We start from the raw sequence: 123,009 nt of genomic DNA on the forward strand, positions 1-123,009 counted from the left end.
ATTGTGATGACGTGGCAGTTGAAATTGCATTTTCAACATAAAACTTGTATTTTGAAAATGCGATTTTACGTTGCGCAATTACAAAACCCATTTTGAACATGACATTTGAAACTAAATTCAACAATTCCTTAGTAGATCGAAATTCCTTTCACTTTAATATTTTTTAACATATGTAACCAAACTATTCATATTATTTTAATGCATATAAATTTTTATTCATGTCAAATCATCACTTCTTGTGTGTTTGAATTTTTTCCCCTTCTTATATATTAAAGTGAATTTTTGAAGAAAGATAAGAACTGCCTTAATGTAATATAGTAAAAGCTACAATTTTAATATAATTAATTGAATTTCCTTATTTTAATTTGTATAATACTTAAGTTTCATCAATAATTTTTTTAGTCATATGGATGAAAAAATAATATCGTCATCCTCTTTAAACAAAATTGTATATTTTACGTTATTTATTTCATACTTACACAATATCTGCATTTGTTTGGGCCCATTTCACTTTACTAAAAGGGAGATTAACTTAATTATATAAAAAATGTGAGGCTTTATGTAATTTTTTTTTTAATATAATTTCAAAGAAGGTCAGTGTAATTTATCCTAAAAAATAATAAGTGCACAATATAAGATTTTTAGTGAAGAACCACATAGTGGCATAGTACAAATTCAAACTCTAATGCATCGTTGGTTAATTCGACAAGTTAATACATATGTTAATAGGTAGTCACTAATGCTAAATGCGATTTTAGTTAATACGCATGTTAACTAAAAAAATTATTAATAAAAATTAAGTATTATACAAATTAAAATAAGAGAACTCAGTATAATCATATTAAAATTATAGTTTACTATATTATTTTAAGGGAGTCTCTATCTTTTTTCAAACTTCACTTTAATATATGGGAAGGGAAAAAAAACAGCATACTAGAAGTGATGATTTAATATGAATAAAAGTTTATATGTACTAAAATAATATGAATAATTTGGCTATGTATGTTAAAAAATAATTGAAGCTAAAGGAATTTCAATTTGCCAAGGATTTGCTGAATTTCAATTTCAAATGTCGTTTTCAAAACGGGTCTTGTAATTGTGCAACTTAAAATTTCATTTCAAAATGCGAGTTTATGCAGAAATCATTTGTTGAAAATGTAATTTCAACTTGCGACGTTATCACAATAGAAGCCATGTCAACTTGAAATCTCATTTTCAACCTGTCACATTAGCGTGTTGATATCTATGTCGACCTGAAATCGCATTTCTGAAGTGAGTTGATTTCCTAAATAATTTGAAAAGCGAATCAATTTTTTAATTTAATTTAATTTTTTTTAAGAATATTCAAAAAAAAAGAAAAAGAAAAAGAAAAACACCTCCTAGTTTGAAGCCCAAGTATTTTTATAATATTTGATATGTTTTTTTTAATTAATAATTATATTCTTCAACATATAATGTGGTTGGATTAGTAATATTAACCATCTTTTTGTGTTTGGTCATATTAACCAGAAACCCAAGTAAACAAAAACCAGAAATCTCAATAAAATATATATACATATATATGTGACAGACAAGGCAACAATTGACAGCAACATATGGCATCTAAAAGTTCAATCTAGTCAAGCAGGATCATAAAATTATAATTGCTTGGATAAAAATGAACAGAAAATCCTTGAAAAAGTTGACAACAGTAATCCTAAAATGCTGGCATAAACATAAAAGCAAAGAAAATGTATCATCATCCAAAATACAACAGCCAGTGATGAATCAACCAACTGCCTCAGTACAAGGACTCACCACAAGACACCATGTCAAGACAGATATCACTTCTGGGATGATCCTGGCTGTTCAGAATGTTGATACTGCTGGGCCACTGGTGGCGGTTGCGGCTGTGGCGGCATAGGGCGCATTGTAGGGTGATAAGGTGGAGGAGGGTATTGCTGGTAAGGTGGAGGTGGTGGCGGCGGGGGCATATACCCGTATGGTGGATAAAATGGCTGGTGAAATTGACCTTGAGGTGGCGGCGGCGGCAGCGGCGGCAAAGCTTGGTAACCATAATGCTGCCCTCCTTGTTGCTGCTTCTCTGAATCGGTTTTGTTATCAACGGACCCTGTGGGCCGATTAGGAGCCCCCTCTTGAGATAGAACTAGGGCACCCATTCTCTGAGGATCCATTGATGGATAATATGTCCTATCCTGCTGAGGTGGCGGAGGAATATTGAAGTAATGCGTCGGTTGGGGTTGGTCCTGAGTAGTACCTGGTGGCTGTAGTTGGTTCTGTTGTTGGGATATGACTGCCCTAGGCAACATCCCGCTATGAGCCACTGTTGCCGGCTGTCTTGCTCCATCCGAGCTTTCACCCTCTGGTTTTGGTGCTTGTGGTCTACCCCACATCAGCTTCAGCCTCAGACCCTTTATGACAAGCTTGTTGGAGAGTTCTTCAGCTGCTTTCTCTGCACCTTCTCTTGTTGTGTAGGTTACAAAAGCACAAGCACGTTGCAGCACCATCCTTACAGACTCTATTTCACCATGGGCATAGAAGTTATCCCTCAAGTCTTGCTCAGTCACTCTTGCATCAAGCCCACCCACATAGAGGGTTTTGATGCTCTCGTCATCTGGGGGTTCCAGTGAGGGCATTTCGCCTGCCTTGTTTAGTAGTTTCAATGCCACAGGATCATTCACTCTGCAAACATTTTAGAAGACACCAAAGATGAAAATAATAAACTTCAAAAGAGTTGAGCATCGCAAGTGCATTAGCATTATAAGAAATGAGTGTGCATGTGGCTGCAAGCACGGCTGACGTGGGATGGGCCTGAAATGCAATAAAGAATTGGGGAAATTCCACTGACTGTTGACAACATAAAGTGGTTGAAATTATTTCTACAGGGAAAACCTAGCCATGAACCCAAACCATTCACGTGATGAAAATGATAAGATTTAGGGGTTGTTTGGGATGTTCTAAATAAGTGCACTTTCTGACTTTTTATGAAATGTGAGTTGGGTTTGAAGTGATGTGGTAGAGAGGTGATGTGACTTAAATAAGATGATGCGACTTAAATAGGATAGTGACTTTTTGACTTTTTGACTTTTTTTGAAGATGCCAAACTTAGCCTTAATCATTCAAGTTTTCATAAAATATGTTGTTAAACTAAATATTAATAGTCAATTGTAAGAAAAATCCTTATATTGCAACAGAACGTGTTATGTTTTAATATGGACATTGTAAATACTGCTCGTGTTTAATATCTTGACAAGGGACCTGTATAGTTGCAATTCTCGCAATTTGTTGGGGATAATAATTCTTACCAATGAAATTGATAAGCTTAAAAATATTGATCAAGCTCAAACATACACATTTATTTATGTCATGAAACCAATCTTACCAAAATGGCTATGTTATTCAACACTAAGTTTGCTAAGAAAAATGAGATTATATTAGAGTTGCGGAGTGAAAATATTTGGAATACTTGTTAGTAGAAAACATGATTTTCACTTCAATGAAACTCTTTTGGCATTAATATATATGCATAGTATGCATGCAAGCATTGAAACTTGTATATATGCATAAATTTCACAGGCATATATGTGTTTTTGTGTGCATAAAAAATAACTATATGGGTGTGTACACAGATGTGTGTAACATAGAAAAAAGTAGTGATCTTGTTGTCAACCATTGCACATACCCATTCAATTATGCCAATCATAATGAGAAAATTGTTATCAACCATCGCACATACCCGTAGTAGCGATCTTTAATATTTTGTTGTGACAACTCTCCAGTTTCGGGCATCTCATGCCTGTAAGGGCACTCAGCACCTCTTGTGCATTCTCCCCGTATGTAAAAGCTACAAACATGTGCTTTGTTTCTCTTGTAATATGGAGTTGTTCTCTGAAGCTTCAAAATGGTATCATTTGGCCGTACCTTTCCATATGAAGATTCATAATCTATACCAGCTCTAGCCTGTAAATTACCAGAACCATTTTAATTACCACATGGATCTGACAGAATGCAAAAGAAAAGGAATTTTTTTTCTTAACATGAACTAAAGTCCATTTATTTGCAAAAATCTTAATGGCAACAGTTCAGGATACACATTTAAAAGCTACAAAGACAAAAAGAAACTCTTCACAAATTCCTAAAAATAAATATTGGTTTACTTTTATTCAATGCACATGATACTACTCTATAGACTCCACATTTGTACTATTGAAATAGCTAAATTACCTACTCTTGCCACACCCCCACAAAAATAAAGCCATCTTCAACTATTCTAATAACATAACATAGAATTATGAGTAGCCACAGTTTTACGATTTTATTTGGTGATCGCGCATTTTTTTTTTTCTCCTTTTTTTAAAAAAAAAAAATAGCATTACATTACATGGTTCTATGGATAGCTAACAGAAATATATCTAGAAAATGAATAAACATACCCTGCGGTCATGCTCCTCTGCAAAGTATTCCCTATTCACATCACTCTTAGGAATGGCATCATTGGAATTGATACTGAGAGCAGTGTCTCGGACCTGAACTGGCAATCCATATTCAAGATCCAAAAGGCAAACTTGGCAAACATTTTTCAACTTACTGCAAGTCTGGCAAATTTCAGTTTTTTTATACCTAGCATCACGACCTGGCCTCCACCTAAAAACTGTAAAGGGCCTTGTACAAATCTTGCACTCCTTATCATAATCTGCTTTTGTCTGCATTCAACAAAGACAAGCAGCTATAAATATAATTATAATGAATACAACAATTCGTTCTCGTTGATGCATTTTAAAGTTGAAAGCAATTAAAAATCACTTTGCTGCACAAATACAGAAATATATATATATATATAACTAAATTGTGCATGTCATATCAAAGATTGCAAAAGTTCAAAACATGAATTATACATTCTACAAGATGACAATCAACATACAAGACAAAAGAAGAGTAACACTAGAACTATAAAAATCAACAAGGCAAACCTTGGAGGAAGTCCAGCAGTCACCAATTGTCTTCTGAACAAATGCATATACACATTACTAAAAAATACTGAGCTGAATGTAAAACGGTTTCCACTTCTATTTCTACTAGTGTCATCCCAACCTTTAGCCATTACATCAACCAGCAGCCTGGTAGAACCACTGTCCTACTACACTTTCCAAAATTTCTTAAAATACGACAAAATGCTAATTAGTGTTCTGGGTCATTGTCTATTATTGAAATTTGTGTAAAAAAACATTGGAAAATAGTGCAATTGTTCAAAATAAATAAATTAGTGAAAAGTATTTTGTGTTCTTCGTATGGGACACTTAGCTAGCAAGACTCGCAAGACAAATTAGAAGATACTAGTCAGTAGATGTTATCAACAGCTACTTTCTGTTGCTTATGCTTTTTTTTTTTTTTTTTTTTTGATAACTGGGTGTCCGGCCGGATTACGCGCATCTCGCCTAATCCCAGAACAAATTAACACTTCAAAATCCCAACCTTTAAGTAGCCACTTCTCTCTCTTCCAAAATTCTCAATTTTTCCCCCTGAATCAGACATTTGAGGTAATTCCTTCAAAACCCAATTAACGCTACACATCCGCACAACGCAAGCTGCCCATTATTAGTTTCGAGCTGCTTCGAATCATAGCTCAACCCTAGGGTTCGTAGACGATAAAAAATATTTCAACTTCCAGAAAACAAGCATGTAACTTCAATTTGTTGGTCAAAATTTGAAATTTAAGACGAAACGAAGCATCAGATGTTGTAGAGAAGATTACCATTCGAACGTAGGGATTGTCGCCCAGGCACGACTCGCATATGATTGGGAAGTCCGAGCGTTCCCAACCATCAGCTTCGACGTTTCTCAGCAACCTGTGCGCCATAGTTTGCTCCGATCAGAGTCGATTAACTCTTTGATCGTCCTCGCTTAGTCCAGATTTTGTCGGACTTTGGTTCACACGATCGATGAATCGCCAGAGTACCAAATTGAAACCCTAGCAGCGAACAAGAAACGACAGCGAGGAGAGACGCAGGGGTGATTGGGGTTGGGTGTGCTGCTAATGGGTCGGGTATAACATGGATATTCGACAACCTGACGAACACCGGTATGGATAGTCCACAATCCGATCAGTTCTGGGTGAGGTCCGTACCCGGGTTTATTGGCACCCTTATAACACGTTCTTTACCAAAACAAAGAGGAGTTTGGTTTAGCTTTATAATTGAGTGCTACTATTAACATCTATCTTTTTTCTTTAGACCCTCACTTCTTCTATTTTTTTTTTATTTTCAATTTTTTCCCAACATAAAATTTCATTTTTACTCTCATCCATCATCTTCTAACCCTAATTGTCCAAATCCTAACCCTAATCCCTCTCAACTCTGGCTACCACCTCCACCGGTCGCCGGCCAGCCCCTCATCGCTAGTCACCACCTCCGTCTCCCTCTTTTTATTCTTCTATAATCGCGATCTCCACTGCAATCGCGATCTCCGCCCCTACCAATCACGAAATCCATCGCCACTACAATCTCTCTCTATTTCTCTCTCTCTCTCTGCGCATGGTTAGGTCGATAGGGTTTGAAGGTGAGATGGCGACGGGACCGACGATCTGTGACCTCAAACCCTAGCCACCTCCGTCACTGTCGCGATCTGAGATCTCATTCCTAGCCGCCGGCGTGATCTGTGACCTCAAACCCTAGCTGCCGTCGCGATCGGTGGCCTCAAACCGTAGTCGCCTTTGTTGTCGTCGTGATTTGAGTTGGAATGAGCAACGACTGACGATGGTAGCTAGGTGATGGTGGTGAGCGAGCGAGAGAGAGAGGGCAAGCTCGCGGCGGCAGCGGCTCTGGTTCTGGATTGAGGTTTTCTGAAGCTGCGAGAGAGAGAGATGGAGAGAGGGGGGCTCGCGGCGGCTCTGGATTGGAGTTGACCAAAGAGTGGCGCCGGCGGTGGAGGTTGTGGTCAGAGCTAGCAATGATTGGGTTGAGAAGGTGGGTTAGGGTGAGGGTATAGTTGGAATTAAAGTGGGGTTCAAAGAGAAAATTGAGGGGTTTCATTTAGTTGGGTTGGGGTTCAAAGAAGTGGGGAATCCAAAGAAAAAAAGAATGTGCTAATAGCAGCACTCTTATAATTATGATTTGAGTGTATAGTTATATCTTAAATTTTGAGTTATTGAATTATAGTTTAAAAAAAAAAAAATTTGTTTAGTTATGAGTTTTGAAAATAATTTTTTTATGATTTGTACTTTTTTAAAAATTGATTGATATATAAAAATAGAATGTGAGTGGAGAAAGTATAGATAAGAGAGAAAAAATGATTTATTAATTAATTAATAATAATAATAATAATAGAGAGAAAAGAGGAATTTTGAAAGTAATTTTAAGTTATATTTTAAAAATATGTTTGATTAATATGTTACATCTAAATCATGATTTAAAAACATAATTGAATTTTAAAAAGTAAACTAAACGCTATCTTTAATGTTGACAATAATTGAGTTTAATGTCACAAAAATCAATTTTTAAAATGAATTATATATTTTTTAAAAATAAGATATAATTTATGTCACATGTTATTAATTTTGACGAAAAATATATGTTTGGTTTGGCTTTGTTGAGTGATTTTGGAAAAAAATTTCAAAACAAACTTGTTTGGTTTGAAATTTTTCTAAAACAATTTTCAAAATCACTTTCTCTCTCTTACACATCAATCAATCACTTTTTCTCGCTCCTCTTTCATTCGCAATTACTTTTTATCTCACACATATTTACTCAATTACAATAGAACATCAAATCATTCCAAACTCCCAAACTTCAAAACTATTTTCAAAATACACAACCAAACAAATCATATAAATTTCTAAAACAATTTTAAAAAACTATTCTCTCAAAACCAAACCAACATATCCATACAATTTTATAGGAAAAATTAGTCTAAGGTCCCTCTTCTATTTTTATTAATTGAAGGTACTCATAATATTATTTTATGACATCTAAGGTCTCTCACTCCCGCTCTCTCTCTCTTATTTCTTTTATGTTCTCATTCTCGACCTCTGCACATATTGTTCTTGACCGTTGTGTCTCCCATTCACCGTTGCATATATATCTTTCTCTCTTTCTCTCTTCACATCCGTCACTACAGTGCTGCCGACTAACCACCGCCACCGTCGTCCATTTCATGAGTTCGAGCTCTAGTATTCTTATTCCCTTACACTCACAGAAATCTAACCTAAAAGCATAAACGAGCTGCAGAAGTTGATTTTCGCTGACTCTGCGATGGTCTTGCTTGTAGTTCTGACACCACTGACAATATCAAGGCTAAGGTCCAGGATAATGAGGCTATCCCACCAGACCAACAGAGGTTGATCTTCGCTGGCAAGCAGCTCGAAAACGGGTAGTCGAAGCGAAACGACCAAATTGCAGAGGTTCCAGATCGACGTGAGAAGTGACCTATTGATCAAATTGTTGCCCAAATCGATGTCAGAGAGAGAAGAGCTATAATCGAGCTTGAGAAGGATGGTTCCAGAGAGTGTGTTGACGTTGAGATAGAGGCTTTAGAGGTTTGAGAGCTCGCCGAGCTCTCTTGAGAGTGTTCCAGAGAGTCTAGCCGAAGGGAGTTATAGAGAGAGAAGGTGGAGAGTCCAGGAAATGCTAAGGAGGCTAGAGAAATTTCTAAAATTTCTTTTGAGAGGTAATTTTGTGGGAAGGCTGGGAAAGCTAGAGAAATTTTTAAATTTATCTGGAGAGTGGGAAGTCTATGAAAGACAGAGAAAACAATTGGTCAGAGAAATTTTCAAATTTTATCTAAAAAGTCCAAGAATTTCTCTGTGAAGTCGAATTTTTCTCTGGATCAATTTGAAAGACCTTAAACCTTAGACATTATTAAATTTTTCTGGAAAAGAAGGCCAGAGAATTTTTCTGTAGAGTATAAAGTATAAGAAAGACAGAGAAAAAATTTGGAGAGAAGGAAATGGTAGAGAGATTTACAGTGGGAAGTCTATGGAAGGTTAGAGAAATTTGTGGGTTTACAGTGGGAAATTTGTAGTTTCAATCTAGAGAATTTCTCTGATCTGTTCGGTTTGGAGAGAATTTCTCTGATTTTGGATCAGAGAAATTTGTGGGTTTGTTAGTAAAGACTGTATTGTTGGCTTACATATTACACAAAATCAGAGAAATTCTTTGTGAATAGAGCCAGAGAAATTTGTGAAGTCAGAGAATTTTCCTGGATAGCCATACAAATTTTCTCTCCACAATTTTCTCTAAATTTGTTTGGTACTTAGAGAAATTTCAATTTTCTCTTGTTTGAATCCAGAGAATTTCTCTATGACTGAAATTTCTCTAGATCGATATTAAGAAACCTTAGACATTATGAACCTTAAAAAAAAAATCCTCTAATTTTATAGTAGTTTGGTAGCTATTGTTATAAATCAAATTTCAAGCCTAAACATAGGCGTGAACTGTAATTTACGGTATAAAATTTAAAATTAATTCGTGAGCTTCCAACAAGAGAATCAAATGCGTATTACAACTGGATAAATATAGTAGTAATATATGTATATGTAAATGTAAAATTCGTAGTAAAATATGTAAATGTAAAATTAATTAAGAATATGGGGTCGTTTGGCATCCTTATATTTGTATATAAAAATTCAGCCCTGGTACAGAGCCCGAAAACTGGGGCTCGAATTTGAGAAGGAAGAAGGAGGAAGAAGAAGAAGAAGAGAAGGAGGAAGAAGAAGAAGAAGGAGAAGCAGAGCTGGAGGGGGCCATAAAAATGGGGCCGGAAGCGGAGGCGGGCGGAGGCAGAGGTGGAGGCGGGGCTGCGACGCGATGAACGACGATCTGCGACGATCGGCCGACGAGCTGCGACGACGACGACGACTCTCTCTCTAGCCTCTGTTTCTCTCTCGTCTGTGTTCAAACGAAGAAGAAGAAGAAGAAAAGAAAGAAAAGAAAGAAAGAAAAGGAAGAAAAAAGAAAAAAGGAAAAAAAAAGCATTTCGAGCCAAATTCGAGCATTGATTTCGGGCTTCAAACGTTTTTCATAAAAATTATGTCATTTTTTAAAAATCTTTTTATAAAATATTAAAAAATATATGCACTTAAATTATTTCAAACCATCGATATATATACAAAGGGAAGAACAAAGAAAAATTAAGAACCGGACCAGTTGTGAGAGTGAGAGTTCACGCACAGAGCCCTGATTTCTCTTTCACCGCCTTTTTGAAAAACCTTGGCTGAAGCAACCAAACAGCAATATATACTTTTTTGCATGAGGCTTCTTTCACTGCTCTCGAACCCCGTCAAAACGAATATCTTCCAAAGCGCAAAGCGAAAAAAAGTAGATTCGACTTGCCGGAGAAGAAGGGAATTCGAATGGATCGAATCACCGCAGTGAACGAGCTCGCCTTTCGGGTTGGGTTCACCGGCCACAGCGGCCACCTCAGGCTCGAGCCCCTCCCGCCCGTCGAACGCCCCAACCCTCTCAATTCTCTACCCGACTTTATACTAGTCAGTGTTTCTCTCTCTGTTACTTCTCTTCAAAATTCATGGCTTTTATTTATTTTTAATGGGTCGACTAGGGTTGTAGATATGCCTCGTTTGATACACGGATTATTTTTGGTTTTTTGGTCTGCAAATTGCTAAGGATTGGCTCTTCCAAAACATTTTATTGCCCCATCACAAAATGCACTACCAAATTAGTGTTGTTTTATACATGTCTATCTTAATCGGCTCGGGCATGATTGGATAGTTCCAAGGAATTCTATTGATTGAGAATTTCATTTGCAGATTGTAGAAAAATTTAATGTATAAAGAGAAATAGAGAATTGTATAGATATTAATTGTATTATTGATTTTTGTATATTGATATATATTACAATGATTCATGATTCCTATATATAGAAGAGGGTGAGTGTGTAGTAGGTAAGGAGTAGGTGAAGTGGAGGTGGTAGTGGTGTAGTGGGTTAGGTTTAGTGGAGTAGGTTTAAGTGGGTGAAGTAGGTGGAGAGTGGGTGAAGTAGTGGGTTAGGTTTAGTGGAGTAGGTTTAAGTGGGTGAAGTAGGTGGAGAGTAGGTGGATTTTAACAGCCCCCGCAAACTCAAGGGGGATAGGAACTAACCAACTTGAGTTTGGAGAGAGTAACAAAACAAGAAAATACATAAAAATAAAAGAGGATAAGAGACACTGTATGGTCGTGTCAGACCATTGGTGAAGACACTGGATGGTGGTGTCATAACGTTGTAGAGGACACTGTATGGGGGTGTCATAACCATGTAGAGGACACTGTATGGTGGTGTCATAACGGTGTAGAAGACACTGGATGATTGTGTCAGACCAATGTAGAAGACAGTTTATGGGGTCATGTCGGACCGTTGTAGCAGACAATGTTGTGACAGTTGTTGTGACAGTTTACAGAGTCTTGCTGGACCCTTGTAGAAACTAACCGGAATCAATGTCGGGACAGTTTACAGAGTCTTGTCGGACCCATAAAGGAGCTAACCGGAATCAATGTCGGAACAGTTTACAGAGTCTTGTCGGACCCCTAAAAAGTCGCACCCTCAAAAGGTGTGCCCAATCTTTCAAAAGGCGTGCCATCAAAAGGCGTGCCCAATCCATAAAAAGACGTGCCATCAAAATGCGTGCCCAATCCATAAAAAGACGTGCCATCAAAAAGTTGCGCCCTCAAAAGGCGCGCCCACTTTATCAAAAGTCGTGCCTGACAGAAAGCGTCGAGCCATCAAAAGGTGAGCCGGAGACGCGGCGAGGCACGTGAGCGACAGAGTGGCGTGTCGGCCGCGTCGTCAGTGTCGATATAAACCAATGCGGAGGCTGTGCTTGAGGCAGAAGCGAAGAAAAAAAAAACCTGGGAAAAAACTTCTGAAAAACTCTTCATTTTCTGAGAGAGATATTCGTTTTTCTGAGAGATTGCCTCTAAGAGCTGCAAATCTTGAAACACTCCCCTTCCGAACATTATCAGTCTGAAATTGCTATTTCGCTGAAACACTCAGCAACTCAAAAAACATGGCCTCTTCTTCCCGTTCAGCTATCCAGAATATGGCCTCTTCATCCCGTGGTCTACTCACTCTCTTTCCCGACCTCAACGAGTCAACAAGAGAGATAACTGGTGCGGAGGCCCGTGAACCTCAACCAAACACCTCTGGTTTTGCTCCGTTGAACTTTCCGATGCGGTCGGTGGAGCAAAGAATGGCAGTGCAGTCGGATGTGGAGGCCAATCAGTATACATTGAAGTCATGTGTGGAAACCATGACTGCGGTTACAAATTTGTCGAACCGACTGCAGAGTAGGACAAATGAGGTGCAGCAGTTAAACGCCCAACTGGCTCTGCTCCAACGCATGTATAAGGATGCGCGAGCAGAGATAAGTGTGCTAAAGGCGGAAAATAAGGAACTGAAGCGAAAGGCCACCGTTATGTTCCGATTTGGAGGTCCGCCATATGCTGCAGTGGAGGAGCAGGGAGTAGTGATCGTGCCCAGTGGAGTGGGTGCGGGAAACACAGAGGCAGCACCGGCAAGGGCCGCCCAGGACGGAGGCAAGAAAAAGCGACCCGCAGCAGAGTAGAGAAGCAAAATCCCGCCTGTGGATGTGGTTGTTTTGTGTGTGTGTGTGTTTTTTTTTTTTTTTTTTTTTGTTTTGTTTTTTTTTGTTTTGTTTTGTTTTGTTTTTTGGTGTAAAATGCTGATCGGGGTTGATCCCCGGCATGAAGAAATGACAAGTTTGTAAAATGTTTTTTTTTTTTTTTTTTTTTTTTGGGAGTGTTGCGTTGAAAAAATAAAAATAAAATGAAAGAAAACAAGGGAGAAAGAAAATAGATAAAAAAAATATGTATAGATGGATTATATGAAAAATATCAGGGTGATTGTTTCAAAAATAAAGTGGGGGTATGTAAAAAGGAGGAAAAGTGATTTGGAAAAAATAAATAAAAAATAAGTGATTTTAAAATCAAATGGAGGAGAGTTTGAGTAATAGAATATAATAAAAAGAGATATATATATATATATATATATATATATAAAGTAAAGAAGGTGGGGAACAACATGATAAGGGTGTATTTTAAAATGATAAATAAAAGAAAGTTGAAGACAACATGATACCGGTGTGTATGGATGTGATAATGAGAGTGAAACAAACTTGGTGAGTGTGATTAAATAAATAAAAGAAGAATGGGTGTGCTTTCCTTAGTGCTCCTCTCTCTGCCTTCAAAGTCGAGATTGGTCTCTCCAAACGAAGGCTCAACATTCAAATCATTGTAGTCCTCTGAAAAGGTTCTAACCATGTGCCACAAAATTGGCCCCACCATTATTTGCCTGATAGATAGATGGCTGGAAGCCCTTGACAACACCAGCACCACATATGGACAAATGCATACACACACAATCACAACGCTGGCACCACCGATGAGTATGGTGGATAGCCTCCTGTGGGCCATCTCTAACACCTCATCATCTCTATAACCAGATACTGATATTAAACAGAATGTTAATATAAATATCAGCAGCCCATAATCGTATCTTGCTTTCATTCTTGGAAAAAATCTTATGAATGTCACTACTGCAGCTAGTATGAAGACGAAAAAGCCCAAGTAGTATGGGCTCACATATTTCTCCAGAAAAACTAGCAATTCGATGAGCTCCAACGCCAAGAGTACTAGCAAGCAGTGTTGCAAAACCCCTATTTACACCCCTTCCAAGTGTTGCACCCACAGAGAAGTCAAAGACAACAACAATAGTAAGAACAGCCCACATTGCAGAGACACCAAAACCATCATAGAGAGGGTCACAGTAGTAGAACTAAAAGGTTGAGAAGGTGGTTGATCTTTGTATGTAGAGAAGTCGCCTCTGGTGGCGGCGAACTGGAAGCTATATGTATTGATAGAGATGACAGCGGAATAGGTTGAGGTCCGGCGGGCGGCTAAGGTGAGGTTGCCGCCCGCCGGGGAAGCGAAAATACTAGGTTCTAAACCTGCTCTGATACCATGTAGAAAAATTTAATGTATAAAGAGAAATAGAGAATTGTATAGATATTGATTGTATTATTGATTGTTGTATATTGATATATATTACAATGATTCATGATTCCTATATATAGAAGAGGGTGAGTGTGTAGTAGGTAAGGAGTAGGTGAAGTGGAGGTGGTAGTGGTGTAGTGGGTTAGGTTTAGTGGAGTAGGTTTAAGTGGGTGAAGTAGGTGGAGAGTGGGTGAAGTAGTGGGTTAGGTTTAGTGGAGTAGGTTTAAGTGGGTGAAGTAGGTGGAGAGTAGGTGGATTTTAACACAGATTTAATTATGTTTTTAAATTTTTATGTTTATAAAAAGTGTATCTTTTAATATAACTTAGGTACTATACTTTCTTTACGGATGAAATAATTAGAACCTTTGTTGTTGATTTTTAAATGCATACAATCTGCCTCCTTATTTTAATTACTACAACCGCCACTGATTGTGAATAGTGTTATGTGGAAAAGTTATACCATGGATAAATGGACTCGGTAAAGGATTGGATATGACAATATTAAATATAATAGGATTATTTGTAATATGTTTGGTTAAGGTGTGATAAATGATGGGATAAGAAGATATAATTATTTATGACCATTGGACAAGGAGGGAGATATAGGCCTAATCTCCCTATTTAATCCCCCCATATTCAGGGAATATCTTTTAACTATAATATTTATTACAACATCTTGCAACACTTAATATGACAGAAAAATGGTAGGGAATTCGGTAAGAGGATGGATGCACATTCTGCACCCGATATGTCAAAACAACTAGAAGCTTTGCAACTCGTGCATACTGAAGGGGAAAAAGCAGTTTAATTCATGCATATTCCACAGAATACCAGAAAAACCCCTATGAGAGTAATCGGACCTATGAAAGTCACATCTTTGACTAATATTCATGGGTTTATAAGAAGATCAGAAGATCAAATTCTATTCGGTTTTTTAAAACCATAACGACGGCTTATTCTATTCATTGATTGGAATCACAAGTGTACCAATAGTTGAAGCTGTTAGGAAATAGGTCAAACAATTATATCGAGATGCCTTATACCCTCCTCACGTGACATGGAGAGGTAAACAAATGAACAGGATGCACCAATGCATATTAGACAAAGTTTACAATAATGGTAACAAACACTAGTCAGCTTATCTCTTTGTAGCAAGCTGGTGAAATGAAAGCACTGACCTAGGAGGGCTTGGCATGATTGAGATGTCATCACGAATACATGACCAAACACTAGTGTTTTGAAACCTTGGTTAGGAAAATTAATATCTGGAACTATTTTTAATTTGATTAGCTTGTGTGGTGATTGCATAGAGACTGGCTGATTTAAGTTGAAAGTTTTAAGAGAAAGCAATTTCATGAAAAAAGTTGTTAAGACAATTGATGCACAATATTCTAATGAAAAGCATCAGGGGTGGTGGTGTGAGAATATATTGTGTATAGAATTAGGGAAGATTGTATTGTGTATGGAATTAGGAAAGATTGTGGTGTAACTATTTGGCTGTATTTCCTTTTTCGTATTTTCTTTTTTCAATCATAGGTTTAGGGTTATATAAACTGGTGACTTTCTTGTAAAGATACATAATTGAATATACAGTTTCATTACAGAAAACTTACATGGTATTAGAGTCGTCTCTGAGCCGAAACCTTAGAAATTGTCTCTCCATCGTCTTTCTCATCAAAATCCCTCTGAGTCGCAAGTCGTCCTTCGTCTGGTCATCTGGTTCGTATTTCTGGTTCATAACCCAGAGAAACCCTCATCAAAGACGCTCGTCACAGCTCATCTAAGTCGAGAGAACTCTGGTTGTTTGTCTTTGCCTTTCTCGTGCCTCGCGCGAAGGTCTGCTCTCTTTCTCTCTCTCATCTCACCGACGATAATTGGTCTTCTCTTCTCTAACAAGGTTCGTCTCCTCTGTCTGGTGGTCTTGGGTAACCCATTTGATCGACCCATATGTTTGACGTGATCACTGTGCTTAGATTGCTGATCTTCTCTCTCTGGTTCTTCTTCAGTCTCTCTTAGTTCGTGCTGGAAATTTGTGTTAATGCATATAATAAGATAGTGGCATATGATAGTGGTGTTGGTGGTAGATAGTGGCATGTATAGAATATGATAGTGGTGTTGGTGGTAGATAGTGGCATGTATAGAATATGATAGTGGTGTTGGTGGTAGATAATGGCATGTATATAATATGATAGTGGTAGATAGTGGTAATATATAATATGTAAGTGGCATATAATGGGTTATAATGATGTTTGTAATATCTCCTATATAAGGAGTGTCATTTGGTCTTGTAAAATAAGAAGTTTTGAATATAACAGAAATATATTCCTTCTTCCTCATATTTTCGGAGTTCTTCTTCCTCATATTTTCTAAGTTGGTATCAGAGCTACAAAAAACACAGCAGCCCTAAAACCGTCATAGCTATGTCGGAAGTCACGTCCAAAACCACTTCAACCCCTGCCGCTGCCATTCCGGTGAAAACGTCAAACTCTCACTCTGTCCAAATCACCACCATCCGCCTAAATGGTGATAATTTTCTCCGCTGGTCACAATCTGTCCGGATGTATATCCGTGGGCAAGGAAAGATCGGTTACATCACTGGTGACAAGAAGGCTCCTGCTGTTAATGATCCGCTGTTCGACAGTTGGGACGCTGAAAATTCCATGGTTATGACATGGTTGGTCAATTCCATGGAGGAGGATATAAGCTCTAATTACATGTGCTATCCTACTGCACAAGAATTGTGGGATAATGTTAGTCAGATGTATTCTGACCTAGGAAATCAATCTCAAGTTTTCGAATTAACTTTGAAGTTGGGAGAGATTCGTCAAGGAGATGATTCCGTCACCAAATATTTCAATTCGTTGAAAAGGTTGTGGCAGGATCTTGACATCTTCAACACATACGAATGGAAATCGGTTGACGACTGCAACCACCACAAGAAAACTGTGGAAGAGAGCCATATTTACAAGTTTCTTGCCGGCCTCAACATTGAGTTCGATGAAGTGCGAGGAAGAATTATTGGCAGACCTCCTCTCCCATCCATTGGCGAAGTATTTGCCGAAGTCAGAAGGGAAGAGAGCCGAAGGAGCGTCATGCTTAAGAAAAAAGGTACTGGTGAATCAATTGAAATTTCTGCTTTAATTAGCGATGCTGCGGCCAACAAGGCTGCAAATTACCAGCGCAGGTTTGATGATAAGCCACGGGTCTGGTGTGATTTTTGCAACAAGCCTCGCCATACACGCGAAACGTGTTGGAAGATCCATGGCAAACCTGTCAACTGGAAAAGCAGCAAACAAGGAGAGAAGAATCGTGGCTTTCCTACCGCTAATGAAGCCGATTCAGGTCCCTTCAACAAAGAGCAGATTGATCAACTTTTAAAGCTGATAAAATCCAACTCCTCATCCGGTACTCCTAGTGTTTTGTTGGCACAAACAGGTAGAAATCCTAAAGCTTTCTCTTGCCTAAACTTCTCTCCATGAATCATAGATTCCGGTGCCTCCGATCACATGACTAGTTTTTCCCATTTATTTAGTACCTATTTCCCTTGTTCTGGTCATGACAAAATCAGAATAGCCGATGGTAGTTTTTCACCTATTGCAGGAAAAGGATTTATTAAACTAACTGAGAAAATTAATCTCAATGCTGTTCTTCACGTCCCCAACTTAGCCTGTAACCTTTTGTCTGTCAGTAAACTATCTAAGGATTCTAATTGTCGTGTTACATTTTTTGAATCCCATTGTGAATTTCAGGACCACAACTCGGGGATGATGATTGGGCGTGCTAGGATGCTTGAAGGTCTTTACTACTTTGATGAAGTACCTGTTAGTAATAAAAAAGCTCAGAGTTTTAATAGTACTAGTTCAATCTCTGTTCGAGAAAAAATAATGCTATGGCACTATAGGCTAGGACATCCTAGTTTTCTTTATCTGAAACATTTATTTGCAGAATTATTTAAAGGGATTGATTGTTCTTCTTTTCATTGTGAAAGTTGCATTTTTGCAAAATTTCATTGCTCTACTTATTTGCCAAAACCTTACCAGGCTTCCAAACCTTTTTATTTGATTCATAGTGATGTTTGGGGCCCTTCTAAAATCACTACTCTTTCTGGTAAAAGATGGTTTGTTACATTTATTGATGACCATACCCGTTTATGTTGGATTTATTTGATGAATAAAAAATCTGACGTGAAAAATTTATTCACGAATTTTTACAATATGATTGAAAACCAATTTCAAACCAAAATTGGTATTTTACATTCTGATAATGGAACAGAATATTTCAATGAGCAGTTGGGTGAGTTTTTGGAAAAAAAGGGGATTTTTCATCAATCTACATGTCGGGATACCCCTCAACAAAATGGCATTGCAGAACGAAAAAATAAACATCTACTTGAAGTAGCACGTGCTATAATGTTTTACATGCATGTTCCTAAATATTTATGGGGTGAAGCAATTTTAACAGCCTCTTATTTGATAAACAGGATGCCTACAAAGGTGTTAACATACAAAACACCTTTCGATTGTCTCAAAACTTTTTTTCCTGACACGAGGTTGTTTTCTGATTTACCCGCCAAAGTTTTTGGATGTACTGCCTATGTTAATGTTCCTAGTCAATTTCGTTCAAAACTTGACCCCCGTGCTATAAAATGTGTTTTTTTGGGTTATTCCTCAAACAAAAAGGGGTATAAGTGTTTCGATCCTCAAACCAAGAAATTTCATGTGAGTATGGATGTGTCATTTGTGGAAACAAAATCCTATTTCCCCAAAACTTCTCTTCAGGGGGAGACAAGTGGAGTAGAAGACCGTTTTTGGGATATTTCTATCCCGCTCCCCAATGTCATTTATCCTACACAAAAACCACATCTGTCTGATAATGATCACTTAGGAGAACCAAGTTCTATGGTGCCTAGTCAAGAAGATTCTTGTTTAGGGGGAGAAGTATTACAAAATGATCTAAATCCTGAGCTTCAGATTTATACTAGGAAGCGATTTCATCTGAGGAATAATGACCCGAATGTCCATCCTAATGACCCGAATGTCCACCCGAGTTCTGGCATCGAAATTTTAGGTAATCCTATTCCTTCTATTTCCGACCTTGATGTTCCTATAGCAATTAGGAAAGGTGTCCGAAATTGCATTAAACATCCTATTGCAAATTACCTCTCCTATCAAAGACTGTCTAAAAACCATAGAGCTTTCACATCTAGGATTTCACACTTGTTTGTTCCAAGGAATATACAGGAAGCATTGGATGATCCGAATTGGAAATTAGTAGTCATGGAGGAGATGAATGCTTTAAGGAGAAGTGGTACTTGGGAGATAGTTGATCTACCCAAAGACAAGAAAACAGTTGGGTGTAAATGGGTGTTTACGATAAAATGTAACGCAGATGGAAGCGTTGAGAGATACAAGGCGAGACTGGTGGCTAAAGGCTTCACTCAAACTTATGGGATCGACTATCAGGAGACGTTTGCTCCTGTTGCTAAAATAAATTCCATCAGAGTACTGTTATCTCTTACAGTAAATTCAGATTGGCCTCTACATCAACTTGACATTAAAAATGCATTTCTCAATGGTGATCTTGAAGAGGAGGTGTTCATGAGCCTACCGCCGGGATTTGAGCAGAGACTTGGAAGCGACAGAGTATGCAGATTGAACAAGTCATTATACGGACTCAAACAATCACCAAGAGCATGGTTTGAACGCTTTGGGAAGGCAGTTATCAGTTGTGGCTTCTCGCAGAGTCAAGCAGATCACACAATATTTTATAAACATTCAAAAAACAGTAAAATTGCAATTTTGATTGTTTATGTTGATGACATCATTTTAACTGGTAATGATGAAGCAGAGTTAGCAGCCCTCAAAGAGAAACTCGCAAAAGAATTTCACATTAAGGATCTGGGAGCCCTCAAGTATTTCCTCAGAATGGAATTTGCAAGATCCAAGGAAGGTATATTCGTTAATCAGAGAAAATATGTTCTTGATCTCCTTGGAGAAACAGGTATGCTTGGTTGTAAGATGGTGGAGACTCCGATCGAGCCTAACTTGAAGTTACAAGCTGCTAAGGCTGAAGAAGTCAAAGAGAGGGAACAATATCAGCGACTTGTCGGGAAATTGATTTACTTGTCTCATACGCGGCCTGATATTGCCTTTGCAGTCAGCATGGTAAGTCAGTTCATGCACTCACCAGGGGCAGAGCACTTTGAGGCTGTTTATAAGATCTTAAGATATTTGAAAGGAACTCCAAGGAGAGGCTTACTGTTCAAGAAACATGGACATCTTCAAGTTGAAGTATACACAGATGCAGACTGGGCAGGAAGTATTACAGACAGGAGATCAACATCCGGATACTGCTCCTTTGTAGGTGGGAACCTAGTTACATGGCGGAGTAAAAAACAGAATGTGGTAGCTAGAAGTAGTGCAGAAGCAGAGTTCAGAGCTGTTGTCCATGGAATCTGTGAAGTAATGTGGATTAAAAGAATTCTTGAAGAATTAAAGTTTTCTCACCCGACACCTATGAAGGTCTATTGTGACAACAAAGCAGCTATATCTATAGCTCATAATCCAGTTCTACATGATCGCACAAAACATATAGAAGTGGATAAACATTTCATCAAGGAGAAAATCAATGCTGGTATAATCTGTATGACCTACCTTCCAACAGGTGAACAATTAGCTGATGTGCTAACGAAGGGACTACACAAGAAGCAATTTGATAAGCTGACTAGCAAGCTGGCTATGGAAGATATCTTCAAACCAGCTTGAGGGGGAGTGCTGGTGTTAAAACCTATCACCTACTTCACCCACTTAAACCTACTCCACTAAACCTAACCCACTACACCACTACCACCTCACCTACTCCACTAAACCTAACCCACTACACCACTACCACCTCCACTTCACCTACTACTTACCTACTACACACTCACCCTCTTCTATATATAGGAATCATGAATCATTGTAACAAATAGAACATTATATCAATCAATAATACATAATTCATTCTCTCTATTTCTCTATACATCAAATTTCTACATGGTATCAGAGCTATAGGTTAAGCTCTTGGTGTTCTTCGCCTTCCGGCGGGCGGCAACCTTGCCTTGACCGCCCGCCGGATTTCATTTCCCTATACAAATCATAACCCTCTCAAGGCTTGTGCAGCCCGTGGAGTGTACTGTTCCACTGTGATCACAGCTGTCACTGCTCAGAACACCATTGGAGTTCAGGGTGTGAACATTGTGCCCGAGGATTTTGTTGCAGAGCAATTAAAGTCCGTGCTGTTTGACATGAATGTTGATATTGTGAAAACAGGCATGCTTCCTTCCATTGGCATAGTCAAGGTTCTTCATCACTGTCTCAAGCAGTTCCCAGTTAGAGCTTTAGTCGTTGACCCTGTAATGGTATCTACAAGTGGAGATGTACTGGCTGGACCTTCCACACTTATGGAATCTTTAGTGGGTTTTGATGAGGGCAGAACAGCATTGACATCTGAAGAAGGTGGAGTGCTTGCAGTGGTCGAAGTTCTGGAAAGTGGGTCTCTTCAAAGCCATGAGCACGCAGTGGATGTGTGAGGCTTCCTCACCAGAGTGTTTCTCTCCATTGTTACTTGGAATCCAAAACAAACCAATACTTTGCCTTTCTTTCTTTTTCTCTTCCCTTTTCCAACCTTCTCCACTCATTTATTTTATTATTATTTTGTACAAATCCAACCCATCCTTTTTCTTTTTCATTCTTTCCACACACTCATGTTCCCCACTCAACTTTTTTACTCCATCTTTTGAAAAACAACCAACACACCCGCCCACAACTTTAAATCTCCCATTTCTTTTTTAATTTTTTATTACTTTCACATTCACACACTTCTCTTCAATTTTCTTTTCTTTTAAAAAAAAAAAAAACAAAACAAAAAAAAAAAAAAAAAAACAAAAACAAAAACAAAAAAAGACGCAGGAAGATCTGCACACCAAACTCATTTTATTCATGTCAGGGCTCACCCCGATCACCATGTTTCCACATACAAAAAAAAAAAAAAAAAAAAAAAAAAAAAAAAAAAAACAAACAAACAAACAAACAAACACCCACATTCACAGGTGGGATTTTTCTTCTCTACTCTGCCGCCGGTCTTTTCTTCTTGCCTCCGTCCTGGGCGGCCCTTGACCGTGTTGCTTCCGTGTTTCCCACTCCACTGGGCACGATCACTCCACCATACTCCTCTACTGCAGCATATGGCGGACCTCCAAATCGGAACATCACGGTGGCCTTCCGCTTCAGCTCCTTATTTTCCGCCTTTAGCACACTTAACTCTGCTCGCGCATCCTTATACATGCGTTGGAGCAGAGCCAGTTGGGCGTTTAACTGCTGCACCTCATTTGCCCTACTCTGTAGCCGGTTCGACAAATTTGTAACCGCAGTCATGGTTTCCACACATGACTTCAGAGTATACTGATTGGCCTCAATATCAGTTTGCACCGCCATTTTTTGCTCCACCGACCGCATCGGAAAGTTCAAAGGAGCAAACCCAGAAGTGTTTAGTTGGGGTTCACTGGCCACCGCACCAGTTATTTCTCTTGTGGACTCGTTCAGTTCTGGAAAGAGCGTAAGCAGACCACGGGAAGAGGAGGCCATGTTTTGGGTAGCTGGACGGGAAGAAGAGGCCATGTTATGGTTGCTGAGTGTTTCAGAGATGGGTTGGTTACAGAGTGTTTACAGAGTGTTACCAGTGTATCTCTCTCAGCCCACGAAGAGTTTTTTCAGAGGTTTCAGACTGGTTTGATTTCCACATGTTCTCTCAGCCTCCGCCTTCATTTATATAGCACATGACGAAGAGGCCGACACGCGCACTGTCGATCACGTGCATCGCCGCGTGTCTGGCGCACCTTTTGATGGCACGTCTTTTTATGGATTGGGCACGCCTTTTGATGGCACGCCTTTTTATGGATTGGGCACGCCTTTTGATGGCACGCCTTTTTGAAAGATTGGGCACACCTTTTGAGGGTGCGACTTTTTAAGGGTCCGACAAGACTCTGTAAACTGTCCCGACATTGATTCCGGTTAGCTCCTTTATGGGTCCGACAAGACTTTGTAAACTGTCCCGACATTGATTCCGGTTAGCTCCTTTATGGGTCCGACAAGACTCTGTAAACTGTCCCGACATAGATTCCGGTTAGTTTCTACAAGGGTCCGACAAGACTCTGTAAACTGTCCCGACATTGATTCCGGTTAGTTTCTACAAGGGTCCAGCAAGACTCCGTAAACTGTCACAACAACTGTCACAACAGTGTCTGTTACAACGGTCCGACATGACCCCGTAAACTGTCTTCTACATCGGTCCGACATGACCCCATAAACTGTCTTCTACATCGGTCTGACACGACCACACAGTGTCTGCTACAACGGTCCGACATGACCCCATAAACTGTCTTCTACATCGGTCTGACACCGCCATCCAGTGTCCTCTACACCGTTATGACACCACCATACAGTGTCCTCTACATGGTTATGACACCCCCATACAGTGTCCTCTACAACGTTATGACACCACCATCCAGTGTCTTCACCAATGGTCTGACACGACCATACAGTGTCTCTTATCCTCTTTTATTTTTATGTATTTTCTTGTTTTGTTACTCTCTCCAAACTCAAGTTGGCTAGTTCCTATCCCCCTTGAGTTTGCGGGGGGCTGTTAAAACCTATCACCTACTTCACCCACTTAAACCTACTCCACTAAACCTAACCCACTACACCACTACCACCTCACCTACTCCACTAAACCTAACCCACTACACCACTACCACCTCCACTTCACCTACTACTTACCTACTTCACCCACTTAAACCTACTCCACTAAACCTAACCCACTACACCACTACCACCTCACCTACTCCACTAAACCTAACCCACTACACCACTACCACCTCCACTTCACCTACTACTTACCTACTACACACTCACCCTCTTCTATATATAGGAATCATGAATCATTGTAACAAATAGAACATTATATCAATCAATAATACATAATTCATTCTCTCTATTTCTCTATACATCAAATTTCTACAGCTGGAAATTTGTGTTAATGCATATAATAAGATAGTGGCATATGATAGTGGTGTTGGTGGTAGATAGTGGCATGTATAGAATATGATAGTGGTGTTGGTGGTAGATAGTGGCATGTATAGAATATGATAGTGGTGTTGGTGGTAGATAGTGACATGTATATAATATGATAGTGGTAGATAGTGGTAATATATAATATGTAAGTGGCATATAATGGGTTATAATGATGTTTGTAATATCTCCTATATAAGGAGTGTCATTTGGTCTTGTAAAATAAGAAGTTTTGAATATAACAGAAATATATTCCTTCTTTCTCATATTTTTCGGAGTTCTTCTTCCTCATATTTTCTAAGTGTTCGTGACTTGAATCTCTGGTTTACTAAAGTTCACTCTATGTTGGTTATATTTTGGGTTTATTACACTTAAACCCCTCAATTGTCTATTTATCACCCTTTGACCCTCTAGTTTGACTATTTTGCTCCATTTTGGATTTATTACACTTGAACCCCTAATTTCTTTGATTATTACGATGTCTCTGGCTTTTGATGAGTGTCCCTTCTGCCATCAAAGGGACCATTGGATGTACCACAGTTCCAAGAAGGGACGTCTGTTTGCCTCATCTTTTTAGCAATTTCAGAACCTATTACGGGCTCCTCTTACTGCGTATACTGCATCTGCTCTGGCTCTTGAATTGGCTTCCTTGACTGCTTAGATTAGTCAGCTTCAGCATATATTGTCTACCTCCCAGCCATCCTCGTCTGCCTTCACTATTTCTTCTCTTCATTCAGGTTTGCTTAGATCTTCTTTAGGCATTTCTTCGTCTGTCTGGATTTTTGACTCTGGTGCCTCTCATCATATGACTCTCCATCTCTCTTGACTTCAAAATTGTACTCCTCTCTCTTTTTTTATTACTGTCAATGCTGCTAATGGGTCTGACATGTCTGTTGTATCTGTTGGGTCTCTCCTATTGTCTGCTATGTCTGCTGTCTTTATTCCATCTGTCCTTTATGTTCCTCAGTTATCTGTTAGTTTATTATCTATCAGTCAGTTTGATGCCTTTGGTTTTGATGTTATCTTTTCTTATTTTATCTGTTCTATGCATGATCGGATGTCTAAGCAGCAGATTGGGACCGATCATAGAGTTGGAGACCTCTATGTGGTGTAGAGCTTGTATTTGCCTGTGGCAACTTCTCTGACTGCCCTTTCCTCTTTTCAGTTAGATTCTTTGTCTAGTCCTTTCTACTTGTGGCAGTCTAGATTAAGGCATTTGTCTGCTGATCGCTTACGGTCTTTAGCTTAATCTGGTATATTGGGTAAAGTTTCTTCTAGTGAACTTAGTGAATTTCGGGGGTGTAAACTTGCCAAAATGATAGCCTTACCTTTTCATAAAAGTACTTCTATATCTGATACACCATTTTCTTTAGTTCATACTGATGTTTGGGGCCCTTCTCCTATTCTCACCAAAGGGGGTTCTGCCTATTATGTGTCATTTATTGATGACTGCATTCGTTACATTTGGGTTTATCTTATGACTCATAAGTTTGACTTCTGCCAGATATACCATACTTTCTAGTCTATGGTCATTACACAGCTTGGGTCTACTATTAAATTGTTGCGGTCTTACTTGGGTAGGGAATACTTTAAAACTGAATTCTGTGAATATTTAGCTAAATTTGGTACCATTCACCAAATTTCTTGTACTGATACACCTGCCAAAAATGGTCGAGATGAGCGTAAACACTGTCATTTCTTTGAGACAACTAGGTCTCTCCTTCTCTCTATCTCCGTTTCGGTTCCGTTTTGGGGTGAGGTAGTTCTTATTGCTGCTTTTCTTCTCAACGTATGCCTACCCCTCTTCGTTTTGTCCTTTTGCGGCTCTATTTTCTCAACTTTTCAATTACTCATTCTTTCGTGCGTTTGGATCTGCTTGTTTTGTTCTTTTACCCCGTAAAGATAGGGCCAAACTTAGTGCCCGGTATGTCTTATGTATCTTTTTGGGTTATAGTCTCACTCAAAAGGTTATCGCTGTTATGACCATGTTTCCCGTCGCCTTTATGTCTCCCACCATGTTACCTTTCTTGAACGTCTACTTCACTTTCAGCTTCTTCCTCTCATGTCCCAGTTTCCAAAGAGGATTTGGTTCATATTGATCCGTTTCCTTCTGAAGTCCCGTCTCATGAATACATCTCCGCAGTTCCCCCTGAGCTTGTTCCATCTTTTCCTTCTGCTTCACCTCTGGTTGCTTCTTCTTCGTTTTCTCCTCCTCCTCCTCCTCCTCCTCCGTTGTTAGTTTATTCTCGTCGCAAGACTCCTCATCCACCGGTTGTCTCTACCCCTACTGCTGATCCTCCTGTTTTTGACGACTCTGATCCTGTTGCACACCGATATCCTACTCGAGCGTGTCATCCTCCAAACAGGTTAGGTTGGTCTAATACATTTTTTTCTGTTTCTTATCATACTTTTTTGTCTGCTATTCACTCTTTTTCAGAACCTTAGTCTTACAAGGAGGCTTGTCAGGATCCTTATTGGGTTCAAGTTATGAAGGATGAGTTGTCTACTTTATAGAAAACTAGTACTTAGAAGTTGGTTCCTTTGCTTACTGGTGAGAATTTGGTTGGTTGCAAATGGGTCTGCAAAGTCGAGACTCATTCTGATGGTTCTTTTGAGCATTACAAAGCTCGTCTCGTTGCCAAAGGTTTTTTACAAGAGTATGGTATTGATTATGAGGAGACCTTTGCTCTTGTTGCCAAGATGACTACTATCCGTACTTTAATCTTCGTCGCTGCTGTTCGTTCTTGGCCTCTCTATCAGATGGATGTTAAGAATGCTTTTCTTAATGGTCATCTCACTGAGGAGGTTTACACGCGTCCTCCCCCTGGCCTTTACCATTCCTCTGGACAAGTTTGTCGCCTTCGGCGTGCTTTGTATGGTCTGAAACAGTCTTCTCGTGCTTGGTATGATCGCTTTCAGACTGTTGTTACTGAGCTTAGGTTTCATCCTTGTGCCCAGGACTCTGCCAACTGGATTTGTTGCATTATTACTGTATGTGGATGATATGATCATCACTGGCTCTAACTTTTCTGCTATCTTTGAGGTCAAGCAGCATCTCTTCCGCACCTTCGAGATGAAGGATCTTGGTCATTTGCGGTATTTTCTTGGTATTGAAGTTGCTTCTTCTCCAAAAAGCTATTTTTTGTCTCAGGCTAAGTATGCTAATGAGGTCATTCACCGTTCTAGTCTTACTGATACTAAGGTTTCTGATACACTTATTGAGCTTAATGTGAAGCTCAACTCTATTGATGGTGTCCCTCTGGATGATTCCACTTTTTATCGCGAGCTTGTGGGTTGCTTAGTTTATCTGACGGTTACTCGTCCTGATCTTGCCTATGTTGTTCATGTGATGAGCCAGTTTGTTTCTGCTCCTCGCTCCCCACATTGGGCTGCATTGGTTCGGATTCTTCCCTATCTCTGAGGTACTATCTTTCAGGGTTTACTATTGTTTTCTACTTCTTCTTTGGATTTGGTGGCCTAAGCTGATTCTGATTGGGCTGGTGATGTTACTGACCGCAAGTCCACGTCTGGTTTTTGTATGTTTCTTGGCGATTCCTTAATCTCTTGAAAAAGCAAGAAACAAACTGTTATTGCTCGTTCTACTGCTGAAGCTGAGTACCATGCTATGGCTCATGCTACTGCTGAGATTGTTTGGCTTCGTTGTCTCTTATTTGATTTGGGTGTCCCCAAGTCTTCTCCAACCTCTCTCTATTGTGACAACCGCAATGCCACTCAGATTGCTCACAATACTGTCTTCCATGAACGGACGAAACACATTGAGGTTGATTGTCACTTTGTCCGACAGCATCTGCAGTCTGGCTCTATCTCACTTCCTCTTGTTTATTCGGCTTTGCAATTTGCGGACTTCTTCACTAAGATTTATATTACCGCTCGGTTTCAGTTTCTTCTTAACAAACTCTCAATGTTTTCTGCTAAAACACCTTGAGTTTGAGCAGGGGTGTGAGAATATATTGTGTATAGAATTAGGGAAGATTGTATTGTGTATAGAATTAGGAAAGATTGTGGTGTAACTATTTGGCTATATTTTCTTTTTCGTATTTTTCTTTTTCAGTCATAGGTTTAGGGTTATATAAACTGGTGACCTCATTATAAAAATATACAATTGAATATACAGTTTCATTACAGAAAACTTACAGGTGGTTGTATATACTTGCAAGTCCATCGTGGTTGGTAATGGAATGGGATTTGCAAGTACTAATTTGATTTTTTCATTTAAGGTTGAGACTATGAGAGTATGAGATTCAATCATCTGGAAACATATAAATCCGTAAAAATGAAGGAGCAAATAACAATTGAAGTTTCTTTTTTTTTTTTTTTTTGGGGGGGGGGGGGGGTTTACACAATTTAAGTTCTTGATAGTCTTGAAATATTAGATTTTCAACACATAGGAAAATGATGGTCAATCGAATATGACATTCAATTGTTGGTCACTTTCATTTTGAAGACATAGGAAAGCAACATAGCTCAATCACTCACTCAACACGTCTTAGTCCCAATCACTTGGTGGTAATGTTGTGACATGGCCTGGTGGTCAAGGCTTGGGGCCTGGGGTGTGCTCCCTCCAAGGTCTCAAGTTCAAAAACCTCTTAGGTGCAAACAATTTCTTGAGGCTAGTCCACATAGGGTAACCCTACATATATGTAAGAATAAGAATTTGAGTCTTAGATTTTATTACCAAAAGGTCACGACTAATACAACTTATATTTGACCATCATTTTTCTGTGTGTTGAAAAATCAAATATTTCAAGACTATCAAGAACTAAAATTGTGTGAAAAAAAAAAAAAAGAACTTAAGTTACCAATTTTTCATTTTCAAGACATAGGAAAGCAACATAGCTCAATCACTCACTCAACGAGTCTTAGTCCCAATCACTTGGTGGTTGACTACTTCAATCCATTTACTCATGTTGCCATATTCAAAGCCATGTTAGTTAATACCTAGGCAATCATGTTGTTTCCTCGTTGTGTCAACCCATGTTCTTCTTGGCCTATCTATTTTTTGTTTTTTGGCACCATGTTCTTTAATTGAATTCTCCTTATTGATGTATTAGTTGGTTTATGTTGCATATGGCGGCTATACCATCCCAAATGACTCTCTCATTTGTCTTCAATTAGTGGCATTTCTAATTTCACAAATACATTAAATTGAATAGCTGATGCGTTAACAAAAAAGAAATGAATTAATATTTAAAAAAAAAAAAAAACAAAATGAAGGGATTATTATAATCAAGGTAGTTAATGAGAAACAATTTCCAATTAAGTCGATTAAATGTAATTTTTTTTCCCCAAATCTACATATTAAAAAAACAATCCAAGTTGGTAAAAAATAGGGTAAAGTTGTGTTTTTGTCTATGGGCTTCTCTTCTCCACCACATTCGTTAGCCCTCCTCCGTCTTCTAAAACCACTGCCTCCGCTTCCTCAGTCGTGCAGATCTTCATAAAATTGACGAAATATTTCGGGGTTCGGATTCTTGTTGAAGAACATAAATGTTTATCATGTGTATGTATATGGAGAGAGCTGTCAAAAGTTCTTTGTTTTTTAACTAAAAATGAAAAAGAATATCCATGCATCCACAGGTTTTGAGAAAGAGTACCACTTGATACCAATCTATCTATTCACAATTCACTAGAAACAAACCACAACAATTACTTGTAAACCCAATCATAATAGATAAACAAATAAAGTGATTAATCCACTATTCAAATTTGAATTCGGTGCTCTAGATCTTCATCACGGAGGGTTGAAGACGGCAGTCCCCAAACATGGAGAAGGGCAGGCAGCAGTAGTGGGATTCTGCGGAAGGAAAAGGCACAATAAACAAAATGACATTTTTTGTCACGATTTTTTTACCATTTTGTGGTTAAATTGCCAATAGAGAAACTGGGGAATAAATATTTACATTTAATGACTTAATTGTGAATAATTTCTCATTAACTTCCTTAAGTGTAATTATCCCAAAAAATAAAAGGAAGATTGACTACTAGAAATGTCTGGGTTTTTCCTTGGTAATTGATCAAAAGTTTATATGTTATAAATCTTTGCATACATGTTTTTTATTCTTAAACTGCCTGTAGCTCCAATGGATTAATAAGCGGAGAAAGAATTAATGAGAGCCGCCTATTGGGAACAAGATTGTGTTCTAAGCAAATGGAGTACATATATTACAAGAATTGTCCATATGCAATGTTGTTGGTAGTGTATTGAAAATAATCAGCACAGCTTATCACTCTACATCCTTGAAATGATGAGTGGAACAAGAATCTTGATGATATTTATGTTTCTTTGAAATCAGGTTGGTTATTGAGTAAGTTAAGTTATGAAAATGATTGGGGTTTAGGAAAGTGACTGAATTTTAATGGTCCTAGATTTGAGCATGCAAAATGGGTTTCTAGTTTTCTATTTTCAACTGAAGTGGCTGAAATTGAAAGAATTGACTAACCACGTTTGATGTTCACAGAATACCTTTTGGCCCACCATTGCCACTCAAGTTAAACTCTCTTTCTCTGTGCATACACACATGTGCATGAATGTGTGTGCACACATACACAATTTTTCAGTATTATATTCCCCTAAATGTTGTGATTTTTTTATGAGAATATTTATTGCAGGTTGATGTTTTTTACTACCTCAGTTTTTTCCCTTCCCCTTTCTTTCTTTGTCTTTCCATTTCTTTCTTATTTTTTATGTTGAGAGTTCTGACTTGCGTATTGTGATGCTAAAATCCCCCCTTTTCATGTAAATGTTTTTTGCTTAAGTTCTTAGTACAAAAACTAGGTTCTTTCGAGGAATTAAGCGTGATTTTTCATGCCAAGTTTCTTATCTACTAGCAAAGATGCAAGACTGAGTGGTCAGAATCAGATCTTACTACATATGCTTCTTCATAAAAAACCGACCTATTTTTTTACCCTGACATAGTTTATATTTACATTACTATATAATTATTATTTCTATCTTTTCAGCCACCTGCATTTCCTAGGGAAACACCCGAATCAATAAGAGAGTATATAGAGGAGAAGTATCTCTTGCCAAGATTGGACCCTGATGAGTTTTCTCCACAAAAAGCTGGAAGGCAGTGGGAATTCGACTGGTTCAATAAAGCAAAAATTCACCTAGAGCCATCATTGCCCCGGTCTGTTGTAGTTCCTACATGGGAATTACCTTTCAGACGCCCAAAGAAGGGGTTGGAGCAAGAAAAATGGGAACCCGTGTCGGTGCAGGTATTTAGTGCTTGCTCACCCTATATGCATTTTCTTCAGTATAAATGTTCCATTTTGCTTAAGATGAGAAATGAAGTTCACATATATTATTTCATTCTGGTATTTTGTTCAATTGTATTGTTTAGGTGGAGGTATCAGAACTTACAGTAGAAGCTGAGGATTCTGGTGGCTTGCCACGCATGTCTGGATCTGCAAAGGATTTTGTAAAAGGAAGCATCAATAACCGGCCTTTTCGTCCAGGTGGTTTAGATGGTTCCCAAGCTTTAGAAAGGATTCTTCCTGTTGGTGCCTCTAATGGTGAATGGGTATGGGAGGTAATAAACGGTGGTCCTCCTCAAGCCATTCCTCCTAGCATTAAACAAGGACTGGATCTTGGTAATCTCAAGGTAAATTTATAGTTGATTACTTGACAATTTTTGTCTTCAGTTCTGTGAACTTACTACTTTACAATGTGTTTTCCTTCGTTAATTTTATGAAGGCACATTCATACTCATGGAATGTTTATAAGGATCAAAATGAGGTCAAGAGCACATCTGATGAAAATCTGGTCAGTATTTGCAGTCAAGTGATGTTTTTCTCATTTACATGAGTGTATTATATTTTTATTTCTGGATCTTATGCTAATGTGTAAGTCTAGACCTTAGGATTGCTACTTTTGTGAAGTATCTACACACGTCATTGCATGTGCTTAGGTAATCTTTTTCAAAAACAAATCTTAATGTGTATACCTTATGCATTATTAATTTTGCATATGCTTATATAATATTCGTCAAAAAAATGAGTGGTTATATCTTATGTGAGATTAATTTTTATATGTTTGTAATATTTGCAGAATCAGTTATCTGTGCAGTTTGATGACTTATTTAAGAAAGCATGGGAAGAGGATGTTGCAGAATTTGTGAGAGATGGTCTGTATGATCTACACTTGGATAATCTGGCTTCTGTGTTTAAAGTTTTGGTGTCATTTGCAAAGTGCTCTAATGAGTTGCGGCCAGCATGGCTTTAGCTCATGAAGGCTTTATTTGGTATGAGGGATAGAGTTTTGAGAAGACAGATAAGGTACGAGGGGTGCAAATAAATAGCACTCTGAGGGAAAAGAATACCGTCTCTCTCTCTCTCTCTCACAATGGTTCTATTGCGAGGTCAATATATATATATGCTGGAAATTTGTGTTAATGCATATAATATGATAGTGGTGTTGGTGGTAGATAGTGGCATGTATAGAATATGATAGTGGTGTTGGTGGTAGATAGTGGCATGTATAGAATATGATAGTGGTGTTGGTGGTAGATAGTGGCATGTATATAATATGATAGTGGTAGATAGTGGTAATATATAATATGTAAGTGGCATATAATGGGTTATAATGATGTTTGTAATATCTCCTATATAAGGAGTGTCATTTGGTCTTGTAAAATAAGAAGTTTTGAATATAACAGAAATATATTCCTTCTTCCTCATATTTTCGGAGTTCTTCTTCCTCATATTTTCTAAGTTGGTATCAGAGCAACAAAAAACGCAGCAGCCCTAAAACCGTCATAGCCATGTCGGAAGTCACGTCCGAAACCACTTCAACCCCTGCCGCTGCCATTCCGGTGAAAACGTCCAACTCTCACTCTGTCCAAATCACCACCATCCACCTAAATGGTGATAATTTTCTCCGCTGGTCACAATCTGTCCGGATGTATATCCGTGGGCAAGGAAAGATCGGTTACATCACTGGTGACAAGAAGGCTCCTGCTGTTAATGATCCGCTGTTCGACAGTTGGGACGCTGAAAACTCCATGGTTATGACATGGTTGGTCAATTCTATGGAGGAGGATATAAGCTCTAATTACATGTGCTATCCTACTGCACAAGAATTGTGGGATAATGTTAGTCAGATGTATTCTGACCTAGGAAATCAATCTCAAGTTTTCGAATTAACTTTGAAGTTGGGAGAGATTCGTCAAGGAGATGATTCCGTCACCAAATATTTCAATTCGTTGAAAAGGTTGTGGCAGGATCTTGACATCTTCAACACATACGAATGGAAATCGGTTGACGACTGCAACCACCACAAGAAAACTGTGGAAGACAGCCGTATTTACAAGTTTCTTGCCGGCCTCAACATTGAGTTCGATGAAGTGCGAGGAAGAATTATTGGCAGACCTCCTCTCCCATCCATTGGCGAAGTATTTGCCGAAGTCAGAAGGGAAGAGAGCCGAAGGAGCGTCATGTTTAAGAAAAAAGGTACTGGTGAATCAATTGAAATTTCAGCTTTAATTAGCGATGCTGCGGCCAACAAGGCTGCAAATTACCAGCGCAGGTTTGATGATAAGCCACGGGTCTGGTGTGATTTTTGCAACAAGCCTCGCCATACACGCGAAACGTGTTGGAAGATCCATGGCAAACCTGTCAACTGGAAAAGCAGCAAACAAGGAGAGAAGAATCGTGGCTTTCCTACCGCTAATGAAGCCGATTCAGGTCCCCTTAACAAAGAGCAGATTGATCAACTCTTAAAGCTGATAAAATCCAACTCCTCATCCGGTACTCCTAGTGTTTTGTTGGCACAAACAGGTAGAAATCCTAAAGCCTTCTCTTGCCTAAACTTCTCTCCGTGGATCATAGATTCCGGTGCCTCCGATCACATGACTAGTTTTTCCCATTTATTTAGTACCTATTTCCCTTGTTCTGGTCATGACAAAATCAGAATAGCCGATGGTAGTTTTTCACCTATTGCAGGAAAAGGATTTATTAAACTAACTGGGAAAATTAATCTCAATGCTGTTCTTCACGTCCCCAATTTAGCCTGTAACCTTTTGTCTGTCAGTAAACTATCTAAGGATTCTAATTGTCGTGTTACATTTTTTGAATCCCATTGTGAATTTCAGGACCAGAACTCGGGGATGATGATTGGGCGTGCTAGGATGCTTGAAGGTCTTTACTACTTTGATGAAGTATCTGTTAGTAATAAAAAAGCTCAGAGTTTTAATAGTACTAGTTCAATCTCTGTTCGAGAAAAAATAATGCTATGGCACTATAGGCTAGGACATCCTAGTTTTCTTTATCTGAAACATTTATTTGCAGAATTATTTAAAGGGATTGATTGTTCTTCTTTTCATTGTGAAAGTTGCATTTTTGCAAAATTTCATCGCTCTACTTATTTGCCAAAACCTTACCAGGCTTCCAAACCTTTTTATTTGATTCATAGTGATGTTTGGGGCCCTTCTAAAATCACTACTCTTTCTGGTAAAAGATGGTTTGTTACATTTATTGATGACCATACCCGCTTATGTTGGATTTATTTGATGAACAAAAAATCTGACGTGAAAAATTTATTCACAAATTTTTACAATATGATTGAAAACCAATTTCAAACCAAAATTGGTATTTTACATTCTGATAATGGAACAGAATATTTCAATGAGCAGTTGGGTGAGTTTTTGGAAAAAAAGGGGATTTTTCATCAATCTACATGTCGGGATACCCCTCAACAAAATGGCATTGCAGAACGAAAAAATAAACATCTACTTGAAGTTGCACGTGCTATAATGTTTTACATGCATGTTCCTAAATATTTATGGGGTGAAACAATTTTAACAGCCTCTTATTTGATAAACAGGATGCCTACAAAGGTGTTAACATACAAAACACCTTTTGATTGTCTCAAAACTTTTTTTCCTGACACGAGGTTGTTTTCTGATTTACCCGCCAAAGTTTTTGGATGTACTGCCTATGTTCATGTTCCCAGTCAATTTCGTTCAAAACTTGACCCCCGTGCTATAAAATGTGTTTTTTTGGGTTATTCCTCAAACAAAAAGGGGTATAAGTGTTTCGATCCTCAAACCAAGAAATTTCATGTGAGTATGGATGTGTCATTTGTGGAAACAAAATCCTATTTCCCCAAAACTTCTCTTCAGGGGGAGACAAGTGGAGTAGAAGACCGTTTTTGGGATATTTCTATCCCGCTCCCCAATGTCATTTATCCTACACAAAAACCACATCTGTCTGATAATGATCACTTAGGAGAACCAAGTTCTATGGTGCCTAGTCAAGAAGATTCTTGTTTAGGGGGAGAAGTACTACAAAATGATCTAAATCCTGAGCTTCAGGTTTATACTAGGAAGCGGTTTCATCCGAAGAATAATGACCTGAATGTCCATCCTAATGACCCGAATGTCTACCCGAGTTCTGGCATCGAAATTTTAGGTAATCCTATTCCTTCTATTTCCGACCTTGATGTTCCTATAGCAATTAGGAAAGGTGTCCGAAATTGCATTAAACATCCTATTGCAAATTACCTCTCCTATCAAAGACTGTCTAAAAACCATAGAGCTTTCACATCTAGGATTTCACACTTGTTTGTTCCAAGAAATATACAGGAAGCATTGGATGATCCGAATTGGAAATTAGCAGTCATGGAGGAGATGAATGCTTTAAGGAGAAGTGGTACTTGGGAGATAGTTGATCTACCCAAAGACAAGAAAACAGTTGGGTGTAAATGGGTGTTTACGATAAAATGTAACGCAGATGGAAGCGTTGAGAGATACAAGGCGAGACTGGTGGCTAAAGGCTTCACTCAAACTTATGGGATCGACTATCAGGAGACGTTTGCTCCTGTTGCTAAAATAAATTCCATCAGAGTACTGTTATCTCTTACAGTAAATTCAGATTGGCCTCTACATCAACTTGACATTAAGAATGCATTTCTCAATGGTGATCTTGAAGCGGAGGTGTTCATGAGCCTACCGCCGGGATTTGAGCAGAGACTTGGAAGCGACAGAGTATGCAGATTGAACAAGTCATTATACGGACTCAAACAATCACCAAGAGCATGGTTTGAACGCTTTGGGAAGGCAGTTATCAGTTGTGGCTTCTCGCAGAGTCAAGCAGATCACACAATATTTTATAAACATTCAAAAAACAGTAAAATTGCAATTTTGATTGTTTATATTGATGACATCATTTTAACTGGTAATGATGAAGCAGAGTTAGCAGCCCTCAAAGAGAAACTCGCAAAAGAATTTCACATTAAGGATCTGGGAGCTCTCAAGTATTTTCTTGGAATGGAATTTGCAAGATCCAAGGAAGGTATATTCGTTAATCAGAGAAAATATGTTCTTGATCTCCTTGGAGAAACAGGTATGCTTGGTTGTAAGATGGTGGAGACTCCGATCGAGCCTAACTTGAAGTTACAAGCTGCTAAGGCTGAAGAAGTCAAAGAGAGGGAACAATATCAGCGACTTGTCGGGAAATTGATTTACTTGTCTCATACGCGGCCTGATATTGCCTTTGCAGTCAGCATGGTAAGTCAGTTCATGCACTCACCAGGGGCAGAGCACTTTGAGGCCGTTTATAAGATCTTAAGATATTTGAAAGGAACTCCAAGGAGAGGCTTACTGTTCAAGAAACATGGACATCTTCAAGTTGAAGTATACACAGATGCAGACTGGGCAGGAAGTGTTACAGACAGGAGATCAACATCCGGATACTGCTCCTTTGTAGGTGGGAACCTAGTTACATGGCGGAGTAAAAAACAGAATGTGGTAGCTAGAAGTAGTGCAGAAGCAGAGTTCAGAGCTGTTGCCCATGGAATCTGTGAAGTAATGTGGATTAAAAGAATTCTTGAAGAATTAAAGCTTTCTCACCCGACACCTATGAAGGTCTATTGTGACAACAAAGCAGCTATATCTATAGCTCATAATCCAGTTCTACATGATCGCATAAAACATATAGAAGTGGATAAACATTTCATCAAGGAGAAAATCAATACTGGCATAATCTGTATGACCTACCTTCCAACAGGTGAACAATTAGCTGATGTGCTAACGAAGGGACTACACAAGAAGCAATTTGATAAGCTGACTAGCAAGCTGGCTATGGAAGATATCTTCAAACCAGCTTGAGGGGGAGTGCTGGAAATTTGTGTTAATGCATATAATATGATAGTGGTGTTGGTGGTAGATAGTGGCATGTATAGAATATGATAGTGGTGTTGGTGGTAGATAGTGGCATGTATAGAATATGATAGTGGTGTTGGTGGTAGATAGTGGCATGTATATAATATGATAGTGGTAGATAGTGGTAATATATAATATGTAAGTGGCATATAATGGGTTATAATGATGTTTGTAATATCTCCTATATAAGGAGTGTCATTTGGTCTTGTAAAATAAGAAGTTTTGAATATAACAGAAATATATTCCTTCTTCCTCATATTTTCGGAGTTCTTCTTCCTCATATTTTCTAAGTATATATATATATATTTTAACCATAGTTACATAGAAATCTATAGAACATAGAAAAGCAGGATGCCCATGACGCAAATTTTCATTGAATTTTATTTTCCATTAGAAGGACCTTTCACTTTCTGCAGTACCACCTGCAAATGCTCTGCTGGTATGAAAAACAGTCGAGTCAGTTGGTGACTGCTTATTTACTGAAAATGATTTTTTACATAGAAATTATATTAATATAGTTTTTCATCTATATGAAGAAAACTTGATAAATATAATTTGTAGTAAAAAGTTATTTGGAACCGAATGGTAGATAAGTTGTTCTGTGCATCATAGACCACCTAAACTACCCAGGTTTGATTTTCTTAAACTTCATTTCTATACTTTCAACAATAGTTAGCAAATAAATCTAATCTAACTAGTCCAATCAATTGGTTTGTGATAAACTGGCAAGATGAGGGCATGGCATGTTGGTTCATCCTAGGTCATTTGCTGGAAATTTGTGTTAATAATAAGATAGTGGCATATATATAATATGATAGTGGTGTTGGTGGTAGATAGTGGCATGTATAGAATATGTGATAGTGGTGTTGGTGGTAGATAGTGGCATGTATAGAATATGTTAGTGGTAGATAGTGGTAATATATAATATGTAAGTGGCATATAATGGGTTATAATGATGTTTGTAATATCTCCTATATAAGGAGTGTCATTTGGTCTTGTAAGATAAGAAGTTTTGAATATAACAGAAATATATTCCTTCTTCCTCATATTTTTCAGAGTTCTTCTTCCTCATATTTTCTAAGTTGGTATCAGAGCAACAAAAAACACAGCAGCCCTAAAACCGTCATAGCCATGTTGGAAGTCACGTCCGAAACCACTTCAACCCCTGCCGCTGCCATTCCGGTGAAAACGTTCAACTCTCACTCTGTCCAAATCACTACCATCCGCCTAAATGGTGATAATTTTCTCCGCTGGTCACAATCTGTCCGGATGTATATCCGTGGGCAAGGAAAGATCGGTTACATCACTGGTGACAAGAAGGCTCCTGCTATTAATGATCCACTATTCGACAGTTGGGACGCTGAAAACTCCATGGTTATGACATGGTTGGTCAATTCCATGGAGGAGGATATAAGCTCTAATTACATGTGCTATTCTACTGCACAAGAGTTGTGGGATAATGTTAGTCAGATGTATTCTGACCTAGGAAATCAATCTCAAGTTTTCGAATTAACTTTGAAGTTGGGAGAAATTCGTCAAGGAGATGATTCCGTCACCAAATATTTCAATTCGTTGAAAAGGTTGTGGCAGGATCTTGACATCTTCAACACATACGAATGGAAATCGGTTGACGACTGCAACCACCACAAGAAAACTGTGGAACACAGCCGTATTTACAAGTTTCTTGCCGGCCTCAACATTGAGTTCGATGAAGTGCGAGGAAGAATTATTGGCAGACCTCCTCTCCCATCCATTGGCGAAGTATTTGCCGAAGTCAGAAGGGAAGAGAGCCGAAGGAGCGTCATGCTTAAGAAAAAAGGTACTGGTGAATCAATTGAAATTTCAGCTTTAATTAGCGATGCTGCGGCCAACAAGGCTGCAAATTACCAGCGCAGGTTTGATGATAAGCCACGGGTCTGGTGTGATTTTTGCAACAAGCCTCGCCATACACGCGAAACGTGTTGGAAGATCCATGGCAAACCTGTCAACTGGAAAAGCAGCAAACAAGGAGAGAAGAATCGTGGCTTTCTTACCGCTAATGAAGCCGATTCAGGTCCCTTCAACAAAGAGCAGATTGATCAACTCTTAAAGCTGATAAAATCCAACTCCTCATCCGGTACTCCTAGTGTTTTGTTGGCACAAACAGGTAGAAATCCTAAAGCCTTCTCTTGCCTAAACTTCTCTCCGTAGATCATAGATTCCGGTGCCTCCGATCACATGACTAGTTTTTCCCATTTATTTAGTACCTATTTCCCTTGTTCTGGTCATGACAAAATCAGAATAGCCGATGGTAGTTTTTCACCTATTGCAGGAAAAGGATTTATTAAACTAACTGAGAAAATTAATCTCAATGCTGTTCTTCACGTCCCCAACTTAGCCTGTAACCTTTTGTCTGTCAGTAAACTATCTAAGGATTCTAATTGTCGTGTTACATTTTTTGAATCCCATTGTGAATTTCAGGACCAGAACTCGGGGATGATGATTGGGCGTGCTAGGATGCTTGAAGGTCTTTACTACTTTGATGAAGTACCTGTTAGTAATAAAAAAGCTCAGAGCTTTAATAGTACTAGTTCAATCTCTGTTCGAGAAAAAATAATGCTATGGCACTATAGGCTAGGACATCCTAGTTTTCTTTATCTGAAACATTTATTTGCAGAATTATTTAAAGGGATTGATTGTTCTTCTTTTCATTGTGAAAGTTGCATTTTTGCAAAATTTCATCGCTCTACTTATTTGCCAAAACCTTACCAGGCTTCCAAACCTTTTTATTTGATTCATAGTGATGTTTGGGGCCCTTCTAAAATCACTACTCTTTCTGGTAAAAGATGGTTTGTTACATTTATTGATGACCATACCCGCTTATGTTGGATTTATTTGATGAACAAAAAATCTGACGTGAAAAATTTATTCACAAATTTTTACAATATGATTGAAAACCAATTTCAAACCAAAATTGGTATTTTACATTCTGATAATGGAACAGAATATTTCAATGAGCAGTTGGGTGAGTTTTTGGAAAAAAAGGGGATTTTTCATCAATCTACATGTCGGGATACCCCTCAACAAAATGGCATTGCAGAACGAAAAAATAAACATCTACTTGAAGTTGCACGTGCTATAATGTTTTACATGCATGTTCCTAAATATTTATGGGGTGAAACAATTTTAACAGCCTCTTATTTGATAAACAGGATGCCTACAAAGGTGTTAACATACAAAACACCTTTTGATTGTCTCAAAACTTTTTTTCCTGACACGAGGTTGTTTTCTGATTTACCCGCCAAAGTTTTTGGATGTACTGCCTATGTTCATGTTCCCAGTCAATTTCGTTCAAAACTTGACCCCCGTGCTATAAAATGTGTTTTTTTGGGTTATTCCTCAAACAAAAAGGGGTATAAGTGTTTCGATCCTCAAACCAAGAAATTTCATGTGAGTATGGATGTGTCATTTGTGGAAACAAAATCCTATTTCCCCAAAACTTCTCTTCAGGGGGAGACAAGTGGAGTAGAAGACCGTTTTTGGGATATTTCTATCCCGCTCCCCAATGTCATTTATCCTACACAAAAACCACATCTGTCTGATAATGATCACTTAGGAGAACCAAGTTCTATGGTGCCTAGTCAAGAAGATTCTTGTTTAGGGGGAGAAGTACTACAAAATGATCTAAATCCTGAGCTTCAGGTTTATACTAGGAAGCGATTTCATCTGAGGAATAATGACCCGAATGTCCATCCTAATGACCTGAATGTCCACCCGAGTTCTGGCATCGAAATTTTAGGTAATCCTATTCCTTCTATTTCCGACCTTGATGTTCCTATAGCAATTAGGAAAGGTGTCCGAAATTGCATTAAACATCCTATTGCAAATTACCTCTCCTATCAAAGACTGTCTAAAAACCATAGAGCTTTCACATCTAGGATTTCACACTTGTTTGTTCCAAGGAATATACAGGAAGCATTGGATGATCCGAATTGGAAATTAGCAGTCATGGAGGAGATGAATGCTTTAAGGAGAAGTGGTACTTGGGAGATAGTTGATCTACCCAAAGACAAGAAAACAGTTGGGTGTAAATGGGTGTTTACGATAAAATGTAACGCAGATGGAAGCGTTGAGAGATACAAGGCGAGACTGGTGGCTAAAGGCTTCACTCAAACTTATGGGATCGACTATCAGGAGACGTTTGCTCCTGTTGCTAAAATAAATTCCATCAGAGTACTGTTATCTCTTGCAGTAAATTCAGATTGGCCTCTTCATCAACTTGACATTAAAAATGCATTTCTCAATGGTGATCTTGAAGAGGAGGTGTTCATGAGCCTACCGCCGGGATTTGAGCAGAGACTTGGAAGCGACAGAGTATGCAGATTGAACAAGTCATTATACGGACTCAAACAATCACCAAGAGCGTGGTTTGAACGCTTTGGGAAGGCAGTTATCAGTTGTGGCTTCTCGCAGAGCCAAGCAGATCACACAATATTTTATAAACATTCAAAAGACAGTAAAATTGCAATTTTGATTGTTTATGTTGATGACATCATTTTAACTGGTAATGATGAAGCAGAGTTAGCAGCCCTCAAAAAGAAACTCGCAAAAGAATTTCACATTAAGGATCTGGGAGCCCTCAAGTATTTCCTCGGAATGGAATTTGCAAGATCCAAGGAAGGTATATTCGTTAATCAGAGAAAATATGTTCTTGATCTCCTTGGAGAAACAGGTATGCTTGGTTGTAAGATGGGGGAGACTCCGATCGAGCCTAACTTGAAGTTACAAGCTGCTAAGGCTGAAGAAGTCAAAGAGAGGGAACAATATCAGCGACTTGTCGGGAAATTGATTTACTTGTCTCATACGCGGCCTGATATTGCCTTTGCAGTCAGCATGGTAAGTCAGTTCATGCACTCACCAGGGGCAGAGCACTTTGAGGCCGTTTATAAGATCTTAAGATATTTGAAAGGAACTCCAGGGAGAGGCTTACTGTTCAAGAAACATGGACATCTTCAAGTTGAAGTATACACAGATGCAGACTGGGCAGGAAGTGTTACAGACAGGAGATCAACATCCGGATACTGCTCCTTTGTAGGTGGGAACCTAGTTACATGGCGGAGTAAAAAACAGAATGTGGTAGCTAGAAGTAGTGCAGAAGCAGAGTTCAGAGCTGTTGTCCATGGAATCTGTGAAGTAATGTGGATTAAAAGAATTCTTGAAGAATTAAAGTTTTCTCACCCGACACCTATGAAGGTCTATTGTGACAACAAAGCAGCTATATCTATAGCTCATAATCCAGTTCTACATGATCGCACAAAACATATAGAAGTGGATAAACATTTCATCAAGGAGAAAATCAATGCTGGCATAATCTGTATGACCTACCTTCCAACAGGTGAACAATTAGCTGATGTGCTAACGAAGGGACTACACAAGAAGCAATTTGATAAGCTGACTAGCAAGCTGGCTATGGAAGATATCTTCAAACCAGCTTGAGGGGGAGTGCTGGAAATTTGTGTTAATAATAAGATAGTGGCATATATATAATATGATAGTGGTGTTGGTGGTAGATAGTGGCATGTATAGAATATGTGATAGTGGTGTTGGTGGTAGATAGTGGCATGTATAGAATATGTTAGTGGTAGATAGTGGTAATATATAATATGTAAGTGGCATATAATGGGTTATAATGATGTTTGTAATATCTCCTAAATAAGGAGTGTCATTTGGTCTTGTAAGATAAGAAGTTTTGAATATAACAGAAATATATTCCTTCTTCCTCATATTTTTCAGAGTTCTTCTTCCTCATATTTTCTAAGTTCATTAATACAGATGATCCCATAAATGAATTGGCCTGGTTCACCGGCTGATTTATAAGCCTGATCAGATGATTTAGTCTGGTTTGAAGAACAGTGATTTGTTTGGTCAGTATGAAGGAAAGGAAAAAGGAAGTGAAGCATTCTTGCTTTGTTTTATCACCGTATGTTATAAATTAACAGGCACATGTTGTTTGAAAGGCTAAATATTTATAGTTAATGGTTCTTTCTTTCCATACTCGCCAATCCACTTTTGGGCTTAAACAAAATGGTGGATCTGGCGAGGTTTTACCCCTTTTCTTTTATTTTCCCTTCCCCTTCTGAAACTCTCCATCCCCACCCTTTACTTAACTCCTGAATTTCTCCCCCACACTGTTGCATAAGGATATGGGATGTGTGTCTGACCCCGATGCCAAAATAAGGTGCTTGAATAATCCAATAATCTAATATCCATTGAATCCTATTGAATTTCAAGTTTCCTCATAAATAATAACATCCTGCATTAAATGTGATGCAATACAAAATGCAATGCGTTTAAATGCAAAGGACGTGTTCCCATAACCATACCCAACTTTCATAAACATATCCTTGTACTCTTAGTTTTGGGGTTTATAGAGTTCCAACACCTAGCCACTCACCTGCACCGCTTCTAATATCTGAGTTGATGTAATGTATCTATCTCCAAATGGAGCGTAAAATCAGGCAAGACATGGTTTTTCAGTAGGGATGGTAAAATGCCTCGATCCACCGGGTCCCCGACTTCCCCCGACCCTAATGGGATGGGGTTGGGGGTGGTTGAATAAGGTAGGGTCAGATTTGTAGAAACTTTAGAAAAACCTGATTGGGTTCGGGGCGGGGGCGGGGGCGGGGGCGGAGGCGGGGGAGGGGGAAGGGGAGAGTAATTTTTTACCTGAACCCTACCTGACCGTAAATATAATAATAATAGTACACATAAATATAATAATAGTAGTACACACATATGAAATATGTATATAATATAGTTGAATTTTTATAGAATATATATAATATCTATTGAGTTTTTATTATGTTATATATATATAATATAATTTTAATATATGTACAATATATAAAATATTTTTTTAATTATAAATAGCATTTTGTAAAATAAATTGATGTATATTATTGATTGATTTGTGTTATTGATATCTATTACAATGATTCATGATTCCTATATATAGAAGAGGGTGAGTGTGTAGTAGGTAAGGAGTAGGTGAAGTGGAGGTGGTAGTGGTGTAGTGGGTTAGGTTTAGTGGAGTAGGTGAGGTGGTAGTGGTGTAGTGGGTTAGGTTTAGTGGAGTAGGTTTAAGTGGGTGAAGTAGGTGGAGAGTAGGTGGATTTTAACAGCCCCCCGCAAACTCAAGGGGGATAGGAACTAACCAACTTGAGTTTGGAGAGAGTAACAAAACAAGAAAATACATAAAAATAAAAGAGGATAAGAGACACTGTATGGTCGTGTCAGACCATTGGTGAAGACACTGGATGGTGGTGTCATAACGTTGTAGAGGACACTGTATGGGGGTGTCATAACCATGTAGAGGACACTGTATGGTGGTGTCATAACGGTGTAGAGGACACTGGATGGCGGTGTCAGACCGATGTAGAAGACAGTTTATGGGGTCATGTCGGACCGTTGTAGCAGACAATGTTGTGACAGTTGTTGTGACAGTTTACGGAGTCTTGCTGGACCCTTGTAGAAACTAACCTGAATCAATGTCGGGACAGTTTACAGAGTCTTGTCGGACCCATAAAGGAGCTAACCGGAATCAATGTCGGGACAGTTTACAGAGTCTTGTCGGACCCTTGAAGGAGCTAACCGGAATCAATGTCGGGACAGTTTACAGAGTCTTGTCGGACCCTTAAAAAGTCGCACCCTCAAAAGGTGTGCCCAATCTTTCAAAAGGCGTGCCCAATTCATAAAAAGGTGTGCCAGACATGATGGCGAGGCACGTGAGTGCCTTGGCTGGCGCGCCCGTTTGTCGTTTGGCGTCAAGTGGCGCGCGATACGCGTGTCTGCCTTGGCTATTTAACCAAGACGAGACGGAGGCTGTGCATACCAGTCTGAAACCTCTGAAACCAACCCTTCTCTGAAAAACTCTGCCGCTTCGGAGAGAGAAACTTTGGAACACTTTGTAGCCCAGAAAATGGCTTCGTCTTCCCGCGGGCTGCTCACCCTCTTTCCCGACCTCAACGAGTCAACAAGAGAGAGAACTGATGCGGTGGCACTGGAACCTCAACCAAGCACCCCGGAGTTTGCTCCGTTGAACTTTCCGATGCGGTCTGTGGAGCAAAGAATGGCAGTGCAGTCGGATGTGGAGGCCAATCAGTATACTTTGAAGTCATGTGTGGAAACCATGACTGCGGTTACAAATTTGTCGAACCGGCTGCAGAGTAGGACAAACGAGGTGCAGCAGTTAAACGCCCAACTGGCTCTGCTCCAACGCATGTATAAGGATGCGCGAGCAGAGATAAGTGTGCTAAAGGCGGAAAATAAGGAGCTGAAGCGGAAGGCCACCGTGATGTTCCGATTTGGAGGTCCGCCATATGCTGCAGTGGAGGAGCAGGGAGTAGTGATCGGGCCCAGTGGAGTGGGAAACACGGAGGCAACACCGGCAAGGGCCGCCCAGGACGGAGGCAAGAAGAAAAGACCGGCGGCAGAGTAGAGAAGAAAAATCCCGCCTGTGGAGAAGGGTGTTGTGTGTGGGTGGTTTTTTTTTTTTTTTTTTTTTTTTTTTGGTGTTGTGGTGTAAAATGGTGATCGGGGGAGCCCCGACATGAATAAAATGAGTGTGGTGTGCAGTTCGTCGTCTTCTTCTTTTTTTTTTTTTTTTTGCAAAGATATAATAAGGGAAAAAAAAAAGTTTCGTGGCCCATGGTTTTGTAAAAACCTGCAATGGGTTTGGTAGTTGTTTTTGTATATGTTTTTTTTTTTTTTTAATAATAATAATAAAAATAGATTAATGGCGAAAGCATGTGCCTCGGGGGATTGGAAAGTGAAAAAAAAAGAGAGTGGAGATACATGTGCAAATCAATTTGTGTTTCGTTTGCTTTTGCAAAAGATGGAGTAAAATAATAAAAAAAAAGAAAAAGAAAGTTGAGTGGGCTCTCTCTTTGTAAACTGTGTGTGTGCTGCTACCTGTGTGTGTGTGCAATGATGAATAGGTTGCTGCCGTGTGTCTGTGATATACCCCTCGATTTCTCCGATCATCGCACTATTAAACCTCGATTAAGGAACAACCTGGTTCGATTTTTTGCGAGTCAAGATCGGCCAAAAACTCTCGTTTTGAAAACAGGACATTTGAATAAATGGAGTCTTCCGATGAGACAGGATGCCAAGCTCCAGAAGGACCCATCCTTTGCATCAACAACTGTGGCTTTTTTTTTTTTTTTTTTTTTTTTTTGGCAGTGCAGCCACCATGAACATGTGTTCCAAGTGCCACAAGGACATGATCTTAACAAGTTGTGAATGGTGGCTCAGGCAACAATGGGAAGGAACCTGTAGTTGGTGCTGCTGTAGATGTGCAAGCTGGACCAGTGGAAGCGAACACAAGCATTGTGTGATTCATCCTCAAGCCAGAGTTCAGAGGTGAAAGTAAAAGAGGGTCCAAATAGGTGCAACACTTGCCGCAAGCGTGTGGGTTTAACAGGTTTCAGTTGCAGGTGTGGAAATCTTTTCTGCGCAGTTCATCGCTACTTTGATAAACATGAGTGTCCATTTGATTATCGGACTGCTGCTCGGGATGCTATAGCAAAAGCCAATCCTGTTGTGAAGGCAGAAAAGCTGGATGTGTAAGAAGACTAGCAGAGACCCAACAAGCCAAACACAGAATAGCAGCCAAAGAACCACCTTTCCGATCCAAACACACATAGAACCCAGCATATATCAAAGTGAACAAAAGCCCAAAATTGGGAACCAATCCGAGTCTGCACTGAAATGGGCAATCAAAGAAGCGAGGTGTGAGGCGAGTTCGAACACCAAGAGAGGACTGAGAGACTAGCCCATGTGTGTGTGTCTGTCTTTCTTCCTGAATTTCAATACAGAGAGAGAGAGTTGAAGATGCAGCGGAGTGAAGGTATGTGTAGAAAACTCCAGCGGGCAGTGAAGGCAAGGTTGCCGGCCGACTGCCCGCCGGTGAGAAAGAAATATAGGCCTAAATCTTATAGCTCTGATACCATGTAAAATAAATTGATGTATATTATTGATTGATTTGTGTTATTGATATCTATTACAATGATTCATGATTCCTATATATAGAAGAGGGTGAGTGTGTAGTAGGTAAGGAGTAGGTGAAGTGGAGGTGGTAGTGTTGTAGTGGGTTAGGTTTAGTGGAGTAGGTGAGGTGGTAGTGGTGTAGTGGGTTAGGTTTAGTGGAGTAGGTTTAAGTGGGTGAAGTAGGTGGAGAGTAGGTGGATTTTAACACATTTTTTAGTTTTAATTATTAAATTTTATATTATTGTTAAATTTCTTATTGTATTGTAGATCGGGTAGGGTCTGGAGTGGGGGTTATATTTGCCGATTTAGGTGGGGGTGGGGGAGAGTTCCATGAGGGTCGGGTCGGGGGTGGGGGCAAGCGGTGGAAATGGGGGTGGGGTAGGGGACCCCCGACCTATACCCTATCCATTGCCATCTGTTGAATGTATAGATGATGAGAAGAAGAAGAAGAAGAAGAAGAAGAAGAAAAGAAGAACAATGAGAGAGAGAGAGAGCTGTTGTATTCCTTAATTCAAAAAGTATAGGGTTTCCCCCTTACACAACTATTTATACTAATAAGAATAATACATAAAGACCAAACTACCCCCAACACTTAACACTCCCCCTCAATTGGTGCAAAGATGTTTCTCATGCCCAACTTGCAACAGATAGGGTGAAAGACTTTACTACCAAGACCCTTAGTAAAAACATCCGTCAGTTGATCTTCAAACTTAACAAAAGGCATACATATCACACCCTTATTCAACTTCTCCTTAATGAAATATCTGTCAATCTCAATATGTTTAATCCGGTCATGTTGAACAGGATTGTGTGCAATACTAATAGCAGCCTTGTTGTCGCAATACAACGTCATGGGTTCACTCCAATCAAGCCCTATATCACTCAACAAAGATTGAAGCCACATTAGTTCACATGTTCCATGTGCCATAGCCTAGTATTCAGCTTCAGCACTAGATCTGGAAACTACTGCCTGCTTCTTGCTACGCCATGTGACTAGATTTCTCCCTACAAAAGCACAATAACCGAAGGTTGAGCGTCGGTCATCTATAGAGCCTGCCCAATCTGCATCTGTGAACGCTTCCAACCTCAACTGACCATGGTTAGAGAACACAATTTCTTTTCCAGGGGCAGATTTAAGGTACCTCAAAATGCGATAGATTGCATCCAAATGAGTTGCACGAGGATCATGCATAAACTGACTCACTATCCCAACTGCATAGGCAATATCTGGACGAGTATGAGACAGATATATCAGTCTTCCCACAAGTCTTTGGTACCTTTCCTTCTCCACAGGCTCACCAACCCCACTACAAAGACGATGATTAGTCTTAATCGATGAATCAGCTGGTCTGTAGCCCAACATGCCCATTTCCTCAAGAAGATCTAGAATGTACTTCCTTTGAGAAATGAAGATGCCTTTATTAGATCTGGCAACTTCAATCCCAAGAAAGTATCTCAATGGACCAAGATCTTTTATCTCAAACTCCTTGGCTAACTGCATCTTGAAATGGGTCACCTCCTCCGCATCATTACCTGTCACAACTATGTCATCCACATATACAATAAGCATTGTTACCTTATGTACATTGCGTTTGACAAACAAGGTGTGATCCACATTGCTTTGTTGATACCCAAATCCCAGCATTGCCTTTAGGAATCTACCAAACCAGGCTCTAGGAGATTGTTTCAAACCGTACAAAGCCTTCTTCAATTTACAAACCTTTCCAACTGTAGTCTGAGATGAGAATCCTAGAGGTACATCCATATATACCTCCTCCTCCAAATCCCCATGAAGAAAAGCATTCTTCACATCTTGTTGCTGTAAAGGCCATCCCAAATTAGCAGCACATGACAGAATAGTTCGAATGGAATTCATCTTTGCTACCGGGGCAAAAGTTTCTTGATAATCTATTCCATATGTCTGCGTAAATCCCTTGGCCACTAATCTTGTTTTGTACCGTTCAATCATCCTATCTGCATTGTGCTTAATAGTGAACACCCACTTACATTCGACTGGTTTTTTTCCATTAGGAAGAGATACCAACTCCCATGTGTTATTTTTACTCAAAGCTTGCATCTCTTCTACCATAGCTACCTTCCACTTAGGATCATTGATAGCTTCTTTCCAACCTTGAGGAATACACAGAAGAAAGAGACGAAACAAAAGCACGATATGGGGAAGACAACGAATCATATGACACGAATTTAGAAATAGGGTGTTGAGTACATGCTCTAACCCCCTTTCTGAGAGCAATAGGAAGACTCGAATTATCTGTAACAGGACCATCATCAGCAGGTGAAGAGATAAGTTGAGGATCATAACCTGTAGAGTCAGTGGAAACTGGATGTGGAACTAGCATAGGAGATGATGATGGACTTGGTGGCATGAGAGAAGCCTGCTCTTTCTGACGCCGTGAATAAGTCTTAAGATCAGCTCTATCCAAACGACCATCGATATCTGACTCCTCATCAATAGAACTGCTAGGCTCCCCCTCACCACAAATAACAGTCCGCTGATTAGGAAAGAAAAAAGACTACTTATGCTGATATAATGTCGTCTCATCCGTAATCTCATCAATACCACTCTCCCCCTGAGGAGATAGCGGAGGACCAGAAAAAAAGGATTCAGATTCACGAAAGGTGACATCCATACTAACATACAGCTTATGAGTGTGAGGGTCATAGCATTTGTAGCCCTTCTGAGTAGTAGAATAATCAAGAAAGACACACCGGACAGCCTTAGGATCAAGCTTTCCATGAGTACGAGGTTGAAGATGAACAAAACAGACACTACCAAAAACCCGAGGCGGAAGGGAAGAAGTGGGATAAGTCACAGGAAGAAGCTCAAGAGGAATTTGGAAGTGGAGGACACTAGAGGGCATACGGTTAATAAGGTAAGCCGTGGTAAGAACAACATCCCCCCAAAAAGACTTAGGAACGTTCATGGTAAACAAGAGAGAGCAAGCAACCTCAAGAAGGTGGCCATTCTTACGTTCAGCAACTCCATTATGTTTAGGAGTGCCAACACAACTAGTCGGATAAAGAATGCCATGCTCTTCGAGGTATGCCCTGAAAGCGCCATCAACATATTCAGTCCCATTATCACTCCTAAGAATTTTGATAGTAGCATTGAAGAGATTGGATACCATTTTATGAAAAAGTTTGTAGCACGAGAAAACCTCATTTTTAGTACGAAGTAAATAAATCCAAGTCACACCGGAATAGCAATCAATAAATGTAACAAATCATCGATAACCAGAGACAGAAACCACAGGGGAAGGACTTCACATATCAGTATGAATAAGCATAAAAGGAAAAGTACTTCTTTTATTAATTGAAGGATAACAAGTACGTTTATGCTTTAGTAAGCTCACAAGCATCACAAACAAAGGTATTCCTAGGACAACCACGAACTAATAAAGGAAAAAGTTTCTCTAAAATGCTAAAAGAAAGATGTCCCAAACGGCAATGCCACTGATGAAGGAGACGAAGGGAGGAGCCAGAAGTGCATTGAAGAGCCTGAGAGGACAAAGGTGAGGCAGAAATGGCATCCAGAAAGTACAGTCCACTTTCTGCTCTACCACTGCCTATCATTATCCCCGTAGCCAATTCCTGAAAGACATGAGTCGAAAAAAAGGTTACAGAGCAATTGAGAGCAGTAGTAAGGCTACTAACAGAAAGTAAGTTAGTTGAAAAATTAAGAACATGAAGAACAAATGAAAGCGAAACTAAAGAGGTGCAATGAACAGAACCCTTGCCGGAGATAGAAGATAAAGTGCCATCAGCCACTCTAACCTTATCTTACCCAAAACTAGGCGAATAAGAATAAAAAAAACTAAAAGTACCCGTCATGTGATCGGTAGCACCGGAATCAATGATCTAAGGAGATGACGAAGAGGCACTAGGTGCACTAACAAAAATACCTATGTGGGCAAAGTTGGAAGAGGCGGAAGAGGCAGAACAGGAAGGAGCTAAGGCAGAAGAAGAATCAAGTCGAGCCATCAAACGTCTGAGAGTGTGAAGCTCATCCTGGAAAATAGAACCAACATCATTCGAGACACTAGCAGTAGTCTCAGAAACATGTGCTTGAGGACAAACACCACGACCACGACCATAGCCTCGAGTAGGTCGGCCATGCAACTTCCAACAGTGTTCTTTATCATGTCTATCTTTTCCATAATACTCACATTTCAACGGGTCCCGATCAACCAAGGGACCCTTACCACCATTTTGAGGCTGACAAGGCGGAGTATCACGCGACTTGGGACCGACAACCATCACGGACTGATCCGAAACAGGAGCATGCATCATAGCACTACGACAACTCTCCTCCTGTTGAACCAGTGCATAAGCCTCACGCAATGTAGAAAACGGAGAGCGACCCAACATCTAAACCCGTATCTGATCATACTCCAAATTTAGGCCAGCAAGAAAGTCATACAACCGCTCCTTCTCCACAGCCTACTGAAACATAGTGGCATCCATGGAGCAAACTGGTTGGAAACTCTAGTAGAAATCTAGCTCCTGCCATAAGTCACTCAACTCAGCATAGTAGACTGCCGGAGAGCGATCTTTCTGATCCAAGCCCCCTAATCTTTTTACGTAATTCATCGGCCTGTGCATCATTCCCCTGTTGAGAATATATCTGAGAGGCAGCTATCCAGATCTTGTGAGCAGTATCCATCAAGAGAAAAGTCTGACTAATGGTAGGCTCCATAGAATTGATGAGCCAGGTCATAACTAAAGCATTCTCAGAAATCCATTGGGCAGATAAAACACTATCCTCAGTAGGTTGCTAGGTACTACCAGTAATATAGCTTGTCAACCGCCGGGCGGCAATGGCAAGACTACAGGAGCGGGATCAAATCAAGTAATTAGTACCATTAAGCTTGATCGGACTAATCTGGAGAGATGGACTATCACCAAGTCATACCACGACTCAGTCCACTCTCCTCCTTGCCCTTACCCTCGTTGACAACCATGAGATGAGAGAAACATGGTGCAGAAACACAAGTAGGATATCAAACAAAACCAGAAAACACTGAACCAGCACAACAACTCACATTTTAAGGCTAAAAAAGGGCAAAAGTATCCCAGAACACAGTAACCAGATCATCTACAAGCCAAAAAACTGAAGCAGACCATCCAAAATGCAGAAAAAAGCCAAGGTAGGGCCAAAATACCTCAAACTAGGGACAGTAAACCCTTTAAAGGGTCCAGTCGGCTCCCACAGATGTGAGAGGAAGAGACAAAACCAAGCAAAAAGGGTTCAAACAACAACTTTCGAAAAATCACCCAAAATTGACGAAAAATCAAAAAAATTGAAAAAAGCAATCTAGAAGGACCAAAACATCAAAAGGAAATTACAGGGTGAATACCCATTCAATTTCGAGCATGCTGAATTTTTTTTTTTTTTTTTTGCTGCTGTTGCTGCTATGGATGTACCTAAGGAATGAGAAGAATCATCTTCAAGGGGGAAGATATTGCTCTGATACCATGTTGAATGTATAGATGATGAGAAGAAGAAGAAGAAGAAGAAGAAAAGAAGAACAACGAGAGAGAGAGAGCTGCTGTATTCCTTAATTCACAAAGCATAGGATTTCTCCCTTACCCACAACTATTTATACTAATAAGAATAATACATAAAGACCAAACTACCCCTAACACTTAACACCATCCCTTGCACCCGTGTTCAAGTTGCATTGCTTTATATGCATATTTTTGCTTATAATAGTTGAGGCTGCCCACTTGTTGCAATTTTGATATAAAGGCAATAAAACAACCAGATATGATTCAAGCAAGCAAATGCTGTTTTGCTGAAACATAGAAGTCCAAGATCTCAGAGTAACAGAAGATTTTTGTTTTCAATAATTCAAGGCTTAAGAGCAATAGCCTCTGTTGTAAAACTATGGTATGCAGGTTTGGTTGCTGTTTCTAGGAATTTGTAGATTTAGTTGTAAAATCAACCCTTGGAAGCAAGGATTGTTGTTTTAAATTTAAACTAGAGAAAAGGAACATGAAACTTTATTTTTATTTACAATGTTCATGGCTTGTCCATATTTTGTTTTGTTTGTTTATTTTATTTTATTTTTTAAGATTGAATATATTTTTTTTGTTGAAACATTATAGGTTGTCTTCACAATTTTAATTTACATTTCCAACTTCGAATGGTGTTGAGGTCCTCATATATTGTGGCTACATTTGCTGCAAAATGTATTAGGAAACACTCTCCTTGAAAGGCTGGTTTCTTTGGTTCATTGTAGTAGATAATGGAGAGGAAAATGTGCCTTTCTAGTTTGTTCTTTTCTTTATTTTTCTATTCTACCTAGAATCTCCTTTTGTTATTTAAATTTATATTCTTTATTTTATATCTTTATCTGTGCAACAGTGTGCTGTCTGGAAATTTTCTTTGAAGTTATTTGCCAAACAGCTGCAAAAAGCTTGGTCAACTTGTTAAGTCAAATTGTCAACATATAATAGAATCAATAGTTGCCATCTTGTTTGCGTGGCTATGTTGGCATGCAATTTTCCAGGATTTTTCTTTTTAATTTACTTTTTCCGGGCTTAAAATGGTGTTTTCTGAAGGTCATGTGTCAGAATCGGAAGCTGAAGTCAATGAGGAATCAGTTAAATTGGAGTCTGTTGAGTTGGAAGCTGAAGTGAATAAGGAAAATGTACCTGGTACTGTTTTTGATACTGAATCATCGCTGTTAGATGATATTTTGTTAGTAGAATCAGGAGGATCAACTTCAAGATCGCATGAAACTAGTGATAGTGGTGGGCAGCAGCATAAAGAGGTTAATATAGCTTGTTCAGCTGTTTGCATTCTGTCTCTTGCCATGCTATTAGTTAATGAGTGTTTTTATCTGCAGGGCTGGGCCATTAGTGGAGACAGTGAAGGGATTGCAGAACATTTTCATGAACTTGTTCCTGACATGGCACTTGAATTTCCTTTTGAACTGGATAAATTCCAAAAGGAGGTATTGATTGTTGCAAAATTTACATTGCCATATGTTTGCACTAGTATGTTAGCTATCATTGGGCTGGAGTAGGTAATTGCAACATAGAACAATAAATTTGCGTCTAGTTTTGAAGCACTGTAAAATACACTTACTGCTTAATCTAAGACATGTTTTTTGGGACTTCCTCTGTTAATGTAGATTAATTAGCTCAACTCCATGGTTATGAAGACTGAAAACAAAAAATCAAAAAAAGATGGAATGCAGAAAATAATTGAGTTTTCAGAAGAAAAAAATTTGTGAATAAAATTAAAATTATTTTCCCCACTGTCCATTTCAGTAAAACTTACTGTTGTGTTTCAAATAGCTTTGCATGTGCAAAACATCATCCCACTTCATAGTTTTTCATTTATAAATAATTTTTTATTTTTTATTTTAATTTTATGGCTAGCTTTTTCTTCTTTAAAATGCTTTTATTCTTGCAGGTTTTAGCTGGCTCTTGTAGTCATTTTCGCTGAAGTGACTCTTGAATGAAAATCATAATCTGAATTCCTTGAATCCGTAGGTTTTGCAAATATTCTTGATTGTTATGTTGGTGTGCTGGATATTATTCCAGTCAACTTAAATTCATCAAAATCCATGTGGTGCCAATTTTTGGGCTTTTTCTATTTTCTCTGATGACATGCTGGCTATATATTCTCATATTATTTTTTTTGGGGAAAAATGCGATGTCCAACAAGTTTTTTGGGATATATTTATGAGTTCTTTGATTTTCAGCTCAAATCAAAGTTAGTTATTTTTTACTTTGATTATTACAGGCTATCTATTATCTTGAGAAGGGGGAGTCTGTTTTTGTGGCAGCTCACACATCAGCTGGGAAGACGGTTGTCGCAGAATATGCATTTGCTCTGGCATCAAAAGTATGACTTCTCTCTGAATCCTCATTGTTTGTTTATGTAATCAAAGAGCATCATCTTCTTTTCTGATTCTCAAAATTAAATATTCTCCCTTGAAGTATCATTGTCTTTGTGTCCAAGCTTGTTGTTTTATGTAGCTTTTATGCTGAGATTTTGATTTAATAATTATTTCATGCAGCACTACACAAGAGCCGTATATACTGCTCCAATTAAAACCATTAGCAACCAAAAGTACAGGGATTTTTGTGGAAAATTTGATGTTGGCCTTCTCACCGGGGATGTTAGCTTGAGGCCAGAGGCTTCTTGTCTCATCATGACCACTGAGATACTAAGGTCAATGCTTTATAGGGGTGCTGATATCATACGTGATATTGAATGGGTAAAGGGGTTCGTTTTCTTTTGCATTATAATTCCCTTTCTTTAATTTTTTTTTTCTTTGATTACCTTCTTCACCCAATTTTCCCCTTTTTCTTTTTGTTTCATTTTTCTTATTATGAATTTCTGAGACATTTTTGGTTACTTTATTTCCATGCATGTGGGGAGACAGGTTATATTTGATGAAGTGCATTATGTTAATGACGTTGAAAGGGGCGTTGTTTGGGAAGAAGTTATCATCATGCTTCCGAGGCATATCAATATTATTCTTCTTTCAGCCACGGTACGTACTTCTTGATATTCATTTTGATATAATGCATTATGGACTAGATGCTATGGGATGATATTGATCATTGGTTTCTCAATTTGGCATAGATATTGTTTTAAGTTCTCTTTTTTAATACTAAGTAATCAGCAGCTTGGTCCATATTTTGTGATGGAAAGTATTTGAGCAAGGCAAATGCCAACTGCTGTGTGGTACTTTTTTTTTTTTGATGACTTGGTATTCGGCCCAATGGATTGACTAATCTTGGGAACCAATCTCATGATCCACTAGTGGAGCCTATTTAATGCCAGGCAAAGCCCCGTATGGATTGGCCCCAAGAAATTGTATGCACCTAGGAGGTTTCAAACTTGAGACATTAGAGGGAGCAACTGCTGTTTGATACTTAAAAAACTGATTAAACTACTTTGGTTTTGAGCGTTGCTTTGCTTTCTCGCTCAAATTCTAAGGTGGTGCTGAGAGCATAGACTTTTTAACTTGCACTTGTGACTGTCATAATGTAGATGGTGGGGGGATTGTATTTACAAAAATTTAGACCCCCCAAAAACTAGCCAATATTTTACATCTACACAATACTGACATGGGTGTGGGTCCCACACCCATGTGAGTATTGGGTAGAATTTTTGGTAATTTTTTTGAGGTCCCTAGATTGCTCTTGTATTTATGGTTGAAGTGAAAAAAAATTATTTTGAGGGGCCAAGTAATGTAGTTTTGTGTGTATATATGTACATATGCATCTAATTTTTAATTTGTTTTGGAAATATCAAAATTAGAAGGTAAAAGATATGTCGAGTTAAACAAAAAATTTCATCAAATTTGTGCCATTTGTACTTTCTAACTAGCCAATTATTTGGCGAATTTTAATCAACTAACCTTCTCATAGTTTGTTTAATTATTATGTAAATTTGTTTAATTATTATATGATGTAGAACACAATAGGGGAAGAAAAAGAGAAGAAGAGAGGGAGGAAGAACACAAGGGCCAAAGTCCTAACAGAATGACCACAACCAGTGTTTTAAATGGTGCTAGGTGCACCGAGGCGATAAGATCTCCTATGGCCTAAAGCGCGAGACATGAGGCAAGGAGTGCGCCTTACCAAAGCGAGGTGCAAGTAGTAGAAGAAAACTAAAATTATAAAATAGGCAAACTTTTCAACATAACAATTATATATAGAATTTCAAAAATAATTAGGCAGCTTTACCATTTCAAATAATTGATAAACATAACATTCAATCTTCTAAAAATTAGAAGTATAATATCCAACAAAAGGTATAAAGTATGACATTTACATTCACATCCACCAAAAACCTCAAGTTTTAAGATCATCCACATAAAGTTCAAAACAACTAAGCTTCTAGTTTGTAGTTCAAAAAAGAAATAAAAAGCACTTAATCAACAATTGGAGTAGAAAAATAAATAAAACCCATGAAGCCCATGCCTCACGCCTCAAAAAAAAGCCCTCGCCTCAGCGCCTAAGCTGCGCCTAGGGTTGCAAATGAACCGAGTTGTTCATGGTCAGGCTCGGCTCGGCTCGTCTCGTTAAGGGCTTGGCTCGGTTCGGTTCGGTTCGGTTCGTTTAGTAAATAAGTCGAGTTCGAGCTCGCATAAGCCCGGCTCGTCAAGTTCGGCTCGTTTATCTTTATTTAAATTATATAATGAATATATTATTTATATATTAAATAATATATAAATATATATATAATAATATAAATACATTATTTATATGTTGAATAATATAAATAATATTTTTTATTTGAATAATATAAACAACATTTTAAAAAAAAATTATCGAGCCAAGCTCGAGTTTCATTAATATTAATGAGTCGAGCCAAGCTTGAGTGCAGTTCCTTATCGAGGCGAGCTCGAGCTCAAGCTTAATAAACGAACTCGATAAGTTTGACTCGGCTCGGTTCGTTTGCAGCCCTAGCTGCGCCTCGCCTTGACTTGTTCAAAGCGCAAGGCTGCACCTCGCGCTTAGATGTGCGCCTAAGCGTGCCTTTTAAAACACTAACCAGAACCTTAATCTCAATATCACAAAGCTGAATAATACAATGTCAAAACCTAATATTTATAGACTTCTAACCATAATTAAATTAGGAAACTAAATCCTAATCACCTTGCTTGGTTTCCAATTTTCCAAAACACTTTTCAGAAAATTCTACTCTCTTATTTTCCGTATTTTTTTGTTTTTACTGAATTTTTTTAATATTTTAAGTAATTTTTTTACTTTTTAGACACACCTAACATAAATACACCTAAAAAGTAAAAAAATTGTAAAAAAAATCTTTTAAAAATTCATTAAATACCAAAAATACAAAAAAAATACAAGAATTCAGTATATTTTTTGTATTTTTATGTATTTATTAATTTTTTAAAATATTTTTTCACAATTTTTTTACTTTTTAGATACATCTAAGTAAGGCGCATCTAAAAAAGTAAAAAAAATGTTTAAAATTTAAAAAATATTCACTAAAAACAAAAAAACACAAAAACCAAAAAAGTCAATTTTCAAAAAACTTAATCCAGAAAACTCAAACCAAACACAGTGAATATTATTTAAAAAATAAAGACTCCTAATAAGACTCGATTCCTAATATCATTGGGAAGTAAAGACTCCTAATCAAAATATAATAATAAATAAATTAAACATTAAAGACATAAAATTATAAAATTGTAATGCCAACATTGGTGCATTCCCATCACGCATCATTATGTAGCCTCCATTCCCACACATTTCAAAGTTGGAAATTGGTTGTACTTATTATTCCCGAGTAATACTTTCTTAGTACTTTGTAGTCGATGTTATGGGGAGCCAAGTGCCACACCCAAACCAAACTAAGCCTTTTGTCTAAATCATGTGAGGCTACATGAATCATTCTTTGCTATTTTGCCTTTGTCAAGGGCTATATGCTCAATTAAATTAAATAAATTCATATCATTTTTTAGTACCGCATTCCATTCTAATTTACGTCTTCCCCTCCCCCAAACATTTTCATTTATGATGATCATATCACTCTTCTTTATTGTTGCTCCTACAGGTTTTCATATATATATATATATCAGGAGCCAAGCTTTGTGCTCCACTGAATAGTTTTCAGTTCCTTTTGTCTGCTATTTTGAAGGCTGTGTCCGTGATTTATACAGCATAATTCATTTTTTCCCTTTTTAGGTTTGGTAAAGCTTTTTCCCCTTTGAATGTCACAATTAATGTAAAGATAATCATACATTATGTTAGGTGAGAGGTGATAAATTAGTTTTATTGGCGTCATTCTTTTATCTTTTTGCACATTGTTGTGTCTGATCTCTGATTGTAATGCTGTTATTATCATTTCTGCAGGTACCAAACACAATTATGTAATAGTAATGTTTTCAACATAATTTTTGCAGGTACCAAACACAATTGAATTTGCTGACTGGATTGGTCGGACAAAACAGAAGAAAATTCGTGTCACTGGGTAAGTAGCATCTTGTGGTAATAAAAGTTCAATTCTTGTTCAGTGTCTTGTACGCTAATCTAATGAAATGAGTTTATCTTCATTTTCCTGGTTATTTGTATGTAAGGTTGAAGCAGAGTAGAAATTGTGCTTTTATTTTGGTTGACTTCTTTAAATTAAATTTCCTGCCATTTTTTGTCTTTTTTCAATCAGGACAACAAAAAGACCAGTCCCTTTGGAGCATTGCATCTTTTATTCTGGAGAACTTTATAAAATTTGTGAAAATGAAATCTTTAAGGCTCAGGGTTTGAAAGCTGCTAAGGATGCATACAAGAGAAAAAATCCAAATACAGTTGGTGGTGGTACCGGAGCACATCCTGGGTTTTCAGCAGGCCATGAAGGGAGTCGAGGTCAAAAACGTGAAAATTCTTTCCGGGACAAACAGAACAAACATTCTGGGTCTTTTTCTGGGGTGGGTGGTGGGAACCAACAAACTAGTAGCAATCGGGTGTCCTGGAGAACAGAAATGTCTTTGTGGTTGTTGCTTATAAATAAGCTTTCAAGAAAGTCATTATTACCTGTAAGTAGAATTTCAATTTGAAATCCATGTTTCTTTTTCATATTTTCCACTTTAATACTGTGAAACAACTAGTTAGAATGTATAATGAAGCAATTTAGGGTTAGAATTTAGGAGGAAGAAGAAGAGATAATAGAAAAGAGAGAATTTTTATATATTTGTAATGTATCTATTAATTACATCAGCAAAATATATATACAAATCCTAACATAGTGATATGACCATCGTACCCTCAACTTAAGTAAATATTAACAGAAGAACAATAAAATAGAAAATAATAACTATTTTAACACTCTCCCTCAAGCTGGAGTATAGAGATTAAACATGCCTAGCTTGGCAGATAAATGATGAAACGAAGACCGAGCCAAAGGTTTAGTGAGAATATCACCCAATTGATCTTCAGAATGAATATAAGGAGTCACAAGTTGCTTGCGGAGTAAGAGATCACGAATGAAATGGCAATCAACTCCTATATGTTTGGTTAGTTCATGCAACAGTGGATTGTTGGCAATGAAGATAGTTGCCTGATTAGCATAAGACATGCGTATAGGAGTGGGAACAGAAGTGCCAAAATCTCGAAGAAGAGACTGAACCCAAAGCATTTTAGAAGCAGTATGAGCCACGGCATGGTACTCAGCTTCAGCAGTAGAACGAGCAACAATAGTTTGTTTCTCGCTACGCCAAGTAACAAGATTACCATCAATAAAGGTACAATAGCCGGAGGTGGAACGGTGGTCAGTCTTATTACCAGCCCAATCAGCATCACTGAAGTTGGTGATAGACAACGAGGAAAATGGGTGATAAAGCAAACCCTGACCGGGGGCATTCTTCAAGTACTGCAAGATACGACACACAACAGTAAAATGAGGTTGGCGAAGAGCATGCATAAATTGACTAACCACTCCCACGACACACGTAATATCGGGACGAGTGACAGTGAGATATATTAACTTCCGAACCAACCGACGATAACAACCAACATTAGGAAACAAGTCCTTAGTTTCGCCATCAAGTTTGACACTAGAATCCATGGGGGAGTATCACTAGGACGAGTGCCGAAGAGGCCAGTCTCAGTGAGAAGATTAAGAGCATACTTACGTTGGGAGAGAAATAATCCCTGAGAAGAGCAAGCAACTTCTATCCCAAGAAAATACCGAAGATGACCCAAGTCTTTGGTGTGAAATTGTTGTCCCAAATACCGCTTCAAATCAGCAATACTAATGGAATCACTCCCAGAAATGATTATGTCATCGACATAGACAATAAGAACAATACTCCCAGTAGACGAGTGGCGAACAATAACAGAGTGATCAAGGGTGGAATGGAAAAAACCATAGGCGATCATAACAACACTAAAATGATCAACCCAGGCACGAGGAGATTGCTTGAGACCATACAAAGCCTTTCGCAATCGACAAATAAGATGCTCATGACCGGGAACAACATAGCTAGGGGGCTGATCCATATAGACCTCCTCTTAGAGATCGCCATGAAGAAAGGCGTTCTTGATATCAAGTTGATACAAAGGCCAAGACTGACTAACGACAATAGAGAGTAGGATCCGAACTGAGTTAAGACGAGCCACATGAGAGAAACCTCCAAGTAATCAATACCATAGGTTTGTGTGTAGCCTTTGGCTACCAAGCGAGCCTTAAGCCGCTTAACAACCCCATTAGGAAGATACTTCACCGTATAAATCCAACGACAACCCACCATAGATTTGCCAGAAGGTACAGTGGTAAGTTCCCACATCTGATTCTTATGAAGGGCATGCATTTCCTCATCCATGGCATGTTTCCAACCAGAGATGGACATAGCCTACTGATATGAACGGGGAATGGTAATACTAGACGAGTTACAAGCAAAGGAGTGAAGACCGGGAGAGAGGCGAGCATAAGAAACAAAATTAGCAATAGGATGTTGAGTGTAAGTACGTTTACCTTGGCAAAGGGCAATAGGACGGTCATTAGAGGGCATATTGGCAGATGGAACAGGGGAGTCAGGAACCTTAGATGAAGGAGATGAGCTGGTCGGGCCATAAGACACAATGTGACGAGCTTGAGACCACTGATAAACCTGCTAAGGAGGCGTAGAGGTGATACTAGAGGGAGAAGATATAGAAGAGGAGGAAGGATCACATGACGAAAAAGTAGGGGTTAGGGAGGCGGGCTCCCCCTCACGACAAGAAAGAAGATTAGCGGATAACTGTTGCCCAAAGGAGGAGAAAAAATGAGTGGACTCAAAAAAGGTAACATTAGCACTAATAAAGTATCGACGTGACTGCAGGATGATTACACCGATACCTTTTTTGAGTACGAAAGTAGCCTAAGAACACACACTTGCGAGCACGAGGAGATAACTTATCCAAACCGGAGCCAAGAACATGGACAAAGGCAACACATTCAAAAACACGAGGTGACAAGGGAAAAAGAGACGATGTGGAATATAACTGATAATATGGAGACGTGTGTACAACACTAGAGGGCATGCAGTTAATAAGAAAACAAGTGGTGAGAACATCATTACCCCAAAACTATTTGGACATGCATATTAAACATCAATGTGTGAGCAACATCTAACAAATGACAGTGTTTTTGCTCTGCAACACCATTTTGAGGAGATGTATAAGAACAACTAGTCTGATGAATAATACCACGAGCATCACAAAAGTTAGTTACAATAGATTGCACATATTCTAAGGCTTTATCAGACTGAAATATCTTATTACGTTTTCTAAATTGAGTAAAGATTTCATTATAAAACTTAGAGATGATAAAAGGCAAATCAAATCTCTGTTTCATTGAAAATAATCAAGTCATCCGAGAGTAATCATTCATAAAAATAACAAAAAAAAAAAAAAAATCATTAATAGTAAGAGTTCTAGAAGGACCCCAGATATTTGTATGGACAAGAGCAAACGACTCAAACACACGACTAACACTACGACTAGGAAAAGAACTGCGGTGATACTTTCCAAGTTGATAGATTTCACACTCAATCTTAGAAACATGACTCAAATCCGGAACAGCTAACTTGAGCTTGGCCAAAGAGGGATGACCTAAGCAAAAATGCCACTAAAGAGGAGATATAGTAGTGCTCAACATAGTAGATGGAGGAGGAGGAGAAATCTCAGTGTCCAAGAAGTATAAGCCATCCTTCTCATGCCCCGAACCAATCACCCTCTTGGTTTGGAGGTCCTGTAAAACATATGAAGTAGGAGAAAAGGTTATGCACCAGTGGAGAACTTAAGTTAATAGGCTAACAGAAAGCAAATTAAATAGAAACTTAGGAACATAAAGACCAAAAGGTAAGGAAAGGGATGGAGTAGGATGAAGAGGACCTTGACCATTGACAGGTCAAGAAAATCCATCAGCAAGTATAATAGTATGATCAATAGGCCTAAGAGTGTCAAAATGAGAGGAATTACCAAAGATATGGGAACTAGCACCAGAATCTAGAAGCCAAGATTGAGTAGACTTGGCCACACATTCAACATTACCTGAACTAGCCATAGTAGTAGTAGTAGAGGATGAAGGCAGACTAGGCCAGAGAGACTGGACAAGAGCGGTATGCTCACTAATCTGAGTAGTGAGAGTCTTATGAGAATCAATCGGAGAAGCAACAGTACCTGTGGAAAACAAGAATGACAGTGAGGATGGAGCATCTATAACCTAATCCACATGATCAGGTTTGCCATACTTCTGCCAACACTAAGGTTCAGTATGACCTTGGGAACCATAATGAGTACACTTGCGATCATCGCGTGGGTAGGAACCAGGTTCACTACTACTGCCTTCACCAGGTCCGCTACTACTGCCTCCACGTGAACCACCACCAGGATCTCGTGAACCAGAACAAGAACAAGAACCACGAGAACCCCGTGAACCAGAACAAGAACCTCGTGAACCAAAAGAGCCATGAAAACCCCCGTGAGTAGACCCTTGATCACCACTACTAGAGACCAAGGCAGAAGAAGACAATGTAGGGGACCGAGATGGGGGTTGGGACTAGCCCAAGGAAGAATGTAGCAGCCGAGAATAGGCATTAGCAGCAAACGATAAAGTCACATCGGCAAGAATTTGATCCTTGAACCCCCTCAATTCAAGATCTAAGCCGAGAAGTAAGGAAGCCATCATAAATTCCTCCCAATGTTGCTTATGTTTGTTTACATCAGTAGTAAAGGGCCGATGTTGCAATAACTGATTCCACAAGGTCTTGAGACTACTATAATACTCGGGAAGTGATTGGCCAGATTGGCGCATAGCAAAAATTTGCTCATATAATTCATAGACTTGAGAGACATTACTTTGATTTGAAAAAGATTCAGCAAGGGAGTCTCAAATTTCCTTAGAAGTATCACAAAATTCCACGATAGTAGCAACATGTGGTTCTAGACTATGCCAAATCCAACCCATAACACAGGAATCCTCACACAACCAATCATAATAGCCTTTATCATCCTCGGTAGGTGGAAATTCAGTAAGAAACCATGACTTCTTTTTGCCACGTAAGAAAATCTTAACAGTATGAGCTTGCCAGATAATTTAAACCATTTAATTTCTAAATGGTAATTGACTTGGGTATTTCATCATCTTTAATTACAGAGGATTGAGAAGCAGGTTTTGGTTCAACCATAATACCGAAGGAAAATGGAAGAAACAACCAAAAACTTCAATAGAGCAGAAATCAAGCAAACAACATAGTAACACAACAACAATCAATCAAGAACTCTTAGCCATTAAACAGCAACACACAACCAAGCATCACACAACAACAAAAAGAGCCCAATAAGAGAGTTCCAAGTTACAGGACGAATTCAGAGAAGAAAAACTCCTATCTGCCGAACATGGAGAAGCCGAAATCCACAAAAACTCCAAGAAAACACACCAAATCACAAAACAATACTTAAAAAAGGTGTAGCTACTAATTCGTCTCCCAGAGAAGTCAACCCACTAGGTAGAAATCGCAGATAAGTCGCAGAATCACAGATCAAAAAAACGACACCAATTAACTTGAAAATCATTCAAAAATACAAAACTTACATCAGATGGTCCCAAAAAATTCTAGAAAAATCACCATTAACATTAAGGAAGAGAGGCAAGCACAGAGGAAGCATCTTGTCCGTACGGACTGTGACATCATCTTTCGAAAGATGATGTCAACACATCATTTTTGCCTCAGAAGAGCTTCGAGAGTCTGATAAACACTATACAAGGATGAATTGTTGCTCTAATACCAAGTTAAAATGTATAATGGAGCAATTTAGGGTTAGGGTTTAGAAGGAAGCAGAAGAGATAAGAGAAGTGAGAGAATTTTTATATATCTGTAATGTATCTACTAATTACATCAGCAAAATATATATATACAAATCCTAACATAGTGATATGATCATCGTACCCTCAACTTAAGTAAATATTAACAGAAGAACAATAAAATAGAAAATATTAATTGTTCTAACACAACTCATATAATTATTGCACCTTAAATGAACTGCAATTTAGGAGTAAAGGTTTGTTTTAGTGTTGAAAATATGCATTAAATCATAAATGTTAATATCCAATTTTGGCATATCAATTTGCTTAAGCATTGGACAATCCAAAGCTAGAGTATTTGCTAAGTGTCAGCATGAGCATCGAAAACTTTCAAAAATCTGTAGATTTGTATTTCTAGTTGTCTTATTATAATTTATTTTTTTGCCTTGACTTGTGACTTTAGGTGGTTATATTTTGCTTTTCAAAAAATCGTTGTGACAAGTCAGCTGATAATTTGAGTGCGATTGACCTCACAAGTAGTTCAGAGAAAAGTGAAATTCGAGTCTTCTGTGACAAAGCATTTTCAAGGCTGAAGGGATCTGACAGGAACCTCCCTCAGGTTTTGTTGCGGAGGGATTTTATTTTTCTTCCATTAATTTAAACAATTTTGGCATCAGACATATTGTGTTATGAAATTTACAGGTGGTCAGAGTTCAAAACCTTCTCCGTAGAGGGATTGGTGTACATCATGCGGGGTTGCTTCCAATTGTTAAAGAAGTTGTTGAGATGCTTTTTTGCCGTGGTGTGATTAAGGTGAAGTTGTCTTGCCACTTAAATGTTCTCAATTTAGCACGATCTTGTTAAGTTTTCCAGAATGATGTGAAAGTTTATGATGGGCCTATAATGTGAAGTGGTGCTCTTATGTTATGCGGACTCTTCAATATAAATCAAATAGCCATGTCGGACACCCGACATTCGGACAAGGGTATGAGATTTGTGTCGGATACTTTTCATTGGAAACTTCTTATATAATTGTATTTAGCACTATTATTATATGAACATATTATTGTATAATTGCTATAAATGTATTTTTGATACTGTAAATTACATATAGTACCATTTTATCTCACATACTTGATTAAAATATAAAAATATGACATTTTTTTGCTGAATTCGCATCCTTAAATTTGTTCGATCTCTAGATATATACCCATGCCCGACACTTGTACTAAAGTCCATGCAACATAGGTGGTGCTGTAAACAAAATGTTTCTTCAATGCCAATTTTTTTCAATATGGGTTTAGTTTCACTTTAGGAGCTTTCATTGGTTGACAATCATCCTTTTTATTTTATGTTTTTATTCAGGTTTTATTTTCAACAGAGACATTTGCAATGGGAGTAAATGCCCCAGCTAGGACGGTGAGTCTTGTTTGATTTCATTTTGTTCTTTTGGGATATGCTAGGGGGTCCCCAACTCATTTTTGAATTGAGACTAACCTGTGTGGATGCCCTTAGTTAGAAACCACATCCACACGGTGAACCCGAACACCTGAACCTGACACTTTGGTTCTTGATATAACAACTTGGCCAACTCACCCTAAAATGAGCGGGTGATTAGCATTTCTTTTGTTGAATAGATTCAGTGTCATATGCCAAAATGTGTTTAGCTGATTTGTATTTTGTAATAATGTATCTTCTGGCTTATTGAGTTCTAATCTTCTGGGTTTGTTTAGTTATTTTGTCTCTCACATTTTGACTTTTAATCAATTCTTGAAAGCATATCTTGTTGTAACCAATGTTTGGCACTAAATCAAGAACAATATTTGGTTATGTGATTGATGCTTGCTCAGTTATTGTTAAAATTGATGTATTATTGATTGATGTATATTGTATGTTTATTGATTTCAATTACAATGATTCATGATTCCTATATATAGAAGAGGGTGAGTGTGTAGTAGGTGAGGAGTAGGTGAGGAGTAGGTGGAGAGTAGGTGAAGTAGGTGAGTGTGTAGTAGGTGGTAGTGGTAGGTGTGTAGTAGGTGGATTTTTAACAGCCCCCCGCAAACTCAAGGGGGATAGGAACTAACCAACTTGAGTTTGAAGAGAGTAACAAAACAAGAAAATACATAAAAATAAAAGAGGATAGGAGACACTGTATGGTCGTGTCAGACCGTTGTAGAAGACTGTATGGTTATGGCAGACCGATGTAGAAGACAGTTGTTGTGTCAGTTTACGGAGTCTTGCTGGACCCTTGTAGAAACTAACCGGAATCAATGTCGGGACAGTTTACAGAGTCTTGTCGGACCCATGAAGGAGCTAACCGGAATCAATGTTGGGACAGTTTACAGAGTCTTGTCGGACCCATAAAGGAGCTAACCGGAATCAATGTCGGGACAGTTTACAGAGTCTTGTCGGACCCATGAAGGAGCTAACCGGAATCAATGTCGGGACAGTATACAGAGTCTTGTCGGACCCTTAAAAAGTCGCACCCTCAAAAGGTGTGCCCAATCTATCAAAAGGCGTGCCATCAAAAAGCCTGCCCAATCCATAAAAAGGCGTGCCATCAAAAGGCGTGCCTATCAAAAGGAGCGCCCATGTTGTCGGCGAGCGCCGAGAGGCGCATGATGCGCGTGTCTGCCTCGGCTATTTAACCAAGGTTGAGGCGGAGGCTGTGCAAACCAGTCTGAAACCGCCGAAAATCCTTTGAAAAAACTCTTCCATTTCTGAGAAAGAGATTCTGGAACACTCTGTTGCCATTCTGTAACCAACCGTTCTCTGAAACACTCAGCAACCCATAACATGGCCTCGTCTTCCCGTTCAGCTACCCAGAATATGGCCTCTGCGTCCCGTGGTCTGCTCACTCTCTTTCCCGACCTCAACGAGTCAACAAGAGAGATAACTGGTGCGGTGGCCAGTGAACCTCAACCAAGCGCCTCTAGTTTTGCTCCGTTGAACTTTCCGATGCGGTCGGTGGAGCAAAAAATGGCAGTGCAAACTGATATTGAGGCCAATCAGTATACTTTGAAGTCATGTGTGGAGACCATGACGGCGGTCACAAACCTGTCGCACCGGCTGCAGAGTAGGACAAATGAGGTGCAGCAGTTAAACGCCCAACTGGCTCTGCTCCAACGCATGTATAAGGATGCGCGAGCAGAGATAAGTGTGCTAAAGGCGGAAAATAAGGAGCTGAAGCGGAAGGCCACCGTGATGTTCCGATTTGGAGGTCCACCATATGCTGTAGTGGAGGAGCAGGGAGGAGGCAACTTGCTTGGTGGTCTAGGAAGCACGGAGGCAACACCGTCAAGGGCCGCGCAGGACGGAGGCAACACCGTCAAGGGCCGCGCAGGACGGAGGCAAGAAGAAGAGACCGGCGGCAGAGTAGAGAAGAAAAATCCCACTGTAGGTGTGGGTGTGTTGTGGTGGTTTGTTTGTTTGTTTGATTTTTTTTTTTTTTTTTTTTTGTGTAAAATTGTGATCGGGGTTGATCCCTGACATGAATAAAATGAGTTTGGTGTGCAGTTTTGCTTCTTCTTCTGTTTTTTTTTTTTTTTTTTTTTTTTTTTTTTTTTAGAGTGGATATTTGAAAGAGATGAAAAGTGAGTTAGAGAAAAAAAATAAAAAAAATAATGAAGTTGGAATCAAACGGAGGAGAGAGGGGACAAGCCCACATGGGTGTCTTGGGAATGAAAATTCAAAGGTGAGTGGAGTTGATTTTTTTTTTTTTTGGTCGAATATATATAAATATATATATAATATCAACTAGTGACATACCTCATCACAAAACACGTCCCACCAATAAGCTTTACAGTTGCTCAAGCACTAACCCATAATACATGGCAAAAAACCATGTGCTGGTGCACAAAAAGGCAGATAGTGGGTCAAAGATTTGATGTTTCGATTTGTCAGAAAGGCAGATAGTGGGTCAAAGATTGTTGGTTCTGTGAAGGCTGATTCTGTTGAAAGTGGTGATAAAACCAGTAACATGAACATTTTACCTCAGGAGAACAGTGCCCATCCTTCTCTTTCTTGCAATGCAGTGGTATGTTCTGGTTATGAAGCATCCAAAGAAGAAGTGACTCAGGGTGGCTTTATTAAAAAAAAAATGAGAGGTGATTGTTGGAGTGGCTGAAGTCAAAAGTCAATGGAGCAAGTAGATCTCGATGAAGCCGAACCAAACCTTGATGTTGAGAGCCAAACAAGACCTTGATATAGCCGAAGGTGTAGATCTCAACGGAGTCGGCGTAGATTTCGTGTGTTCTGATCTTGTGATCCAAGCCAAGAGAAAGAGATAGGTGGGTTTCTTTTTTTTTTTTTTTTTTTTGGAGAGAGAGAGAGAGGCCGTGTGTGTGTGATGACAGCGGTGGTGTGGTTGAGTGTCTTCTCTCTCCCAACCGAGAGTGAAAGAGAGAGAGAAAGTCAGAGCCCTCCACTGCTGTTCAGTTCGGGGACCACGAAACTGTTGAGAATCTGTTACAGAGAGACCCAACTCTCATCAACCAGACCACAGTCTACGATCGCCACTCTTCTCTTCACATCGCTGCTGCCAATGGCCAGATCGAGATTGTTTCTATGTTTTTGGATAGATCTGTTAAACCAGATTTGTTGAATCGTCATAAGCAGACTCCGCTTATGCTGGCTGCGATGCATGGGAAGATCTCTTGTGTGCAAAAGCTTATTGAAGCTGGAGCTAATATTTTGATGTTTGATTCAATTCATGGAAGAACCTGCTTGCACTATGCTGCTTACTATGGTCATTCCGAGAGCAAGCTCGAGTGGGTGTTGCTGGGTTGCCTCCGAGAGAGAGAGGATTTGGGCAATGATGGGAGGGTATGTGTAGAAAATAAGCGGAATAGGTGGAGGACCGGCGGACGGCTAAGGTGAAGTTGCCGCCCGCCGGTGAAGCGAAAAATACAAGGTTCTAAACCTGCTCTGATACCATGTTAAAATTGATGTATTATTGATTGATGTATATTGTATGTTTATTGATTTCAATTACAATGATTCATGATTCCTATATATAGAAGAGGGTGAGTGTGTAGTAGGTGAGGAGTAGGTGGAGAGTAGGTGAAGTAGGTGAGTGTGTAGTAGGTGGTAGTGGTAGGTGTGTAGTAGGTGGATTTTTAACAGTTATCTTTTGTTTGACTTTTCGAGACTATAATGCTTTTATTTAAGGTCTTTGCCCTTTTGCAGTATGTCTTCAAAAGTGGAATGCAATCTTCCCGCAATAATTATTGCTCTATTATTGACAGTTCCTTAATAAGATCAATATACCTGGCTTTCATGTGGTTCTTGTTTGTATAACATAATTTTTATAATTTCAATATTGTTGTCTCGTTTCTCGAGCTTTGCTCCATCAATCTCCCAAAGCTTTATCATAAGGCAGATTACTATGGCTGATGTTTTAGTTTTGAATGTCACCTTTAACCTGAGATGCACGAACAATTTTAAGGTGGCATGTCTGTATTCGACACATGTCAGACACCGATACTCATGGATACCCCCGACACTTGTTGGACACTTCTCGACATGTGTCAGACACACACACTAACATGTCATATTATTTATTTTTAAATATTTTTAGAGTCTAACACACTTCGAACACTTGGGAAACACATGTCCACCACTTGGACACATAACTTAGGATCTAATGATACACGAAAAAACAATGAAGATTTATACCTATTAACCATCATCCTTCTAATTTTAGAAATTTGTGTTATGTTATATATATGTATATATATATATATATATATATTTTAAACTTTGAAAGAAATATTCATATATTTGACATACAATAAATGTATAAAACCATATATTTTGCATGTGTCCCAAAGTGTCACATCTTGCATCTTTTTGTAAATTGTCCTGTTTGTGTTGTCGTGTCATGTGTCCCTGCTTCTTAGCCTTTGATTATCACCTATTGTTGTCAAAAATTTGTTGAATTGACTTGGCCATACATTCTATTTCTTAAAAGATGCTACATAATTTTTTGGGATTTTTTTTTTTTTCGACATCAATTTGCTAATGCTACAATTGGACATTTCATTTTTTGATTTCATTATGCATGTGGCAGGTGGTTTTTGATACCTTAAGGAAGTTTGATGGCAAGGAATTTAGGCAATTGCTTCCTGGAGAATACACTCAAATGGCTGGTCGTGCTGGCAGGAGAGGTCTGGATTTAATTGGTACAGTGATCATTATGTGCCGTGATGAAATTCCAGAAGAGATTGATTTGAAACGTGTCATAGTTGGCAGTGCAACCAGGCTTGAATCTCAATTTCGACTGACCTACATCATGATCATGCATCTCCTTCGTGTTGAAGAATTGAAGGTGACTGTAGATGCATAAATCTGTGAAAATACAACAATAATGGATATCAACTGTATTTATAATGTTGGCATTAGCCATTCCTTGTCAATTTACATTGCATCCTTAAAAGCATTTTTGCAATGCCATAGATCTCATTTATGGCTGTAGTGTCTTCCATTGTTCTTGCTTTAGAATTAGCAATTTGGCCCACCTCCCTCCCGCTCTCACTCTCTTAGCCTCATGTGGAGCTAAATAGTCAAATGTCTTGGGAGTCAAATCTCATTAGTAACTGTTCCTTTTTTAGCTTGAAAAGAATTCAACATTTTAAATGTTGCCATAAGTCTATCAATCAAATTCAAAAGCTTGACAAAGTATCAATTTTTCCAATTAACGGGTGAATAATTGTCACCCAATTAATTTGGATGTCTTTTAATATGTTCTTTTTCCTCATATATTTTTCTAGTTATTGTGATTTAATGATAGCTGATAAGAATTTCAATAAGTTTATTTTTGTCTAAAAAGAATTTATGTCTGCCTATCAACATTGTGTTGTTCATGACATGGATCTTTTTCATTACCATGTGTATATGTATATAATTTAAATTAAGTATCCTTTTCTCTTCTGTTTTTTTTAGCTAATTGAAGTGGGAACATCCTCCACGTAATTAACATGGTTGTCTTGAGCAAAACAGACCCAGTCTTAAATATACATATACACACTTTCAACTGTGCTCTTTCCCAAACCAAACCAAACCAAATTATACCAAAGTAAGCCTTGTGTCCCAATGGGATAGGCTACATGAATCCTTTTTCACCATTCTGCTCTATCTATATACACCAAAAATAATTTCTTGTTCCCCTTGTTCCAAGTACATTCATTTAAGGTTAAAGCTATCTCTCAATAGTTTTCTCGTCCTAAAAGTTAATTTTGCCCATGTTGATTGGGGAATCACTGCAGGTGGAGGACATGTTGAAAAGAAGTTTTGCTGAATTTCATTCTCAGAAGAAACTTCCAGAGAAACAACAACTGCTAATGCGAAAGCTTGCTCTGCCTACGAAAACTATCGAGTATGTATGTTTAGAGGAGAATTGGGATTGCCAACTTGTCTGCTAGAGTTTTCGTGTTCCTCATGATAAACTATATTTTCTCTGGGCATCCTTGTAGCTGGTATTAGTTGCAGTATATAAGTATGCCTTTTTGAATTGAAATTATATATTTGTGTTATAATAGTAACCTTTTGTTCTGTATTAAGCAGTTCCATTTGAGTAGTAATATTTATGTGCTTTGTGATGCATTTGGATGCTTCAACTGATGAATGATTGCTTACAAAATGATTTGTGAGTAAATATGATGCTTGATAGAGGGCTTAATGAAGGAAAATAGTTAGGTATAGTTCTTTAGGTGCATGAGGTCAGGTGGCTTTTAAGGGCAAGCCATGTGACTATCTTGCCCACTCATCACTCGTCATGAGTGTTGGCTTTAATATCAGGCTCCATAAATTGAATTAGAAATGTGGCACACTCTTCATGGACACCAACATCACCTGCACCCAATGAATTGTATTCTTCTTTAACAAAATATCTTATTCTGGCAAAATTTATTGTTCTTTGGATGTAGCTTGACTAGTTTTCATTTAGTTTTCTAGAGAGAAGACCAGATTCATAAGGAAGTCAAATGCATGAATCTCTAAATTTGGAAGTTACAGTTTTTAAGAGGCTTTACTTATTTTGAGCAACATTGGTTAGCTTTATTTATTTATTTATTTATTTCCAAAGATAAATAAAATGTTGTACTTGTAATAGGGGCACATGGGTCCAACTTATAGTAGGGTTTGAAGAGGTAATAGGTAGGTAGTCTTCCTTCCCCCACTTTTGTGGTGACCAAAGTTTTAAAAGGTGTTATGGAGGCTCATCTCAAGGTGACGCTAAGACAAAACACATTGAGGCTTTGATTTTTAGACAACATTCCCTAAAGCCTTGCACATCATTGTATGAGGTGTGCGCCTTGTACACTTTTTGCGCTTAAGCATATGAGTAGTACAAATGGATGGCTTGTTTTGGATTGTTGTTAAACCTATTTTAATACGTGGTTTAAACATAAAAAAAAAATAGTAAATAAAAATCTGTTTTGTAACTATATGCCATGGGAAAATTAAGTAAATGATGAACCAAGAAAAAATACAAAACTAAGGTTCAAGTGAGAAGCTCCATAATTGAAATTAAGAATGTCGATTCCACATTTTATAAGGGCTTTTTTTTTTTTTTGAAAAAAAAATATTTACACATTTACATTTAATTTTAATTTTTTTTACTTTTTAAAAATATTTTTTATTTATTTACTAAATATAAAATTTCAAATTTTGAAATACTTGCACCTTGCTTCATGAGAGGTAAAATGATTCACATTATGCATTCGCCTTGAAAAATTTTGGTGGGGAGGCTAAATAAAAATGTTGTAGTAATCTAAGTTGAGATGGAGCATATTTGGTTGTAATTGTAATATGAGGTGGATCATGGTGATTGGAGTACAAGGAATGTGAGGGGGTCTCATGGGTGTGGGTTATGGAAAGGTATTTGGTTGGGGAGGGGGGAGTTTTGGGAACAAGTTCATTTTTGGGTGGATTCTGGTGTGAGGGCTCGATTTTGGAAGGATCGGTGGTGTGGTGTGGAGGTGTTGCAGGATCGATTCTTGCTGATTTTTTGTCTTGTGATAGATCCGGATGCGGTGGTGGCTTCTTCTTTTTTTTTTAGGGGGGGGCGGCTGGGGTTGGAGGTGGGATCAGGATTGGGAACTTGGGTAGATTGTAGATTTGCTAGCTTTTCTTTATGGGGTGCCAATTGCAAGTGTGGGGGAAGATGTCTTGATTTGGGGAGGGCCAAGTTCTAAGGGTATTTTCTTGGTTTCTTCTTTTTACTTGGGTTTATGTGGTGCTATAAAGGGGGAGTTTCCTTGGTGTTGGATTTGGGTCACAGGTGTTCTATCTAAGGTCGCTTTCTTTGTGTGGATAGCGGCTTTTGACAGTATTTTGACTATCGATAATCTGGTTTGTCGGGGGCATGTTTTGGTTAATTGGTGTTGTATGTGTTGTGTTGCTTCGGAGTCGGTGGACCATTTGCTTGTTCAGTGTCCGGTGGCTTCTCGCTTGTGGGCTCTTATTTTTTCTACTTTTGGGATGCAGTGGGTTCAACTGGAAGGAGTGTTGGGGGTTTTGTGGAGTTGTGCAGGGGGTTGGGTGGGGAAGAGGCGTTGAAAGGCTTGGGCTCCTCTATGTTTGATGTGGCTCATTTGGCTGGAGAGGAACCGTCGTATTTTCCGGGAGGTTGTCCATTCGGTGTATTGGTGTTAGAATTTACCATCACCTACCACCACTACCACCTCACCTACTCCACTAAACCTAACCCACTACACCACTACCACCTCCCCTACTCCACTTAACCTAACCCACTACACCACTACCACCATCCACTACACCTACATCTATATAAGGAACCATTTGTAATAGACAGAAAATCAATCAATCAAACATCAATCAATAATACATGCATTTTAACATGGTATCAGAGCTATAAGATTTAGGCCTATACTCCTTTCTTTCCGGCGGGCAGCCGGCCGGCAACCTTGCCTTCGCTGCCCGCGGGAGTTTTTCAACACATATCACAAACACATACCAGAAACTCTTCTTTCTTTGTTTTCTCATCTTCCTCGTCATCAATTTCCATCCTCGGTGAAGAATACCAGTACTGATACTTTATCACTGAAATACCACACAGGTTGATTATTTTTCACAGCAACCTGCAGTAGTGTGTTTGGAGGACCAGAAGCAACATTCTGGAATAAAACCATCGGCAGAAGAGTCCTCGCTGATGTTCCAGGTAGCAATTGTGGGACCTGTAGTGGTCCAGCAGCAGCAAGACCAAATGTGTTCTTGTTGAACTGGATCATAAACCCATCAAGGGGAATCTGTGAGTTGTTCTCATCACTGTCTTCATGTACCTCTGGATGTACAATCTCCCGCAACAAGCTTTCTCCAAGCTTCTCGCTCGCCGCAATCACTCCGCCAACGAAGCCAAGCGCCACTTCGTCAAAGGAGCTCCGTTTTTAGACAAAGCCAAATCCCGATCCGCCATCGACAACTCCGCCGCGGCTTCCCTCACCAAGTCCGCCGCCGACGAAGCCGACAAAGCCATTTTGAGATCTGGGTTTGGAAATTTATTTTGTTCTTTGGGTCGAAGGAAAGAGAGGCAGAGAGAGATGGGGCAAAAGAATGGAAAGGACATGCAATGGTGACCAATCTCTCCTCTCTCTCTCTACTCAAGGCAAACCCATTCTTCTTTTATTTATTTAATCACACCCGTATCATGTTGTTCATCACTCATTCTCTCTCTCTAATAATCAACCCACATGTTCCCCATTTCTTTTCTTTTCTTTATTTTCCACTTTCAAACCCTTTATTTTTTTTTTATTCTCTTTGAATTCCGTAATGCATTCTCAGCCGACATACACCTGCATAAAGAGCCCCTTTTCTTTCTTTTTTTTATTTAATCAACCCCACTCCACTTTCTCTTATTTTAATCTATCTCTATATCTATATATCTATGTTTCTTTTCATCTATTGCACAGACCATTCTTATTAGTATTATTATTATTATCATTATTATTATTTTTATTTTTTTGTTTCTTTTTTTATTTTTGCACAACCAAAAAAAAAAAAAAAAAAAAAAAAACAACAAAAAAAAAAAAAAAAAACAAACAAACAAACAAAAAAAAACAACCAGGCAGAAGACGAACTTGCACACCACACTCCTTTTATTCATGTCGGGGTTCCCCCCGTTCACCATTTTACATCAAAAAAAAAAAAAAAAAAAAAAAAAAAAAAAAAAAAAACACACACACACACAAACAAGACCACCACACCCACAGTGGGATTTTCCCTTCTCTACTCTGCCGCCGGTCTCTTCTTCTTGCCTCCGTCCTGGACGGCCCTTGCCGGTGTTGCCTCCGTGTTTCCCACTCCACTGGGCATGATCACTACTCCCTGCTCCTCCACTGCAGCATATGGCGGCCCTCCAAATCGGAACATCACGGTGGCCTTCCGTTTCAGCTCCTTGTTTTCTGCCTTTAGTACACTTATCTCTGCTCGCGCATCCTTATACATGCGTTGGAGCAGAGCCAGCTGGGAGTTTAACTGTTGCACCTCATTTGTCCTGCTCTGCAGCCGGTGCGACAAGTTTGTGACCGCAGTCATGGTTTCCACACATGACTTCAGAGTATACTGATTGGCCTCAATATCAGTTTGCACCGCCATTTTTTTGCTCCACCGACTGCATCGGAAAGTTCAACGGAGCAAAACCAGAGGTGTTTGGTTGAGGTTCACTGGCCACAACACCAGTTATTTCTCTTGTGGACTCGTTCAGTTCTGGAAAGAGCGTGAGCAGACCACGGGAAGAGGAGGCCATGTTCTGGGTAGCTGGACGGGAAGAAGAGGCCATGTTGCTGAGTGTTTCAGAGACGGGTTGGTTCCAGAGTATTACAGAGTTTCTCTCTCAGCAAAGGAAGAGTTTTTTCAGAGGATTTTCAGAAGTTTTTTGTCTGCCTCAGCCTCAGCATCAACCTTGGTTAAATAGCGAGGCAGCCACGCGTATCGCGCGCCACTTGACGCCAGACGACAAACGGGCGCGCCAGCCAAGGCCCTCACGTGCCTCGCCATCATGTCCGGCACATCTTTTTATGACTTGGGCTCGCCTTTTGATGGCACGCCTTTTTATGGATTGGGCACGCCTTTTGATGGCACGCCTTTTGAAAGATTGAGCACACCTTTTGAGGGTGCGACTTTTTAAGGGTCCGACAAGACTCTGTAAACTGTCCCGACATTGATTCCGGTTAGCTCCTTCAAGGGTCCGACAAGACTCTGTAAACTGTCCCGACATTGATTCCGGTTAGCTCCTTTATGGGTCCGACAAGACTCTGTAAACTGTCCCGACATTGATTCCGGTTAGTTTCTACAAGGGTCCAGCAAGACTCTGTAAACTGTCACAACCACTATCACAACATTGTCTGCTACAACGGTCCGACATGACCCCATAAACTGTCTTCTACATCGGTCTGACACCGCCATCCAGTGTCCTCTACACCGTTATGACACCACCATACAGTGTCCTCTACAACGTTATGACACCCCCATACAGTGTCCTCTACACCGTTATGACACCACCATACAGTGTCCTCTACAACGTTATGACACCCCCATACAGTGTCCTCTACAACGTTATGACACCACCATACAGTGTCCTCTACAACGTTATGACACCACCATCCAGTGTCTTCACCAATGGTCTGACACGACCATACAGTGTCTCCTATCCTCTTTTATTTTTATGTATTTTCTTGTTTTGTTTCTCTCTCCAAACTCAAGTTGGTTAGTTTCTATCCTCCTTGAGTTTGCGGGGGGCTGTTAGAATTTACCATCACCTACCACCACTACCACCTCACCTACTCCACTAAACCTAACCCACTACACCACTACCACCTCCCCTACTCCACTTAACCTAACCCACTACACCACTACCACCATCCACTACACCTACATCTATATAAGGAACCATTTGTAATAGACAGAAAATCAATCAATCAAACATCAATCAATAATACATGCATTTTAACAGGTTGGAATCAAGGTTTCTTCATGTTTTGTGCGGTTGGGTGTCTGGGCTGGTGCATCCAGATTGTTTACCATTTTGGACTTTTTAGATGACGTGATTGGTTGATTTGTTTAGTTTTGTTTGTTGTGTGGTGTTCCTTTCTTGGGGGTGCCTTTTTGTATTCTTTTGCATCTCTTTGATGTTTTAGTTTCTTAATAATATTCTTATTTATCAACGAAAAAAAAAATACTTTCATTTTCACACATGCTTTAATTTTTTGTTACATTGAATAAAAATTAAAAATTTGATAGCACAACCAATGCATATGAAGGTATGGAGGTCGTAAATCCAAAAAAAAAAAAAAAAAAGATAAAAAGAAAAAAAAAAGGAAGGTATGGAGGTACAATTTATTTGTATTCATTAATAATACATTTATATTTACATCAAAGAGGATGTGGGACCTGTGGTGTGTGATTGTGGGATATATTATTCTTGTAGCAATCAAAGCCTCTGGTTATCTTTGTTCTCTATGTAGTCCAATGATGTTAAAAGGCAAAATTCATACTTTATACCATCATTTCACCTACTATATGAGCAAACATTATTATACTCGTATTCAAGTTGTAAATCTTATTTATCTTATAGAGCTACATTATGCCTTCCATTGTATTTTCACAGTTCAATAACCATGGATTTATGCATGTAGATGTATAAAGGGTGAACCCTCAATTGAGGAATACTATGAGATGCACTCAGAAGCTGAGAAACATAGCAACCAGATATCAGAGGCACTCATGCAGTCCTCCCACTTCCAACAAGCTCTTTCGGTTGGAAGAGTCATGGTTGTGAAGTCGCAGTCAGTGAGTTCTTATTTAATGTTTGTATATTTTAATGATTCCAATTGTTAGTTCATAATCTCAGTATGATTTCTTATTCTTTTTTCTTTTTTCTTTTATTTTAATTTTTTAAATAAATTATTTTGGTGTGTGTGCTGTTGGGACTTTCTCCTGCATTGCTAGTTTTGTCTTCTAAGCCTGCACAGGTGTTGAAATTGTTTAAGATGTTGGTTCATTGCTGTTCTTTTTCCTTTCTGGTATTTCTCAACACTTTTTGCATGGATCTGGGGACTAGCTCAGGGACTAATTCTGTGTCTTTCCTTCACTGTTGAGATTCTACATGATTGGATTATACAATGGCTATACATACATACAGAGCTACTTATTTTGTTTTAAGCTGACTGGTGCATCATTGTATTGTTCTTTGTTAGTTAAGAGTATAGCGTGTGTTAACTTGTAAGGATTAACAAATGACATTCTGTCTGTTTTCGTGAACTGTAATTTTAGTCACGGAGAAGCAAAACTTTTTCTCTGATTTATGCATCTCTTCAATAGCCTAAGCAAGGGCATATACACCACCAAGTATGAAAAGAATAAAAATAATTATTTGGCTTACCAATCAATGAGGTAGAGGCCATGTATATATAATATATTCATGATACACTTCAGAAAATAATATACACAAGGTAAGATTCCTATAAGGAAACAATATACACAAGATAAGATTCCTATAATCAAAATAATTTGTATTCTAATTTTCATATTTAAACATAATAATTCATATATTCAACACTCCCCTTCAAGCTGGCGTGAAGATATTCAACCAACACAACTTGTCAATGGAAGATTGGAGCAAAGTTGGTCCCACAGATTTTGTGAACATATCTGTCAATTGCTGAGAAGAAGAGACAAAGGATGGACACATAATGCCAGTCGGAACCTTTTTTTGAATGAAATGTATGTCAACCTCGATATGCTTGCTACGCTTATGAAGTACAGAATCAGAGGATTAACATAATGGCAGATTTGTTATCACAAAATAAAGAGGAACGAACAGTCTTCTCATAACCCAACTCTGTCAGAATAGAGCGAATCCAAGGAATCTCACATGTCCCATGTGCCATAGCCCGATACTCAGCATTTGCAAAAGACCTAGAAATCACCGCTTGCTTCTTACTTTTCCATGAGATAAGATGATCACCATGGAAAGTACTAAAGCCAGAAGTGGAACGCCAATCAGTCCTAGATCCTGCATAGTCTGTATCGGTGAAATAGGAGAGCCCAGATTGGAGACCAACAATAAAGAACAATCCCAAGTTAGGAGAAGTTTTTAAATACCTCAAAATATAATGAACTACGTCAAGGTGCTCTTTACGAGGTGCATGCATGTACTAACTGCAAATGTCAAATCAGGTCTAGTGTTGGTCAAATAAATAAGGTGTCCAACAAAACACAGATACATGCCTGGGTCATCCAGCAACTCACCAGACACTGATGTGAGTTTGATATTAGGATCCACAAGAGTAGAAACAGGTTTATACCCTAACATACCAGTATCCTGAAGCAAGTCAAGAGTGTACTTTCTTTGAGATAAGGAGATCTCCTCCCTTGAGTGAGCCACCTCAATTCTCAGAAAATATTGAGACATCTCAAATCCTTAATATCAAAAATTTGGCCCAAGTCCTTCTTTACTTGACCAATACCGAGAGTCATCACCTGCAAGAATAATATCATCCACATAAACTAACAAGAGTATACACTGACCTGTAGAATTCCAGCGAATGATACAAGTGTGATTGGAGTGGCACTGAACAAAGCCCATAGATATAATAACAGAACTGAAGCGACCAAACTATGCTTGTGGTGACTATTGCAAACCATACAAGGATTTGCGTAACCGGCACACTTTTCCCAAATACTCCCCCTTAGCCCGAAAACTGGGTAGAGGAGCCATATAAATCGTCTCAAGAAGATTTCCATGGAGAAATGTATTCTTGACATCAAGCTGATGAAGAGGCTAAGAATGAGATGCTGCAAGGGAGATAAGGAGACATACAAAAGTAAGCTTAGCGACAGAGGCAAAAGTGGCACCAAAATCCTTGTCAAGAATCTGTGTGAAACCTTTGGCCACCAAGCGGGCTTTGTAACGGTCAATTGAGTCATCAACGAGGTACTTTATGGTGAACGCCCATTTGTAACCAATTGTGCTTTCCCCATGAGATAAAGGTACAAGATCCCAAGTGTGATTCTGTTCTAAGGCCGCCATCTCAGTCTGCATAGCCGCTACCTATTTAGGATTCTGAAAGGTCTCAGATATAGAACGAGGAATGGACTCCGACTCAAGCTTGAACAGTAAGAAGGGAAAACCCTATCATAGGAAAGATATTGGGAAATAGGATGGTAAGTACTACTCAAATAACTCAAACGATTTGGAGGATGTCGATCCAGATGTGGGTTACGACGAGGAGGTGGAGGAGAAGCTAAAGAAGAAGAGTTATACTTGACCCAGAAATCGGAGTGCCGGCAGGGGGGGTTGAGTGCGTGGATGACGGGAGTATACTTGCAATGGAGGAGGAGGCGAAGGTTGAGAAGAAGAAGGGGGACTGCCTCCAAAATGGTCACCGGGCGAACAGTGAAAGTAACAGAAGGAGAAGCCTGCAAAGAAGGGTTAATAACTTAGTACCAAAAAAAGGAAGATCCTCACAAAACGTAACATCCATAGTGTGGTGAAAGTGACTAGACACAGGGTCATAACACCTATACCCTTTGGACATGGAAGAGTACCCTAAGAAGATACAACGAATAGATTTGTCATCTAACTTTGTACGAGTGAGACTCCGATTTTGATCAAAATCAGTACACCCAAAGATACGAGATAAGAGTGGAAACAGAGTAGTGGTGGGCATAAGGGTATAAAACGGAGTGAGTTCATGCAACACATGACTAGGGATCTTGCTGGAAATTGTGTTCATGTATATAATATGATAGTGGTGTTGGTGGTAGATAGTGGCATGTATAGAATATGATAGTGGTGTTGGTGGTAGATAGTGGTATGTATAGAATATGATAATGGTGTTGGTGGTAGATAGTGGCATGTATAGAATATGATAGTGGTGTTGGTGGTAGATAGTGGCATGTATATAATATGATAGTGGTAGATAGTGGTAATATATAATATGTAAGTGGCATATAATGGGTTATGATGATGTTTGTAATATCTCCTATATAAGGAGTGTCATTTGGTCTTGTAAGATAAGAAGTTTTGAATATAACAGAAATATATTCCTTCTTCCTCATATTTTCGGAGTTCTTCTTCTTCATATTTTCTAAGTTGGTATCAGAGCAACAAAAAACACAGCAGCCCTAAAACCGTCATAGCCATGTCGGAAGTCACGTCCGAAACCACTTCAACCCCAGCCGCTGCCATTCCGGTGAAAACATCCAACTCTCACTCTGTCCAAATCACCACCATCCGCCTAAATGGTGATAATTTTCTCCGCTGGTCACAATCTGTCCGGATGTATATCCGTGGGCAAGGAAAGATCGGTTACATCACTGGTGACAAGAAGGCTCCTGCTGTTAATGATCCGCTGTTCGACAGTTGGGACGCTGAAAACTCCATGGTTATGACATGGTTGGTCAATTCCATGGAAGAGCATATAAGCTCTAATTACATGTGCTATACTACTACACAAGAATTGTGGGATAATGTTAGTCAGATGTATTCTGACCTAGGAAATCAATCTCAAGTTTTCGAATTAACTTTGAGGTTGGGAGAGATTCGTCAAGGAGATGATTCCGTCACCAAATATTTCAATTCGTTGAAAAGGTTGTGGCAGGATCTTGACATCTTCAACACATACGAATGGAAATCGGTTGACGACTGCAACCACCACAAGAAAACTGTGGAAGACAGCCGTATTTACAAGTTTCTTGCCGGCCTCAACATTGAGTTCGATGAAGTGCGAGGAAGAATTATTGGCAGACCTCCTCTCCCATCCATTGGCGAAGTATTTGCCGAAGTCAGAAGGGAAGAGAGCCGAAGGAGCGTCATGCTTAAGAAAAAAGGTAATGGTGAATCAATTGAAATTTCTGCTTTAATTAGCGATGCTGCGGCCAACAAGGCTGCAAATTACCAGCGCAGGTTTGATGATAAGCCACGGGTCTGGTGTAATTTTTGCAACAAGCCTCGCCATACACGCGAAACGTGTTGGAAGATCCATGGCAAACCTGTCAACTGGAAAAGCAGCAAACAAGGAGAGAAGAATCGTGGCTTTCCTACCGCTAATGAAGCCGATTCAGGTCCCTTCAACAAAGAGCAGATTGATCAACTCTTAAAGCTGATAAAATCCAACTCCTCATCCGGTACTCCTAGTGTTTTGTTGGCACAAACAGGTAGAAATCCTAAAGCCTTCTCTTGCCTAAACTTCTCTCCGTGGATCATAGATTCCGGTGCCTCCGATCACATGACTAGTTTTTCCCATTTATTTAGTACCTATTTCCCTTGTTCTGGTCATGACAAAATCAGAATAGCCGATGGTAGTTTTTCACCTATTGCAGGAAAAGGATTTATTAAACTAACTGAGAAAATTAATCTCAATGCTGTTCTTCACGTCCTCAACTTAGCCTGTAACCTTTTGTCTGTCAGTAAACTATCTAAGGATTCTAATTGTCGTGTTACATTTTTTGAATCCCATTGTGAATTTCAGGACCAGAACTCGGGGATGATGATTGGGCGTGCTAGGATGCTTGAAGGTCTTTACTACTTTGATGAAGTACCTGTTAGTAATAAAAAAGCTCAGAGTTTTAATAGTACTAGTTCAATCTCTGTTCGAGAAAAAATAATGCTATGGCACTATAGGCTAGGACATCCTAGTTTTCTTTATCTGAAACATTTATTTCCAGAATTATTTAAAGGGATTGATTGTTCTTCTTTTCATTGTGAAAGTTGCATTTTTGCAAAATTTCATCGCTCTATTTATTTGCCAAAACCTTGCCAGGCTTCAAAACCTTTTTATTTGATTCATAGTGATGTTTGGGGCCCTTCTAAAATCACTACTCTTTCTGGTAAAAGATGGTTTGTTACATTTATTGATGACCATACCCGCTTATGTTGGATTTATTTGATGAACAAAAAATCTGACGTGAAAAATTTATTCACAAATTTTTACAATATGATTGAAAACCAATTTCAAACCAAAATTGGTATTTTACATTCTGATAATGGAACAGAATATTTCAATGAGCAGTTGGGTGAGTTTTTGGAAAAAAAGGGGATTTTTCATCAATCTACATGTCGGGATACCCCTCAACAAAATGGCATTGCAGAACGAAAAAATAAACATCTACTTGAAGTAGCACGTGCTATAATGTTTTACATGCATGTTCCTAAATATTTATGGGGTGAAGCAATTTTAACAGCCTCTTATTTGATAAACAGGATGCCTACAAAGGTGTTAACATACAAAATATCTTTTGATTGTCTCAAAACTTTTTTTCCTGACACGAGGTTGTTTTCTGATTTACCAGCCAAAGTTTTTGGATGTACTGCCTATGTTCATGTTCCCAGTCAATTTCGTTCAAAACTTGACCCCCGTGCTATAAAATGTGTTTTTTTGGGTTATTCCTCAAACAAAAAGGGGTATAAGTGCTTCGATCCTCAAAACAAGAAATTTCATGTGAGTATGGATCTGTCATTTGTGGAAACAAAATCCTATTTCCCCAACACTTCTCTTCAGGGGGAGACAAGTGGAGTAGAAGACCGTTTTTGGGATATTTCTATCCCGCTCCCCAATGTCATTTATCCTACACAAAAACCACATCTGTCTGATAATGATCACTTAGGAGAACCCAGTTCTATGGTGCCTAGTCAAGAAGATTCTTGTTTAGGGGGAGAAGTACTACAAAATGATCTAAATCCTGAGCTTCAGGTTTATACTAGGAAGCGATTTCATCTGAGGAATAATGACCCGAATGTCCATCCTAATGACCCGAATGTCCACCCGAGTTCTGACATCGAAATTTTAGGTAATCCTATTCCTTCTATTTCCGACCTTGATGTACCTATAGCAATTAGGAAAGGTGTCCGAAATTGCATTAAACATCCTATTGCAAATTACCTCTCCTATCAAAGACTGTCTAAAAACCATAGAGCTTTCACATCTAGGATTTCACACTTGTTTGTTCCAAGGAATATACAGGAAGCATTGGATGATCCGAATTGGAAATTAGCAGTCATGGAGGAGATGAATGCTTTAAGGAGAAGTGGTACTTGGGAGATAGTTGATCTACCCAAAGACAAGAAAACAGTTGGGTGTAAATGGGTGTTTACGATAAAATGTAACGCAGATGGAAGCGTTGAGAGATACAAGGCGAGACTGGTGGCTAAAGGCTTCACTCAAACTTATGGGATCAACTATCAGGAGACGTTTGCTCCTGTTGCTAAAATAAATTCCATCAGAGTACTGTTATCTCTTGCAGTAAATTCAGATTGGCCTCTACATCAACTTGACATTAAAAATGCATTTCTCAATGGTGATCTTGAAGAGGAGGTGTTCATGAGCCTACCGCCGGGATTTGAGCAGAGACTTGGAAGTGACATAGTATGCAGATTGAACAAGTCATTATACGGACTCAAACAATCACCAAGAGCGTGGTTTGAACGCTTTGGGAAGGCAGTTATCAGTTGTGGCTTCTCGCAGAGTCAAGCAGATCACACAATATTTTATAAACATTCAAAAAACAGTAAAATTGCAATTTTGATTGTTTATGTTGATGACATCATTTTAACTGGTAATGATGAAGCAGAGTTAGCAGCCCTCAAAGAGAAACTCGCAAAAGAATTTCACATTAAGGATCTGGGAGCCCTCAAGTATTTCCTCGGAATGGAATTTGCAAGATCCAAGGAAGGTATATTCGTTAATCAGAGAAAATATGTTCTTGATCTCCTTGGAGAAACAGGTATGCTTGGTTGTAAGATGGCGGAGACTCCGATCGAGCCTAACTTGAAGTTACAAGCTGCTAAGGCTGAAGAAGTCAAAGAGAGAGAACAATATCAGCGACTTGTAGGGAAATTGATTTACTTGTCTAATACGCAGCCTGATATTGCCTTTGCAGTCAGCATGGTAAGTCAGTTCATGCACTCACCAGGGGCAGAGCACTTTGAGGCCGTTTATAAGATCTTAAGATATTTGAAAGGAACTCCAGGGAGAGGCTTACTGTTCAAGAAACATGGACATCTTCAAGTTGAAGTATACACAGATGCAGACTGGGCAGGAAGTGTTACAGACAGGAGATCAACATCCGGATACTGCTCCTTTGTAGGTGGGAACCTAGTTACATGGCGGAGTAAAAAACAGAATGTGGTAGCTAGAAGTAGTGCAGAAGCAGAGTTCAGAGCTGTTGCCCATGGAATCTGTGAAGTAATGTGGATTAAAAGAATTCTTGAAGAATTAAAGCTTTCTCACCCGACACCTATGAAGGTCTATTGTGACAACAAAGCAGCTATATCTATAGCTCATAATCCAGTTCTACATGATCGCACAAAACATATAGAAGTGGATAAACATTTCATCAAGGAGAAAATCAATGCTGGCATAATCTGTATGACCTACCTTCCAACAGGTGAACAATTAGCTGATGTGCTAACGAAGGGACTACACAAGAAGCAATTTGATAAGCTGACTAGCAAGCTGGCTATGGAAGATATCTTCAAACCAGCTTGAGGGGGAGTGCTGGAAATTGTGTTCATGTATATAATATGATAGTGGTGTTGGTGGTAGATAGTGGCATGTATAGAATATGATAGTGGTGTTGGTGGTAGATAGTGGTTTGTATAGAATATGATAATGGTGTTGGTGGTAGATAGTGGCATGTATAGAATATGATAGTGGTGTTGGTGGTAGATAGTGGCATGTATATAATATGATAGTGGTAGATAGTGGTAATATATAATATGTAAGTGGCATATAATGGGTTATGATGATGTTTGTAATATCTCCTATATAAGGAGTGTCATTTGGTCTTGTAAGATAAGAAGTTTTGAATATAACAGAAATATATTCCTTCTTCCTCATATTTTTGGAGTTCTTCTTCTTCATATTTTCTAAGTGATCTTATTAATGAGGTAAACAGCAGTAAGGACAACCAGATGCCAATAAGACTTGGGAACACCCATACCTCGAAGAAGACATCGGACAACAGACATAATTTGGCGATTTTTGCGTTCAGTAACACCATTTTGTTCAAGGGTCCAAAGACAAATAAGTTGTTGAAGAATATCGGTTTGATTAAGATGGGAATGAAATGCATTAGAAATATATTCCCCACCACTATCAGAACAGATAGTCCTAACAATTGCATGAAACTTAGTTTTAACAATCTAAATTGGACAAAAATGAGAGACATCAGACTTACGACGAATTAGATAAACCCAAGTGCATCCAATGTTATTAAAAGCAATAAGCGCACCAAGGCGCCAAGGTCTCCTAAGGCCTTAGGCGCAAGGCGCAAAGCGATGCGCGGGTTCCATCGAAGTAAGGTGCACCATGGCAGGTTAAAATAATATAATTTAATATGAGGCATATAAGCAAATAACTAATTGGTATAACATAGACCAAGCATTTTAAAAAAATAAATACCAACAAATATCACTATTTTAACATAGACAAATGAGTAATATTTCAAAGTTCAATGTAAAACACGAATATCCATGATCTAAAGGTCAACTAAATCATAAAAGTAGAGAAGAAACAGATCAATTCAAAATAAATATTTAATAAACAGAGCAATCTAGAGAAGAAAAGCAGAGAAGAAAATAAAATAAAATAAAAAGAAGAAGAAAAGTAGAAAATAAAAGCGAAAGAAAAGCAGAGGAGAACACGAAGAAGAAGACAGCATAGGTATATTTGAAACCCTAAAAATCTCAGCTCAACCTAACTCTATAGACAAAAACAGAGCATTCCAAAACATAAACGAAAAATAAGAAGAAGGTGGCATGGGGAAGAGAAGAACAGACGAAGAAGAGGACGACTGGCGAAGAGAAGAGCAGACGTATAGAAGGGAAAGAAGAGACAAAGAAACAAAGAGAAAAAGAACATGCCTACACATTTGAAGCTCCAGGACTGGACAACAAGTTCAACTTCTTCAGAGTTTTGGATTAGGGCTTGTTTTTTCATTTGTTGATGTTGATTTGGGCCTAAATCGACAATATTAGCATGTACATTTGAAGGATATAATCTGCTATACCTGACCCATGTAATTTCAGTGGTCCAATTCAAATAATAAAAAAAAAAACCCTCAAGTACTACGCCTTGGGCTTAATTGCACCTTGTTCCAGTCGTACGCTTTAATCGCTCCTTAGTGAAGTCGCCTCGCCTTGACCATTGCAAGGCGCAAGGGGTGGGCATGGCTGGACCTTGCGCCTAGGCGCTCTTTGAATAATACTAAGTGCACCTAGTGTGATCATCAATAAAAGTCACATAATATCTATGACTAGAAAAAGCAGTGACAGTGGAAGGGCCCCTGACATCAAAATGTGTAAGATCAAAAGCACTAGGAGCACGAGTCATATAAGGGATATAGCTAGTACGGGTATTCTTTGACAACTCATAAATCATACAATGAAACTTAGAATCTTTGCAAGCTTTATTAAATGAAGGAAAAAGTTGACATAAATACCAAACATTAATATGACCCATATGAGCATGCCATAATTTTAAAGTTTGAATATTAAAAGCACAAGACATAGAAGCAGGCAAAACAGGGGCCTGAAAACTAGCTAAGGAACAAGTGGAAAGCTTGTCTGGTGCATCCCTAAAGTAGTACAGCCCATCACGCTCATAGCCCTTGCCAAAAATCCTCTTCGAACTCATGTCCTGTAAAAGGTAAGATGAGGGTAAGAAGATATGACAACACAATTAAATTGTTTGGCAAGACGATTAACAAATTAAAATTATATGCAAACTTTGGAACATGTAAAACAAATGATAAAGTAATGGTAGGGAATAAAGACATTACACCCTTATGACGAATAGAGGATAACGAACCATCGGCAAGACACATAGATTGGGCAATAGTAGTAGGGACTTGCGAAGAAAGAAATGAAAACTCACCCATTATATGATCATTAACCCCAGAATCCAGAACCCATGAGGGACTAGTAGACCGAACATGGAAAGTAGTAGAAATACCTATTGTAAGGGTGGCAGCAGTGGTAGATGATGGGCTAGGAGAACAGGCAGTAAGAGATCCGAGCTGTGCCTGAAGTTGACCAATCTGAGTCTGTAACTCTTGTAAATTAGGGAGATGAGGAGACCCAAGAGCAGGCTTGGTGGGTATATCAACAAAGGATGAATCAGTCATGGTGCAAGAAGAGGGGCTAAAAAACACACAAAGATAGCAACACAGTCCAAGAAAAAATAAGAAGCCGGAAAAAACTCAACGGCTTATCTAAATAGATGCTACCGAATAAACCTGATAACCCAAAAGAATAAAAGGACAGACAAAGGGACTTGTTAAAATTGATGTATTATTGATTGATGTATTGATATGGTTACAATGATTCCTATATATAGGAGAGGGTGAGTGTGTAGTAGGTGAGGAGTAGGTGGAGAGTAGGTGAAGTGGGTGGAGTAGGTGTAGTGGTAGGTTTTGGTACATTTTAACAGGCCCCCGCAAACTCAAGGGGGGTAGGAACTAACCAACTTGAATTTGGAGAGACTAACAAAACAAGAAAATACATAAAAATAAAAGAGGATAGGAGACACTGTATGGTCGTGTCAGACCGATGGTGAAGACACTGTATGGTGGTGTCACAACGTTGTAGAGGACACTGGATGATTGTGTCAGACCAATGTAGAAGACAGTTTATGGGGTCATGTCGGACCGTTGTAGCAGACAATGTTGTGACAGTTGTTGTGACAGTTTACGGAGTCTTGCTGGACCCTTGTAGAAACTAACCGGAATCAATGTCGGGACAGTTTACAGAGTCTTGTCGGACCCATGAAGGAGCTAACCGGAATTAATGTCGGGACAGTTTACAGAGTCTTGTCGGACCCATAAAGGAGCTAACCGGAATCAATGTCGGGACAGTTTACAGAGTCTTGTCGGACCCCTAAAAAGTCGCACCCTCAAAAGGTGTGCCCAATCTTGCAAAAGGCGTGCCATCAAAAGGCGTGCCCAATCCATAAAAAGGCGTGCCATAAAAAGGCGTGCCCAATCCATAAAAAGGCGTGCCAGATATGATGGCGAGGCACGTGAGTGCCTTGGCTGGCGCGCCCGTTTGTCGTCTGGCGTCAAGTGGCGCGCGATACGCGTGGCTGCCTCGGCTATTTAACCAAGACGGAGGCTGAGGCTGAGGCTGAGGCTGAGGCTGAGATAGAAAAACTGAGAGAAACCTCTGAAAAATTCTTCGTTTTGCTGAGAAAGATACTCTGTAACACTCTGTTGCCCAAAAAAAATGGCTTCGTCTTCCCGCGGTCTGCTCACTCTCTTTCCCGACCTCAACGAGTCAACAAGAGAGATAACTGGTGCGGTGGCACTGGAACCTCAACCAAGCGCCCCGGAGTTTGCTCCGTTGAACTTTCCTATGCGGTCTGTGGAGCAAAGAATGGCAGTGCAGTCGGATGTGGAGGCCAATCAGTATACATTGAAGTCATGTGTGGAAACCATGACTGCGGTTACAAATTTGTCGAACCGGCTGCAGAGTAGGACAAATGAGGTGCAGCAGTTAAACGCCCAACTGGCTCTGCTCCAGCGCATGTATAAGGATGCGCGAGCAGAGATGAGTGTCCTAAAGGCGGAAAATAAGGAGCTGAAGCGGAAGGCCACCGTTATGTTCCGATTTGGAGGGCCGCCATATGCTGCAGTGGAGGAGTATGGGGGAGTGAACGTGCTTGGCGGATTAGGAAGCACGGAGACCGGACTGGCACGGGACACCCAAGAGAAAAGTAAGAAGAAGAGACCTGCAATAGAGTAGAGAAGGGAAAAGAAAAATCCCACTGTGGGTGTGGTTGTTTTTGTGTGGTTTTTTTTTTTTTTTTGTAAAATGGTGATCGGGGTGAGCCCCGACATGAATAAAATGAGTTTGGTGTGCAGTCCGTCTTCTTCTTTGGTTTTTTTTTTTTTTTTTTTTTTTAGTTAGTTTTTTTTTTTTAAAAAAAAAAAATAATAATAATAATAAAAAATAAAATAAAGTGGTGGAAGCCAGGGGAATCCATGAAGGCTAGTATAATATTTTGTAGTGGGGAAAAGAATGATGGGTATGTGGAGTAGATAATAAAATAAAAGGAGGTTTAAATAAAGTGAGGGATGTGGGCGGTGGATGAACAAACAAATAAATAAGTAAAGGAATGAAAAGAAAGAAATAAATAAATAAAGAGAGAAATAAATAAAGAAAGAAAGAAATAAATAAAGAAAGCAAGTGTAATGTGTGTTGCCCTTTTTTCTTTACTGTTGCAGCAGTGTGTTGATATGTTTTTAGTTTATTTTATGTTGCCTTTGCTGGGTGTGGTTTTTTTTTTTTTTTTTTTTTTTTTTTTTTTTTTTTTAAGAATAATAATAATAATAATAATAATAATAATAATAAAATGTAGAATAAAAACAAGCGCACATGGGTTGATAGTGTCAATCCATTAACCTGTCAAAAAGTAGAATAAAAACAAGTGCACATGGGTTGAAAAGTGAAAAAAGAGAGAGAGAACAGCGTGTGTAAATAATAATAGTAATACCCAAACCACGAAGAGCTATCTTCCAACACCTCCTAGGCCAACATTAATGTCAGAGACAAAACCAAGCCCACAACCTGCTACAAGCAAGATAATATTACTAGTGGGTTGGACCATCTGGAATTGCTCACACCAACGTCAACAAGATCAGCAGTTCTAGCGAAAAAATATTTGAAACCAAGAAGTAGTGTTGCTGCTGATTCTGCTTCTGATGTGCCACTAAAGGACGACGACAGCCTCATGAGCTGCCCTGGTATTTTTTTTTTTTTTTTTTGGAGAGAAAACTCATCTCATAAACTCTCTATGAATCTATCTGAATCAACAGAACCAACAAAGCCTAGAGTACATAGCCAAATTCTACAAAATGGCACAGAGACAAAACACACAGAGAGCGGTATAGATACATGGAACTTGGAACTTTCTCCAGGCAAAATTAAAGGAATCTGGCGGTGTATATAGGGGAAGATGAGTACATGTGGTGGATTTGGGCAATGATGGGAAGGTATGTGTAGAAAATAAGCGGAATAGGTTGAGGTCCGGCGGGCGGCCAAGGCAAGGTTGCCGCCCGCCGGTGAAGCGAGAAATACGAAGGTCTTAACCTTGCTCTGATACCATGTTAAAATTGATGTATTATTGATTGATGTATTGATATGGTTACAATGATTCCTATATATAGGAGAGGGTGAGTGTGTAGTAGGTGTGTAGTAGGTGAGTAGTAGGTGAGGAGTAGGTGGAGAGTAGGTGAAGTGGGTGGAGTAGGTGTAGTGGTAGGTTTTGGTACATTTTAACAGGACTTAATACATCAGTCTAATCACCCCAAGAAGGGAGGGGGAAAAAAACAGCCACGAACCATCTAAAGAGGTAGCTGAAGCACGTAAGACCAGAACCAAGTCTGGTCGGCCGCAACCAAAGCCTCAGCAGGGATAAAGAAGGCCTACCGAGGTGAAGACAAGGAAGAAGAGGGGCTGCGAAGGTTGGGTTGAGAGGCTGGGCTGAGGGAGAAAAGGAGTTGGATAGGGCTATCAGAGGCTAGAGAGAAGAAAAAAGGTAGTCGGTGGTGATGGGTGGTCTAAGGAGGCTCTGATACCGAAAAGAATGAAAAAAATTATTTGGCTTACCAATTAATGAAGTAGAGGCCATGTATATATAATATATTCATGATCACTTTAGGAAACAATAAACACAAGGCTGGATAGTCAACTCACTAGGCTGGCTACTGCCCTAGTAAGCAAGAGTTCCAAAACAAATGAGTCAAAATATGAAGTGCCTGACGTAGTTTGCATCATGTGGCAGAGCTAAGCTATCGTGCTCGGCAATATACCGCTCACCATGGTCCTTCGTGCCTCACTCTCATAGGGAATGCTCGGGAGTGACCACGTCCGCTCAATCACCCCCACTCAGCTGCAACATAGCCTGGCCCTTAGCTCACCTATGTCTCCCTATGCACTCACTCCCTAAGTTGGGATCACTTTACTTAAATCACTTGGTTGCGTATGCTTTGAGCATGACCTAGTCATCAGATCATTAGAGGATTGTGGATCAGAGGCTAAGATTATGGGTTCATCAAGGTTGCCCGGTTATCTTTTTTGGAATGGTAGTTCCATGTTGACCAGTATTAGAGAGAGGGAACCTTGATCTTCCACTCACGCCTGCTGCATGCATGATACACTCCCCGAGATATCATATCTACCTTTGCAGTTCCTATGATACACCCTTCCCAAGAGCCTGAATCATAGGATGCAACAATAGGGCTGATATCACCTTCATGTCAAGTTGAGGGGAGCTCACCAGCTGTCCAGAGGTGGCTTGGGCTCCAATACTCTTGGAGTCTATATAACGGTGTCATGAATGCAGCCACAACACAATTATAATCACATCATAATACACAGCAAGATAAGAGCACTAGTCTATCTTGCACACAACATAACCACCTAAGTGTTCAAGGTCCCTCGCTGCTGTCCTCTCTATCTCTATGGCTGCCTTGGTCTTCTCCAAGGCCTCAAGCGATCTTGAGCCATTGAAGTGCCCGCCATCTTCCTAGAGATCCACAACTGACTCCCTCTAACACTTCTTACTCACAATCCTTAATTAAGCAACAGGTCAAGATTGCAACACCAGATTTGATTTTACATGTTCTTCCTTGTTGAAATCTTCAAATGCTCATTTTCTGGATTTTCATGCATTTGTTGAATTCACTCACTAACCTTTTTTGGGTTAATTTGATAAGGTGTGCCTTTGTTTTTATTATTGACCATGTTATATGTTCAATGCACCCTGTGTTAAAGATTTGAAAACTTTCTTTTGTCCCAAATAATATGTACATAAGAACTATAGAAGGTACAACAATTTCATATTCAATGAAATTTTTTGTTCATAATTATATTCAATGAAATTATTTGTTCATAATTGGCAGGACCAAGATCACTTGCTTGGAGTCATTGTAAAAGTACCTTCTGCTAATACTAATACTAAACGATACATAGCTTTAGTCCTAACACCGGAATTACCACCAACTTCACAAGCTTCCTTGACTGGTGGTAATTTGCAAGATAAGAAGACTGCTGATTTTCAGATACTGGCACCAAAAGCAAAACGTGGTTTTGATGATGAATATTATTCTTCCCCCACTGCTCGCAAAGGATCAGGTGTTGTCAACATAAAATTACCTCACCATGGTAGTGCTGCTGGTGTGAATTATGAGGTTAGGGAGATTGACAATAAAGAGATCCTATCTATATGCAATTGCAAAGTGAAGATTAATCAAAGTGGGCTTCTAGAAGATAATAGCAGTGCTGCTTATTCTAAGACTGTGCAAGAGCTATTAGATAAAAAATCTGATGGAAAGTACCCTCAGGCATTGGATCCAGTGAAAGGTATTTTCTTTCAATGCCCCAAAATAATAATTATTGGGGCAGCATTATAGTTACCAACCAAACCAATCTAATATTACATAATCTATGTAATATTTCTGTACCAGATTTGTATACTTGCGTATTTCTTATAAAACTTAACTTTCTCCAAAGTTGAGATTTCTAAAGGAAGTTCCATGGCAGATCTGAGGTTGAGTGACTTGGAAGTTGTGAGCGTTTATCACAAATGGAATGGCCTATTGCAGAAGATGGCACAGAATAAGTGTCATGGGTGTGTTAAATTGGGGGAACACATCAAACTAGCAAAATTGATAAAGAGTCATAGAGAGGAAGTCGATGCTCTTAAGTTTCAAATGTCAGATGAAGCACTTCAGCAGATGCCAGACTTTCAGGGTCGAGTATGTGTTTTTTATATGCTTCTGTATTGCACGGCATTAGATTTTTGGTATAAATTCTCAAAATCAAATCAGAAGAGATCCTTCTTTGACATCTTAGGTGTGCCTCTGCAGATTGATGTTCTGAAGGAAACTGGCTGCATAGATACTGACCTGGTTGTTCAGATCAAAGGGCGCGTTGCTTGTGAGATGAATTCTGGGGAGGAGTTGATATGCACGGAATGGTTGTTTGAGAACCAACTGGATGATCTGGAACCAGAAGAAGCAGTGGCAATAATGTCTGCCCTTGTGTTTCAGCAGAAGAATACTTCTGAACCTTCTCTTACTCCCAGGCTGGCCCAGGCTAAACAAAGGTTGTTCTCTTTTTTCTTATATATTTACTTCTTTTTTTTTCCTGTTTGTGTCTTTGAGATATACTGGTTTGGTTTTTGGTTGTTGATGGTGGTGTTTTTTCTACATTTAACGTGTCTAAAATTTGAGCTTCCTGAGCCAGGGGGAGGAATAATACTCAGGAAAACTACAAGCTTTAAATCATGGTTTTTAAACACAATATTAAGGCGGTGCGTGTACTGTTTTACAGTTTCCATAACCTTTTGATCTGGTCTGTATGGGAAACATTATTGTACTTGACATCTTTAGGATGTGTTTGGATCATGGATTTGGATAAAGAATTTGGAAAGGAAAAGGAAAAGGAAATGGTGAGGGAAATGTGAATAAAACATAAATTGATTTTTTTTTTTTTCCGTTTCCTCGCTTTTTCCTTTCTATTTCCTGATCCCTACCTAAATCTATTATCCAAACACAGTAGTTGTGAGTTTCTGATGTTTCCTTGCAAGCGACTTTGTAAGTATAAGGGTGCTTAGACTTCCAAGTTCTTGTTTTTGAAAACTTATTGTAACTCAAGTTTGAATTGATGTATGCCTTTTTGTAGATCATTCTTGATAAACCAAACGTTACAATCAATAAATTGATTTTTTATATATATATACATTGTTGATAAGTTGATGTTTTATGTACATGCATGGGCTTGTATTCTTTCCTGTGTTTCATCTCCTTCCTTTGTACTAATCCCAAATTTCCATGCAAGTACAGATTGTATGAAATCGCCATAAGACTTGGGGAGCTTCAAGCGCACTGCAAAGTACAGATTAACCCTGAGGAGTATGCTCAAGAAAATCTTAAGTTTGGTCTTGTCGAAGTGGTCTATGAATGGGCAAAGGTTCTCTTTTTAACTCTTTGTTCAAAAGCACATGACCAAAACCTATCCCTTGTTTCCGAATGGCTTATTTAAGCTACTTTCTTCTGTTGCAGGGCACTCCATTTGCAGATATATGTGACCTTACCGATGTTCCTGAAGGGTTGATAGTGAGGACCATTGTCAGACTAGATGAGACATGCCGTGAATTCAAAAACGCGGCATCAATAATGGGTAATTCTGCGTTATACAAGAAGATGGAATCTGCTTCCAATGCAATAAAGCGGGACATTGTTTTTGCAGCTAGCTTGTACATTACGGGTGTGTGAGTGTAATCATGTTATCACCTAAAGGCATTTGTTTGCCTCTCACCTTCTCAAGTATGGTGAGAGGGATTTTGGGGGAAGGAAGAAAGTTTGTTGTATACTAGTCCTGACGTGGCATGCCATGCCTCAGCTATAATTTGGCTGATTTAGGGCTGATTTATGCCATGTCGGTTCATTGTTTCTGAGGATCAGTGAAAATGTACATTTTAACTTCATGTTGGATTCTAACAAACATGTCCCTGTGGTCATGTCAAAACTTTTGTGACTGTCTACAAAAGGATTTGTTTAGGGTTTCTTTTCTTTTTTTTCCTTCTTGGAATTTGGTGTTAGACCGTTTGTTATAGATTCTGTTTACAGTTTATACAATAAAAAATAGTTACACTAAATTGATAAAAACTGATGGTTGATGCTCCTAATAGGAACGGTCACCTTCTAGGTATATTATATCTGTTTTTACTTTAATATGATATCTTACTGTTTATGATGGAGCCAATCAAGAAAGAGATTTCATTAGAGAGAATTTCAAAATGGGTACAAGAGCTTTCAGGTTTTGAAATATTCAATATCAAAATATCATAATCTGAATATTAGAGGGGCCTAATCTTCTATTTATAAGAAAAAGACTCAATTAACTCTAACTAACTCTTATTGTGCTAAACATTACAGCCATACTAGTTCTAACTATATCAGACTTTCCTTCTAAAGAAAACAACTTGTTCCCAAGTTGGGACTACAACACAATGACTCAAGACAACAAAATCAATAAAATGACTCAAAATAATGACTTATGAGAATATGATGGACATGCAACGATGAACAAGACTAAGTAGTTACAATTCCTTATTCAAGATTATCCTAGCAAACATCTTTTCATCAAAATGAGTTCTCGTTCATGGACATCAACCGAAGCCATGTTGAGGTGTGAATAGACCACCCATGTAGCATGCCGTTTTGGAAGCAAGAAATAATTAAACGCTTCTCGCATGGGTCCAAAATAAACGCATCCTTTTTCCACGAAGCTGGATTGGGTACCAAATCAACACAACGTGACACAAATAACTTTGAAGATAGCATAAAAGGTATTTCTTGGAATCAAAGTTCAGTCAACACTCATAAAACTTATTTTCTTGGAATCTAAAAAACGGATAGAAGGTGAGATTGCAATCACATCCTTCATAGGAAGCAATATAACAGCAAAACTTGTTTTATCTACCAAACTTTCATCTTCAAGGACACCTTCTCTCTCTACAAAAGAGTCGTCTTCATCACCATAGTGGTTAAAGATTGGAACTCCTTTATAGTCACAAACACAAACTTCCTTTTCATATTCACAAATATCAACTTCCTCATAAGTCAACGCCTCATTATCGTCTTCAAAGATGGCAGCATCTTGATCAAGAACAGATCAAGAACATGCCACGATTACTAGAACTCAACTAGGGCTTTGAGTAGACTCTGATTTGCAAAATCAAATCTTGACTTGATTCTAGGTAATCTGTAGATGCGACTTCGTAACATGGTGGATTCATTACTCTCAGCTTTAACTCGTTGTGAGTCACAACTCAAAATTGGTAGTCGAAGTCAAATCACAATTTGGAACTCAAAGATTTAGAATCAAAGTTGTAAATAGGGACTTAGCTTCATTTGTGATCTCCATTTAGAGGTTTGATACGAGTTGAGGCTTCAAGTCAGGTATGTAGATTACGACTCTAGTCAAATTTGTAACTAACTTTAAGCAATTAGCAGCCACAAGAATTACGAAAGAATGACGAATCAACAAATATTTGAGAGACATGTCCATTTCCAAGGCTGTAATACCAAAATGATGGAGCCAATCAAGAAAGATATTTCATTAGAGAGAAAATTCCAAAATGGGTACAAGAGTTCTCAAGCTCTGAAATATTCAATATCAAACTATTATAAATTGAATACTAGAGGACCTGACCTCATATTTATAGGATAAATACCCAACTAACTCTAACTAACGCTTATGGTGCTAAACATAACAACCATACTAATTTTAACTATATCAGTTTGGCCCCCTAATTTTTTTTTTTTTATAAAAGCTTATTATTTGAAATTTATGATAAATGAGTTGCTTATGGTGGTGGTGGTTATTGTTGTTGGTTTTTTTTTTTTTTTTTTTTGTTCTTCTTCTTATTCTGGATGTTTTTAAGAGCTTTCAATGATTTTTTTATTCTTTTATTTTTATATGGGAGGGAACCTATTAAGTTACTTGGAAAAGGGATGGGAAATAAAATGTGGCATTATTTGTAATTTTCATTAGGCTCTCAGCTCATAAATTCAAATTTAGATTTTATTCGGTCATACGTCCATGCGTTGAGGGAGCTTCTATCTACACACACCAAATACCCTCTTTGCACACACTTAATGATATTTAATTTTATTACAATTGTATCCCTAAGTGAAATTACTATTTTAGACACCATTGTTAATTCAAAACATCTCCATGCACACCTCCCTCTAGAGTTCACATCTGTTGCATCGTGTTTGTAGCTTCATTGAGCTAGAAGTGAAAGCAGAGTCATTCATAGTTTCTTCCAAGTTCATTGAGCTAGAAGTGAAACCAAAGGGCTTTGGCATTTCCGTATTGCACATGCACTGCAGCTTCTCAATTGTCACGCCCCCAAACCGCCCCTAGTAGTTTGGTGCCGTGATGGCCAGTAATCCGAGGTTACCGAAGGCCGACTTACAAGAATCACACACAATCAGAGTATAAAATATGGGGCTTACAAGTACGGAAGCAACATTTATACATATACTGAATCTAGATAGTCCATGAGAGCCGTGCTTAAGTCCAATGAAATGACATACATTCTTACAAAGTCTTACAACTTAGATACAATAAGGGAACGAGATACAAAATACATCTTGACCAAAAGGCTTCTCAAGCCGACATATACAAGTGCACATGAAATATAAGCTAAGAAGCATAATCTTCAAGATGGTACAAAATGCTAATCCAAAACACGTCGGCAAGGCACCCAAAAACACATCGGCTACACGTCTAGGCCTCATTGCCTTCTTGCTCATCACCTACATATATATAGAGAGGGTGAGCTTGGATACTCAGTGAATGATATTAGAAATAAAGGTTTTGCATGATTGATATCCAAGATTTCTTTCAAAACAATACATAGCATACTTTACAATCAAGGGGGAAATCAAGTTCATTGCCGGCCTTTCAAGTTCTTTGGATGTTATTACATCTACTTAATACAAGGGGGTGATGACAATTCCAAGACAAGAGTGCAGTTGCATTATAGTCCCCTGCAACTGAGGACTTTCAAGACAAGAGTGCAGTTGCATTATAGTCCCCTGCAACTGAGGACTTTCAAGACAAGAGTGCAGTTGCATTATAGTCCCCTGCAACTGAGGACTTTCAAGACAAGAGTGCAGTTGCATTATAGTCCCCTGCAGCTAAGGACTTTCAAGACAAGAGTGCAGTTGCATTATAGTCCCCTGCAACTAAGGACTTTCAAGACAAGAGTGCAGTTGCATTATAGTCCCCTGCAACTAAGGACTTTCAAGACAAGAGTGCAGTTGCATTATAGTCCCCTGCAGCTAAGGACTTTCAAGACATGTCATCAAAACAAGATAGTGTATAATATACAAGTAGGGATAGTCATTCATGCTAGATCAAGTACTTTTCAAAACAAGGCAAGACGAGATTTATGAAAGCAAGTGTAACATAGCTTTATTAAAATACCACTCACATAGTTTCTTCAAACATCGGGGTCGAGACAAGCCCAAGTCCTACAAACACATGGCAAAGTCTATTGAATGCACCTTCTAACAAGTTTCGTATGTACACAAATGATCTCGGAAAACATGCTGGGCACCAACCAGGTCTAGGCCGAGGTTCCACACCTCCTCGCCGAGGTGTGTTCCCGAGGGCCACATGCAAGGAAAAGAGGTCGGGAAACTCTGGGTTTCCCTCTGCTGATGAACATGGAGAACATGAGTGTGAAAACATGAAAAATATGAATGTTCGATCACAATTTGTTATCACAAATCTGGGATTTTCATGCTACGAGTTTGAAAACATGGACCTGGGTACCCGTACTTGGAATTCTTGCGGAAATAAACACAAAAACATGATTCTTTATGCAAGCTTTCGGATCAAAACAAGACTTCCTTGAAGAACACATGAATGTCATTTTCTCTTTCTAAAATCGAACTTCAAAACAATGCATGGCTTACAAATCATACCCGATCATGCAATGTAATAACAGGAACATAAAGAACATCATGAGCAGATCAAGAATCTAACCTCAGAACACGGATCTAACGGTTCGATCTCTAGGAATCAAGCTTGAAGATCTACTTCCTCACTCTAAAACTCCTTCTTCCTCCTAGAGTTTCTCTCTCTACAAGGCAAGGTTATGATACCAAATGATAGTTTTCTTTACCCGGTTCTGGGGTTAACCCTCTACTGAGACACGTGGCGGCGACTGGTTGGGTTTTTTTCTGAAAAGGTGGCTGACAGACCAGACAAAGCATGGTGGAAGGGTGTTCAACAAGTAAAGCGGTATGGGCTCTCTGACGAGGCAATGACATCGGCTAATAACAAGGCGTATTTAACAAGCTACACGGAATGGCACTCCGGCAAGGGGTGACATCGGCTAACAAAAGGACTTCGGCAACTAAGGTGACAATGACCCCGGCTAGGAAGGACAACACTTGACTAAGCTGTGCCACATCTTGGCCTAGATGCGCCACACCTCGGCCTAGGTCATACCACTCCAGGACGAGATCACTGGGGTGCAAGGTAACATCTCGGCTAATGTGTCAAGGCAAGGACGGAGGTCAACAAGGGGTTCCAAGATACTTCTAGACTGAGGATGACCTCGGCTTGGAATGATCTAGGCGTAACGTAACCTAGGCTTGGAATAACATCGGCTAGTATAACTCAGGCAAGGCGTGACCTAAGTTTCACATCAAGGAAGGAACAAGACAAGCATACTACACTTAGACAAATTACAAGGCTTCAAAACAAGACATGGATCACATTCGCTCAAGCGAAACAAGTCACAAACATACACATGCAAGCTTAACAAGTCATAATCATACCGATGCTCATGAACATGATGAGGACATAAAATGTGGGTTCCTACATCAATGCACTCATTCATCAACCTTCGTCATTCGTAGGGAAAACATCATTGTTATGGAGGATTTGTCTACTGAAAATCAGCAAATAAGTGTTCATGTGAAACAGAGCGAAGGAAATGTGAGTTTAACTTAATTTTTTTTTCCCAGCGTCGTTCGGATAACCAGGGCTGAATTGTGTTATTTGGTTCGGAAATCTACTACTGAAATAATTATTTATTTTCGGAAGTTGTTGTCCGAACAAAGTAATAAATTTCGGAAGTTGTTATCCGAGCAAGGTATTTAAATTCAGAAGTTGTTGTCCGAACAAAGTTAACTTTTACAACATTCAACTTCCGAAATTTGAAAATAAATTCGGACAACTACTTCTGAATGAAGTAAATTTTTTTTTTCCCATTTTATATTCCAAATTTGCAAACTGCATACCAAATTTACAGTTTCAAATTGCAAATTAATCTTTATAATGCCATTAAAAATTTGTAATGTTATACAAAACATGCAGGAATATGTGTCAACTCAAGGAAGTCAGGTTTGTGCGGATTTTGTGTTAGATTGCACCACTCAATTCACAACTGAACAGGTTCACTCTACGAAATTATAACGATTATGTTTCGAATTGCTCACCAAATGTAAATGTTTGATAATATTTATTTAACTTTGTAGGTATTCAAAAGTAAGGATGAATTGCTCAACTGGGTACGTGAAGTTGGAAAGAGAAATGGTTTGATCATTGTAATCAAAACATCAGACTATGGTGGAGGGAAAAAAAGACCCAGGATGTATCTTGCTTGTGAGAGGAGTGGCCAATATAGAGCAACAAAGAAGTTAAAACATGATGGCAACAATACATCAAGAATAACCGGTACGAAGAAGTGTGGTTGTCCTTTTGATATGAGGGCTCACAGGTTGCCACCAGCAGAAGAAACCTCTTCATGTGCTGCACGTTTAGTAATCCCCAAGCCATAAACGAGTAATGTAACTCCATGATGATCTGTCATATCTGGTATGCTAACTAATTTGCCTACAATGGAAAGGCCAAGAATAGTGCCAACATCATCCACAGTCAAGGTCATCTCACCAACTGTCATGTGAAATGTGTTCGTCTCAAGTTGCCATCTCTCAACAAAACTGGAGATTAGAAGCTTGTTGACGAACCGATAAGTGCAACGAGCTAACTGTGACAATCTAGACTGCTCAATAATGGCTTTGAATCTGGTGTTGTTCTCTACTAACCACCATGGCCATGCAAGGATCTTGGAAGACTGATTTTGACACTTTAGGGGCCCTCGTTCCTACAACACAAATGATATGTCATTACAAACTCCCATACAACACACAAAAAAAAAAAAAACTCATATACAAATGAATTTCACTTTTATTGAGGAATGTTTACCTCTCCGTGCCAAATAGCTGCAGCCACATGACTATTGAAACTTTGCAGTATTGATGGATCAGTCGGTCCACCTGGAAAAGCATGAGTAAGGTACTCTTCCTGGACAGGAGGAGAATCAGGTAAAGAGGTATCCTCCACAGCAATGTCAGGCATATCATAACCTTCAACTCGTCTTTGGCTTTGGCTCCGACTTTGACTGGCACTGGGAATATCATATTCTACCGAAACTGGATCACGACCTTGACCTCGTCCTCGCCCACGCCCTCGTCCCCGTTCATGGTCTACATCTAATTCACGACGTCGTCTATTTGAAGCAGTAGGTGGGACACGTTGTTGATATTCAGAATCCATATTATCTGCAAAAAATAATAAGTGTGTGTAATGAGTGTGTGTGTAAATAAAGAGAGTGTGTGTAAAATTAATGAGAGTGTGTAAAATTATAATAAATGTGTGTAAATTATAATAAGTGTTTTAAATTATAATAGGTGTTTTAATTAAGTGTTATAATTAAGTGTTTTAATTAAGAAGGGAAAAAAAAAAAAACATGTTCGAAAGTTCACAATCGAAAATACATATTCTGTTTGGAAGTTGAAATCCGAAACAAAAAACATAATTTCGGAGGTTGAGTGTTGTCCAAATTCAATTTTTTCGGAAGTTGACTATCGAAACAATGTAACATTTTCGGAAATCTACTAATGAAATTATTGATTATTTTCGGATTCCTATGTCCAAACACATTGTTATATTTCGGTTAACCAGTTCTGAACGACGGTTCCAAATCAAAAACTCTACATTCCAAGTGAAAAACTCTACATTACAGATGAAAATGAGGATTGAATAGGAATGATGATTCAAAAGTAAACTCACCTAATGAGGATTGAAAATCTGATGGAATGCTTCAATGGGATGCAGCTTCATGGATGAAATGCTTCAATGTATTTGCACACCTGGGTTGCACACAGTAATGAGATGGAATGCTTCTATGTATTTGCACACGGTTGAAGATGTGCTTCAGTTTGAATAGGTGCTTCAACTTGTATGTGATGGAATGCTTCAAGGTTGAAGATGTGTTTCAGATTCAATAGGTGTGTGTATTTGGGGTCGGGTGTGTGTGTGTGTGTGTATGAGGGTACATTTGGAACTCACCGTGTGTGTACTGAGGAAACTAATTAGGAATTATTTTTTTTGGTGTGTGTAGTGAGAAGGATGTGCAAAGAGGGGATTAGGTGTGTGTATATAGAAGCCCCCATGCGTTGAAATAGTTTGGCGACAAACTTAAGCAAAATGACCAAACTACCCCACATATATTCATATCATATGCTCTGATTTCTCAAAGCACCTCTCTCTCTCTCTTCTTCTCTCATCAGCGAACACCACCGATCGGAGAGACTCCTCTTATTCTCCATTCTCTCTGCGCCTCCTCTGCTTCCCTTGTTGTCATCGGCATCTTCATTGTCTTCAACGGTGGCGGTACCAATATTCTCACATCGTCGCCTCCTCCTCCACTGCCGTGACCACCACTGTCGTCACTTCATCCCCTCCTTTAGTCGTTGTCTTCTTCTCCAGTCTCTGTCGCCACCGTCTTCTTTCCTAATCCACCTTATTCTTCGATCAGAACCCTAGATCACCAGCGTGAATGACCACCAAACCTTAGATCTCGTCCCCAACCTCCCGAAGTAGCTCACCATCACAAATCTCAACGTCGACCTAGGTTAGATCTATAATTGACTGTATATCTGGTATCTCTTGGTAGAGTTTGTCGAAAATGTTAGATGTTGCTGCCTTAGACATGACCCTAGACGATCCACAGATCAAAGTTCATGGATGAGAACTTCATCAAGAAGCATATCGAACCTGGAATTCTCTCCATGGCGAATGCTGGACCTAGAACCAACGGATCACAATTCTTTATTTGCACTACGAATACCGAGGGGCTAGATGGAAAACACGTCGTGTTTGGCCAAGTTGTTGAAGGTATGGATATTGTGAAGGCGATCGAGAAGGTTGGATCGAGCACTGGAAGGACCTCGAAGATCGTGACGATCGCCAATAGCGGTCAGCTCACTGAAAGTAGCCATCATCTAATGTATGTGTATTTATACATGTGTATGTGTATGTGTATGTGTATATATACAGATCTGAACCTTTTAATAGTACATAACATAGTTTATGTTCATGGCATTTTCTGCTAAAGTGTGCCTCACTTTTACAGTTAGTTGTTGTTGATTAGGGTTTAGTTGTTGTTGTTGTTGTTGATGATGATGATGCATCTTTGTTTGTGGAATGATTTTAACAGATAGTGGATGATGGAGAAGAAACATATTACAAAAGATAGGAGAGAGAGATAAGAGATTTAAACATATAGAAAAATAATAAAATTTTAAACAGGTAGAATAGATTTGTGTTAAACAGATGTGTTATAATTGATTTTTAATAGATAAGATAATAGATATGTTCAAATATGGTGGAAAATTGAATTAATACACAAAAAAATTGGATAGATAGACTACAAAATAGACATATAGAATTTTATTGAGATTTTTGGTGAAACCCCCCTTTTGGGCCTTTTTATTAGGGTAAAGGATAACCCAATCAATTTTCTTTCAAAAAGCTCATGAGTAGGAAATACCTACCTTAATAAGGCTATTTTATAATTTCTATTTTTTTTATCACAATATTGCCCTTATATATATAGGTATCATACGTTTGAAAATTTTGAAATCTGAGCTAAAGATCTTGCAGGAACGAAATCAGGAACAAAATCGATGAAGACGATCTCCAAATTTGAAGATCTCGCAGCCGAATATCTCTCATTTGGTGGCTGATGATCAACACTCTCAATTAAACGAGAGTTTCATTGAGATTTGTGACTGTTGATCGAGTTGTAGAGGTTTTTCTTCTCAATTAGGTATGTTGATTTGTTGATTAATTTTTTTTGTTTTTGTTTGTTTTTTTTGATTTATTTTTGTTGTGTTTGATCTGATTTCGTTTGACAGAATCAGAGTAAAATTTTACTCTGGTTCTATTACTCTGTCTTTTGTTTCAGAGAATGAGAGTAAAATTTTGATTATTGAGAAGATAGGGGAGATATGTTCTTTTAGCTTATGCGTTTTAGTTATCAATTTTTAACTAGCAAAAAAGTTGCACCAAACAAGTTCATTGTCTGCAAAATTTTTACTTTTGTGCAGAATAACATTTTACTTTTATATTCAGAGTTGAACATTTTACTCGTTTTTCAGAGTAAAATTTTACTTTTATACAGAGTAAAATTTTACTTTTAAATTCAGGGTGTAACATTTTTTTCTTAGATTTAGAGTTAAATTTTACTCTTATGCAGAGTAAAATTTTACTTTTATGCGGAATAAAATTTACTTTTAGATTTCTTTTGCAACATTTTACTCTTATAGCAGAGTAAAATTTTACTTTTATACAGAATAAAATTTTACTTTTATGCAGAATAAAATTTTACTTTTAGATTCATGTTTCAAGTTGTGTTGGTGACACATTGTATGAGTTGTCAATCTTTGGCAAACTAAATAGTAAAAATTAACTCTAAAATATAGTACAATGTTACACTAAACTACAGTAAAATTTTATCAATTCAAACTAAACACAAATTGTAGTGACAGTAAAATTTTACTTTGATAGTGATAGTAAAATTTTTCTTTGATAGTGACAATAAAATTTTACTTTGATTGACAGTAAATTTTTACTGTTAATTGATTGCAGATTTGTAAAATGGTTCTCCCTCTTATGTTGTTTTGCAAGTATGGTGATCGTACCATTGTGTTCAAGGTTGTGTCAAACTGCACATTGAAGGATTTAACTGATTTCTTAAGTTGTAAATTGAAGAAGTTTGACAGTAGTGGTTGCATACTGTTGTCGTACTGTTTACCTGGACATTCGCAATACATGAATAATGATGATTCTGATTTTCAAAATATGTTGTCGCTTGTTTATCCCCTTGGTATTGACCGGGTTGATGCGACTATTACTGAAATGGGCATTTCAAATGAAAAACATGGAGTTAGAGAATCAAGGGACGCTAGTGGATCCAACATTACTGATGATGAAATGGATTTACTCCCTATGTTTTGTTAACATGAAGAAAGGGCTTTGTTGTCTTGTGGATGGGTGAATGGAATTACTCATGTAGGTCAAAGATTTATTGGAGGTGTAAAGGATTTCCGAACTGCATTATGTAAATATGCCATTGAAATAGGATGTGAGTTTGTGTATGTGAAGAATGAGAGTGTTGTGTCACTGCTGTGTGTTCAATGCAGGAGTCCAAAGCTTGTTTATGGTGAGTACATGCATCTCTAGAAAGTGCTAATAATTTTTTCTACATTAGGACTCTAAATGATGAGCATACTTGTGGAGCTGCAGTTCGTACTTCTAAAAACTCAATGATGAGTTCAAATTTGGTTGCAAGTTTGATTGTTAATGAAGTTCGTGGGAATCCCCAAACTCGTCCAATTGATGTTGTGCGTCAATTTACAGATCAATACGGGCTCACCATTACGTACAATCACGCTTGGTTGGGAGTTGAGAAAGCTAGGACTACTACTTTTAGAGATTTCTCTATGTCTTATGATGAGATTCGATGGTATATGGATATTGTGATGAGCACAAATCCTGGTAGCTATTTGCGTCTTGACTATAACCATCAAAGTGGACGGTTCAAGAGGTTTTTTGTTACATTAGTACTTCCATTCAGGGGTTTAGGCATTGCTGTCCTTTATTGTTTATCGATGGAGCTTTTATGAAGGGGAAATATAAGGGTACCCTTGTTAACAGCTACAGCGAAGGATGGGGATCAAGATAGATATTACTATAGTTTATTCAAAAGTAAGAAGTTACTTATTCTCAGAGTAACATGTTACTGTTATTCAGAATAAAAATCTACTATATTTGTCTTTTTCGTTTAATATACTTAATAATTGTAAAATGTTATTTTTCAGGTTTTTTCCCTCTTGAAATGACAATTGTCGATACGGAGACTACAGACAGTTGGGAATGGTTTTTTATGCATTTGTCGAATATATTGTTGGATAAAAGACCAATTACCTTCATATCTGATCGGAACGCTAGACTTTTGGAGGCTTTACCCAAGGTTTTACCTACTGCTTACCACTATTTTTGTCTCCAACACTTGAAGGCCAATTTGAGGGATAGGTTCTCTGGTCCAAGTTTTAGCAATACTTTCAGGAGCAGAATAGTTTTTTTGTTTTCTTCATGTGCTTATGCTCCGACAGTGGGATGTTTTAATCAGTACTTGAAATAATTACAAGATGAGGGAAAATGGATCGTTTGTGGGTTTCTATCCAATTTGCCCTATGACAAGTGGACTAATGCATATTTTAAAGGACAAAAATACAGTGAAATGCACTCGAATGTGGCAGAGTCTTTCAATTCATGGATCCGTCAAGCTCGCCATTTGCCCACTACGAAGATGATTGATTCAATTAGGTTGAAGATCATGGATTTGATGTCGAGAAGGAGAGAACAAGCTAAGAAATGGAATATTTTTCTTTGTCCGGAGATGGATTCAACATTAGTAAATGCTCTTAAAAGTGAAGAACTTGGTTGGTTAGTCGTTCAAGTGATCATGTTTTTGAGGTTCAATCTCGACCATCGGTTAGCGTTGACCTCTTGAATAGAACTTGCTCATGTTACCAATGGCAATTGAATGGATTTCTTTGTTCTCACGCGGCGACTGCCATCCAAAAAAGCAGAGGTGATTTGTATGCACATGTGGAACCATTTTATTACACTAGCAAGTTCAAAGCTTGCTATGCTGAGTTCGTTTATCCAATGCCCACTGTTGAGAAACCTCTTGTAGCTATGGATGATCTTGTTGTCCTTCCTCCAATTCGTAAGAAGCCACCTGGTAGGCCAAGGAAGAATAGGATTCCATCTAGGGGTGAGAAGATAAGACGAGTACAGTGTGGTAGATGTGAGGAGTACGGTCATAATAGGAAGACTTGCAAGGAGACATTGTCATGAAAGACATTATTGATTTTGTAAAAGAAGTATGAAAATAATGTAGTTCTTTTGCAATAAATAGTCCATACCAATAATAGTAGTCTTTTAGACTAGATTTGTAAGGAGACATTGCGATAAAAGACATTTTTACTATGTTCTTGAATGGTTGTCTGTTCAAGTTTCTGATTTGCTTTGTGGTTGAGCTTGACATTTTAATATATATTTTTTAATGTGGTTGAATAAGTTTCATGTAAATGAACTTATAATGGAGTTTGTTCAGTAGGTGTAAAGGTTTGAAATGGCTATGCTTAGCATGTGCTTTCAAAGTAAAATTTTTTGGTATTTCAGAGTAAACTTTTACTTTATTGCAGAGTAAAATTTTACTTTTTCGAGAGTAAAACATTGCTTTCATTCACATGAAAGTAAAACTTTACTGTCTTTCAAAGTAAAAATTTACTTTCTTGTTGAATGGTTCTCTGTGGGTGTGATGAGCTTGTGGTTTCACAGTAAAATTTTACTTTATTTCATAGTAAAATGTTATTTTTAGATTAAAATATTATCTTATTTCAGAGTAATTTTTTTTTATAGAGGGTAAAATTTTACTTTTATGCAAAGTAACATTTTACTTTTAGATTCAAAGTCTACCATTTTACTTGTTTTTCAGTGTAAAATTTTACTTTTATACAGAGTAAAATTTTACTTTTAGATTCAGAGTGTAACATTTTTCTCTTTTTCAGAGTAAAATTTTATTTTATACAGAGTAAAATTTTACTTTTAGATTCAGAGTGTAACATTTTACTCTTTTTTCAGAGTAAAATTTTACTTTTATGCAGAGTAAAATTTTACTTTCAGATTGAAAGTGTAACAATTTACTCATATTTCATATTTCAAAGTGAAGTAAAATTTTACTTTTATGCAGAGTAAAATTTTACTTTATTGTAGACAGTATGTTAGCCACTTAGAAAAACATTTCCAACTTGCACCAAAATTTACTACAATACACTTCTTTTTTCAGAGTAAAATTTTACTCTAAAATTTTGCTTTCAGATTCAAAGTGTAACAATTTACTCATATTTCATATTTCAAAGTAAAGTAAAATTTCACTTTTATTAGTAAAATTTTACTTTATTGCAGACAGTATGTTTCACTTAGAAAAACATTTCCAACTTGCACCAAAATTTACCACAATACATATCTTTTTTCAGAGTAAAATATTACTTTCAGATTCAGAGTGTAACAATTTACTCATATTTCATATTTCAGAGTAAAGTAAAATTTTATTTTTATGCAGAGTAAAATTTTACTTTATTACAGACAATATGTTAGCCACTTAGAAAAACATTTCCAACCTGCACCAAAATTTACCACAATACACAAACTTCCCTTGATGATCATCATGCAATCTTTGTGCAAAAATAATCTAACAACACAACTACATATATCATCAAAGATAGACAAGTATAACCTATATCATTGTATTCTATCCATAACAACGTTCATTCCCAGTCAAAACAATATACTGCTATAATAATGTATTAATCACCAAACCATAGTAAAATTTACTAGAACAATAGATATAGCATGTACTATCTAATACTTTTTTAGTATTGTTTCACTTACAATTACTTTTTCACCATTCTTTCATTTACAAAATCCAAAATTACATACATCATTCACAGTAGTTCCCCAAAAAGTTGTCCATATTGTCATCCTTGAGGTCTTAGCTCTAGCCCTTTTTTTTTTTTTGAGGTTGAATTCTTCCTCAGTCTATGCTTTTGGATAATCATTCAAAAATTGATGCACTATTGACGCTCGGAAATTGTTAATTTCATCATCTTCTATAGAATTTGCAATAGGCTCATCTCTTATGATTTACCGCATGATATAACATACAATAATTCCTCAATCAACACTGTTAAAAAAAATCAAGATCTTGTTAGATTTAGTCAAATTTGAAAACTACTAATTCAAGCATGTAGTAGTAGCGTGAAATACTTACGATGTTGGGCATTGTTGTAGACTATCTTTCACCAAAACCAAGTTTGCAAACTTTCTTCTACCTCTCTTCGTTTTGTTGGCCAACTTGTTCTCCACATATGTTATCTAACATCATTGCATAATTGTTTGGTCACGATTAAATACAAGAATAAGACACAGTAAAAAATTACTGTTAATATGATGCAAAGCACTTACAATCTTTTTTGCATCCTTAAGGTAAGGATCTTCTCTGTTGTCTCTTGACCTTAAAGAATTGTAATGTCTCCACTCATCAAATTCAGTGTCAAATACAAGAAATGTCCAGTGGTAGGGTTTTTCTTCCTTCTTGTTCCCATTGGAATTCATGCAAAAATGAAGGTATCTGTATTCATTCAAATCTTGTTCAAGGACTTTATCAATTAAATGATTTCTCAACTCTCCATAACCCTATTTCACTAAAGACTGCATTTAATCATATAAGAGTGTCATGTCTCAAGTTGTGTTGGTGACACACTGTATGAGTTGTCAATCTTTGGCAAACCAAATAGTAAAAATTAACTCCAAAATACAATACAATGTCACACTAAACCACAGTTAAATTTTATCAATTCAAACTAAATACAAATTGATGGCTTATACAACAAAGGCTTGAGAAAAAGAATGATTTATTCTTTTCTGGTTTCTTTGCTTGTTGCTCAATTTGAAACATTTCTACAAAGCTGTCAATGACGTACAAAAACAAAAATCAATTAAATATATGTGTTAATAAAATGAACTATTTTTAGTTATTGAAGTGAATACTAGTCATTGAAACTTGTATGGCCACTTACATTATTTGCAGTATCATCATCTCTTAGAATTGCATCCACATCATGCAATGTAACATATACTCCATTTCCTGTGTCGGACCATATGATTGTACTAGTCATAAGGTAAAAAAAATGTTGATTAGCACATTACAGTTTGATAACAGTAAAAATCTGTTGCTTGATAAAATTAAAAGGGTCTTACTCTGTGGTTTCCAAATTGTAAATCTTGCTCAGTAGACACTTATCATTCTCATCAAGCAATTTGCATATTGCAGCGTTATCTGGAAACAAAACCCTTCCAACTGGCTTTGGTTGGCTTAGAGGCAAGTTAGACAAGTTGTCAACACAAATCACTTCATTTGATATCACTTCAATTGCTTGTTTTGTGGTCTTTTTTTTCTTTGCCTCTCTTGGCTCACATTCAAAATCAGACATCTTTTTTTTTTTCCTCACCTTGATTTTGATTTTCTTGACCATGGATGTTTGCTGAAGCAAACTTTAACCACTAGAGTAAAATTTTACTCTATTTCAAAGTAAAAGTTTACTCTGATTGTAAGTAAACTTTTACTCTAATTTAAAGTAAACTTTTACTCTGTTCAAGAGTAAGTAAAATTTTACTCTGATTGTAAGTAAACTTTTACTCTGATTTAAAGTAAACTTTTACTTTGTTCAAGAGTAAGTAAAATTTTACTCTGACTATAAGTAAAAGTTTACTTTTTAAAGTAAACTTTTATTCTGTTCAAAAGTAAGTAAAATTTTACTCTGACTGTAAGTAAAAGTTTACTCTGATTGTATATAAACTTTTACTCTGATTTAAAGTAAACTTTTACTCTGTTCAGGAGTAAGTAAAATTTTACTCTATTTCAAAGTAAAAGTTTACTCTGATTGTAAGTAAACTTTTACTCTGTTCAAGAGTAAGTAAAATTTTACTGTGTTTCAAAGTAAAAGTTTACTCTGATTGTAAGTAAACTTTTATTCTGTTCAAGAGTAAGTAAAATTTTACTATGATTCAAAGTAAAAGTTTACTCTGATTGTAAGTAAACTTTTACTCTGTTCAAGAGTAAGTAAAATTTTACTGTGTTTCAAAGTAAAAGTTTACTCTGATTATAAGTAAACTTTTATTCTGTTCAAGAGTAAGTAAAATTTTACTATGTTTCAAAGTAAAAGTTTACTCTAACTGTAAGTAAACTTTTACTCTAATTTTAAGTAAACTTTTACTCTGTTCAAGAGTAAGATTTTATTATGTAAGTATAATTTTAAGCAAAGTGAACCAGTAAGACTGAGTTTGGAAAGATGATATCTCTTCGGGCTTTAGTGTTTGCAATGACCTCTTCATTAGCTTTTTCCTCAACGTTGATAAGTCCCATCGAAGGAGCCTTGGACACAAATTTTTTTCTTGAGGTTAAATGTGGGTAGTATGCTCGCATAACTAGTACTATAAAATAAAAATCAAAATTAGTTAATTCTCTAAAGATAGATTGCGTAATATTTCAAGTAGTTCAATTTACTTACCAAAAAAAGAAGTACACATCCAGTTACATTTTCAGGACTTCCTAATGAAGAATGGATTGAAGTAGTCAACGTGGATGCAACTACAGTCGACCATGCATATGAATTCATCATTTCCAAATCTTCTACAAGGGCGACAAAAGCCTATCCAACTGTTAGACCAGTTGTTGGTAATAGCAAAGTTCCCACAACAAATAAACACATTATTCGTGCAACGTCCTCAATATCAACTCTCGTTGTGCCTTCCAATGCATCTCCTAATGCCTCTCGCAAACTCTTTACGGATATTCTTGACATATTACGAAACCTTCTCCGCACAAAAGGTGATTCTTGTTTCTTCCCATATGACACATCTACTTTTTTCGTTCCTGATTTTATCCCAAAAATCAAAGTAACGTCACTGTTCCGTATGTCACATGTTTTCCCCCCAAGCTTAAATCCCTTTGCATGAAAGTCATAAGATTTGATCACATCCATGACATCATTGTCAACTTTCTTGAACTTCTTTAACACCACATCATCTTTCTTCCAAAAATATTTAAACAGCATCCCAAAAGGTGTTCTCTCAAGGGCAGTAATGTGTCTTTTAGTGAACCTTGTGTCTCGCATTAGGTTTATCAATGAAACGATATTTGACCTATATCGTTTCATATAGTTCTCCCTCTCCCGTACTCCATGTACAATGTTCAACTTCGAAGGTTTTGTTGTTGAAGGCATTAGATTGCTTTCTTTGCAGCCTTCGTCATCACTAACATTGGATTGAACTTCTTTACTACTTTTGCTCTTTTTTTTAAGGACTTTCTTCTTTTGTACCACCGTTGGTGGAACTTCAAAATCATCATCATCATCATCATCACCACATTTGCTTCTTGTAACAACCATTTTAAAACACGAAAAAGTTTCCCTATATCAATAGTGTAACATTTTACTTTAAACAACAAAGTGACAAAACAAATAAGTACTAAACAAAATGCACAAGCATTGTAATGAGACAGTAAAGTTTTACTTTGTTTGGCAGTAAAACTTTACTTTTATTGAAAGTAAAATTTTACTTTGATTGGAAGTAAAATTTTACTCTGCAATAAGTAAAAAAAATTTCATTGTAAGTAAAATTTTACTCTGGTTGGAAGTAAAATTTTACTCTGAAAAATTCATGAAGCAAGTGAATTTGAAAGTATTGAAATTGCAGGACCAAAACACGACAGAAATCAAAGCGTAATGAGCAAAGGCTAGAGTTAAAGTAAAATTTTACTCTGTAATAAGTAAAATTTTACTCTCATTGTAAATAAAATTTTACTCTGGTTGGAAGTAAAATTTTACTCTGAAAAATTCATGAAGCAAGTGAATTTCAAAGCATTGAAATTGTAGGACCAAAACACTACAGAAATCAAAGCGTAATGAGCAAATGCTAGAGTTAAAGTAAAATTTTACTCTGTAATTCCGAAATACCTAAATTAGTTTTCAAAATTTTTAAACCTTAACATTCTCACATGATTTAGTAATTTAAAGCATTTTAAGATAGTGATAAAAATTTTAGAACACATAATCCTTAGTGCAACCAAAAATCCCAAATTCTACTAACCCAACGTAATCTCATACACCACTCTCAAAATGAAAACAAACCCAGACTGACTTCATAATATCGAAAAACTAGCAGAAAGAGGAAAAAATCACCTGCAAAATGTGTGTCCAAGAGAGAGAGAGTAAAGCGTAATGCAGAGTTCAATTCGAGCGCAAGCGACGAACCTGTAACGTTGCTAGGGTTTCAATCGACGAAACTGTAACGAAGTAGCTCTAGAGAGAAAGAGTAATGAGACTCAGAGAAGGGTTTCAATCGATGCTAGGGTTTTCGAATGATGATATTCAGAGGAGAGGAAGGTTTTCAATCGATGAAACAGAGTGAGTGGAGAGAAACGGTGCAATTGTTTCATATTTCCCCACTTATATGGAAGGGCATTTCAGTTAGTCCACGCTATTTTTTTAATTGAGGGACTTTTGGGGCCATTGTTTTATTCCATGGGCTTCACACAAAATAGGCTCAATGGGAGGGGCTTTTCACCAAAAATCCCAATTTTATTTGTACAAATATTTAAATAGATAAGAGAAATTTGAATTAAAAAGGTTAAAAAAATTTAAACAAATAAGGTTAAAATTTTGAATAGATAGGGAAAAAATTTGAACAGATAGTCAACAAAAAATCAAATAAATAAAAAAAAAGTCAATGGGTAAAATTAGAAATAAAATGTCCTACAAGAATTCTCACCAAATTATTTAACAAAGCGTGCACCTCTCACCAATAAAAAATATTTACTGGACCTAATACCTTAAATACTCTCTAAATTAAATTTATCACAAATTTTCTCTTTTCATTAATTATTAATTATTATTTGTAATATATTATATTATCTCTAGTTTTATTACTATCTCTATTTTTTAAGTGCCAAAATTAACCCACTCTTACCTTGCCACCATAACTGTCACCTCTCTCGTTTGTTATGTCACTGATATAATATTGTCTATGATATAATACAAAATGGAAGTATAACATTACAAATCCGTTCCAAACTTGCTTTATCCCTAATCACTTGTACACAGGGATATAAGAAAAATTGAAAAAATCGATTGAACCAGGTCGAATCAATCATATTTGGTCTATTCTTTTTAACAATAATCCGTCTATGTAGTTTTTTAATTTGATTTTTTTTTTAATTTTCGGCTTGGTATCGTTGTAAGCATCTTGTGTACCGGACTAAATCGAAATCGACTGCTTCAATATATATTGTATATATAATCCAATAATATAATGATATTAATAAGTATAATAAATTATTAAACTCAATTAATTAATCTTATCATCTCTATAACTTGAGATAGTAAACTTTTATTATATATAACGTTAACTTTAACTTATTATTTTTAAAGCCTTAATATTTATTATTATTTTTTTGTTTGTATTTTTGTTAATAAAAGAATTGAAAAATATTTATTAAATGGATGGATTGAATATGTTTCAAATAGTGGACAAACAACTAATTCAATGTTTTTACAAAGATTAGTGACTATACTAAAAATGATTGAAATTTGAAAAGTCCTAAACCGATTAAATTGCACCAAATCAAACCATTTTAATCGGTTCGATTTGGTGCATTTTGATAATAGAAACGGTTTGTATAACGGTACTCAAAATAATAAAATCGACATTATTAGTTAAGTAAATTTTTTTACCTAAATACCGATCGCACTAAACCAATTGCATCCCTACTTGTACAGTCATGTATACGACACACAATGCCAAAGACCACCATTAAGAGCCCTTAATGATCTTTTTAACCCAACATAATCATAATTATCGTACTAAAAACAAAAAAATACAAATAATCGGTTTATTTTGAGAAGTAAGTTAAAAATTAATTTTTTAACTTTTTATGAAAAAATATGTAAAAAAATAGAGAGGTAATGTGACCTAAAGAAGCTAAAAAACTTTTTTGACTTTTAATCAAATTACCAAAATAGGTCGTTGTAACAGTTTCAAATAATAATATTAAAAACATTTCGCTCTTAATTAAGTTAAAAAATGTTAGATACCCAAAAGATTGATCAAAATATTTACAAAATGTCACATAGTGTGGATGGTCAATCTTTGGGAATCTCTAACATCACTTAATTAATGGGTTTTGTTCTTCTACACTCAACTCAAGCACTGTCTCTCACCCCACAACAGGCACGTCCAATCAACTCACTCCACATCACAACATTTTACCTCTCTAAGTGTAACATCAAATGCCCTTCAAGTTGGATTTGGGAATCCTGTTGTGCCTTAGGGATGTAATAATGGCCCAGCCTGGCCCAAGTGGGCCTTACGGGCTCCCGTTTTTTAGCAGGCCGAGCCGGGCTGGCCTATGGACCCAAAAGTGAGGACCAGGCCCAAGCCTAAGCCCACTCATAATAGAGCCTAGGGCCTGGGCCGTGAGCTTGGGCTCAGACCACAGCTAGTCGAACCTTTTAAAAAAAAAAAAAAAACCGATAAATACATTATCTATGCAGATTATTTATTATGAATAAAAATAAAAGAAAAATATTATACTTGAGTATTGTAGTTAAGATCAATGAGATGTTTTATTTGGTTATGTTTCATGGTGATATTTAAATTTAATTATGTATGACTTATATTTTTTTAATTATGAACTTATAATAAAAAAAAAAGTATGCAATTATGTAATTTTTTTCTTTCGAAATGAATAATTTTATATATATGAAAATGAAGCTTTCAATATTACAATATTGAATTAATTATATAACATTTATTGAATGAATAATTATTATTTCACAATGAAATAAAATGTTACAAAAATTTATATTATTAAATAAAATAGGCGTAGATTATTGATGACGGTAGAGCAATTACATCACTATAGGTCAAGTACATCCTAAATAGGTTGGCACCTACTAGCCCACCAATCATTTGCATTATACTTCACCTCAATAATGTAATACCAAAAAAAAAAACAAATGAAATAGTAAAAAACAAATTATTGATCAATCATTGGAAGAGACAGACATTTCAGTCACGTTGTCCGAGGATATGTTATCCAAATCTTAAATTCGCTCATTTTCACTATAATTTTGTCTTCTTGTAAGCGCATGCATATGATCTCTGGATATCATCAGTGCCTCAACCATTTGGGGTGAAAGTCGGCTCCGGTAATCGCTCAGCACTTTTTCACCTGCACTAAAAGCTGTTTCCGAAGCAACTGTAGAAATATGAATGGTTAGTATATCACGGGTCATCTATGAAACCACAGGCACATAGTTTCATTTTGTTTCTACCATTCCAAAATGTTAAAATCATCGGAATCATTCACTAACGAGCTTTCCAAATAACGTTATAGTTCAGAACTACTTACGCTTGTATGTTGAGATATTCTTCTACTTTTTATTGTTGAAAAAATACTTAATCTCTCGCCTCGAGATAAGACTGCTAGTGTAGTGTGTGTAGGTGTATTTACAGATGCAGCTGCCATGTATTCTTCAAATAATCTGTTGCATGTTTGCATAACAGGGGCAAATTGTGTTTGATCAACGAAAATACGTTCTAAAAATTCATGTAAACCAATTTCTTTACACCTATGATCAATTATTATGGTTAAACCTAAAAGATGAGTCAAATGATCAAAATATTTATCAAATTTTACTTTCATTGAAGTAAAAATGGTTACATAATATTCATTACTCATATATTTTATGAAAATTTTAATTATTTCTGCTAGCATATATAAAACAAATGGTGAAGTATGAATATATGTATATATATATAAGAAAATAATTTTTTTGAAATATCAAAAACTTTTAAAAAAATCTTTATACAAGGCTACTTGGCGCCAATTAAGTTTTGTGGGAGTTAGCACTCCTTCTATTGATGTTGTTGCAAAAAATAAATATATTGCTCTTCTTTGTTTACAATCTATTTTTAACAGATTATACGTTGAATTCCATCTGCTATCTACATCTAAAATTAATTTTTTAAATGACATATTTTCTCGTTGACAAATTTTTCTATATTCCAAAATTCGATTAGCAGAAGACATAATAGTAACAACTACATTTTTATTACAAGTACAGAAGTCTTGTATATATGCATAGCTTCTTTAACAATCTAATTTTAAAATATGGGCACAATAATGGATATGAAATAAATCACCATCAACAAGTAATTGTAAAGTTGATTTTAAATGGGTTACAGTTTGATTATAATATATTGCATTATCTAAACTAATTGTAAATATTTTATTTTATAAAACCCACTCATATAATACATTTCTTATTCTTACATTGATATTCAAAACCTTATTTGACCACCCATTAGATGTTAAACAAATTCTTCCATTCAAATTTTTAAAGATGTCAAATAATTCACTTTTACCATCCTCAAATTTCTTTAAAATCTTATTTTTAGTAGTATTTCTTGAAAAATTTTGATATTGCGGTGCAAAACTTTCGTGAATTGTTTCGATAAAATCGGGACATTCACTAGTAGTAAAAAGTTGTTCTTTTTTAATAACATAATCAACTACAAAATTTTGTGCACATATAGGATCATATGAAAATGATTGCAAATTACCAGTTGATAAAGCCCCTAATTGCATTTGACTTCTAATATCATGTTGTTAACTTTGTAAATGTTTGTTAATATGCCATTTTAGATGACTAGTACCCCCTGTAGATGCAATACTAAGTAATTGTGCATAATATTTACATTTTACTTTAAATGTAATTGTACCATTAGGATTTTTTATAGATATTTTTTTCAAAATGTTTCTAAATAGTAATAGTTGTGCCCCTAGATGATGATCCAACTGTTAGAAGAGAGATATCAGAAAGAGAATCAACAAATTCATATTGTCTAGTATATGTAACAATATCGACATAAACATAAAAAATATTATGACCCATAGTAATGTAAGTAAAACAATATATAATAATTAACAATTAACTTAAATAATGTGTAAATACAATGAGTAAATAATAATAATTAATATATGTGCACAAATAATTAATGGAAACAAATGAGCAGCTAATAAATTTAATTAAATTAATTAATGTTACCAACTGGTGAATACGATATAGAAATTAGCTTCTTCTGATAAAAGTTTCTTGTTGCACAATTGCAATTGTCATTTAGGGATGACACTTCAAAATTAATTAAGAGTTGAGAGAGATTGAGAGTTTAAGAAAGATTGAGAGAGAGAGAATTATTTGTAAGATTTATTTTGAAAAAGAGAAGATATTTATAGTAGTTTGAAAGGGTGAAGTAAATTTATAAAATATATATGCATATTACCGTTGTAGTAAACGGTAATATATTTTTTTTCATTCATATTTATTATTGGTCGGCTGTATAGGTCTTTTGGCTGGCTGTACAGACATATTGGCTGGCTGAACAAGTTTTTGGCCGGGCAGAGAAAGGAAATTTGGCTTGGCGGTCGTCCTATTGGATGACCAGCCGAACGTCGTAGAGGAAGATCGGCAGTCCAATTCAGTTCTGCCGGCTACAACGGTCAATTTTCAAAGTTTAACTTCGCAACAGCTAGCTGATTCACAGCCATCTTCCAACGGGCAAAACTCAGATAGGCTAGAGACAACTTTTAAGCAATGAATTTTATAATATTCTCACCCATCACGATCCCATCCCCTTAACGAGAAGAATGTATGGGCCATGTATAGAGCACTGAGCTCTACTATATATACAGAGCAACAGAGCTCTTGCTTACACTGTCATATTTATCTGATATTATTTGTGATAATTATCTGATTTTCCTACTGTTCTAATTGATGTATTTGTTGTAATTTTTATTGGGGATTATTTATTTTAATTTGTAGAAACCTAATTTACCCCCCCTCTTAGGTTACTTTTTGGGTAACAAGTTGAAATATATAATCCATTCGTTCCAAAATATTAGTACCTTATTCCATTTTTCATTGTCCCAAAATATTAGTCATTTTTCAAAAATCAAGTACAAAAATAATATAAATCTCTCATTTTGCCCTTCTTTTAGATTCATTAACAACATAAAAAGTACAATAACATTGATATTTCCCAAAAAATGTACTATCAAAGGGTAATTTGGAAAATTAATTTTTTTAAAGTGCAATAATTTTACTACTATAAAAAGTTGGATTCTCCAAAAGAGACCATTATTTTGGGACGGAATGAGTATTCTTTTTTATTCATTCATTGTAAGGAAATGACATTGACTGTTGTGTTATTTTGTTTTTTTTTTTTAGTTTTTTAGTTTTTATTTTTGCAAGATCAATCTTTTATTTATTGTATTTATTTTATATTTTTTTAATTATTTAACCATTGCAAGTTGCTTTTTATTTTTGTTTTTTGAAATTTGACCATCAGGTAGGTTGGGTTGGATAGCTCGAATTTTTTTGGTTCAGGCCAGATCGGACCTCTAGCCCTCAAATGAAGGGCCCGGGCCCAGGCCCAAGCCCAAGGTATTGGGCTGGGCTTGAGCCATGGCCTAACTGAGTCGAAACGGGTTGGACCCACCTCTGGCCCCAAGCGGGCTTTGGGCCGCCCACGGGCCTCGTGTCATTTTTACACCCTTACTGTACCTAAAGGCATAGCAGGCTGCTATGCTCTCTCGTGGAGTGTCGTGCTGAGCCTCTTTCGATAATCAGAACCGTTCATATTATAGTGTTTGTCTATTAGATCATTTACGCAAATATCAAATTGATTGGATATCTGCAACCCTATAACGAAAACACATTTGTTTTTATAAAAATTAATGGTTAACATAACTTTCATAAATTTTTAAAAACAATTAGGACCTAATCATAGAGTTATGAATATTCGATTAATTTGATTTTTTATATAGATAATATTCTTGATAAATCTTATAATATGAACGGTTTAGATCATCGAAAAACACTCGAGACGACCTTCCACAAAGGGCACAGCAGGCTACTGTATCTTGAAAGCACAACAGCACCCCAAGTGCCTTCAAGTTTGGCCAAAGTTGTATTTGTGGACTATTGAAATTTGATTTAAAATTTAACTAGTTTTAAAATATATTTGAATTTAATTTATTTAGTTTTCAATAACAAACTGATGTTATATAAACTTACCAAGTCTCAAAATAGGTTGATATAAAAGAAAAAAAGAAAAAAGAAAAAAAAAAGATAGAGGTACGATAAATTAGAACTGTAAACGAATTAAGTTGTTCGCGAGTTCGACTTAGCTCATTAAAGGCTCAGTTTGAGTCAATTCTTTTAGAAACTAAATGAGTTTGAACTAAATTTTTAGACTCGTTTAGTAAATGAATAGAACTTGAGTTCAAATAAACTCAATTTACTTATTTTTATTTAAATTATAGAACAAATGTATAACTTATATATTAATATAAAACTATGTATAAAGAATAGCATAAATATATGATTATATTAAATAATATAAATAATATTTTTATTTAAATAATGTAAAAATATATTATTTATATATTTAAATAATATAAATAATTACAACAAAAAAAAAATCGTTACCAAATTTCAAGTCAAGTTTGAACTTGATTAATATTAACGAGTTAACCCTAATTTGGACTTGATTAGTTAGGGCATCTCCAACGGTGCATTACTTTTTTCACCAAATTTGAGTAAAAACTCTATTTGATATCGGCTACTCCAACGGAGGGATTTGACTTTTCATCAAACCACCGGTCGACCGAGCGGATGAACTGACCAATCGTCTGCCTAATCGACTTGTTAGTGCAAAAAATAAAAAAACAACAGTTGAATTGTAGGTGCCCTGAAGACACTATACTCATTAGAAGAACAAATGAGGCAGAAGTGTTGAGAGCAAGCTTAGTGAAAAGATATGGAAAGAAGCAACATAGAAGCATCCCTCAGCCCAAGTTTGCAGATCCTGACCTCATCAACCAAAGTGGTCATCAGGTAAATCAATGGAAAGAAACCTAATCCTCACCAACACACACACGGAAAAAACAAAACCAAACAAGTTCAGAGCTGACATTTTTCTTGATTTGGTGATGTTGATTTCTTTGAACTAATATTTTTTGGTTTTTTTGATGAATTTGGGGGGGTAATCAGCATGCAATAGCTTATGTTGAAGGAGACAAGTACTATGGAGCAAAAGCAACCTTAAATGTGTGAGAACCCAAAATACGACAACCTAGTGAGTTCAGCTTGTCTTAGATTTGGATATTGGATGGTTTTTTTGATGAAGATCTCAACAACATTGAAGCTGGTTGGCAGGTGTATTTTTCTAACTCAAATTATGA

At 37.8% G+C, this 123,009-nt stretch overlaps 3 protein-coding genes across 3 annotated transcripts; 2 read left to right on the top strand and 1 right to left on the bottom strand.

The window, feature by feature from the left end:
• Positions 1–1,616: 1,616 nt before the first annotated feature.
• Positions 1,617–6,158, bottom strand: LOC114297328 (zinc finger CCCH domain-containing protein 40). Its single transcript, XM_028241736.2, has 4 exons — positions 5,753–6,158; positions 4,434–4,703; positions 3,737–3,960; positions 1,617–2,682 (listed from the first exon to the last, which is right to left on the bottom strand). Exons 1-4 carry the CDS (start codon positions 5,855–5,857, stop codon positions 1,824–1,826), a joined length of 1,458 nt encoding a protein of 485 aa, XP_028097537.1. The 5' UTR covers positions 5,858–6,158; the 3' UTR covers positions 1,617–1,823.
• Positions 6,159–10,125: 3,967 nt separating this feature from the next.
• On the top strand, positions 10,126–96,799 carry LOC114297334 (RNA helicase, ATP-dependent, SK12/DOB1 protein). Its single transcript, XM_028241750.2, has 23 exons — positions 10,126–10,480; positions 31,085–31,342; positions 31,468–31,728; positions 31,821–31,889; positions 32,175–32,250; positions 53,896–54,107; positions 54,183–54,290; positions 55,088–55,189; positions 55,365–55,565; positions 55,734–55,844; positions 59,232–59,299; positions 59,492–59,858; positions 65,571–65,726; positions 65,810–65,920; positions 66,473–66,526; positions 71,181–71,438; positions 72,376–72,485; positions 78,763–78,916; positions 94,031–94,490; positions 94,671–94,885; positions 94,997–95,235; positions 95,975–96,101; positions 96,194–96,799. The coding sequence occupies exons 1-23, from the start codon at positions 10,346–10,348 to the stop codon at positions 96,404–96,406; spliced, it is 4,065 nt and encodes a 1,354-aa protein (XP_028097551.2). The 5' UTR covers positions 10,126–10,345; the 3' UTR covers positions 96,407–96,799.
• LOC114274106 (zinc finger A20 and AN1 domain-containing stress-associated protein 8) lies at positions 46,281–46,935 on the top strand. The gene is given in 4 exon segments (XM_028215969.2): positions 46,281–46,472; positions 46,475–46,551; positions 46,553–46,654; positions 46,656–46,935. Coding segments are annotated over 4 exon segments (483 nt in total). The 5' UTR covers positions 46,281–46,403; the 3' UTR covers positions 46,891–46,935.
• Positions 96,800–123,009: the final 26,210 nt, after the last annotated feature.

The sequence above is a fragment of the Camellia sinensis genome, chromosome 14 (assembly GCF_055761805.1).
Source record: "Camellia sinensis isolate YWXY chromosome 14, ASM5576180v1, whole genome shotgun sequence".
Classification (NCBI taxonomy): domain Eukaryota; kingdom Viridiplantae; phylum Streptophyta; class Magnoliopsida; order Ericales; family Theaceae; genus Camellia; species Camellia sinensis.

Bases quoted from the DNA above. Each gene is read 5' to 3' on its own strand.
- LOC114297334 (XM_028241750.2), top strand. From the start codon at position 10,346: ATGGATCGAATCACCGCAGTGAACGAGCTCGCCTTTCGGGTTGGGTTC. The intron at 31,890-32,174 runs GTCAGTATTTGC...TAATATTTGCAG, and splicing joins GCACATCTGATGAAAATCTG to AATCAGTTATCTGTGCAGTT. The intron at 96,102-96,193 runs GTTCTCTTTTTA...CTTCTGTTGCAG, and splicing joins TGGTCTATGAATGGGCAAAG to GGCACTCCATTTGCAGATAT.
- LOC114297328 (XM_028241736.2), bottom strand. From the start codon at position 5,857: ATGGCGCACAGGTTGCTGAGAAACGTCGAAGCTGATGGTTGGGAACGC. The intron at 3,961-4,433 runs GTATGTTTATTC...GGTAATTTACAG, and splicing joins CAGAGGAGCATGACCGCAGG to GCTAGAGCTGGTATAGATTA. The intron at 2,683-3,736 runs GTATGTGCGATG...AAATGTTTGCAG, and splicing joins ATTAAAGATCGCTACTACGG to AGTGAATGATCCTGTGGCAT.